The following is a 143,801-nucleotide window of genomic DNA, read 5'->3' as shown; positions in this document are numbered from 1 at the left end:
TCACTGATGATAGAAGACTTGGTGTTATATTGTCAATGCATATTTTATTGATCTCTGTCTTAAATACAACTCAGACCTTTGGACTCCATACAGAGTTGGACTTTAGCCTTTTCCTGCAATTATTTTGTGTCTTGTTAACATTTTATGAGCATGTCTGTTTAAATAAACTTATTTGATGTGCGTTTATTTTGGCTGTAGCCTGCTGTATAGGATGGATGTGCTTTTCTCTTTGTCTTTTAAAAGAAATCAAAATAAAGCTGAACAATAGAACTGCAAGGGGAATAAATTTAAATATAGTGTTTGTTTCATTTAACAACAATACAATACAGTTGAAATCAAATAGACCTGACAACATTATTTATGAGGATTTAATATTTATACGCTAAGTGTAGAACATTTGGATAATTACAACTGTAAAGCATCAGTTTGCTTGCCAGTTGCATCCACTGACTTACATTTGAGCACTACAGGCACAATTTGTTTGCAGTAATGGACTGTAAAAAAGGCTGGAGTTTTAGAGGGCTTTAAAAAACACCCTTCTACTCTTTTTATTCACCTTCTGAACACTTTTAGAGATACAGAAAATCTTCGGAATTTTTTTCCTGTTTGCATGAAAAGATCTGACCTATTCATTCCTGTGTCTGACACGGTCTCAGCGCAGAGAAGAGGCCCCGGGGCAGGGCCAGCCCTTCTCCATCACCTGCATGGCCTCGGCCCTTCCTGGGATGGTGGGGAGCACACGTACATCCTCCTGCTGCCGTGCTCCTCCTCCCCGGAATGCCGGACCGACAGGCCAACGATTCCACCCAAATGCTGCTTTAATAATTCACTATGCTGCGTAGACTGTGCACTCTCTGTACCTCCTTAAAACATCTGATTCATCTCCTTTAGATCTGTTGGCACCGTTGGCCATATACTAAAGGTGTAAAAGTGTGTGGTGTGAGAATTCAGACACGCCAACCGCTGCCCTGGAACTCCCAGCCTGAGGAATGACACTGTCCTTGTCACCCCCAGCGCAGCCCCAGGAGGGGAGGAGGACAGGGAACAGCAGAGGACGCTTGGGAGAACGTTAAGCTATTTTGCTTTTTCTGTTCTTTACATGCAAAGTATTCCTGGTAAGGTTTTAAACGTCAAATGCTGAAAATAGAACAAACGCAGGAACAGAAAGAACTGAATTAAACTACATCTCGCCTTTCTTTGTCACCTTTCACTGCAGGCATTCAAGAGAACTTGCAAACATGCAGAGATGTGTTTGCTGACCACCAGTACGCAGCCACTTCCAAAATGAACAATCTGCATACAGCAACGTTCAACAAGAGCTAAAAATAATTAAAGACATTAAACAAAGAAATATTCTCAGGTTCTTTGAACTGCGGGTAGGGTTCAGTACTATCTCCTTTGTCCTTCGCTACTTCAGCTCCAGTGACAGCACCCTAAACGAGGTTCTGTGGGTTCTGGGAGGCTGATGGTGCCCAGCTCTGCCCTCGCCCCATCCATCCCTGTGCTCCCAGGGCTGGCACCAGTCCCTGGCACCAGGGCAGTGGGGAAACACTGCTGTCGGTGTTACTGAGCTCTCACGGGCTTTCCCCGTCCCCGTCCCCTTCCCCAGGCTGGAGGAGCCGGCAGTGCAGAGCAGCCGGTGTGGGGCAGGGGCCGGGAGCAGCACGGCCGTTGCAGCCAGTGGCACTACCAGTCACCAACCTCCATCGGGTCAAATGTGAGGTCCCCAGAGCAAGCTTGTGCAATCCCACTGCAGAGGAGGGTTTCACCTTCCATGCACCTCTTGCTATGGCTGGCAAGAAGACACCTTCTCCAGGGAAGCTCTGTGGCAGTGAGTGAGGCACTGAGGCTGCACCTACTCTCTGACTCTGCTTCCCGGGCTTGTCACATCAAGAGCGCATCTCCTGAGATGCTGAGGGTAGTTAACGCCCGTCTGAGTAACTTTCCAGGGCTCACTGAAGAGGAGTGAACATTTCAGTGCTCAAAACCCTATTGCCACCCCCACAGATTACTCTCCTCATCTCTCACTTCCCAGAAAAAGAATACAAGTATCCTCTTTCCCTTCCCCTGTATACTTAATCTCTCAGGCTAAACTGCCTCCAAGTCTTTACTTTTCCAAAAGTCACTGTTTTCCACTGGGTATTGTGCTGGCAGAGCTACACATAACTATTCCCTATATTACTTTCAAAGCACGAGGAACTAAATGAGAGATTTTTTTCCTAATCAGGTCAAATCAAGAGCTAAACCTGCACCATGGGAGAAACACTCAAACACTCAAATCTTTCTTTTCTCACTTAGCTCCATCTACTGATATTACAGCAGATTGCACAGAGTTGCAGAGCTGTGCTGCACATACCAGACATGCTCTGTCTTCCATCAATAGTAATTTTAAGGTTAATTCTTCAAGAGATTAGAAAAAAAACCTGCTATCAAGCAAAAGACAAGTGCTTGTGTATGTTTACCCCGCGGGGTTTTTACATCAGAAGTGTGAAGTGAATTACAGAGTACAATAACCCAGAGGAAAGTGAGCTGCTTCTTGGTGAAAAGCATTTTGGAGGCAGTTCAATAACCCACCGTGAGACCACACATCAGAAATGCACTTATTTAGGGAGCTAATTGAAATGGAGCCTGTAAGGAGGAGCCGACATCAGAGGCAAGATGCAGTTAAGATCTGAGAAAAGGCGGTGTTTGCGGGCAGGAATAGCGCAGGGTGTATCTGAGGCCAGAGCTGGTAGCCCTCACCCACTGAAGGGGTGGGCTGGAGTCGGGAGGTACTTTGCCAGGGAAAGGCTTGTTCGCTCAAGCCTCTGGGTAACTCCCGGGCTGTGGTGCTGCTGCTCTCACAGGCGCTGGCACTCAATCCGCCTCTTGGCTCTGCCCAGTCCTGGCTCCATTTTCCCAAGAATCCAACCACTGAGCCAAGCTGCGTCCCCCTCCCAGTGCGAGACCCTCAGAGAGGTGATGGCGTTTCACAAATAGCCCAGTGCTATTGCTTGATTATCATTATTTTGTTGGTCTGTGCTGCAGGACATTCTAAGCTTGTTTTTTTTACCAAAGGAAAAAAAAAAAAGAATGTCAGACTGGAAAAGCCTGTTGTCATTTAAACTTGAACAAGCATTTTGGGCCAAAATGCTAAAATCCTTACTCAGATAAAAGCTTCAAAATCAGGCTCTTAAAATCCACTTAGGTGGCTTTAAACCATTAAGATCAGTAAATAACAACTGAGTTTGTCTCCTGCTCTCAGACTACCACGAGTCACACTGTCAGCTCTTAGCTCTGAGCACAAGGACTAGAAACCCGCATTGTAAAGCAAGCACTAGGAGTCCCGTATGGCCTGAGGGCTCCTGGAGCTTTAAAGGCAATACCGAATCCCAGGACACCTATGATAAACCCCCCCGGTATTGTATAAAGGTGGGTCATAGCCACTCGCTTAAGAAAAGGCTGAACAAAAGTGAGGTGGGATCACAAACAATTGCATTTTGCCTTTTATTTTCACTTTGGAGCATCAATTTGAGGGCTCATATTTACAGAATTTAGTTAGAAACCCCATAGTTGTTACTGGGGCAAACAGCTTCAGGGAGAGGCAGACACTGCCAACCACTGCCCTCCGCTGCGGTCCCCTCCTCCTCCAACTGGGCATATGCTCCGAGGTAAAACTTGTTCTACTTATGTTAAACTGATCGTGTAAGTAGCAAAGTCTTTTCCCTTTTGGTTTAAATGAATCCTTGCCACTTAAGTTCATGTTTATTTTTATAACATGGACTCTCTGTCGTTTATTGCTCCCGAAGGGACTCCAAATACCATGATGGTTATGAGTGAACCTGGGAATATACTTCTGAATTGCTTGTGATTTATCCTGTTTCTGATGCGCATAATAACACAGCTCTTCCAAAGCCTGTTCAAGGCTTTTAATTATTAATTTCTGTACTTTGTGTGGCATCATGTGACAGTTATTGCTGCTGTGGGTGGGAATTACTGTGTGTGCGCTTTCTGGTAACAGCATTGTCACTGGGAATTTCATATTTCAGGCTAACTGCTGAATGGCTTTGGAACAGCTTGAACCTGTCCCCAGCAATGGAACAAATGTCATTTAAAACAGGGTCCTTTGCAGCGGTGGGATGCTGAGGAGTGCAGTGCTCAAGGGGGGAGATGGGACCAAGAGGAACCGTGACAATACATGGTGGGAGCAGAAGGGTGACCTGCTCTGTAAACACACAGCACAACCTTCCCAGTCACCCAGACTTCTCTGTTCCTCTTACTAAAGATAATAGTAGAATAGGATGACTCTACATACATGCACATTTTTATTCCTCAGTGCCAGTTGCCAACAGCTCTAACCCCACGTAACGCTTTGCAAAAGCCAACAGACCCACGCAGGGAACACCTGAGGGTTCAGTGTGCCCAGGACAGCCTGGTCCCCGCTGCCATCCCAGGCACTGGGCAGCACTGGTACCAGTGTCTGCACTTCCCTGTGTGCTACAATGGGCCATGGCTTTGTTCTGCTCCATGCTCCCCTCCCTGCCTCCTGCACCCAGCTTTTCCCAGGAGAGAGGGAGATTTCGGCAGCGCAGGAAAGCACTGAGCCTGGGGTGCGGGGCCTGGACCCTCACGGCGGGTCTGTGCAGAGCAAGGACCTTCAGCAGCAACCAGAGGAGCAGCCCTCCCTCCCCCTGCCTTCCTCCTCCGTTACTAAATCCGTTTAAACTAGGGGAGAGGGGTGAGGAAGTGAGACCTTTTGGAGAAGCCACATAGATGTTTGTTTTCCTTGGGGGTTTATATCAACATCGGTCTTGACATTTTGCCTCTTATTATGTGTGGCTCTTTAAAGGGTGAAATAATATTTTCTTTTGCTTGAGAAAAGGACAAAGTTCAGACAAAGCGCTCAACCCAAAATCATTTTCTTCTTTCCCAACAGTTTACACATTGTCTACACTACGGCTCTGTGTAAAGTACCACTCTGCAAACAAAAGGAGACTGGCAGGGGGATGGGGCTCTCCAGGCCCACCCAGCCCACGTGGACCCGGTGCTCCAGGCAGAGGGCACAGACCCACCCTGGGACACCTCCTAGCCACTGACTTTAATAGGGTTCATAATTGGCAAAACGTGCTTTGAAGTTTGAAAATGCAGTTGTTTTTTTTTCTCGCTGCCAATCTAATCCCCCTTCATCTGGCAAAAGCCCGTTTCCAGCACAGGCTCTTCAGCGCTGAGGTCCCCAGTCAAAGCCCTTAGTAACCAACCAGGGCAGCATCTTTTCTGCGGGCTGCCCAGAAGGAGCTTCCTCTGCCTTTTCCAGCAACGACCTCGAGCTACGTGGGTCTGGAGGGGAATCAGCAGCAGGGACAGGGAAGGGTCAGGCATGAAGTTACTGCCTCTGAGCAGCGGTCAGAGGATCGGGAGGAAGCCTACCTTAGCCCGTATTGATGTTTAATTAGGGTCAATCTAACTCATGTGACTTTTCACCTGTAACCCAAAAGGAGTAAAAGTAAAGCTTAGTTAAAATGCAGGCTTTAAAATTATTTCTATGCTGCCCCTCACAAAGAAAAGAGAGTCATCTGAGCAGGAGACCCTGGCAAAACATGTTAGTAATTGCAGAGGCTCAGATACGATTGAGAAGCAAATCGAGTAACATGGGAAACATATATATATGGAAGACAAAGGTGTGGGAAAACTGCTGGGTTCGTAAAGCTGCCAGAATTTTCAGATAGCTTCTCCCAGTGATTTTAAGTGAACAGTCGATAACGCATCCTGTCACAGCTCCACAACCCGCCCTGACCCCCAGTCTGGGACGCGGGACCTGCCAGAGCAGGCTGGCAGGTCGGGGCTCCCCCTGCACCGAGCAAGTGTGGAGGGAAGGGAATGGGAGATCAAGATTAATTCGGTGGGGGAATTCATAAGACAAAGATGCAAAGGGCCTAAGCCAGAGGAAAGGGAGTTTGGGAAGGAGGACACTGCTGGGCTCAGTGCTGCTGGTTGTGGTAGGGACACAAGGACCAATTTCTCGGCTACCCCATAACGGCCAGTGTCAGGGCCGGGCGCTGCTGGGCCCGTCTCCTCCCTGCTCCGCCGAACCTGCGAAGCAAAGGACTCCTGACACATTGGGAAGGCGGGTGCTGGCGGTGAGAGCTGAGGCCCAGCGGATGCACATCAGCACAAGGACCATCCCACCGCCCCTTCAGCTGGGGATCAGGCGGGCGAAGGACCTCGGGTATCGCCATGGGTCAGGGGACGGGGCAGAGCGGGAGGGGCAGGAGGGGTGTGGGGGGACCCCGGGCCAGGGTGAAAGGGGCCGTGGTTGACGATGCAGATGGGAAATCAAAGACGAAATCCCATCCTTGCCCTAACGTCCTCTGAACAGGGATCACAGCACCTGTATCTGTCGGGGCATGCTGCCTCCGCATGCTCGGAGCCTAAATAATGCCCCTTTGTTATGCACTTTCCTAGGTTTCTAGTGGCTTGTGTCTGCTAACCCTAGAAGTGCTAATGCTTGGGTAAATAAAATATTTTCTACTTTGAAAAGCTGGGGTTGTTTCTTATTAGTGTAAAGCTGCAGTTCATTTTTGAATTAGATAAGGTTAGACACTTCTGTGGCCCTTTGTGAAGAGATTTCATTTTGTGAAAGATGCTGAAATTTGAGGTTGATAACATTCAGTAGAGAACTAAATATAATACTGAAATTGCAACATACTAATTGCTATAGATACAGAGCATCATGTTATAAACACAGCACATCACTCATTTGCAGAATTATTTAATTGTAATCTACTAAATCTACATAGTGTGAAATCAAGTGAAAACAGACCCAAATAATAATCTGCAAACCTCTGGTAGTAAAATGGGATTTTTCTGTAACTCATGCACTTCTATTTCAGACATATTTTTTTTATTCAGTGTTCCCTTTAGGAATGTATTTCACAGACAGACAGTCTTCAAGCAATACAAACCCATAAAATCTGTCTCAGCAGAAAGTTAGCAAGTGTTTCAGAGTCCCGTAACCAGTTGTGATAAGAGCCAAAGGCAGAGGGTACATGCTGCTGGGGGGTGGACGGCTGGGTGGCCCCACGGGGGTCACTCACGGTGGTGTAACCTGCCCAGGCGACTCGCAGTGCGTGACATGTTCCCAGCCCCGTTACCTCAAACCAGCTGTTCAAATGCTGTAGGACATGCAGCGGACCTCTGACCCGCAGGTGAAGAGGGAATGAATGCAAATCATAATTCCCCAATTATTTGGGGGTGAAATGTGACCCTGGAGTTAGTGCTCCCCAATCAGGTTAACAAGTTAGCTGAAACTTTATCTTTCTGTACTTAAATTACTGGGAAATCATCTTGCTGCCCTGATGGAAGAGATACCGACCATCCCTTGTTTTCAGAAGGGCTGCAGGGGTCGGATGCTGTCCCCGCCGGGCGCTCGGTGTCCCCCTCCCCACGGCTCTGTGGGGCACAGCCCCGGTGGCCCATCCCTTCTGTCCCCACTGCCTGCCACAGCCACAACCAGGCACCTCGTGTGGTTTCTGTCCCACACACGTGGGAGCTGGAGCGAACGTGGCAACACATCTCTGCCCTTGCACCTTCTCAGTGGCCATGTTCACTAGGCACGTAGCGACAGGCAACAAGAGTAGCTTCCTGCAAAATGAGGAGCTCAGGAGCTCTCCACGTCCCCAACACCTCCATGCTGTCCCCAGCCTTGCTCGGGAAGGGGCGGGTGAGACCAGGAGTGCCCGGCAGAGTCAGAGGCCGAGACACGGACCCTGCCCGTCCCACCAGGCGCAGGTCTAGGACGGAGCAGCACGGCGCAAACAGGGACCGCAGGAGCACCCAGCACCCGCAGAGCAAACCTCTCCCCCTGATAACGGCACAGTAATTCAAGAGCCCGGTTACAGCACTCATGCTATTCTGGGTGAAGGCTGATGCTCCTTTGAGTTTAACAGCTCATGGTAAGTATGGTGTATGTTGTCAGGGTAAGATTTATCCTTCCCTTTCATTCTACCAGCTGTCAAATGTGTTTGATTTTTCTCAAGCTTTGAGTGTAGCAGGAATTTAGCCAATAAATACAACTGATGATGATTTTCACTTTGGTTTCAAGCATCTGCCATTCATAACGAAGCCTGATTAAAAATGTAAGAAGATTATTTTTAGTTTTAGAATGTGGCAGAGCCTTGTTGCAAAACATGGTGTGAGGCATGAATAATTAACTTTAAAAAAATCAAGGTATATCAAGCTCCATAAAGCACAGGAGTAGATCCTCCCTGGAGCGCTGCTTTTGCCGTGACGTTCCCTGTGTGCAGAGCAGACGTGTCCCCTCTGCAGCAGCCAACTCTCCAGCCCCCCCTGAAATTTCTGTCCTTTTTTTGTGTCTTAGTGGCAGTGAGCTGCAAGTTAGCGACTCCCTGCCCGTGAACAACTTCAGCATGGTTTTAGAGTCTGTGAATCCTTCAGAAAGCGATGGGGGAAACGCAAGAGCAGCTCTCCAGGGGGTGGCAGGAGCAGATGGGACTGTTGAAATTCAGTTTTTCTTCTCCCCCTAGAGCTCGGTGGCTCTGCACGTGGAGAGAGGCTCCTCTCCCTGCTGAACTGGCCCTGCGGAGATCTAGCCCTTGCACTGCCCAAAGCCCTGCCAGCAGCAGCACACACACATATCACGTGTGTCCCCATGGAATCTGCTCCCCGAGCCTGCCCGGGGTCTCCCCGCAACCGTACTGGGGCCCACGGCTGCACCTCCAGCTCGCTGCTGCTCAACCTGCTGCCAGAGCCTCTGCCTTTCTCCACGTTCACAGGGTGGATGTTAAAAAGAGCTTTTCCTAGAAACTGTGCAGCAGGCAGGAAGCTGTGGGGGGCTCTGCTACTCCCCATCTGTGCTGGGACCCAGTGGGTGACCCCGTGGCGGACACAGGAGATGCTGGGGGAAGAGGAAGGAAGGTGATACAGCTGCGGGCACCGATGCTGGCAGTGGTCGCTCTCATGCCTGTCCTACTGTTAACTCCTGAGTGTTTAGTATATGAAGATGTAAACAATGAGGATCGGTTGTTTTAGGGATTCACTTACTTTTACTCACATTACAAAACCACCTCTAGTCTCTTGGAAGGAATTGACATTGACAGGACCGAATTGTCTGATAATAAATTTATCAAGATGTTAATGATCATCAGCTTCTCTGTGTACTACTTGGCAAAATCACTACAGGTCTTCCTATTAGCTGGAACTGCTACCCATTTAGGGCTTGCTTTGAAATTTTATCTTTCCATCTTGTTTTCTGTTTCCTCCTTTTTTTTTTCTTTTTTTTCAGAGACCTCATCTGTTTGCCAGCATTCTCTGATCAACATCTCTCATGTGGTTCCTATTAAGGCTATGATGTGTCTAGCCATTTTACTTCTCCTGCCCTTTTAAGTGGTGTCAGTCTTTTTGCTTTGCTACTAGTTGCCTTTTATCTCTGCAGTCTCCAATTCTCAGCGCACATCATTACCTAACTCTTGAACTATCTTTTTCTTACTCACTATGACAAATCTCAGAAGCCTGTGGCAAGCCCTTGCCAGGATGTAGCTAACGACGCCTGACCGGCCGTCAGGAGAGGTGGCTTTCTGTGAAAAACCAGGAACTCCTGCTTTTGTGATCTTGGCTGTGGATATGGGCATCTGCCAGGCATCTCTGCCATTGTGCATCATCTGGGCACAAGATGCTTTGCCAAACCTGAGCAGATTCCCATTGGGGCACAGCACAGAAACCTGCCTTCCTCCTGCCAAGGTGCTGGTGGAGGCTGTGTCCCTCCGCGGGCACCTCATCCTGTCCTCGGGTCCCTGGAATCTGGGGAATTAGCTGGGGAGTCCGAGACACGCCTGAGGGCTGGTGCTGGACCCGTCAGAGGTTTGAGGACCTTGCTTAAAAAGGGAAAAACCCATCAAAGGTTATCCAGTATTGATCAGGGTGTTCCTCATGGCCCTGTGAGCAATCTTTGAGTGTGAGAATTTGCTTGTGAGAATTTGAGTTGTCTATTTCAGCTGGTCTCTGTGCTTTCATGATTGCTTTTCTTCCAGGCTTTTCTCTTTCTAGTTGTTTTCCCGCGTGGTGCACTATGTATGGTCACCTTAATGTCTGGCTTATTTATTTGTACTTCATGCTGCATTTAATTCAAAAGTGGATGTCACTAATGCTCCACAGACACCACCACAGAGCACCACATAACCTCAATCTGTAGCTAACTATGGATGGTGTTATCCTACACCGTTACTAAGAATAGCTTCTAAACATACAACCAAACCCCAGGCTCCAGGGCTCCCTCATCTCAAGTCACTGGTAATCCTTCCCTCCCAGCTGTCACAGCCCTTCTAGTGGCATCAGGCTCTGACGCTCTGCCAGGGACCAACCCCGAGCTTGCGGAGGGCTGTTCCAGGGGTAACGGATGCTGTCTGGTATCTGCATGGGCAAAATTATTGCAACAGATTACAATTATTATATCAATTAAGACTGTAAAGTCTTAATCTATACTGGGCTGTTTTACAGAAAGAGTCCTGGATAGCACTTAGAATCAGCTACAATTCAGCAAAAGTATTTTTTTTTTTAATTCAAAAATAAGAAAATCTTCATTAGGGTAATTTCAGCATAAACCCATTATAATTTTCACGCTAAATTATGAATTAAGAGGTCATTTTAAATCCAAGTGCATCCGCAAGACACCCACAAGAGGATGAGCTGGCAAGGCCCCGTCACCCATGGCCATGGTGGACACGGCCATCCCACTCAGCAGCGCGTGGGGAACCGAAGGCCTCGCCAGCGTCGGCACGGGCAGCGCTGCGGGGAGCGGGGCTGGAGCCCTCTGCACACCTGCAGGCAGCACGCCGGGACGGGACGGGTCTGTAATTACACCTCCCACACGGTCGGTGCTGGCGTTCCCAGGTTCCCGAGCCCTCCAGAACCCATATCCCAGCTTCCCAGAGCAGCATCATGATGTGCAGTGGCACCCTGTGCCCTGCGCTGCCCGTGCCCTTCCCGTGACCTTGCCAAGCTCGTGCTGTAAGGATCCACAGATCATACAATCATAGCTACTGAATCACAGACACTGAAATGGTAATTGGAGTAAAAGCTCAGAGTTGCTTCTGCTCTTGCTGGAAGAAAATCTACCCACTACTCCTTGAAAAAACCCAAAGCTCTCTATTTTTGTAAGAACAGGAGTAAGTGAAGCAGAAGGCGGCGGACAGTCTCTGCACGGCGCTCTCTTTGGTGGGCAAGTGCTCTTGGTTTTGCCACGCACCTGGGTGTGCAAAGCCTCTGGCATTTCTCACAAAATGCCATGGAAAGGGCTGCACTGTGACACCAACAACGCTGAGAAATCACAAGACAGTCCTCATTTTTCAAGTGCAAAGTGAGTGATAATTGTTTAAGAATTCAGCCCTGTACGCTGAACCAGAAAGGTGTTCCAGCTCAGTTTTCCAGGGGGTATGAAAAGGATTTCCTGCAGTGTGGTTTGTTCAACTCACTTTTCATAAGCTGGTTTTCAACAACATCATCCAAAAGCCATTAGTTTCATTGTATGTATCATGCAGGGTTATTTAGTAGGTCAGAAGGAAAATTTAAATGGACAGGTGCTTTAAATTACAAGATGGTGGAGGTGGTTAATAAAAAAATACTAGAAAACATTGGTAACCTTATTTCGGTCTTGAAGTGGGTTCTGTAACTGATGGGCAAACGGCTTGGAGAAACACCGAGATCTGTCAGAAGTGGTAGGTTCAAAACGCATTCAGGAAATGGAGCTGCTCCCTGGAGATCAGAGTGCAGTGCACGCTTCCCAGACGTTATGCACCTTTAAAACTATTTATTTCCTCTTGGATATTTGCACCGTGGGGACAATTAATTACATGACGCAAATGTCCTATGTGTGTGACACACAGAGAAACCTCAAAACACTTGTTTTTCTTGTCAGGACCTGAAAGGTGTGAGAACCATGATGGGCTGGCTCAGGTACGCTGCGCTGACCTGGGAGAGACCGGAACAGCTCCACGCATCCGTGTCTCGGGCTGCAGAGCGAGGGGACCGTCCCGACCTCGGGGGGCTTCAGCCTCAAGCCACAGCCCACCTCCACCCCGCTGGGAGTGCCCAGCCTTGTACCAAGGCTGTGTGACAGGTCCCACCATCCAACTCAAATCAAGCCAGGAACTTCTTGTGGTGGAGCACCTGCCGTGTGTGCTGGCCACCAGCATTACCCAGAACCGGGCAAACGACCTCAGTCACAGCTTTAGCAGCCTCCTGCCACTGCCACCGCCTCTCGGGCTGACACAGCGCAGGGATGCAGCACGCAGAGCGTGGGTCCAGCACCCAGCTCTGGGGTCCTTCAGCACCCGAGGACCACCGGGGTCACAGCTCCACCTGCCACCTCTCGGCCTCGAGTCTGCCAGAACTACGCAAGGGCAGAGCAGGGCTGTGACACGGAGGAGATGGTCACACGTGTGCAGCCAGTCCTGCCACACACGCATGAGGGACTGCAGTCACTCAGAAGTCCTACAGCGCAGGAAGCTCAGGGGGAGAGGGACCAGCACAAAGGAGAAAGACACAGGAAGGATTTAACAGGGAGATGAAGAGGATTTAATTACTTTATACGTTGGAGGCTACTTATTGAGATGTCTACTGAAAGATCAGTGCGTTTAATGCATTGATGTATCCAGCATGCAAGAAGGGTGAGTCTGGTTTGTATAAGCATTCCCCGACATCACCACGTCTTATCTGATTCCTTTGGCTGAGAGATCAGGCTGGAAATCTAATGGGAGTCAACTGCTTTCCAAGATGTTTGATATTTCCTAATTATTCCAGGTTGGAAACATGTTAACAGCTAGAGCAGAGATGCTTTAGTATCTATTAATTCCTGGCCAAATTCAGACTGTTCCTCTGCTTCTGAAGCTCAGGGCCCAGGAGGCAGGATGAAGGCAATTAAGTACTACTCATATAGCGGGCAGTGAGAGGGAACAGGCAGATCACCGAGGGCTCGACTGGCAGCCAGGACAGCAAAAGCTTTGGGCTGCCCCTCTGCTGCCTCCCCCCATCCCCGGGGCAGCTGGGGACCGCGGGGTCCCTCCGCAGGGGAGGACCCTGCACAGACCCAGCCTCCTGCCACGCTGCCTGCGCGATGTTCCCAGGCTCCAAATGCAGTTCCCTTCTGAGGATTGAAAGAAAGTTTGTCTTTATTCATCTACAGTTTGTCTTGCCAGGCTGCAGAGAGGTGAGCACCTTTAACTGGTTTGGCTGGCGCTGCCCCAGCCTGGCTGAAGCGCACCCTTTCGCCACCGCACACCTGGTTAGGGTCTGACCCAGAGGCTTGGGGGAGAGGAAATGCAGAGAGTCACAGGGAACAACAGGAACAAACCCCTTAATTTTTCCTGCCTCGGATGCCCTGATGCTGTAGTCTCAGATGCTGACATGCAGCCAGCATTTGGGCAGGAGGATGGGGTCACTCTCTGAGCCCCAGAAAGCCAGGCTGCCTGCTCTGCACTTCATTAGCCCTCATCCTGCGAGACGAGCCCTGGGCGGCATGACTCGCACTCACTGGAAATTCCAGCTTTTTCCTTTTCCTCTGTATCGTCTCCCGTGTGCATAGTTTGCATGCCAGGGGATGAGCTCCTCTGCCCACACGCTTTGCTGATCGTTTGGTTTGTGGACGTGAAAAGATTGAACAACTTGTGCCAACGCACCATGAAATGTAATGAACTAATTGCTGCAGGAGCAGGCGAAGTTTTGGACTGTGGTCTGGAAAATATACGTATGTGTATGTTTTGCCATGGCACAGCATCCCCTGTGCCGTCTCCTTTCCAGCAAGAAATGATAGATCTACAGGATGCCTTTGTTTCATGTCGTTATGCAGACAACAAAGTACTCTAGAAATGGATATTTCATGCTGTCAAAATAACACGCATTTTGTATCTAAGAAAGAAACACTTTAGACTGTTATGGTGGGTCAAAGCCCCCTGCTGCCTGGTCATTTGGGTTCTGAGGGCATTGGTGAATCTGTTTGAAATCTGAAATACAGCCTAGTTGTGGGATGCTAAACCCAGATTGTGAGATGCACTACAATGAGATAAGAGGGAAATTACTCCGCCATTGAGGATTGTATGGATTTGTGTAGCAAACATGCTTTAAAACCCAAACTTTGCTTATTTGATCCATACTAGAAATCTATTGAAAAAAAAAGTGATATTAAATAGTTGAGACAGGCGGAATTTGGCCTGGAATCTGGATTTCACATCTGAGGATTTTAAAATCAAAGGAACAGATACAGTAAAATAAAAGCAGTCTTTTTAAACGAAGGAATAACACACAAAAAAATTCTTCCTGGGTTGGGTTCCTTCTAATACTGATTTGGGCTCCCACTTTTATAGACTCCCTTTTCCCCTCAGTTTTACTCAGTCACACCAGATGCCCCTTCTCTGGTCAAGGAGCCGCTCTCGTGACAGCAGCAAATGAGGCATCACAAACATGGCCAATTATCACAGAATTGGCAACGCCATTTGGGCAAACTCCAGCACCTGCAGCTGGGTTGGTCTGGGCCTGTCTCCAGCGCTGACGAAGGAGCAAAAGCGGAGTGAAAATGCAAACCAGGACACCCAAAGGGTCACCCCACACTGTGGGTGCCGTTACAGTCCAGTGTCCCTGCCCGTGGCAGGGGGTTGGAACTACATGGTCTTTAAGGTCCCTTCCAACTATAACCATCCAATGGGATAGACCCATCTCTGGGATTCGCAGCCTGGCCTTGCCCATCGCCCCGGTCACACCATGGCAGGAGCGACCGGGCCCTTCCCATGGACATCCCTCCAGCTAACGAACTCCAACACCCCAACAGTGGCCGAGCGGCGGGTCGGTGAGGGGACGCGGTGACCGCCCTGTGTCCCAGGCTGACACCCGCTGCTCCCGACGGCCGCCAGAAGCCAGGCTGGGAGAGGAGAAACCCGCGGGGTGCGTCCCCCCGGCCTCGGAGCACCGGGCATGGGGACATCAGGAGGTTTTCATTAAACTTAGTGCGCAGGAGTAAAACTGGAGAAGATTACACATAGGGCCAGACTGCCCTGAGCAGCGTCCTGACATGTTTCAAACTGAGCCTAAACTAACACGGGATCATACATGTGTTTTGAATGTTTTTGGCATTTCTTTAGCGTGCTTGCAGTGTTTGTACTACTAAACCACAGCTTCCTTCTTTGGGGAAAATAAGAAAGGTCAGAGGAATATCTAATAAACACAAGCAGAAAAAAAGTGAGAGGCATTTCACATCCTGCTGGAATGTAAGTGAAATGCTTCAGCTACCAGGAAAGTGCAGTTTGAGGATTTGCTCTGGTAGTCACACAGTTGCCCCTGGCCGCCCCCCGCACCCCCAGGCTTGCTGGTTTGCTGGCACGGACACGCAGCCAAAACTCCACCTTTTCTCCATCCCTTCTGCCCCGGCAGCCCCACGGCACCTTCTGCGAGCAGGGGCAGGGACGCTGGAAACCACCCCGTCTTATGAGAAAGAGGATTGTTTGAAACTATTTCAGTTGGGGTTCAAATGTGAACAGTGAAGCCAAGTCTATGAAGTTTCATACGTTAAAATCTGACACGGGAATTTGTAGTGTGCAGAATAGAAAAGAGAAAACCCTCAGCTTCTACATTTTCATATGTCTTATCCTCAGAAAAGACAAGTTGGAGAATCCAGCTTGAGCTTTCACTGTGGCTGATTCCTGTGTCGGTCTGGATAAGGAATGCTGGCACCGGGCAAACCTGGGCCTCACCCGGACCTAAAACCGCCGCAGACGGCAGCGTCTGCCCTGCCTTCAGTTATCTGCACAAAAGCTTAGTTACTCTTACTGCTAAAGATGAGTGTTTTATTCCAGATTTTTCTTATTTCACTGTTTGGTGTATTTGGTCTCCTAGCTCTGCAAGCCAGGTAGAAGTTGTTGAAACTTTGGTTTATTAATTTGGGTGTTTTTTCCTTTGTTGTTAAAACATTGTATCATTATATTATAGTTACTGAAAGAAACACTCAGATTTTAAGCAAACATTCCTGGAAGTGAAATAAACAACCAGCATTGTTTAAATGCTGCAGCCGTCCATGTTTTGCATTTTCATGCGTCCAGTCTCACTTTTACAGCTCTCCCTTTCCACTCTAGTGTAATAGCCTTAAATAAGATAAAATAGATGCAAGTTGCTGCTATTTCTCTAATTTTTAAAAGCAAGCAAACAACAGAAAAATTATTCCCCCTCCCACCCCAGTTTTCCTCATGGAAATGGAAAGAAATGATACAGAGTCCTCTTTCCATTTCCTATTTCCAAGTTTTTCTTCCCCTACTAAGAATTCAAAAAGAAAACAAGCAAAAATACAGTGGAAAGATGAAGTTTTTCTACTTGTTTTAAAATGCAAAACTAATTCTTAATACAAATTTTGCAGTAATAAAGCCCTAAAACAAAATTTATTTTTCTACACCAAATTATTTGAATGTAACATGAAGTTCTTAAAAAAACCCAAACCTTTTTTTTTATTACGGTAAATGGTCAGATGGGAGTTTTTGTCTGAATCTGAAGTGGTTTTACTGCTAGCACAGAGCATCCTCTGCCATAGAGCATCCTCTCCCATCCGGGTGCCTATGAACCGAGTGGTCTCTGAGCCCTGCCTCCCCTCCACGCAGCAGGGTGGTCCCTCCAGTCCCAGGCAGTGGGTGACAATCCCACGCCTGTCGGTGGCATGGGGTGGGAAGAGGGTGAAAAGCCCATTCATAAGTAGGGACCCAGCACACGAAGCCCTCACTGGGTGTTTCCCGCTGGCACATGGGGTCTGCACTCTCCTCCTGTGCCCTGGAGCTGCCATCTGCCCCCCAAAGCCTCCTCCGCTGCCTCCCATCCTGCCCCAGCAGCAGGGCGGTCTCCCCCCATCCTGGACACCCCCAAGCTCTCTGTGGGCACGTCTGGGTGGTGTGTGCGTGGAGTTGGGGGGTGCAGGGAAGGTGTCCCTGCAGAACGGGGAGGGACGGGGCCAGCCCAGCCGAGGGGGCAGGCACCTATCCCGCTGAGACAGCGCTAGGTGGGTACCTTCACAAAAGAAATCGCTTTTGTACAAGATACCTTCTCTCTCTCATTCCAGTAGTATTGCAACTGTAAAAATCACACCTATGAAATTTTATATTAGATGGATTAAGAGGAATTCACTTCGTGAGAGCAAATCTTGCCGTTTTATGGTGTTTAGGTGTGAATTTTCCATTCTCTTGACGACTTTTTTCTTGTTCACAACCAGAGCTCAAGCTTGTGCTGAGCTGGCATGTGACAGTGAGGAAATAACATCACCAGCCTGTTGTGACTTGGGGCAGAAGCCAACCCTGGGGCAGCTCGAGCCAACAGAGAACATCTCAGATCCTCCAGGGAGGAACAGCCCAACCCTCAAATGACCGCTTTTCAATCTGCCTCATTCAAAAAGGTCCCCAAACAGGGAAATCCAGAGCCCTCAGGTTTGGTTTTGTGCATCAAGCTAGAAATAAGCTCCAAAATTGCAAAGAAGGATCAGGTGAAGTCAGTGAATTTTGCCTGGTCTCCATCCAAAACCTCAAAGCCACTCAGGTCGTACCAAAACTCACACAGGTTCACCAGGAGCTCACCTGGTTTCCAGTTTCATTGCCAAAGTTCTGCATAGCTTTACAGGAATCCCAATTAAATCCAGAGCGAATCCCTTGTGAAGCCCTAGGTATAATACTTCTATATTCTGCCTTTTTTTTTTACACCTATACCCAAATCACTGCCAAATCGAGGCATCTATAAGTATTGGAAACACTTCAATTATTTAAGACTACATGCACAGTGGAGAGTCAATTAAAATCACTGATGTGCTTTTTTTTGTGTTGTAAGTGTTTCCATTTGGAAGCAATTCAACTCAAATTCTAGCAAAGCCCTTCAGAGCATATTGAACTGATTTAAGGAGTTTGCATCCAAAAAATTTGAAATTTAAACAATGAAAAAAGAGGTTAAAAGGCGCATTAATGGTTGTTTATAAATCATGCCCTCAAATGTTAAGAAAACACACTGCCTTCCTTGTTTGCAGGAGGGAAAAAGAACTTGCAGTAGACGCGCAGCTGTGGCAGGGGATTAGGTGAGGTTTCCCCAGTGCCAGGGCAGAGGTGCCCAGGCCAAGGGCTGCCGGGCGGGCGAGGGGCCCTGGGCTCTGGCCACTGCACTGGGCCAGTGGGAGCCACACGGCCACTCTCCATCAGTGGTGCCGGGCCCCACCATGACCTGCCGCTCTGTTTCTGCCGGGATGGCTGCAGCCTCGCTGTGCCACCAACCTGCCGGACCCATCTTCAGGGGACACTTTTTTTAAAAACCAAACCCTTCTGCTGTTCTTTTTTAGCATCTCAATTTTAGACTCGTTGAGAGCAAGCTCCCCCAAGACAGAGCCCGAATCCAAGGGGGTCACATTAGCACACCTGAACAGCGCTTTTCTTTTTTTCCTTGCATGCACTTACAAAAAATGAAAGAGATCTGCTTTCATCTGTCTGAAAACAACAATTTCCTATGAAAGATCTTTAGCCCCGAGGGTGCTGTGGGTGTCTCTGCCCCTCCCCATCAATATTCTTTTGCCTGCACAAATGGAAAAAATTGGGGCAGCCCCTAGGCTATTAATACTTCTCCAAAGGTTTCTCTCAAAATAAAACAAAAAACAAGAGCACAAAACCCCCCCTAGTGACTGCTGCAGATTGTGTATGGAAAATCCAGAGACTTCCCGGAATTCCTCCAAACTCAAAGTCCCCTGGGGAAACGGGCCTTGTTTTATAACTAGCACAGGAGCCGTCGGCTGCAAAGGGGTGGGAGCAAAAAGACACAGGAGACGTGGCATTGAGGGAATTCACCCGCAGGCTGTGAAGGGGAGGGAAAGCAGGGACACGGGGAACAATCACAGACCAGCTCTAGAGCACACAGCGAGCGATACTCACACCTTCGCTCACTCCTCTTCCCCGTGCCCTCCAGCCGAGCATCATCCCCACGGCTGTGCCGTGGCCTGAGGGGCTGCTCCGGGATGGGGCCACTGTCTGCTCCGGGAGCCGGAGCCCTGCTGCTGCCGGGGAGGTGGGTCCCAAGAGCTGCCCTTGCTCTTCGGCAACAGCAAATCCCCCCAGCCCAGCAGCCCTCTGGGCGCTCTCGCCCCAGGGCTGTGGCATCACTGGGAATGAGGGCCCAAGAAGATCTTTTGGACTCCCAAAATGCTATATGCCAAAACTAGAGGCAGCTTGGAAAACTGCCTGAGGTTCAATAAGCGACTCCTCTGGCAATCACGGCAAAGCCCCCCTCTCCCGCCTGCGCCCCTCTCGCACCCACCGCTTGCTCACACACGCCTTGGGGGCTGCGAGGTGTTCTGCTGCCACGTTCCTCTGTTCGTGTGTCCTGCAGAGCTGCGTAACTACTGTTCTAATGCAAAGCACCCATGGAAACTCGGGGCTAACTCGATGCTCGTCCCAGCGCCGTTGCTGGTGGCATCGCCGCGCTCTGCCAAGCTGCAGGGGAAAGCAGATTTCAGCCCGGGGGTCTGCCTGGCCGGCCAGGGGGAAGCTGTGTAAAGCTGAGGTGGGTTCCTCGGTGCAGTTTAACGGCGAAGGGAAAGCACACAGGGAAGAAACAGACTAAGAGCAAAGCAGCGTTAGACACTTAATGGCCCTGTGACATTTTTGAGAGCCTGTCCATATGGTCGTCCTGCCGGCAGGAGTGGGTCCGAGTCCAGCCTCTCAGCAGCATAAACGTTGCTGAAGAAAAGTGAATCAAACTGATACAAAACCAGCGAGAGAAGCGTCTGGGCCGTAGCCACATGGGTCTCCCTCGAGGATGCCCCGAAAAGACCCACGCTGCATCCTGAGCGAGTGCAGCTTTCCCACGCTGCCGCTTTGCTCCCATTTTCTCCTTTCCCTTTCCTTTCCTTCTACTTATCAGCAAAAGAGGCAGGGAGATTTCTCCCCAAAATAATAAAACGGCAATTGGCAAACAGCGCAAATGAGGGTGTAGTGGGCTACTGGCACATGTATCCCACCAGCATGTTCTGCCTTGGGGTGTCACAAACTGGGCTGAGCAACCTGGGCTGGGACCAGGATTTAATGCTCAGAAGAGAGTTCCCCGTGGTTTCTGTACTTCAGGTGAGTGTTTACTTTTGCAGGCCAGGCTGAGGGTCCGGGGGCCCGACACCGAGAGCTCTGTTTACAGCACAGTTGTGTCATGGCCAGGATCAGCAAACCACCAAGAACTCTGCAGGGGAGCTGACTTTGTGGTGGGTTTCCAGGGAAAATCCCCCAGTCTCCGAGCATCAGATGCCAGAGCGGAGCCCTGAAGCCCTCTCTGATTTGGCGCGAGCAGGGATGGCTACAGAACCCGCATTGTCCTGCGGCGCCGGGTGATGGCTCTGTGCGTGCGAGACCCTGCAAGACGCCGGGGCCCTGCTGCTGCGGGAGAGCAGCGAGAGCGAGCCGAGAGCGGGGCTGCGCAGATCTCAGCTCTTTAATCTGCTCCCCTCCTCCTCGCAGTTATTTATGGCTGTTTAAAGCACCTATTGAGCCCTGTCTGTAAAAGGCCTGGGTGCTTTTTGATCATGCCGTGAATCTTTTCCTCGCAGACTTCTCCTGGACCTACGCAGTTTTCCTGAAGAGCTGCACGCACTTGTGCTCCTTTCAGAGGAGGAGTCCCAGGCGGGGATTACGGAGCTATAAAAGCGGAAGCGGACTGCTTGGCAGAGCATTCCTTGAGATTTGCCAGCCTAAGTGCACAGATGTTTCTCAGATGGGTGAATTTGGAAATGAAGATCTACGTGGCATCTGTCAAAGGGCTAGTGTTTCTGATCTGTGACAAACACTGCGCAGGATCCTGTCTGTCCTGCCAGGCTAAGGCTGCACACAGCAGATCTACCCATCACTGGAGCTAATCCCCAGTAATTTATTAATCATCTTGTGCGCACTCGTTTGTACCTCATAATTCTCTTGTCCATAATGAAAAATTATCCCTTGTTGCAGTTGTCCTTCCAGAGCCAAGCAGAGCTGCAGCAAAGGCACCCAAATGCTTTTTGGATGATGGACCACCCCTTAGCTACATCTTTGCCACAGTAGTCCTCAAACGTGCCTGCAAACCCCCTTGGAGGGAGGTGTTTCTGAACTGTAACTGCAACTTCTTGCCAATTGTCTTCTTCAAGGAGCTGATCAGAGCAGAAGCGAGTCCCTGCGGCCTCCAGCGCAGGACGGGGTGCTGGCAGCACCCCCCAGTGTGGGTGCTGCAGGAGATGGAGCTCGTTGGTCTCCAAACAGTCCCTAAAGCTGTTCCTTGGTGAGAGCAGGACTTTTACCTCAGACAGCCCAAGCGATGGCCACACTCGAGGCTCGCCTCCACCCCTGCTCGGGGCTGAGCTGGTGTTCAGGGTCCAGCGCAAGGGCAAAATGGGCACAACTGCGGAACCCCCCTGTGCTGGACCCAGGGTAGCGCTTCCCCTCGGTCCCAGCGCTGCCGAGCGGCCCCGCACCCCCACCCTCCCCCCCGCCGGGGTCTGCACAGAGCTCCCATCTGTGGCAGAGCCGGCAGGCCACGGGGACACCACCTCCTGCTGCAGACGGGCCTGCGGCGTTTCACCTCGCAGGAGCCATGGCCAAGCTGCCTCGGCCGCGCTGGCCCCTGCAGATGGCAGGAGTTCCCTGCTCCAAGCGGGGGCAGAGAAGATGAAAAGGATGTACAAACACCAGAACACATTTGCTCATCGTGAATCCTGAATCGTAATTCTTCACTTTGGAGTCTGCAATAAAAATCCAACTGCAAAGTGCTTACAGTTGTTGTAATATTCTGTAAATCACGAAAGAAAGAGAAAAGAATTAGGCTACAGGTTTCTGAGGAGTTATGAATAATGGATTGTCAGCCTCAGTTCAGATCCATGCTAAAAATCTTTTTAACTAATGCATTAACTCTTTCACTGCCACTGCAGATGAAAGCGTTAGGGTCACAAGATGTTACAATTCCAACATCCTGCTCCAATTCACCCAGATATATTGTAGGTGCCTGTTGGACCCAACTCCCCTTTCCGCAGAGTGAGATTTCCCATTCAAAGCTGCTGAGAGCGTTAATTAATCATTAGAGTATTGCAGAAAACACAGGGAACTCATGTGCCTACATAAAAGTCTGCCAAAAGTCATCAAAAGAAGCAGCCATGAAAAAGGGAGAGGGATTAGTGGTAATCCCTCATAATGATACTCATCGCCCACAACATGCAATTCTTGCGCAGAGGCTAAGAAAAATATAATCATCTATAATTGTAATTCATTGGTTTTTCCTCAAACAGTGCTGCTACAAGACTCCTTGGGCTCCTGTGGTTCACTCCAAGGTGTTTTTACACCCGCTGCAGAGATAAATGCCCACAAGCAGAGGATCCCAGTCCTGGCTGTTGTCCCCTGCCCCGTCCCTGCCGGGGTGAGCTCTGGCGCAGCTCCCTGCGATGAGCTGTGCCAGCGGTGGGCACGTCCCTGCGCTCGCCAGGTTAAAGCCAGGGCAGATCCCACACAGAGCACTCAGTTCTGCACTCCTGGCTGCAGAGTGCGCTTTATTTAGTGACTTAATACTGTTCCTCTGCTCTGCTGCTGGGACGCACTTCAAAGGGGCTTCCGCGATTCCACCTCCACCCCTCAGAGCGCGAGTTCCTCGTGGTGGCACACAGAGGGACAGGGCTGGCTGCCCTGACGGCTGCGTGGAGGACGCAGCTGGTTTAGGCACAAGGTCAGTAACACGGAGGCTTTGCAGAGGGGGCAAAGTGACACAAAATGCATCATGCTCATTCCGCCACCTTGCACTTCTCCCTGGGGTTGCTGCTCCCTTGCTGTCACCGACCTCTGCAGTCAGGGCACCCCCAGAGCCCCCTTCTCCGTGACAAGGAGGAAGCAGGACCTGGCTGTACCTGAGCAGGGGCTCAGGAAGCAAGTGTTGGGGCCAACAGGAATTTCCAGTGGCAGGACAGCAGATGAGTGCTTTCTAAGGTGACCTTGCCTGGCTCCTCATTTCTCACTGCTGGAAACCTCATCAGACTCCTCGCGTCACTGCGTGCCGGTGTCCCGCGCTGGAGACCTCGCCTGTTCCCTCCTAGAAGCCAAGAGGCGGCAGAGCAGCCCCGGAGCAGGGGGAGCAGGCGGGACCGCTGCCAGGCCAGCATACCAGACAGCACGTCTGACCTCGGGAATATTGATTAATATGAGGACATGACTGTCTGCAGAATGTCTAGCAAAGTGCAGCACTGAATTTCATTCACAAACATTTAAAAAAAGGCACAGATCCATCTGTGAGCCTACTGAGCCTCACGCAGTGATCGCTCCCGAGCCCCGGCGCAGGCAGGCACCGGGCAACAGAGGTGCCATCTGTGGTGACCCCACCACAGGGTGACCCCCTCCTGCCACCGAGCACTGCAGCGTGGGCGGTGTTCCACAGTGTGCACTGAGCTGGGCCAGTATTACACAAAATATTAAAATAGCATAATGGTAACAGTAAATAACAACGCTTTGACCTCATACACTTTGGTCTGGGGATAACAAACATTTACAAACAGAGTTTAGTGAGGAACAGACCCTCCGGTGCCAACTGCCTCTGCTCTGCTCTAGACCACGCTGACTCACAGCTGAAGAAAGCCAGCAACCCTGCCACAGTATTTATTTTTTATTTCTGCCTCTGGCCTGCTAGAGTTCATTCTGCAAGTGTCACCATGAACTACGCGGCTGGTGAGGAGGGATGCTCACAGCCCAGCGCCGTGGAAGACAGCTCGGAAAGGCCGTCCCAGCTGGAGCGTGACACAGGACATTCACTTGCCCTCTCCAGCTGCAGGGAGAGCTGCAGGGTCAAGCAATGATTCAAGCTGAACATCTGTCCCTGGTGCTAATTATAAAATAATTTCTGATTTCTGAGTCATATTTGCAATGCTGTTGTAAAGGCAGCTTTAGAAGCAACTGCTTGGGCTGTCATTAAGGGCTTGACCACTGGCTGGGTAACTCCATACCTCCCACCTGCACCTTCCATTGACATCGTCATCCCTCCGGGCACAGCTCACAGCGGCTCGAAAGGGAGCAAAGTTCTACAGTCTCTCTCATTGCGAGGAACGGGAATCCCAGCACAGGGATAAACCCATTAACTGGGCAGGGTGACAAAACCCGACTTGTGCTGCAATTGCTTTCAGGTGGTTCCCATCGCAGCAGCGCCAGCGACAGGACTCTGCTCCCACTGCCAGACGAGCTCCGGGGAGCGATAAAGCCGTTCACACCACGCACTGAGCGGGGAAACATCCTCCAGCGCCCGCCCGGCTGGAGTCACCGGGAGCCCGTTACAGAACCCGCGGAGGAGAGACCAGGGGACCCGCTCTGCTCGTGGCCGGGGCGCAGCGCCTTGGCTACCGGCGGCTGTCGTGACAGGGACGGCCCCTGCCCGCTCCCGGCGGGGGAGGCTGGACGCGGGACGCGTCACCCCGGGGCTGGCGGAGCCGGTGCTGCCCGTCCCGTCCCGTCCCGTCCCGTCGGGGCCGCTGCGGGGGTGGGGGGGGCTGTGTGTCCGTCAACCTCCGCCGGGTCCGGCCGCGCTGCAGCGCCCCCTGGCGGAGACCCCCGCACCCGCCCGGCCCCGCCGCGCCCCCTGGCGGCCGCTGCGGGACACGCCGGCCCCGCACTGCGGGGGGCGGGGGGCGCCCGGTCCCGAGTCCCCACGGACACCTCCCCCAGCACACATTCCCGATAAAAGCGCCGCAGGAAAATGCCCCCCCCATCTCCCTCCAGTTCCTGCCCGAAGAAGAAATAGAACTCCGCTTCTTTCCCCAAATCTTTCCCTTCCCACACCCGCCACCCCGTGAGCGTCCCTCCCGGTGGCCCCAGCATGAGACTGGACCGCGAGTGAGGGATGAGAAGCACAAAATAATTCTCCAGAATAAAAAGTAACATTCATGGTAAATCAAAGAGAAAACTAGGACCACCCAAAATGAAGATGCATGGAAAAATGTTCAATTCCTTTGTGTTTAAGGCAAAGTTCCCCTCCCGAGCGGGTGCACGGGTTGTGATATACGAGCAGCATGTGGGGAGATTTATGCACGTTCAACCCTCGCCTCTCTCCTTCTCCCTCCATGGTTTTCGCAGCCCCAGAAGACCACCTCTGGTGGGCTGCGAGGTGCGTGTTATCAGAGAGCACCACCCTCTCCCAGGAACCAGACAAAACTTGTAGGGGGCTTAGGGTCTCACAGGCTCCAGGATGGCCCAGCTCTGGTCCATGCTGGGTAACTGGCTAGTGGCAGCAGGTCCGCGGTGCATCAAGCAGTGCGGGGGTCAGCGGGGGTGGACAACCTGTGCAGGAGCTCGCTCCATCAGCGGCACAGAGCAGAAACGGACCATGAGGCAGCGAGGTCTGTCCTGTCCCACATGGGGACATGGACGTGGGACGTCCCCACATGGGACGGGCCAAAGTGGCCAGCACCCAGGCTGCTGGGCTACAGAGCCTGCACCCGAGCAGCACTTTCTGGGAAGCACCAATGTTGTGTTTCTATCTCTCGGTATAGACGTGTTCCAAGCCATTATTCCCCACAAATACATCTGTTCCTGAGTGTCTACAAGCAGTCATCCCTGCAGTCGTGTGAGCTCGATGGCACCGTGATCCTCCCCGAGCAGGACTGGGGCCAGTCCGGTATCTCATACCGGCCAAGACGGCTCTCGCTGTCTGTCTGTACAGGCAGAGGCGGTGTTTCGGACTGGAAGCCAACAGCTAACACAGAACTCCCAGCAACATCTGACACGCAAACCCCAACGGATGAGATATTCCAAAATAAAGGCTGCATGGGTGCAGAGTCAAACCCAGCCTGGTTGCTAATTGCCCAGTGATGCACTGGTCATTCTTATTCATTGTGATGTTCATTAGTACCTGGGGAATTCCTTACTAAACACATACAGGTTACCTGCATCGTAGCTACTGGAAGAAACAGGCACTTCTGTCCTCAGTTGTATTTTACAACTGTAATGACATCAGTAAAAAGCATTTTTGGATCGGATTTAAAACCGAAAAGTCAAGGCAAAGCTCAGATGCCGCAGTTGCAGGGAACTGCCACAAATACTTTCAGCAGAGCTGGATATTAAAACCCGTGAGCTTGTTTGGTCAGAGCAAAGTAATAAACCACTATGTTCAATCACATTGGAATGCAGGGGCTGCGGAGCGCGGCGATGCCTCTGCGCTGCCGTGCCCTTTCCAGCGGACGCTTCATGCAAACTTTTCAGCAAAAAATCTGAAGGAAAAGTCAATTCTGATGCAGAGAATACACAAAACAATATTGCAAAGAGCAGCAATGACCAAAAACTAATCATCGTGACACTTCAGCATGTAGGACCAAAGAACAAGAGACCTGTTGCTGAGAGGCAAAGGGCAGCTGGGCTAAATTAGCTAAGCAAGTTTGAGTCTGGATAGTGTCATTAGGAGAAAAGCAGAACTATGCCATAAACTCTAATGAATGCATTAATGGATGGCTTGTGCCTCTCAAAAGGGGAAAAAACGGTTTAAATAAAGTTATTAACACAGCCCACCTGTGTTTGGCTCTTGGACTAGGTTGTTTAAATAGCCCATTAACTCTTGGAGTAACTAATCTTGAAAGTGAATATAGCCTTTCTGAAGTAGACATTTAACTGCATTCATATAATTCAATTAGATTGAGCATTCTTAGGCCAAAGCCAGTATTCTGTGCTTTCATCTCTAATAATGGTGCACAGACAAGCTCAGTTAATATGGTGTTAAAAAAAGAATTTGCATTTGTAATGGTAACCAAAAATAAATTGCTGGACTGAACCCTAAAATATAACATGCTATTTAAGTGGTATGAGTTAGCATTATTATAATAATACAGAATTTAAAGGTTATGTTTAATTTTAAAATCAGTATTACAAGAATGAGCTGAGTTTTATGGCTCTGCCTTAAACTTACAAGGGAAAATTAATGATTTCTTTAAGAAACTGACATCAAGATAGAATTTCTTCTCTGGGTACCAGAGCTCACATCAGTTAACAGACAATACCCTGGACTGCTTCTGCTTGGGTTTTTGGGGGGTAGAGGTGAAGGGGAGGGGGTAAGGAAGAAGGAAAAACAAGTCATGGCCTGAACGAGTTCATCCAGTTAATAAATAGTTAAAGCAAATTCATTAGGAAACAGGAATTTTATAGATTTAGTTAAAGGTTTCTTCCTATTTATGTCACTGAGAAATGATAAAATTCCTTTTATCACTCTACAACTTGTTAATGTTTTACCCCAGGACCACTTCATCTGTAATAAACATCTTAACAAAATATGCATCCCTAGGGAGGAACCGTTAATTTCCTTAAGGCCTCACACATGTAATAGGTTTTTATTGCATGCAGGTGCTTTGTGAAATTGCATTGACTTGTAATAAACGTCCAGTAAAGAGCAGGTAGCACCTAGAAGGGGGAAGTGTTTGTGCACCTGTCTGGAGGGAGGCTCCACACACCCTAATCCTCCACGGGCTTCTCCACCGCGCGAGACACGGCCCCGCGCCTCGCTGCCTCTAAGCACAGCAAGGTAAATGCTTGCTTTTTTACAGTTGGGTTCGACCGGCTTCGCAAATAAATGCTAGGTGAATTTAAGAGATATTCAATATATTTATTGCTGCTTTGGCTAAAATTGCAGCATAAACTACAATCAATTCAACACACTAAAGGCCAGGGAGAATAGTGCATGGCAGATTTTCCTTCTCTTCTGTGGAAGTTATCTGTGTAAGACTCTTCATGGGATTAATACATTTTGTTAATCTGTTTAGAATTAAGTAGAAAGAAAGTTCAATGTAATTTTTACCAGTAATAGCATACTTTAGGTATTTCAATACGGATAGCTTTGCATTAAGTGTTTAATGTTGAAAGTTTGTTTTTTAAAAACCATTTGAACAAAGATGTATCTATAGTTTTCTGTGAACGTTCACTGAAGAGAGCTATTTTGCTCGTCACAGTAATTAATGGGAATGAAAACTCTGCATTTCAAGAGACTCCCGTGGAGCAGCAGCGTTGCACAGATATGTCAAAGCTCTTTGTTGCTCAAGGAGCCGATTCCCGTGTTCTGTCGGACACTCGCAAGGAGCGAGCAACGAGCTGCTGCCCCCCCAGGGGAGCGCGGGGGGTACGTCTAAAGGACAACCTTTGCAGAAAACCCGGGAGTTAATGTTCTGTGTTGCCGTTTGAGGCAATACTACAGAGCTTGTAACTGTGGAGACTTTCTAAGTTTAGTTACAAAGTCCAGAACTTACAAAAATTCTTCAGTAAAACCTCTGTGTATTTCCCTCCTCTTGTCCCATTTCTTTTTTTCTTTCTAAACGCTATTTTCCAGTGAAGGGGTACCCAGGCAAAATTGCAGCTGGAAGCCAAATAAATGGTTCTGGAGACCCTGAGTAGCTCAGGGTAGGAATCTGTGGGACGAGGGTGGCTCGGATGCCGCGGTGTGAGGCTGCCCAGGGCAGCAGGAGCAGCTTTGCTCGGGGCAGTCGCCCCACGCGCCCCCGGGGGGAGCACAGGACAAACTCCATCAGACGCTTCTGTGAGGCTTCAAAATCCGAGTCTGCTTAAAATTTTTACCCAAGTGCATGGGAGTCCCTTTAAGAGGACTATCAGTAAAATACCTAAGATGCTTTTTCATTTCACATTTGGGCATTTTTGAAAACTGTAACCATATGTAAGATAAAGAAGTTAAATGTTTTGACTACAGACAGAGGGATATACACTCGATAGTCCAAAGCATCACCTGAAATATTTGTTAAAGGTTTCAGCTCAGCGGAAGTCTGTAAGAATCTGTGAAGTATTTTAGGTGTGTGTTTAATTTAAAAAGTTATTTACTTTTCACTGACACCTTCCTGAACTGGGTACATAATGTAAAAACTCAGCTGTGGTGTTACTGAAGTCAAGAACAACAACAAATGAATAAACTGAAACGAATCCTGACTTTTTGGGGAGGGAAAATGTAAATTTACTCATTACTGAGTTATAAGAAAACTATTCTTATCAAAGTGAGAGAAAGAGACAAATTTAGAGTCCTGTGTGAATAATTATTAAATAGGAAAAAAAGGACTGAATAGAAAGATTTAAGAGCAAAGAATAAGATGGTGAGTTCTGAAGAAAATCTCCCTGAATTTAAAAGGCAGAGGAAAAAGAAACAATAAGTAACCTCACACCTGAGCTAAGATGGCAAAGAAATGAATAGCACCGCAAAAAATCAGGAAAGCATTTAAGGACATAAGTCAGTGGTGCGCGGCCCCGTGACGCCCGAGGGCCTGCGTGCAGCTGGGGGGGTCTGCAGGGCCAGCCCCGGCCCTGACCCCCGTGGGACACACATGTCCCTGGGGGCTGACAGATCACACACGGCAGCTACGAGGGCTCATTAGAACCTAATGCGGGGGGCTGGGGAGGTGGGGGGAGGACCCGGGGCACGGTCGGACACTGAGGGGGTGCCCAGGGGCTTTGGGGTCTCCTGCAGTGGGCGATGTCGGGGATGGGGCCACGGGCAGGAGCAGGAAGGCTGTTCCCTCCACACCCCGACATGTGGGGGGGCACTGCTCCCACCCCGGTGCTGCCCTGTCCCCAGGCTCAGCCAGGCCCAGTGGGGAGAGCCAACAAAAGGCAGCTTTTCCGGGCTTTTAGCCAGGAAAACCCACCAGCCTTGGTGATGGGGCTGGGGAGAGGGCAGCTGAGACACGCATCCCTGTGCTGGGGGTCCCATCCCGGCCTGGGAGTGGATGGGTGATGGGGGCTGTGGTGGGAGCAGGGGGTGCTGGGGGGCCCCTGCTGTCCCCAACCCAGATGGGAGAGAGGAGAAAACTTCCAGGACCACGGTCGTGATCAGTGGGCGCCTGCTCTGGGTACAACAAGAGCCGTTGACACGGACAGGGACCCCTGTGCCCCTCGGGCAGGAGCTGGAGCACAGCGTGGGAGCTGCGGAGCTCACTCACTGCCCTCCTCTTCCTCCCCGACCACGGGCGAGCCCTGCTCCCGTGCCGAGGCCCGGCATGGGGAGTTGAACCACCAACGGGCCGGTGGGACTCAGTGATAAAAGGAAAAAAGCTTACACTTGTCAGGAGGCAGCATTTGAGCAATTTTTCCCCGTAACAGCCATACGAGTATCTCCTACAGCTGCCGGCAGCATCCCCGGGCAGTGCTGGCCACGGGCACAGGGCCAGTGTCCCCAGCGGGCACCGCGCGTGCCGTGGGCCACCGGGGCCCGTCCTGCAGGGAAGCCCTCTCCTGCGTGGAGCCAGGCGAGGGGAGCGGGCAGCCGGCCCCGGGAGCCCCCTGTGACACGGGCGGGGGGTGGCAGCGCCACCAGCCCCTCGGGAAAACCCTGGCCAAGGGCGAGTTTGCGGGTGGGAACAAGGAGCTGCCCCCACCAGCAGCTTCCCGTGATTTCTGGCGAGACAGACCCCCGTTCCTGCCGGATCGCGCCCGCCTCCCTTCCCTCTTTCCCTCCCCGATTTCGGACGGAGCCGGCGGCAGCGGGAGGGGTCGCGGCGGTGGGAGCCCCGCGCGGCTGCAGCGCCCCCCCCCCGGCGGGAGAAGGGCAGGGGGGCGGGCGGTGGGTGCGGGACCGGGGCGAGAGCAGCAACCCGCGTCCCCTGCGGCTCCGACAGAGCCCCTTTTTAAAGGGGTCAAACAGTAGGGACGATCCTCTTGGGAGAGGGAGGGTTTCCAGGCGCTGCCCGGTCCCGGTACGTTCCCTCGGCTCCTCATCCCGATCCGCATCCCTCGGGCTGCCCCCAGAACTACCGGCTCTGGATCCCGGGGGCTGCCCTTTCAGATGTTCCCCCAGAAAGGCTTGACACAGCATCTTACTTTTTCAAAGAAAAAAAAAAAAAAAAAAAAAAACAACCAACAGACAACAAAAACAAACCAAGAAACGCAGTCAGCCCCTCAGTACCAGGAAAAAAATAGAGACAGGAGTCGTAGAGGCAAATGTAATTAGGAAACATATGAGAAGATTCAAAAAAGTTCAAAAGAATATGAGAAAGGAAATGTATAAAAAGTAAATAAAACACATTGTTTAAAAATGTTTCATATTAGACTTCCCCTATAAACGTTTTACTTTTTATTTTATAGATTTCATGCTATTCTAATCAACTTTATTTTTGTAACTTCACAACTGAAACTGCAAACCTTACAGCCTGTTTTCACATTTCTGGTGTGTCCTGTCAGTCTTTTATATCTCTCTAGATGGGGGGAAAATAAAGTCAATGAAGTGAGCCAAAAAATTCTAATTTCAAAACTTTTATAGAAATTTCTCCTGAAGAAACTCAGGCACCACATCATGGAAAGATCATAAAGATTTGGTGAAAACAGTTCCAACTCCCAGACAAATCAAAGACTAAATAGTTTACTATTGCTTATGAAGAGTATGTAAACTTGTAAAGGATATTAATGAAGGTGTAAACTCTTACTGAGGAAAAACAAACCTTTGCTGTAGAGGACTGGGGCATTAAATAAAGCAAACACAACACCTCATCTGCCATCCCTTAAACTGCGCCAGAACATTGGAATTAGAGAAGCCAGGTAATCTAAAAAACAATTTAGAGATGCAAGGCTTTTGCTGGCCTGCAGTCATCTGGATGAAGGTTCCATCTCATCTTTACAATCAAAGAGTTAACTCTGATGTCCCAGCACACAAATAAGTAAATGTGGGATAATTAGGAAACAAATTCTGCAAACATCTTGAAAGGGGCTGGAGACCTTTGATCTTTATAGAAAAGAAAACATTACAATACAGTCTAGCTTTTGGGGTCTGCACACATTTTATACCAAGGCAGAGGATGGTATCTTTCTTAAAAATCAAGTAACACCTAATTCCATCATACCCTAATTATCTTAACTGATTTCATATGTCTAAAGGTATTTCACCAAAAGATTAGAGTAGAAAGAGGGACTGACAAAATAATTAAATATGCAATTTGCCAAGCTTGGGCAATATGGCTTTGAAATCACCTTTTCAGGAAGTTTTACAGCTTGTTCATTGACATATATATTGCAGCCTTCAGATTCTTATTTAAGCTCTTTTGATTACTTTAATGGATTAATACCCGAGTACCATCAATGTAAAGTCCAATACTCAAGCCTGTTTTTAATTTGCCAAAAGTTGCACAAGTTTCCTTTTGGTGTTACGATAAGAAAAAAAAATAATCTGTATTTTGATACATTTCTTTTAAATCATAAAATTCCCTCTTCCAAAATAGTTCAGTGGATACAGAAACAGGCCTGTACCCAGTGTCCTTTCTGGTTACATGGAGTGCTTCAGTGTTTACTGAGGTTTTGGTGACTCAACCAACATACACACAACCGTCAGCAACGGGGGGTGAGGGGCTGTGTTTTACCAGAAGAGTGCAGAATTGCCACTTTAATCTTTTCAGATTTAGTTTGGGTGAAAAAACTTGTAAAGAATTCATGTCTGGAGCCTCGCTGCTGGCCCAGGTCTGTCTTCCAGTGAGACACAGGGAGGACGTTTCTGTGCCCACGGCAATAACAACCTTCCTGCTTCTCCCTCCTGCTCTGCATCTTTCGTGATGCAAAGTTTGCAGGAAAACTTCCCACCTCCAGTCTGTGACCCGCTAATGGAAACCATGAGAGGAACCACCAGAGGCCAAAGCAAGCCTTGTCCGACCAAGACTCTGACACTGGCCAGGAGCAAACACCCGAAGCAGAGCGGCGTGTCCCTTAGAAGCTCCTCCAACACTCCGTGGCCGAGGAGTTTCCTGAGACACGGGTGGTGTCTGTGTCCAGCAGCCCTCCATGAACTTCCCTCCCAGCTCTCATCACGACCCGCAGTAACACGTTTCACCCTACAATGACACGCTGGGTGAAGAACCACCTCCCTTGGCTCATTTTACACAACTCAACACAGAAATGGCAAACTTGAGCTATACAAAAATATGCACACAGAGCTCATCTGCCTTCCTGTTAAAAGTGCCAGGTGTGGCTCTTTCGCTCAAACAAGAGGTATGAGGAACACTGCTAAAGTTGAAAGACATTTTAAAAAATAAAACATATCTGAAGAGTTAAACGATTTGGCCATGTTCACCCAGAAGCATCGCTACTCAAACACAATCAGACGTGAACCAAGCAAGCAATTGTGCACAAGGAAAAGGCTGAAACACACGAAGCCCTAACAATCACTTTTCCTCACCCAATTCACCTACCGAAGTTTCTTGCTCTGCCCTGTGTAGAGACAACCAACCACCCAAAATTCCTTAGGAAACGAGCCTTCTTCTCACACTCATTGGACCAACATTCCTGGGCTACTCACTCACTGGCCGGGCACAGGTACATGTTGGTGCGACCAAAGCCCGAGCAACCAGGGCTAACCCGGCTTCTGCTCCCGCAGCACCACCTCTACAGTTCAGTTTGTTGTGTGAAACCAAATGGAAAGACACGCTTCAAATATTTAAACAGAAAAGAAATGCATGAGACTGGATACCGGAAAGGGGAGACATCTTCTGCCACTTCTCAGGAAGCCAACACACATTCTTTAATGAAGAACAGTTTTTCCTTCAGATTTAACAAAACAATCTAACCCAAACCAGCATGGCCTTTGCCTCTTCCTGAAGAATTCCAGTCTAATTATAAACTTCCTCTGAAAGATGAAAAAATATAGCTGGTACTCACAGTTTGGAAGAAGGTGCAACCGGCAGCAGTTCTGACACAGCCATTCTGCAAATGACCACTAATTGGCTCTCACCTGGCAGAGCTGATGAGAAGGGGCTCCCCAGCTGCCCCCACAGGCAGAGCCCCTCGGGTTCCTCCTTTCAGGGCTTGCACCTGGGGCACTTTCTCTGCCTGTGGTCACACTGGGATTCAGGGGGCTCCTGGGAGCCTGGTGGCCAGTGCCCTTCGTCCTCCTCCACAAACAGACCCAGCTCCGGATTGTTGGGCTTGTTTTCCTACTGAATTTTTTCAGGTTTATTATTTCTCTGTTACACATTATCATGTGAAGCCATCAGAAATGACCCAGGATGGAGAAAGGGCACTTACTGACCACAAACATGTGTGCGATGTTCTCGGTCAGAGGGGCGGCTGTGGGTTACGTGAGGGTCTCAGTGCGGGACGGAGAACCGGTGCTGCCTGCACGATGCCTGGCCGTGGCTGCGGCACGGCGCGGGCAGCATGGGCTCTAAAGAGAGACTCGGCACTGGGGAAGGTGCCGGGGGCTGGGAAAGCAGGAGAAGAACAGCGCTGCTTTGCTGCCGAGACATAGCTCAGGGCCTGTTTGTTTATTTGTGCCCATAAAGTTTCACCAAGTGACATGCGTTAGGATTGAAAATATAGGTAAGGTCAGAAATGTTCCCTGGAAGCCACAGTTCAGCAGATGCCTTTAAAAATAACTAATTGAACCACAACAGAGAGACACCAAACTGACCCAATCATTTCCATCTTTAAAATCATGTACATACACTATATTTCAGGGTCAATTTATCACAACATGCCCCTTCCGCAGTGGTGCATAGCAAAAGGGAGCGCACAGGCATATTTATAGCAGTCGCTGCTTATCAGATGGTATAAATATGTCCGTGCTAAACTAAATCAAGACATGGATGTGAAGCTCAGTGACCCACAGCCATGAGGAAGTGTTGATGAGCACCTGGAGCAGAGCCTCTCCCGCGGCGAGGGCTGGTGGGGACGGCCGAACGCCCTGCGCTTCCGTGCGGGTTCACCTTGTTTTCTTTCCTACTTGCACCAAGGAGCAGACAAAGAGGATTAGAAGGAGCCTTTTCTATATTCTCTTTTTCTGATTGTTCCTCTGTAGCTGTTTACCTAATTGCAGTTTGGGTATAATGAAGCTCCCCAAGATAAGGGTTTGTCTTGGCTTATCAAGCCTGAGCTTGGACCTGCCTCCTGTGGTGTTGGTGGAAAGGCACCGTTAAGGCACGTCGTGCTCCTCTGCTGAGTTACAGAAATAATAGATGGTTTTCCTAAACTTTTAGCTGTTACCATTTTACTCTAATCTCATTAGCACTGTTGCCCAAATTCTAGGCATCCCTGCAGCTGAAAAACCCCAAGGAAACTTCCAGATAGTAGGGGATTAAGAAAAAAATCAAAGCGGGTTCCCCATTAGCCATTGCTTTTAGGAGAAGAGTCAGAGTCTCTAGTGCATCCCCAGACACAGAAAGGGGCTCAGGGGGAGTCAGAGCACAGGAGAGGTGCTGAGGATCTTTGATTCAGGGTCATTTCTTACTCATTTGTGCATCTTTTATCTCCGGCAGCCTTGGGAGACAGCTGAGATTTAAGGTTTGCCAAACTGAGGATACAAACAGATTGACAGGAAAATCAGTTTAACTTTCAAACAGCAAAATGTAATAATTCACAAATCAGCAGAAGTCTTGGGGCAGAGCTGCTGGCAGCGATGCACAAAGTATTCACAAAAGGATTTACAGAACCTGCACAGAAGTGGCTTGTTAAGAAGATTACTTAGCAAGCAAAAATGCCAGCAAACACTACCAAAATAGAGCTGCAATGTTTCCTTCCAGGGACCATTTAGGATAACACCCACTCCTGTGCCTGGATGGTTAGGGCCTTCTAAGAATAAACTGATTAAAGAACATTTTGCAACCTATAAACCTGGTGCAGTTTAAAAGAAGTCTTTTAACCTTGGAGGTCTTATTTTCCTTAATAAGAAGTTGGGAAAGCCCTTGCTTTCCCCAGTTTGATCAGCTCATTAACAGACTGACAATATCTCAGGAGCTGCTGATACTCAATGCTTTAATAATAACATCTGCTGACTTCCTCAGGGCCCTTTTCAGCAGAAATTAGGTACAGGTTTGCGTGCCAAAGCAAGCAGGGATGTCATGAATCTGCACCCAGCTGGGAAAAGCAGACAGGCTGCAGGGTCGCTGCAAACCCCGGCCGGAGGAGGCAGGGTTTGTTCCCTCGCTCGCCCTTCCTCGGAGCACATGCACCTGGAGAGCCCACTCCACTCCCTGCCCCGAGCATCGCCCCGCGCGAGGCCGAGGGGGTGCCACCGACTGGGCTGGCAACTGCTGTGGGATTTTTTTAATCTAGTTTCCTATGAAAACAAGGTTCCTGTGATCCCTGTATGCTTGTCTGTCTGCCTGTCCTGCCCAATAACTTTGAACTCTTTTCTTTACTGATTTAAACCAGATTTCACAGAGAGGTAGAAGTCTCAAGGATAATTAAGTTCCTAAAAGTTTCATATAAGCAGGCATTTGGGCAGAAAAAGGAATTTAGAGTTAGAACAGGCAAAAAGTTTGCATTAAGGGCTTTGAGTCCAATGACTGGCTTCTGCCAACCGCGACAGATCACTGCCAGGAGACTGTGGGAAAAGTTGTAGGTGGGAAGAGCAGAAAATCTTTGTGTAATTCAGATAAACGTCAGTCGCAGGAAACCCCCTCTGTTACCTCCCCTGCTCCTGGAACAAAAGGACTCTCACGTATCCCCAGAGTTTGTACTTGGTGTTTGCCAGCAGCGTGGCCCAGTTCACGGCCACGACGGCTTTGCCCCGCTCAGTGGTGAACTCATGAGTCACTTTAAAATACAAGAAGCTGTTGGGCCCATTCACTGCTTCCCTGGTTCATCGCAACGTCACGCGGCTCAGCCCTGCTGTGGGCAGGGTGCTTTCCTTCGGTGTCCCAGCGCGGGGGATGCCACTAGGCGGCCGTGGCACTGGCTGCTGGCCTGGGGCTGCCCGTGGGTCTGGTCCTGCCTCGTGCCGCTGCTTGGGGAGGTGGTGGTCATGGTGCCGTGGGTTCTGTCCCGTGGGTTCTGTGCCACGTGGCCGAGGGCCAGTCAGGCTGTTTGTGATCTGGGGGTGGAGGGGAATTTTGTACATGGGGCTTCTTATACAGGTAAGAAAACTGTTGTTCCATGAGTGAAATGAGTCCAGCTCAGCAGCACGTGTCGGGGGCTGTCGCTGGGTCCTTGTGCAGAGCATCTTACCATACAGCCAGTGCCCGGAGCACCCCCACATCCCTGCTTCGGGGCTGGGCAGACAGCATGGGAGAGGGGTCACCCCGGCTGCCGTCACTGTCCCCTCTCCTGCCCCTTGCTCACCTGATGCCCTCTGCTTTTTGCCTAACGCATCCCGACTGAGCCCTCAGGTGCTCCTGCAGGACACACCACAGGGAATAGCAATAACAGGCTTCTTGCCTAGTTTTTGAAGCCCGACTGTGCTCAGACACTCCTGCTGGGAGCGTTTCCCTGGCAGGGAAATGACCTGAAATGACCTTGCGGCACAGCGGCTCCTCGGGCTCCCTGTTTTCTTGACACTTCAGTGACTTTGTAGGCGCCCTCCCCCCGCTTCCAGCAAACCCAAACAACCCAAATCCCAACCCTTTGCCATGACCGTGGGAACAGCCCACTGGTGTGCTCCCAGAGGAAGGGCAGCACTGCTCCCCCTCCCCATGGAGACCAGCTCTGCCTCCATCACTCCCAACCAGCGTTGGGCAAGGACCTGGTGATGGACACTACACGGCCCTGCTGGCCTGGCCTGGCCTGTTCCCCTCTTTCTTAATATCCATATGAATTTTCCTTGTTACCATTTAAACCCGGCACTTTCGGTGCTCTCTGCCAAAGGAGAGGAGACTCACAGAGGGTCGTGGGTCCCTCCCCAAGGAATCGGGTCCCTCCTCAGCCCGGATGTCTCTGCTGGCTGCGACGCGTCCAGCACCCACTGGTGGCCAGGGTGCCCCTGGGCCAGCAGTGCCAACCCTGCCGCAAACATGCCCTCATCTAAGGCACAACCTGCTCTTGGAAACTATCTGGTAAAAGTTCATACAAGGTTGAAAATAAGATTTTCTTTCTTTGCCCAGCTGACAGCACAGTTCAATTTGGTGGAAAAACCATTCTGGACAATTAGTACCTTTACTGTTCCATGCCAGATTAGTTTAAATTATAAAACTATAAGCAAACCAGTGGTCAGACTCACCTGTCCGACATAGGTGTGAATCTTTGCTAAGAGGAGGGCACAGCCTGCTCCTCCCGGCTTCTGTCTCTGCCCAGCAAGGGCCCAGCAGCCCCAGGCGATGCCGGGGAGCGGGAACCCTGAGCCAGGCACCACTGCCGCCGGCCGGGGGGCTCTGCCACCTCGGGGAGCACCAGGACCCGGGGCAAAGTCCTCCTGTCTCTCCCCTCCCTCCCCCATTTTCCCTCCTCCATTTCCCAAATGGCTACAGAAACAACCAGTTTGCTAATTTTTTCAGTGACAACAAGCAGTGACCTCCAGCTTATGATTTAACGTATTTTCTTGAATTGATGCTGCACTCGCCAAAACCGATGGCTTCTCCTTCCCGCGGGGCTCACGCTCTTGAAGCCTCGCCGGGCTGCTATGGGGACAAGTGCGTCCCGCTGCCACCACCATGGGGAGCACGGGGCGGTGGTGACAGCAGTGGCAGCAGCAGCGGTGGCAGCAGTGGCGGTGGTGGCAGCGGTGGCAGCAGAGCAGGGGCAGCCCCGGGCAGTGCGGCTGGCGGGTCCCCGCTCCACCCACATGCGAAGGTTCCCGGCATTGGTTCTCCCTCCCTGGGATACCCCCCAGCCCTTTCCGAAGTGACAGGAGTTCTGGACTTTGAGCGAGGACATGCCCCAAGGTTATTTATTTGAGGTTTCTTCACTCCCTCGTGCTCATTTTGGAAGAACTCCCAAGGATCTGCGTCGTTCCTGCTGAACGATGGATGTTAAATTGGGGCCTTAAACTCTGTAACTCACTAACCTCTCTGAGATACACTCAGCTGAGCATATAGCATGTAAAGCCCTGTTCCCGTAAAAGCCCCTCCGAGAGGATTACCCAGAGCTTGGTTTGGAGGGTTTCTATCAGCAGCCCACGCTCGGGAGGGAGCTCAGCACGCCCCGCTCCGTGGGCAGGAACGGGCTGGGAAGCATCGGGCCGGGCTGGTCCCCGGCGCAGGAGTCGGTGGGAAGACCGTAAAATAAAATCTGGCAGAGCAGCTGGATGAATACTCGGTTTAATTTAAGATCCAACACTCACAAGTCAAACTACAAAGTGGTCCCACTTGGGGCATTCTCGCAGTTTTTGGTTTAATCGAGCAAAATTCTAGAGGTCAAATTTCACCCTCAGTAGAAGTATGTCATGAGACTTCCAGCATTTCTGGTGGAAAAACCCCGGCCTAGAACCCGTTTTCTCTGGAGAATTGCACTACGGTTTGATCGGGCTTTTTCTCCTTGACACGTTGCCCATTTTATTAACTTCTGCTTTGCTTTAAAAAGAGGTATCTACCGTTTTGCTTCCCTGAAGAAGCTCATAATGTTATAATTCAAGTGTCAGGACAGATTAGGTTAAATGTACTGTGTGATTCCCAAAGGAAAACAAACTTCCAAACATACTGTATTTGCCTTGTTACATGTCATGGATTGCATTAGAGCCGAACATGTAACTCTGTCGCCTAATGTGTTAAAGTTGGCATGAATTTTATTCTCTGTGCAAGGTGAGAAATTACTTAGCTAACAAAACATTTCGTTTCCCCCTCTTTGCGTTCCTTCTTTATGAGATTCTGAATGTGACATTTTCACAAAAAATCCCTGCACTTATTTGTGAAAAATGTATATTAAAACCAAAACACATCAAATGGAAAGAAATCACAGATGGTTTTATTCACAAGCAGTAGAATTAATGGCCTTCCCTACTCTTTATAAATATTGGAAGCAGATGAGTTCATTACTATTTCACTCTAATAAAGAAAACCTGCTTTATTTTGACAAGACATCTACTTATCTAGTGTTTCTACTGAATAATAAATCTATTTTCATTGGAAAATAAAAGAAAGGTTATTGATAAACAAAAAACCTGCCCAGAAAATTTGTCAATCAAAAAAACCCCAAAGATCTTTGTTTCTGATAGTGCAGAAATGGAATTCAAGGGATTTTGAAAATGTCACTAATTTTCGGAATAGAAAATTTTGAAATGTTTACTTTGTGGTTGTCTTAAATTTTTACATCTTTCAACAAAGCAAGCAGAAAAGTGAAAACATCTGAAAAGGCTTTTGAAAAGAAAAGAGTCAGCACAAGCTGGATAAAGCTGTGGGCTCCTTTATCTTGGAGAGATCCACACACATGGAGCGGAGTTTGGGAGGGTTTTTTAACCACGCATTCAAACACTTCCCAGTTCCCAATCCCGGCCAGGCCGCGTTTGCCAGACCTTCAAAGTGCTGTTGGCAGCTTTTCCTGCGCTGGGATAAAACATCTTACCCTGGGGAGGCAAAAGCTGAGTCATTTTTAACCCCAAACAACATTCACTGATGTGGTCATCTTGTTAGTCATGGAAATCCTGTGTTATTGCTATTTATGCTTCTTTCAACACTTATTAACCAAGAAGTGAGGAGGTTTTATTTTAAACTGCAGAAGATGTTTATCCTCTCCAGGGCCATGACAATCAGTTACATGGCTTATCCATCACTTCAGAGAAAGGAAAAGGGTTTGGGAAACTCCCCAGGCAAGTTAATTTTTAAAGCTGTAGGAGGGAGAGGAGAAAAGAAAACAAACACCACCAAAGGCAGAGGCTCACAAAGCCCAGCGCAACTGTCCCGCTCCGCAGGAACCGTGGCCGGCTCCTTCCAGCCCTCGCCCCTGCTGCTCCCCCATGACGGAAGGAGGATTTCTGTGGAGCAGGAATGGCCAGGAGACGCCTTGCAGAGACAAATGGCCGCTCCTGGTGCCGGGAGCATGGAGCAGAGCAGAAAAAATTAGAAATTTTCCTTAGAAAACAAACTCCGTGGGTGACGGACAATGCAAACCAGCTCCGGTCTCACCCACACCCCCAGGAGGGTTGGTCCCCGCAGCCCCGTGGGAACCTGGGATGGAGGTGCCACACGGAGGGGCCGTATCGAGGGAACACCAAGTGCCTGGAGGAGGCGATGGCCCATCGGCTCGGTGCTGTCAACAGCCCAGACCCTGCGCCGGGGCACGAGAACCGGCTGGGACCCTGCACAGGGCGACGGCGACGGCCCCTTTCGGCACCAGCTGAGCTCTCGCTTGGCATCAAAAACCCCTTTGCGGGCAAATCTAATTCAGTTTGTCCAACAAGGGACAAACGCAGGAGAAGAAACTGAAATATCAGAGAATATTGTTCTAGCTGAGGGGGGAAAGATGCTTCAATGGACAGAGGTTTATGTTTTCATAACAAATGCTGTTCGGGCACAGGCTTGGCCTCTGATGGCACTGAGAGATGTGGCAGGTGAGAGTCTGGGTTTGCTTTTTGTCTGTTTTTACCATCTCCACCAACTTGTGCTTCTGAAACCCATGCCTACACTCCAGCCTTGGCCCATAATCAAACACCTCTGGCCAGTGTCACTTGGTGTCTAGAGGGGCAGAAAGGGAAGGGGCAGGAGGATGCCGTCGCTTCCCTGGGCTCTGAGCGTCGCTGCTGCTCCCAACGGTGATCCCCTCCCAGCGCATCACCACCGGAACAGCTGCTCTTTAGACATTGGCTCTTTCAGAAGAAACGATGCAGAAACGGCTGAGAGATTTGGTGAAGAGTTAATATTTTTTTAAAACATTCAGTAACTACCCCAAATTAGGGTAGGAAATGCATTAGGAATTAGGAAATGCAAAGATCAGAGGCTGGGCAGAAATACTGGGATTTTGGCCAAGTCTGGAGTATTTCATCAGCAGAGTGACCCCAGAGGCCTGGCCGGGGAGTGACCTTACAGCCGTGGGAGGAAGGGCAGCTCCTGCTGCAGGTCCTGGGTCCAACCACAGACAAAACCCAAGGCAGGGGGTGAGGGTCCTGCCTGGAAGCTCAGCCCTATTTCCAAGCAGCGGATTCCCGTGCCATGGACCAGAGCCCACGTCGGTGGCAACAGCTAATTAGGCAGAGGTGGCTTTGGTGTTGGCAGGCACCACCCGCCCAGCGATGGCTCCGAGGCGGCTCCGGTCCCTGCCCATCGCACACCGACACGGGGAGATGCCAGCGGGCGCGGGACGGGCCCGCTCTGGTTTATGTCCCCCCACGCTGCCTCCTCCCTGGCCGGGACATTCAATCAGGTGCCGGTGACGGCTCCCACAGCAGCTCCAAGATGCAGTTTCTCAGTTTTTGGTGGAACAAGTAGTACTCGCTTTCCAAAGGAGGTTATAAAAACAAGTGCCTGAAGAGAATGTCGGGAACTGGGGTATTAATCTCCTTTAATTCACAGACCACTCAAAATAAGTGAGACAGAAATATTGGCTGGGGTGAGAGAAGATGCCAGAGGTCGTACTGCGCACCACCAGCTCAGGTCAAGTTCAGGAGAATAATTTAGCAAAAAAAATAACAATTTTCTGTGTTAGGGTTAGCCTCTCCCCACCTGAGAGGGTCCCTTCTGAGGACACCGCTGGGAACACCACTAGGGGTTGTCAGGCCGACCCCGACCGCTCGCCTTCCTCCACCAGCCCCCCAGCACCACACACACCTGTAACCACACCAGGTGCCACAGCTACAACTGCTGGAGGGGCAGCTCCCTCCAGAATAATCTAATAATCTGCATGGTTTTAACCCCTTCCAAAGCATCCAGGTTTGGGCTCTGAAGGAGCCAACGCAACGATGGCGCAGAGGGAACGAGCGGCTGGTCCCAAGGGCTCCTTTCCACTCCCACAAGTCAGAGCTGCAGCGTTTCAAACTTCTCAAACTCCACATTTAAAACACAAAGCACATAGAATAAACTGATTAAAACAAGCTTTATTTAACAAATTATATTAAGAATACAGACTAAGTTATCACACAATGAAACTTCCCTTTGTAAAATACAGGAGGGTCATCTAAAATAAATATAAAACGTAGTAACATTCATAAGATTAATGCACAGTAAATTCACTTTCAATAACCCAACAAAATGCATAGCATCTTAGAAAAACATTTTGCAACTGCATAAAAGGTTTCTCTCTTCCATTTGCATGACGATATTTAAAACCGTTGCTGTTAGGAAACAATTTCACAATAAACGACCGGAATATCCAAACTGTTTGGTTTCCCTGTATTGAGTGAATTGAGCAGCACCTTAGTGAGCTTTTCGGTGAGCAGGGGAGCCCCCTCCCTGCTGCCAGGCTGTTGGGTGGCTCAGGGTGACACCGCCGCCGCTCGGCTGCCCCGCTGCAGGGAGAGGTTCCGTCTGTTCGTCAAGGCTCCGAGTCTGAGGTAATTATCTGAGGGCAGCGGGAGGCGCGTGCCCTTCGGGAGCAGCTCTCGGTGAGCTGCCCAGAGGGCGTCCCTGCTGCCACCCAGCTGGGCTCTGGAGATGGAGAGCGGCCGGTGGGCAGGTCTGGGGACAGACCCCGTGTCACCCCAGGGCAGTGGGGGTGTGAAGGCCAACGTGGGACCCGTGGGACCGCTCCGAAAGCACCGCACCCTGTTTCCCCCCCACCCAAGGAGGTTGTTAGGGCCCTGCACCGTGCCCAGGGCAGGGCTCTCCCTGGCCCCACAGGTTCAGGTTGGGGAGCTCAGGAAACCAGGGGGGACAGGGGCGGGTGTGAAACCAAACAAGCCCAAAGCTACAGACTATCAACAATCTCTACCACATGGGGGGCTCCGGGGACCATCCCCTACAACACCGCAGCAAACGCAGGGACAGTCAGAGGAGAGGAGTTTGACAAAGGTTATTCCTACGCAACTACAGCTACGAGATGCTCCCACAGGGAAGACACCTGCTACGTCTGTCCACACTTGAATTTTACCACAAAGTTCACACTCTACATTACTTTCTGAACTAATTTCTTGCCTTTCCATTGTTAACACATAGGACAGCACAGCCTGGCCTGGATGGCCCACGGGTCACCTCGGAAGCTACCTGCTCGTGCCGTGAGAAATCCAGGAGGCAGCGTGTCACTACTAATTCACATCAGAAGGTGTATTTTACAGTAAGCAAACCCCTCACTGCTGCTTTTCTGTCTCTGTTGCAGACATATGATAATCTGGCAAACTAATTTCTCCATCAGCCACAAGACTGAGCTACCTAGAGACTAGTTTTGTCCTAGAAATAGAGGCAAGGCAGCCAAGCACATCTGGCAAAGCTCTGCAAATCCGCTTCTGTTGCTTTCCATTGACTCATCCCCTCCCCTCCCACTCCACAAGGCTCCTCTGCAGCCAGACACCAACATCAGGCTCCCGGAGTATTTACTGCCCGGGCCAATGCTGCCACAGTGGCCTTTTGGACAGGGAGGGAGGCAGATGCAGAGATGCTGGTACTGGATGTGGCACAGGCCGGCGGGGAGGACCTGCTGTGCGGATGCAAGGACCAGCCTTGCAACGAGCTGCTGTGAGCACGGAAGTTATGGAAGAGCAAATAAAACCTTCCTGTGGAAATGCTGACCTGATGCCCAAGATCTTGGGGATTCAGAGGTGCAATAAGGAAGCTTCCAATAATTGGTGGACTGAGGACACCCCCAGTCAGCCCCCCTGCACAGGGTCTCGCTGTGCTTCTGAGTGCCGGCTCCGAGCCCTCTCCCCCGTGGGAATGCCCAGTTCTCCAGCCCTCGGACAGCAGGTCCGAGCTCAGCTGGATCCCAGCACCTGCAGCTCCTGCTCAGAACACCTTGATCTCGCCTGTACCATGAGAACTGTGTCTGTGCTGTTTGGTACGGGGTACTCCAGTCGTGCAGAGACACGCTGTGAGCATCCAGCTGATCTCCAGTTTCTCTGGGGTTCAGCCCTGCAGCAGCCTGGTTAGGCCAGCGTCAGAGAGGGAAGAGTAACAACCAACTATACAAATACATCCCGCAGATTTCTTAGATGCTGTCCCAGCTGCAGTGTTTAGAGCCATCCAGTGTTTCTTGTAGGTCACTGAAGAGAAAGCTGAGCTCTCTCTCCAAGAAGGCTGAGCAAACGCGACTGTTTGCTAGAAATATTAAAGCACCAATTTTAGCTACTGATGCCCTCTAAGCTAAACCTCGCAGGAAGGGACTCGAAGCTAGACATGCCCATTTTTCTGAGACATATCCAGGAGTGCCCCACTGGACGAGGGTCAGGTCTCTGCAGCCCCTTCATCCCCAAGCGATGAGGCGGCACTGCTGCAGACAGCAGTGTCCTACCTGCAGTGTCCACTGAGCCGTGGGAGAAGGATGCCACGGGAGAAGGGTGCCACAGGAAACCACACAACAAATGACAAGCAGAAAACCAGAAAGACAAGAGATGGATGAGATGGGCACAGAACTGCAGCGTGGAGTGGATTTGAACTTCAAGTGAACCTGAGCCGAATGACCAGGCTGCCACGGAGTGTTCATTTGTCGATGTCGGCATCATCAATCTCGCCTTTGTGAGCCTTGGCAGCGAGGTCTGGCTTTGCTTTCCTGCAGGATAAGTAACAACTACAAATGGTGCTGCAACCTCCAAGTAAACGAGCACTTCCAGGGGGTCACCCGAACCTCCGGAGCTGGTGCAAACGGCAGAGCTTTAATTCTTTTGCCCAAATATGACACACCTGCAACCAAATCAGCTTCTGCTTTCCCAATGCACAGCCTTACTTTCCAGAGGCAGCTTTAGCAAATGATTTACCCGACTGGAAGAAGTTGAAGCAAAGACTTGGAATTAGTCTGTCCTGAATGTTACGGTGTTTTGTGCTCATTTTCCCAGGAATATGGTATGGTGTTTTAAGACCAGAAATGAATCTTTGGACAAGAAATATTTTACATATGTACAAATAAAAAATACAAACTGACAGTACAAAACCTACTGTTAGTCACCATTCTGTCCAGCTAGAAAACGCAAGATCAATCAAAAGCAGTGCAAAGCAGGTCAGGGCACTCGTATGACCCAGACTGAGAGCGCCAATACTGGTATTTGTTACTATGGCAATTGCATTTCAATAGAGTTAGGTAATCAGTATTTTACAATATAAAAAGTTGTACGTTTTAACACTTACTTTAAATTTGCCATTTTGCTGCCATGATGTAGCTTTGTTCTACAGCAGAGATTGAAAGAGCAGCACGGAGTCAGATGGGCACTTCTAAATAACTTATTACAGCAACAGACTTCTCCAAGACATGCATTTGGCTCAGGAGCGAGCGAAGGTCAGTGATCACGGGGAGGGGAAGGTCAGGGTTTAACACATCCCACTCTCCTCCTGCGCCATGTCAGAGTCCAGCGCTTCCCTGGCAGCGCAGGAGGGAAGGGGCACATCTCCTGTTTTAGCAGCCAGCGGGGCAAACACTGGGACAGTGCCCACAGTGAGGGCAGGGGACAGCATCCCCCTTGTCAGCAGGGCCCCAGCTCCGCTGGCATCCAGCCCGCAGGGAGACAGGGACCGTTTGTCGCTCTGAGTGCTGAGGGGCACAGGGACACCCCGTGCAGGAACTCAGCACAGCCGGTGCTCCCTGCGCCCTTGCCCTGCCAGCGCTCAGGGACAGGGAAGCCCCGGCAGGTCTGAGCGAGCAGCCCTGGCCCTGACAGCAGAAACAAGGGATGGCAGCTGCGTGTGAGCTCGGCCACAGTGGAGCTGCTCTGTGCCCGGACCTTGGCGGCGGCAGACGGGGCATCCACCGCAGCTCGAGAAGAGGCCATCACATCACGAGGCACAGAGACGCATCGGCAGCTCCACACCAGCTCAGGCAGGATGCACGGGGGCTGGTGGATTAACCCGCTCTATCTTTTGCTCTTCCTTACTTTAGGGCTCGCTGCTGGGCACTTCTTGATGGTCCGTGAACTCAGGGCTTGCTTTTGGCAGCAGTTTGTGACAGCTCTGGTTTTTCTGATGATCCTGCAGCAGGGGTTACCAAATGGGGACACCGAGGGGCTGCCATCAGGGTCTTGGTCACGTACTCACTCGGAGAGGCAGCCACAGCAGCGAGGGGGGTGGGGGCAGCTGCCGAGGGGTGCGCAGTCCCAAGGCGTGGAGCAGGGTGTGCAGGAGGAGGCGGTGCAGCGCAGGGCGGGTGGCACGGCCGGCTGAGCGCAGGTCTGTGGGGAGGGCCCCGGTGCCGCATCCCGCTCAGTAGTATCAGGCACACGCCTGCCCCAGCGCCGCGGCCCCTCTCAGGACTGCGGGAGTGGTGGGCAGCGTGTGGGGCTGGGCGGCAGGCGGGCAGCCGCGCTCTGCTCCGTCCGGAAGCTGTAGTCATACTGTGGGGAGAGACAGAGGAAACCGTGGGGCACTGCCCGATGGCAGCCCGGGCCACAGCGTGTGGCCATGCGGCTATGCAGCCCCACAGCCACATAGCCCCACGGCCACACTCCCTGGCCCATGCCCAATGGCTAGCAGAACAATGAGGTAAGAGCTGGGGCTCGCAGCAGCCTGAGCTGTGCTCTCGTCCCCCTGCCCCAGGCAGGGCCATGCTGGGTCACCCTGCTGGCACTGCCCAACCCCACGCTGGTAACTGTCCCGGGAAGGAGCCACCCTCCACCCCTAAACCAGCATTAACACAAGCGCGGCCACACTCATCCTGCGCAGAAAGCAGCCGGTCACAAAGATTCGCCTTTGCAGGCCTCATTTACACAACCTGGTACCATCATAACTAATATTTTTGGTTTGGCAAGGTGGGTGAAAACACCTGTATACCCTGCGCCCCACAGATGTCACTGCAGCTGGCTGGACACTGCTGCAGCACGAGGGACACCATCCCTGCTGCGGCTGGAGGCAGCGCTGCAGGCCTGGCTCTGCAGCATGGAGCGTGCCGTAGCAGTGCCATCTCGTGGCACGCCGTGGGCCACACCCGACAGCCCCAGGCCACCCTGGACGCTGCTGTGGCCACTTGCTGTGCCGTGGACCCCCAGGAGAGGCTGGGGCCGCAGTGGCTCTCCCATGGCGGGTGGCGCAGCCGAAGTGGAGCAATGCGCCGGGGCTGCTCGGGCCCGTTTGTCCCCACCCTCTGCCAGCCAGCCTGGGCACGGGACACGCTCCCAGGGAGGTGGCCCGGGGAGCCGGCGACTTTGCTGGCACCTGACCCCAGCCACGTGCGTGGGGACAGGCCACGGCGCCGGTGGGCCGGCTGTGCCAGGGCTGCCGCCGGCTTGTCCAGGGTAGCACGGCCCCTCGGAGCCGCGCGAGGGCTCTGTGCAGAGAGGAGCTGGCTCCGCTCCTCCAGCCGGTGGCCAGCGGATGTCGCCTCGGCCGCCTCTGCTCCAACACCGAGGCCTCCTCGCCGTTCCGGTTCGGGGTGCCCAGCAGCCGTGCCGGCCAGCGAGGCCGCCGCCGCCGTCCCCACCGAGGCGACGGCTGCCCCCGGCCGCAGGGGCCCGGCACCCGCCCAGCCGACCCCGGGCGGAGCGGGGACACCGGGGCACCGCGGGGTGGCGGGGACACGCGCGCGGGGGCTGCAGGGGGGCGCGGGGCCGGCAGAGGGCGCGCGCGGACCGCGGCGCGTGCCCCCGCGCCCCCCGGCGGGACCGGAGCCCCGCGCGCTGCCACCGACCCGCGCGACGCCGCGAGCTGCCACCGCGCCGCCTCCCGCAGCCGTCCCGCGGCCGCCCTCCTCAGACCCGGCTTCAGCCGGCACACGCCTCTCCATTAATTCTCCCTCAATGTCATGATGTCACAGGCAGCGGTGCCAGCCCCGAGCTAAACAAGCAATAAGCCTCATTTTTCAACACACAAACACATAAAGATGTCAGCTCAAACTGTTTACTAATTAACACTTAAAAAGACACAAATTAGATATGCGTGGCTAAGAGCAATTATAATCAAGACGAATTTCTCTAGTCATTTGGGATCTGAAAAAAATGCCTAATTGCTGGAACCAATGTTTTAAAAACTGAAATCATGCCAGTTAGCAAATATGTTCATTTAAAGAACATTTCATGTGACTACACTCTGGAGAATTGACTACAAACATCAGAACAAGGAAAAATATTTCTGTCTAAAATTAAAATTTTAAGCTCTTTTAGATTTACAACTTCTTCAATAAATATACTTGCAAAGAGCAGCCCATGAAAACTTGTAGCGATTAAGTGGTTAAATGAACTGCCTTCCCTGTCAGTTTAAAAGGAATGATTAATATTAGATGCTCACTTTGCTAATTAGACTCTCTCCAGACTTCACTCAGTGCCCAGCTGGGATGAGGACGGGTGCGCTCGCGGACCACGGGAGCCCACGCCGGCCCGAGGGCTGACCCACCGCGCTGCCGACAGCTCCATGGCACCCACCGCCACCGGGGCCACCACCGGTGCCACCCGCACCAACCGCCCGCTGGTGACGCGCCCCCAGCGGGACAGGCAGGACCAGCCAGGGGAGACGCCGGCAGCCCCGCGGGGGAGCCAGAGCGGCGCTGCCAGGGCTCGGCTCCTCTCCATCCCGCACCCACCCGAAGAGCTGCGTCGAACGGTGCCCGCAGTGTGAACCCGCCCTCACCCACTGGGTTCTCCCTCTCTTCACCCACCCCTTCCCGCGCTCCCCAGGCCCGGCCAGGCCCCCCCGGCGCAGAGATGTGACTCCAGGAGCTGCCCAATGCGCAGTACGGGATCCGTGCCTATTCCCATGGGTTTTACTGAAAGGCCCTTCGTTCCGTGCACCTCGCAGCGTGGAGGATGGGTGCGCACATCTGCAAATGTGGCGACAGAGAACAATAACTCTTGGAATTCTTTGGGAATATTTTTTGCAAGGCATCTAGCTCCAGGGAAAATGTTCTCACTGCTTTGGAAATCCAGAAGATTTGCTGTAATGGTGCTATTGCTTGCAAGGGAAATAAAGCCATGCAGAAATTCACAATATTTATATGCGCAGCTATCTACGTGCAGACAAGATGCTTCATCAAGGAATATGGGCTGCATAATTATACTTTTCATTACTCTGAAAGGCACACAGCCTGTAAGGGAACAGGAGGGTGTGGGGACAGCCAGCAGGTACCCACCTCTCCCCCCAAGGCCACACAAACAACCTGGTGCCAGCGTCCCCATGCTCCGCAGGCCTGCGAGGGACAGGGGGTGGATGCTCAGCCCAGCCCTCTGGGCAGCACCCCGAGCTGCCGAGACTCTCCCTGCGCCAGGAGACATGCCGAGGGCTGCAGAAGAAAATCCAACACAGCTTCCCTTCCCCTCCGGCACAAGGGACCCACTGCCCTGTGGCCAGCCCCTGGCGAGCACTGGGGAGGGAGGCAGGCACCTGCAGGGGCCACCAGCCGCAAGCACCCCCCGCTCCCAGCACTCGATGCCCTCGTGACAGACACAGGCAGTGCCCAACAGAAGCCACACAGCAGGACTGCAGCGCCCGAGTCAGCGCCCGTTCCCATCGGGCAGCATCTTCAGAACCGCCATGGCTGCTGCCCTGGCCTGCTGGGTGCCTGGGAGGCCCTGGCAACCAACCACCTTCTTTTCGCGCTCAGACAAAACTTCCAGGCAGGAGAAGAGGATGGATTTTGGAAACTGGACTCACAACTGGAATCAAAAAGTAGAGAAGCCACGAGGAGTCGGGAAGTTTTCTAACTCTTTGCCTTAACCCAGCTAGCTGGCACAAGAGAAGATGTTTGTGCCCCGTGGTGCCCAGAGACACACACGCTGCTGGGAGAATTTTTGCTTTTCCTGGTAACAAGTCACCAGCACCATCAAACTGGAAAACGAAGCAGTAGTTTACCTGACACTGCTTAATCAAGTTCATTTGCTTCCCTGAGATACAAGAGGCAACCTACCACAAATAGCATGCTGCGTGTAACACGTTTTGTTAATAAATGAGAAAGGGTAAATGATAAAGACATCTGGAACTAAACAGAGGGCAGCAGACTTCGCCATTAGATTCAACACCTAAAGCATCTCCACCCGGCACAGATCACGGAGGACATCCCCAATTCTCAGCTTACTCTTTGACTCTGCATTGACTTTATCCACCAGCAATGACTTGGGAATGACAAGTCTTTTCCACAAGGGAAGGGATCTTACAGCAAAGCAAACACAGCTCTCACGACACTTCTGCTTGGTGCCTGGCTGGGTACCTACCTCCTTCTCGATTTCTGCAAGGGTTTTGATTGTGATGCCCAAGAGATCAACTGGCTGCATCTGGCAAGGAAAAAAAAAAAAAGTGAAATTTAGTGGTTTTTTGTTTTGGTTTTGTTTGTCTGAAGTCAGCAAATACTCTGCACCAGAGGTTTAGAGACACCATCTGTAAACACACACGTAATCCTGTTTCTTGGGCCGCCCCAAGAGTGAAGAAGCAGAAGGCGGGTTAGGGATACCAGCTCTCACGCCTTTCTCCCTGAGCAAGGACAGCTGACACTCATCTCGGTGTCACTTTGCACAGGTAGATCTATTACCACCTCCCTGCCACAGGACGGCTGTTACTGCAACATGCTCTGCAACACCCTGTGGACTTCATGTGGCCACAGCACAAAGGTGTGAGCGGTGCCGGCTGCGGTAAGCCCCAACCAAACTGACCATATGGTGGCAATGGTGTCTAAAGGATCCGAGGGGAGGATTAGCACCACCTAATCCCTCTGCATTTTTCCTGGCAGCAGGGACTCTGGCTTTCTGGGAATAACGGCCCATAAACAACCCTTCCAGAAAGCAATGGTTGTGAAAAACCTCATCTGGCTGCACACGCAGGTTGTGTCAGCAGGAAGAAGAAAGCACAAAGCGGGAGCACAATGTAAAAAATCAGATACAGCCGATGGCTTGGTATTTGCTGTAACAGCTTCTTGTAAACTGATTTTTAAAGAGATACTATTTTAGGATGGGAGGGATTAGGGAACTGGCAATGGGATGCTGAGCCTTTGAGTTGCGGATCACCAATTCAAATTAGCACTGCACCAGTGACACTCAAAAGTCACTCTGAATTGGTACCAGGGTTCCTGCCATGCCTGGGCTGTGGGTGGCACCCTCCGCTGGCCCTGCAGTGCTCGGCACCCAGCAGGATCCTCGCCCCCCTGCCGATGCCCCCTCTGCCCGCACGGGGCTGCAGGAGCCTGGCGGCAGCAGCCAGCACCAGGGAGCACCACGCCATGACCATGGCCTTCAACTTCTGAGGGGTAAAAAGCAAAGTGACAAAGCTGAGCATCCTGCGGCACCTCCACAGCATGTTAAATCCAGGAAAGCTGCACGTTTGCAGCTTTTGTTACGATCTACGCTAAGAAATGAGAAAGGCTTCTAGCATCAGAGTCCCACTGCCCTTCCTATTTCTGACAGTGATGAACCTTCACCTCCCGGAAGAATCCAGTTTTAGGTGAGATCTGGCAAAAGCCAATTCACGCCAGGGGACAGTGCTGTGAAGCGCAACCCTGGGGCACCCCAAGCACTGGGTATACATTAGGCCCCACAAAAGAAAAGCTCCCAGAAGCAGGTCATTTGTGTTGATGCTTTGTGATCGCTCTCCACACAAAGATGGATTTCAGACAGCGGGAGAACAAGGAAGGCAACTCACCCCTTCAGGAGCGCAGGCAAACTTCTCCGAAATCATAAAAGGCACTCCATCCATCGCTGAAAGGGACAGAACGAGCAGACATGTCACATTTCCAGCTGACTGCTGACATGCAACTTCCCACAGTCCCAGCAACAGATCGAGTACTAGTGGCATTGACACACGACTGAGAGTTCAGTTATTGCCAGCCTCTTCCTCCCTCTGCCCTGCCAGGGGTTTCCCTCTGCTCCAGACACAGCTGGGCCAGTCCCTCCCAGATCAGGGGTTGGATGAACCCTCCCTGCTCTACCCATACACAATTCCAGGGTCTCAATGTCGAGTCTCCCAGTTTGGCTCAGCTGCCAGCTGTTTGCCTTCACACTGTCTTGTGTACTCTTCGTGGAGAGCGCGATGATGTTCAATGTTTCTGCCTTGCCATCACCACCTCGCACACTGCACAGAAAGCCTCCCACAAGACGTGTCACTACAAGCCAGACACTTATTTTTAAAACATGTAACTCAGCAATTCCCACACAAGACTGAAAAGGGCACGTTTCCGAGGCAGAGCGCAGCCCCAAACACACCCGCTTCATTTCAGTTGCACCTTTAACATTTTAAGTCTTTAAAATTCAGTTCTGAAAGAAAACAAAACTTCAAACTAGAGCAAATTTAAGCCCTGAAATGCCTTCAAGTAATCCTCAAATAGGGTTTTCTTTCATAAAGCACCTGCCCCCATGAACCCAGCGTTTCTCTGCTCGCTGTTTGTAACTTCCCCCAGCACCAGTGAGGTACCAGGTTAGTGATTTAACAAGGGTTATTTAGCAATACGTAGCATTTTACATTTGCTTTGTATATTTTTGACATAAGTCCCTTCCTCTGGAGTCACTCCATCACCAAAGGTGCTGTGTGGCAGCCACAGTGCTACACGAAAAAAAAGGTAACAGATGAAAAGCAGCATCACCAAATCCAGGAAGTTTTGAACCTGAAAGACCATCTGCGTTTGTTATCCCGACAGAAACCTGCTTTGATCAGTCGCATGCCAGCTTTCGTAAAGTAATTTAAGACTAAGGCATGATGAGCGTGCCCGTTCCCCGCAGCCCCCCCCGGCCGGCCGGCTGCCCCCCAGCCCAGGTCCCGGTCCCCAGCGCTGCCACAGCTCACAACCGCCGAGCGCAGCAGCAGATGAAGGCAGGGTGTGCCAAAGGCTCAGCAGCGCAATTAGCACTCTCCTAAACAAACGAGCTTCAACAGAGCTGTAATTAAGCAGGCCTGTAATTAAGTATATGCCCTTTATCATAATGATCATGCTTAAAATGGCATGATGCATGGAAGTGTGTTATTAATGCTGCACTCCCAACGTGCAGGAGCGTGCAGAGGAGCCGGCGTGTCAGCCCCATCACCGGGCTGGGGTAAAATACATTAAAGGGAGAAATCGGGAAACAACGCACTCATTCACCAGCTCCTTCCACAGCCAGGTACCGGGAGTCACGAGTATTTAAATATCCACTACAATTCAGGAAACTTTACGGAAACACAGCAGCAGGCTGCCCCCGCCACTCCCCCCAAGCCCTGGCAGACCCATGCCCCGTCCCCCCACCGTGGCTGGGCTCTGGCGGCCGCGCCACCAGCCCGGGTGGGAGCTGGATGGGCTCATGAGGGGCTCCAGGCCAGCAGTGGGGACCCCTGGGACATGGGGGGAGTGGCCCCTCATCCCTCGCCTCCTGCTTCCAGGCTGAACCATGGCCCCAGACAAAGCAAACACTGCCCAGGAAGGACACCCCCATGTCCCCACCGTGCCTTTGGAGATGCTGCCACGGGAAGAGAGAGATTCCAAGCTACTGCTGCCTAAGAAGGGCTTTTTCGCGTTCATGAGGACTCCAAGGGTGAGGTACTTGGTGAGGCTGAGCCCTCACAAGCACTGCCCCACTGCAGAGCAGCTCACTGGGACGGGCAGCAGAGGGAAGGCAGGATCTATAGGAAGCCATCTCCAGGGTCAGGCATCTCCAGGGCCCAGCAGGATCAAGCTCCCAGCGCTGCCCACAGTCTGCTGGTGTGTCCTGCACCAGGGCCCGGCTGCGGGTGCCATCGCTCCTGCTGTGCACCATGAGACAGTACACAACTGCCATTTACAGCAGCCAGTTAATTTCATAATAAAATTAAATGAAAACAGAACTGTAGGAGGCTTTTAATTCCATGTCTCTTGTTCTGATGTTGTGTTGTAAATAAACAGCAGCAGCAGTCTCTGATTCCTCTTTTTCCCTTTTTTTTTCCCCTTCTTTTGAAGCATTCCTGGCAGTCTCTGATGAGCAGAGTGCTGTGCTGAGATTCCGCCCGGTGTCACCATTTCCACGGGCAGCAGCAAGACTCACCAGCCAGGCTGTGGCCTGGAGCTGCAGCTCTTGTGTCAGTCTGGCCAAGAACTACTCAAGGCTCTTCCATGTCCATTTGTGCCACGCTGGAGACCAGCAGACAGTAACACAAAGGGATAAAAAGAACTGGTGCCGGGGAATGCTAAAGTACAGCTCTCCTTCCAAAGGCAACGTGCTGATTCAGAACAAGGTGGGCAAGGTCCCGTTTTCACAGCATTGCCCCCAGCAGCACTACTTGTATCCCCCCATGAGTAAGCTCAGGCATTGACCCACCTTGGTTTCAGCATCTTCAAAAGGCTGTAACTTTAAATTATTTTTAAAGACCTATCAAGCGTTTGCACCTCACACACTTCACTGAAAGCCTCTTTGAACAGAGCAGCGAAGCTGCTCTTGCCCTGCATGGCACCAAGTGGGGCCAGTGGCAGGGCCAGCAGGACCACCACCTCTGCCAGCATCTCAGGCGGTCGCAGCTGCCAGCCCTGCCGGTGGAAGGGCCACTCACCCGCAGAGCCTCACCCGCAGCAACCGGTGAGTCCAGGAGGCAGCAGGTCCTCCCTGCACACCTACACCCAGAGCACCTGCAGCAGACAAGGGAGGTGCTTGCACTCTTCTCCCTCAAAACCGAATGAAATAAAATGGGATTTCTAAAAGAAAAATGTTTCCAATGGCTGTTTGCTGCCTCCCAGGAGCAGCTCCTCCCCGAGGGCCACATCCAATTAGCTCAGTTGCTGTGATTAGATAAAAGAGCCAAAAGGAGCCAGAACCGCGCTCCCAAAACCAAACCCCGAAGGACGGTGTCTCCGTGAGTCCCCGATGGCAGGATGAGGGGCACTGGAAAGGGCACCGGAGCCACCTCTCAGTCGGTGCAGGACCACCAAAAACCATGACCAACTTTTAACTGGTGGCTACTTCTTCTTTGTAATTTACCAAGACACTCTCAGCCCTTAAAGAGAAGGCCACAAACCCCTGCTCTATAAATACAACTTGTGAGCTCGCTTAGAAATTCTCCCTTTAATCTGAAAAAGTACTGTCACCCTCCTCTCAGCACACCAGAGAAGCTGCCTTCTGTGCTCTAGACTCCAACTAAATCTCAGTTGTCAAATTAGTAATTCATCTTTCTTGAATAACTATATTTTTAGCAAAGCTACCAGATTTAAATAATCAGACCTGCCAATGCTACCCTAATTTAAACATGCTGACGAACTTTCACAGGCAGCATCAGCTAACATAATGAGTTTCTGGATGACAAAGAACTTCAGCCCGTAGTTCTCTACACTACCCAGGGTAATAAGCACTTGTTCTTTTCTACAATGCGCACATAAAAGAGGAATCTAAATAATAATTGCTGTAATTATCTTGAAAAATATGTGGTGATTAATGGTGATTATGAAAATCTGTATAATTGTTCATTGAAATCTTCAACGATCAGATGCCTCCTTGAAACAGCCATTAATGAAGAACTTTGGAAGACAAAAAGCATCAAGACTCAAGCCAAACTCCCGCCTGTCTGCAGCGGGAGGACAGGGCTGCCCCCTCCCGCCAGCGCTCCCCAGAGGGTCCAGGTGTCCGTGGTGTGACGCCCGTGTCACTGCGGTTCAGAGCACCAAGTTCAACCTGTTATTTATGCAAATAATTAATTACTCTTGTATCCAACTAGCAGTTTGTCATGACACATTAATGACTTGATAGACTTCTATGAACTAGTGAACACAGGACAGCAGAGCGCTTTTATCGTCATTTAATTTAAAAACGATCCTGTGTGAAATTATCTAGTCGTGAGTGATGGAAGCATAAAGAACAGACTCAGCAAAGCTTCTTTTGGATCATTGCTTTATTAATGGTAACGTCAGGGAAATGAAAAATGCTAACATTGTCATATTTAGCTCCTGGGTATAGATGAATGGCTGCCTCGGTGCCTGGCGGGTTCAGTTTGCACACTGCAGTGAGCGCTAATTCTTCACACCACCATTGTGGGGATACACAGCCATGGAGCAGTGTACACACCTCAACTCCCACGGAAATAACAGCTGGTTCTGCATTTAAATTCTCACCATAAGCTTTTATAGCTTTGGATTTCTTTATTGCTATTTTTGCATGGCCTTTTACACTTGAATTTTCAACTGCTGATATTAAAAATATTTAAATAAATCAATCCCTTGCAAAACATTTTCCCGCATGACTTTGAAAACTAAGCATTGCTAATCCAAGCCAACCAAACAACCCCAACATCAAATGTACTATTGCCACCTTTAAAATTTAAATATAATCTTCAATTTTAGAAAGAGCTTTCTGTAATACTGCAAAAGTCTTCAGATTTTCCCCAGACTGAAACGCTGCAGAGTGTTTATGTTTTACCAAGATGAATATCTCATAAACCAGCCTACAGCAATACCGTAAAACCAGCAAAGCTCACCTCTTCAGAGAAAACCTAATTTTCAGCTAAATGACACCAGAGGAACTTGGGAGGGGGTCCGAAGCAGGGGCCTGGCAGGTGGCCAGGTATGGTGGCCTTCCAAGGAACAGGACAGGGACTTCCCAAGCCCTTGCAGGGCACGTGAGCTACTGGATCCAACGCCCGCCCGCCCGCCCACCCAGCAGGGCTGCTCCTGCCTGTGGCACAGCCCTTCCCGGCCACCAGCATGCCAGGACTGGTGCTGGGTCCCCCGACCGGCCACGGGGGGCTGGTGGGACAGCACCACGTTGGCCCAGCAGGGACAGGACACCTGCATCAACCCGGCACCTTGTGTGACCTCGGACAGGGGGAAGTCATTCCAAAGTATGGAAAAAATGTTTTACAACAGTCTGCAAAGCATCAAGAGCAGGATGCAAGCTTTCCAAAACAAACGGCGCTCTCCGTGATGTAGAGCTAAGCCTCCTACTTCTATATTTCTGTACCCGGCCATTTCAACAGTGTCTGAATACTAAACATGTGTGTGCGCTCCCTGCGCTACCGTGCGCTGTCCCAGCTGGAACCCCACCGCTCTGCAGCTCCAAATCACTAATGAGAGCAGAACCTCGGGGGGAAAACAAGAGCAAACCCTCCCATGAGCTCCTGCCAAACCGGCTATGATGGAGAACGCTGCCGCCGCCCCGGGCCACGCTCCCTGCCTGCAGCCACCGCCCCCGCGACGCACACACGCCTCAAAAAGAAAAGTACCCAAATATTAAGACATTGATTCCGTTTCCTCTGGCTCCTCTCCGGTCCCTTTTCAGCCCACCCAGAGCAGCCCCACAGGCAGGGACTCCTGGACTGGGGGTCAGGGGAAGGCAGGGCTGCCCCCAGCCCAGCAGAGCACAGCCACACAGCAAACCCGCGGCAGCCGCCAGCTCCCAGACATATTGCCGTGTGCGCTGCCGCTCAGGCTGCCATCTGTGCTGCTCCCACAGAGCCCGCCGTCGCCGGCTGTGCCGAAGGGATCCGGGGGTTGCCAGCCCTGCGCAGCCCCTCGTTAGTCCAACGCAATGACAAGAGGAGACCAGAGCAGCCGGGATGGTCCCACACTCTGCTCCAGCCATCAGTGGGCTCAGCTGGCAGCGCTCGTGGGCTCTGCCCGCGCTCCCGGCCCTGGAGGTGCCTCCAGCAGCCCCCAGCTGGCCCGTGGCCACCTCGGCCCTTGCTCAGCTCCTCCAGACCTTGGCACATGCCAAGGAAGTGGCCCCGTGGCCCCATGCCCGGGGCTGGGCCAGGCATCAGGACGGCGGCTGCACTGACCCACGGGATGCCCAGTGCCGGGAGCAGGAGAGCAGTGGCCTCCCGCGCTGTGGAAGGAAACCTCTGCAATGGGAAAGGTTTACAGCTTTCCTGTTCGTCTTGAAACGACTTTGATTAAAAAAACAGACCTGGACTAAATTTTCATTTTTGCTAATTTGATTGTCAGCCTTGATTTTCTCTGTTTCCTGCATAGCTCACGACACGGCACAATTAGTTCTTTACTGCTAGATCAAGCCACGAAAACACTTGAGAAATACTCCTGGTTTTGATTATTTTCTTTTTTAAATAAAGTGAAGGTTAAGTACTGCATGGTGACGGCTCAGGAGTACCTCAGCGCCGCGGCCGTATCAGCACCAGAGAACATGGAGAGACTTCAAACAAGCGCTTCAAATTGCAAGTGTTTAGGAGCTCTTGATTTTATTATTTTTTAATAAAATGTCCCCTTTGAAGTCTCCGCACCACACTAAACTTCAAAGATCACACCTAAGCATGTGCTACTTCCAAGCAACAAGCCTTAATTAATTATAGCGGAGCAGATAGGGCGCAGGGCCGGGGTGGGGGCTGCGCAGCGCCGGGGCAGGGCCCGCTCGGGACGGGGGGAAGCGCAGGCCCCGCTCCAGCCCGCGCACGGACAAAGCGCGCTGAGGAGAAACACAGACGCTTTTCAATTACTTTCAGCTCGAGCTGTAATGACAGACAGACTCCTTGGAAGTCATTAAACATGTAATGTCTGTCTGCGCAGGGCAGGGAGGCGCGGGCAGGGCCGGGCTGGAGCAGGCGGCTGGAACTGCGTCTGGGGAAGCACCCACAATGGCCGCAGTGTTCCCGGCTGTAAATCCTCCCTCTTGATGAGAGAAACATCCTGCTGGGGAACGGCTGCTTCCTCCCCGCACTGGTGGGGTTTGCACTCCAGTCATTCCAGTACTGCAGGTTGGGAGCAGGGTATGTTAAAGAAACACACTGCATTTTGTTACCATTTCTGGCCCTGGAAGCTCTGGTTTTCCCTTGCTGAGACACCCCCGGAGGGGTGACTGTGTACAAGGGGCTAGGAGGCTGTCACTGCGAGCGTACCAGGCTCCCCGACTCGGAAACCTCTCGGGACGGGTCCAGGGCAGTGGCTGATGCTCACATTTCCAACGATGGCTGTGGACCGGCACAGCACCAGCATTGGGTGACCTCCAGCCACCACTGGGCCACCAACAGCTGTCCCCACATCTGGGGAGGTAAGGGTGCGCAGCAGCCTCTCTTACCGTGGCTTTGGTTTAAAGGACTTGTTTTAAACACAGAGGCAGCTTCCAGCTTCCAGTAAGAGCAGGGAAGGAAGACGGAGCAGCTGTGCCGAAAGGCTCATGCTCTCCCCACCACAGGCACCCCTAAACACAAAGGGAAAGCAGGAACTCACCATGAGCATGGCCACAAAGGCCCTGGGACCCCCTTGGTGACACATAGAACGTGTGTCCCCACCAGCCAGGGGTGTGATACCCACCCAGCCAGAGCAGCCCTGACACGGCCCAAAAGCCGGGGTCTCCAGCGCAGGAGGAGACGGCGGTGTGGCGAGGACGATGGCCGTCCGTGGGAGACGGCACCCAACACCAGGGCCTGGGGAGCCCACGGGGCTCCTCGGCCTCCCGAAGCCAGACCACGGAGCCACGGCCCCGCAGAGCCACAGGCTCTCCTGCAGGAGGAGATCCACTGTGCCCAGCACAGCAACTCGGGATCCAGATCTCCTAATGTAATTTAATTTTTAAGTGCTCAGAGTCATTAGTGTAGCCACATATTTCTATCAGGTAAATTTCATTTGCATATGCAAATTATATCTAAATACACTGCACCATTAATATGATCACTAATTACATAATAATAGTCACCAATCTCCACACAGATCAAACTTACAGTTTTGTAGCTATTAAGGAAATTGTGCTTTGTAATTAAGATAATCCTCATTTCCAGATGCTAATTAAGTATATAATAATTAGCTTCTTTTGCTAATGCAAATTAAGTATTTTCATCCTTATTGGTAAAAGAGTTGCTTATCACTTAAAAAAGAGGCAACCTAGAAATAATCCCTCCTCCCCCTTAAAGGTGAAAAGGTAACTCCATTTTTATCAGTCTCATTTGTGAATGCAAATTAGCCCTGATTAATCAAGTCACAGATAAATGTGCCCGTCTCACAGCATGGATGGCCGCCTGGAGCTTCTCTCCTGCCCTCAGAGGAGAAGGACCACTGGTGGCCACAGGGCTGCTGGCCCAGGCACAGCTCCTCTCCCGGCGGTGCCACCGAGCCCCCGCCCGGCACGTGGCGGGGAGCGTCCGTGAGCCCTGCCCGGGCCAGCCCACGGCGTGCCCGCTGGCTGCCATGCGGAGCTGCGACGGCGCATGGCTCGTGCCGGGCGTGGGGCAGGCAAGGGGTGACGCAGGAGCCCTCCCTGGCACCCAGCAGCCGCCGAGGGCCAGCCCGGCTGCCTTGGCAGAGCCCAGCCTCGGCGGCAGCGCATTCATCATCCACTAAACCAATCCACCCGCTCCGTACCACCATTTGTCATTAATTATGCTAATCAGCAAACCATTACTCTCTGATGACACCACAGCACTTATTAGCTAGTTATGGCTTTTCAAAAGCACAGCTTATTGTGTATGCGAGTGCCGCGCATACATTAGCCTACAGGGAAGAAATGTCCAATTATGAAAAGAAGAAATTTGCTATTATCTCCTTCTAACAAACCAATTTAGTAATTATAAAAGTCTCTGAACTCAGAAGGATTTTTTAAGAAGAGCTGAGTGATGAAACTGGAGAATTTTGTTTGCAATAACTTTCTGAGTTGGAACTAACGTGACAATAGGGGAACGAACAGTTTTTATTATCATAATTATAATTCTTGCATCTTAACTTCAGATGATCAAAAAGCAGAATCTATCTAAAAGCACAACTGTATTCAGCTCTTTCCTTAAAGTATCTTGTTTATTTTAGTAGACAGACAACCAAATTTGCATAACTTGTTACAGATATTTTCGCAGGTCTAGGCTATTCCCAAGCTGCAGCGTTACCATCTCAGGGGTTACCCGAGCACCAGCAGTCCCTGCTCAGCCCCGCGTGCCCCGGGGACGACGCGCCGGCAGCAGGACTGACCGTCCTGGCTGGGGCACAGGGACCGCGTGTCACAGGGATGCAGCGGGGACACGGCCCAGACCTACGGCACCAAAGCCACAGGAGAGGGTGTCTGAGGGCTGGGCTGAAAACCAGCCTTGTTGGAGCATCCAATTCATTTCCCATCCCCAAGCTGTTTTGCTCACTGTGAGAGCGATACCACTAGTTTTAGGAGCTTAATATGTGTTAAGAGCTCATTAATATCATCAGAGTAAATGGGCCTATTAAAACATCTTTAAGCAATATCTGAACATAAATCTCCCTAAACTATATTTAATGACTGTACTTAAGATACATTATATGCAAGTCTTAATGAGACATTAGATAGCATTTTGAAGATTAAAATTAGAGAATCCATATAAAGTCTGTCCACTTAATGTAGCCTTAAGCTACACTGATGAAAAGCATTACTACCAAATTATTACTTCATTAGAACAAATATTTTCTAATCATTTCTGATTTATGCCATTAGTCGTCTCCATATATATTATTCGTATATGTATAAGAGTATACACAAAACAATTTTCTAGTTCCACAGGAGACGGCAGAAATTTTGAGCTTTCTAATGGCTGAGTTAATTACTTGTCTTTTTTCTATTGAGTTAAAAATAAGCACTCTTTATAAAAGTCCATTTACTGTATCCCCACTTTTCTAATTTAATTGGAGATTTTAATTCCATTAACCACAAGGTCATTTTTTAAGCACTTGCTGGTTTGCTTTGCAAATATCAGTAAGAGGGTTTCGTGGTGGGTTTGGCAGCGTCGGGTTGATGGTTGGACTTGATGATCTGAAAGGTTGCTTCCAACCTCACGGATTCTATGACTCCGTAAGATGTCCTGGACTCCTGACCGGGCTAAGTCACAGAATCATCATTTTGTGATTCTGTGACTCAGCCCCTGACTGACCCTTCAGCCCCTCCATGGGGGTCTAAGCGTGGGGCAGAGACCCTGGGACAAAGCCTGAGGGACAAAGGACCCCCACACCGCGTGGCTGCTCGTTGGCGATGGTGCAGGCTCACACGAGCCTCCGTGGGGAGGAAGGACAAAACACCAGAATTAACCGGGACCCGCAGCAACACAAAACAGTCATCACAGTGTCCCACCTGCACCAGGAACCCCTGTCCACGGCATGGCCACGGACAGGCACCAGTTGCTGGGACACGGCATGGTCAGGACACAGCGTGGCACCACCAGGACATGGCACAGTGCGGCAGCGGGACAAAGTGCGGCACCACCGGAACAGCGCGGCAGCAGGACGCCTCCTCCCACTACTGAGTCACCGCCAAAACAAATGGCAATAACCTTATTAGCAAGAGGGCTTTATGTGTGGTTTATTTTGTATAAACAGCTTTTCATTAGATAAATGAAGCCCAACAACCTTTATAAATGTTTTCAATTATGAAATTATGCCATTGAGATATCCGGATGGGGATAATCAGGGAAAACACCAGTGACACCTCTTGATGGGAGCTGGAGCGTGCCGCCTGGATGACTGCTCCTCCCAATAAAACACAGCCCAGCCACACCACTCATTTAAAAAAATCCTGCCTTATTAGATGAAATCTGTGGCAACAAGACTATTTTCATTTGTTCTGGCCAAGTCTTCTATCCAAAAGAGAGAACATCTCATTGTAACAATTTTGCATTTTTAACTGTGCAAATTAAGCATTCTTCATAAATAACAGCCTGGTTTTCTGCACTAGAACTCCTTTTTATTAGCAGCACAGTAACGAACAATGAGCAATGTGTTCTATTATTCTTTGTCAAATCACAGAATGCTACATTAGAATAACTCTGCTGGTCAATGTAATATAGTAGATTAAATTCAACTTCTGTGCAAAAACCACTGTAAAACAGCATGATAAGAAGGCTATAAAAAATTTAATTTTACTCCAAACTCCATCAGAAAAAAAAAATGGTGTGAAAAGTAATTTTGCATAATCAGTACACGCCATCTGGAACAATTAACCGATTTCTATAGAACTATGAGGATCAGTCATATCTGCTTATTAAAGATCAGAAATTATACAAGTAATAAATCCTTGAAAAAACTAAGCGTACTCCCGCCTGTCAACGCTATTTTAACTTCAAATACTGAAGAACGCCTGATAAGGCTGAAAAGAAGAGATTAATATATGCAAATTACATCCAGCATTTAAAATCCCCAACAACTGTCTCCGGTTTTCTGTCCCTTATTGCTGCCTTTATGTTTTATTCATACACCAACTCACCTGTCACTTCATAAGCTATAATATTATGGGGGTATTATTAAACAGCATAAAGCCGTGCTTTAATTGGAAAGCTTCATTGCATTTTCCAATTATTTGGAGTAAATTAAAAGCAGATGCACATAGTTTAATAAGGAGTCTAATATCAGTTCCGGGAAATCAAAATTCATTGTCATTACTATGCCGTGATAGTTTTGCAAACTGTACTCAATTTCAGAGGTTTTGAAAAGAAAAATCTGTCTGTGCAATCTGTTAATTGTCATTTGGTTAATAACTGTTCAAATAGCCAAACCACAGAGCGCCTTCTTATTTCAAAAAAATTAAACTATGGCACTCTGAAAAGCAAAACAAATGCAGGACGGCCCAAAGGCTGTGCTCCCCGAGCAGCCACTGCCCGTCCCGCGGCAGGCAGGGTCCCGCCAGGAGCATGGGGCTGAGCGGGGCTGCCCCGCATCGGGGTCCCCAGCCGTCACCTCCTGACACCTCCCCGCTGTGCCCCACGGCATCGACGCCTGCGCCACCGCCCACGGGATGGACGGGATGTCCCTGCCCGTACCTCTGCCCATGCACAACTCAGGGCTCGGGGGCAGCGGGCGGATGATCCTCCCGGCAGAGAGCAGCTCCCCGGGAAGGCGACGCGTGAGCTGAGGAACGCGGGTGACGTGCGGGAGGTGCAGCGGGAGAAGGCAGGATGTGCCCTGTCAGCCTTGTGGGACAGGGAGGGAACACAGTGCCACGGCCAGAGCTGTCGCACTCTTGTACACGTAGGCAAGAGTGAGAGGATGAAGATGATGAAGAACGCCACTTTGGACAACAGCAGGTTAATCAGAAAATCGCTTGTCTGAAAAATTCCACAGGCGGGAGGATTCGGGGCTTCATCCCTCACCGTTTGGGCTGAGCCAAACCCAGGCAGTGCACGGCAGAGTACACGAGGATCTGCACACCCTGGATGAGCTAATTTAATAAGAAATATACTTTTTTGAATCTTGTTAAATATAGTATTAAGTAACACTTAGATTTCCCTTTCTGAAATACGCAGCTGCAGCATTTTACACAAGACTTCAGTCTCCCTGAACTGCTGGATATTAATAGAGCCTTTTATATTTTGAAGATTATCCAGGTCTCTCAGTCCAAATTGGAAATTGCAATAGGGCAAAGAAGAGGCTGACTTTAATCTCAGCCTCAGTAAAGAGGTTTCAGTGCAGAATAAAGCTCGTGTCACAACTTGTCTGGTTTTTGGACCATCCTGATTAAAATTCAGTGTCACAAAAAATAAATTTAGTTCCGCTTCTATTCTTAAGAAGCTCAAAGAACACACACGTGGGGTTGGGATCGGCAGTGAAATGCAGCACAGGGCCTCCCCCTTCGGAGAGCGGAGTGTTCCAAACCACTCCAACATAGGAGGGTACCGCAGAACCACCAGAAACTCTGCTGGAAGATGAAGATAAAAGCAATTCTTGTGCAGTGATCCAAAAAATAGCATCTTCCTTTTTTTCAAAATTACCTGTTTTAATAAAGCAGACGCACTGTGCCAAGTGAACCATTTAATTATCTGCAAAAATGATGAAGCAAAACAATAGTTTGCAAAAATAAATGACTAACCTCTGATTAAAATGTCTGTCCTTATTACATACAGATAAAAGATACAGTATCTTTTAAAAGAAAATGTACATTGAAGAGAAGTAAGTGGCAGTTGTGGCACAGATAACCTGACATTTTGCAACAAGAAAGGACTTGACATACGGGCACTGAAATGTAGCGAAATCTTCATTTTTCTTCCATTTCTTAATCAAGAAAGACCTCAGAAAGATTTCTTTTGTAATTTAAAAACCAAAAAAAGAAGGGTAGGTGCAATGAGGCACCGAGTCCCTCGCTGAGCGGTGGCCACACACAGTGGCACCCCCAGCGGGGCCACCCTGCGGCCCCCAGCCCCCGGGCAGCCCCGGCCCCGCTGAGCATGTGGAGGGAGCTCGGGCAGGGAAGGAGGGACCTGGAAGGGAACGGCTGCCGTAGGAGCAGCGTGTGAAAGCAACGCTTCCCCCAAAGCTGCCCAGACACGTTACAGCCGCCCCCTGCCAGGATCCGCATCATCCCATATGGAAAAGCAACTCCCTTTCCTTCTCAGGAGCCCACTGCCTCTGATGTTTTTCCAGATCATTACCAGCAGTTTCCACTCTCTCTGCTGCCTCCAGAGATCGGATTATAAACCAGCGTGGAACGAACACCAAACCCTGCTGCGTTTCCTACAGAGCTAAGGAGCAGCCCCTCTTCCTGCAGCGGCTGTGGGGGGACCGGCCCCAGGACATGGAGCCCCTCTGCCCCCTCCCTGGGAAGCTCCCGCAGTGGCCCAGGGGGTCCCACTGGAACCTCCAATTCCAAATGCTTCCCTCTGCAACTGCAGCCCAAGCTCCCACTTCAGGACGGAACCGCTCCGAGCACTTGCCTCCCTGAGTCACTGCCTACAGAGCACACAAACCCATCCTGCAGCTCATCAGAAGCACAAAGTTCATTCTGACCTTGCTACAAAGTGTCTTAAAAAGGAAAACAAATATTTAAATATAATAAAAATATAAATATTTGAGATAGAATAATAAACAAACATTTAAATAAATATTTACATCTTTAAGGTAAATATTTAAGGTAATAAATGTCGGTGCACAGTTCCAAAACAAACACGGTAGAGATGAGCAGGCGGTGCTACCTCCAAGAGCTGCCACAAAAACAATGTCCTTCCTCGGGGCGAGCTGGCAAAGACGCCACAGCCAATGCCACGCGGCAACTGGCTGTATTGCCCTTCCTTGATACTCAGTCCAGTTTCTCTGCCAAAAACACTTCCCACCAGTGGCTGTGCTGATAATGTGGTTACAGACAATCACAAAGCAGTACTTTTAAGATAAGAAGTATTCACAAAGGCATTCCTGCATCAAATCACTGCTCTGAAAACCCTCCGCTCTGAAGCGAATGGACGGCAGAAATCGCAGCCCTGTTCACAACCGGGAACGTTGCTCCATCAGCGGATAACGCCTGTGACACGTCCCAGGATGTGACACCTTGGGTCCAGCCCAGAGGACACGGCACTTTTCCTCCAAAAGAGAATGAAAACCTTTGCCTTCACCTCAGTATCAGCAGAACCTAAGAATGCTGGCAGCTTCAGAAGACAACAGCCATAATCATGGGTGGTTTGCACTCAAAGGAATGAAAAGCAGTGAGAAGGGGCACTGGAGAGGGGCACAGCCCCACAGTGGTGGGGACAGGTGGTGGCAAGGTGCAGGGTGACCAGCTCTGCTGTCCCTGATCCGGCTGAGAGCCCCCAGGGCTGCCCACCGCTGCAGCCCACAAACACATCTACCTGCAACTGACTCAAAGTTGGGGACAGCAAGATTTCAGGGCAGAAGACAAGAACCCTCCCCAGCAGCAGAGCCAACACTGGCTTTGCCCACCTGCCTTCAGCGGGGAAAGTCCACATTGCGGGGAAGCGCGGAGCTTGGACCACCCCGTGATGTCCTCAGAATCGCAGCTGAGACCATAAAACTCCCACCTGGCAAACTCGGTCACTAGTTTCCAATGCAACATCCTGCCACCTGCCCTGCAAGGTGGGGGAAGGCTTTTTTCCACCCCTAGTCCTCTCCCCGAGCCGAGTGGGTGGAGCAGGTCTCAGACTGGCAGGATGAAGGGGTTCTGGAGGCACAGTCCCAGCCAGAGCCAGTGTGCGCGGTCGGCATGGTCCCCTGTGGCTGGGGGTACATCGTCCCCGGCACAGCCAGCTCACAGCAGCCTGCTATTGGAACTTGGAGGGGGCTTCCAAGGAAAGATGATGTGATTCGGAAGGTTTACGTTTCAGTGGCACTTACACAGCAGAAAACTGATCGGAAGCAGGAACCCCAGGAGGCACCACCATCCTGGGCCGGAACACACTGTTCATTAACTTCAGGGAGCTACAGGAGTATCTGAGCCCATCCAATTAGCGAGGCCTGCAGGAGTATGTGCACTCCTAAATCTCCTGGTTTCTGAAAGGGTTAAAGCTTATTATTAGCATATAATTTACAGGTCCTTTCTCCCAGGAAAGAAATAATGCACAGTAAATGCCACATTCATTTTAATAATACATGTTACAGTCTGTACCCAACATCTGCACAAAGGTAAAGCAGACAGATTTTTTTGACATGTCCCACTCTGCCATCCAAACACAGGCTTTTTGTTTCTTAAGTGACGGAAGGTTTAATCAAGAAAGCAGGCAATTCATCAATCGGAACAAGGCTGCTCACACCGCCCTGACAGCACACACATGGTTTCATACAGAAGAAACCTGGCCACCTGTCAGCAGCACCTTTTACATCAGGATATACAAATACACCGGGTGATCAATCCTCCAGCTCTTCCCATTCATTTCTTCCTTTTCTTATTATATTTTTCTTTATGCTAGATGTTGTACTCATTCTCTGCTGGGATAGATGGGAGACAAGGCAAGCTATGGCTGTTTATACACTATCATAAAAATTTATATACCCTTAGAGTGACTTATTTCCCTTCTATTTGAGTACCATTATTATAAATAATTTTTCACTTCATTCAGGAATTTTCCCTGCACGTTATTATCTGTGGCTGCCTGAGAGGGCTCCCTCTCTCCCTCACTGTCCTTGTGGCTCTGATAAGCCAAAGCAATATGCAGCCAGGAGACGCTGAAGGCTGAAATGAAGGCAGTATGTAGTCACAACAACATCTTAATTAAGCTGAAGGCCATGAAGAGAGACTACGTCATGAAATAGAGAGCAGTGTCTGCCGACAGGTCTCTCTGGAGCACGGCATTCTTCTTCCCGCTGCCGCCCGGTCCAAGGCGCGCACCAAACCCATCAGCTCCTCGGCACCGCGCTCCCAGCGCCCACACACCTTCTGCGCATCCACCGAGGAGGAATCCTGCCTTTTGGTCCTGCACGGGGTGGGACGGGAGCCCCCAGGTGTGGGGCCATGGGGCCCGGGCAATGGCCTCCCACATCCACCCTCCAAAGACCAATTCGTTATTTACTGTGCCGAGAGGAGTCTCCATGACTTTCAGCCTTTCATTGCCAAGACTGGAAATGGCAAAAGGCTGGTTAAAAACTGTAATTACTACTTTCAGGACCAATTTTTCCTCGACTCCAGCTTTGTAATAATAATGACATTACACACCCCAAGGGGACAGTGGGGATCTGGCAATTTCTGCCAAAATGTATTTTGAGACACAGAGTAGGTTCAGCAGCCAAAATCCACTTCACCTTCCATAGACAGGCTGCACCCCAGATGGAAGCATCCTCTTCACTGACTGAGAAAACCTGGGGTGTCTATGACAGAGAACCAAGACCATGCTGCAGCTCTTCATTTCACCCTCCATTACAGCCCACCCTGTGCCCCCCAGAATTTGGACTGGGGCGGTACCAAAACTGGAAGAGGTGAGATGGTTCGTAACGGCTTTTGTTTCCCTGTGCCAGCACCAGGAACCCTCCCGTTTTGCCAAGAGAGGGATGTCGGCCACGTGCGGCAGGGCCGGAGGAGTCCTGTGCCCCCGTGCCCTCACCACCCGCTCGCCACCACGGCCCCACACGTTCCCCAGCACCGCAGCCCCAGCACACCGCAGCCAGGACCTACCGCGCACACCACGTCCCGGCAGAGCAATTAGGGATGGCAGTGGAAGTGCGTTAATAAATTTCCCGTTGCCATGGCACTGCGGCGAGGCGCTCGCACTGCGGCGCAGCTACAACCGACAGGCTGCAAACTGCACCACCACAACGGGAAACTTGGGAATGGTTTCCACAGCACGTCTGGGGGCTAATCCACCTCGGCAAAGAGTAAGCACGCGAAGGGAATTGTCCCAGCACCTCATCAGAGCTGCTGGAGAGGCAGCAGCGGTCGGGAGCCACGCACGAGGATCCCCGCCAAGGCACAGGATGCTTCCCATGAGGAGACCCTTTCCTCAGAAAGGGCTGGCGGCTGCGATAGCCATTACAGCACAGGCACGCACAGCAGCCTGTACGGCAATGTGGTTGGAGGAGAACGTGTGGCGGGGAAGAAAAAAGTTATATACTTTGTCTGAAATGTGCTCGTGCAAACGTGGAGGAGTGACACCATGCCCAGTTTTGAGGCCTGCGTTCTGCTTTGCCCATAATTCTCTGGTAAAGTGATCAGGCTCTTCGCAGAATGGTCACCTCTCCGGGCCACGCTGCCATTCCCAGTCCCATCCATGGAGCTGCTGCCTCCCTGTCTGTGCAGCCGACGCTCTCTCAGGAGGGAAGGCGCAGCTCCCCGTCCCCCCAGCAGGACCGGCTCCTGTGAACACCAGAGCACGCCTTCCCTTACATTTCTGAATCTATTAGGGCAGGAGAGTAACAAGAAAAACGAGTACTGACAAGAATTATGCAATTGTTATATTCCGTCTATTTAGGGACCCGAAGCTGCAGTTTCAGTCAGAGATTACCTTTTAAATAACCCTTTGATTATGGTACATGAATTAATGCCATGTTCCCATGTTAGAAGTGTCACTCACTATTAATAGCAAGAATCTGTGAATGGCACATTTTTGCCATCTTCTCTTCCCTGATTATGCACAAGCACTATCTATTGTACAGCCTACTGCATCCACGGCTGCTTTTTCTGGGTCTCCAACCTGTCCTGAAATTCTCCTTCAGCCAGATGAAGGGACCGCACTTTCATTAGGTTTTGACAGAGTCAGGTTTAAAGCCAATATTTTTCTCCTCTTCAAAAATGACATAACAGAGAGAAAACTGTGGCTAAGTGTGATTCTACCATGCCTATCACAATATTTGTTCAGGTGTAACATTACTCCAAAAAAAATAATTGTAAGGAAAAGCCTCCTGCACCCAGCACTCCTCAGCGGAGCCCAGACCAGGAGCCAGCCCCACCAGAGGCAGGTGAAACGCGCCGTCGGGCCCCAGCTGCACCTAACGTTTTTCTGTAGTTCACGGAACCAAAAGCCCTTTTTCTGTGGTTCATGAACAGCTTCCAGACGACACAGCTCTGGCACACCCAGTGACAGACTCCATGGGGTACAGGGCTGTAAAACCCCCTGTCTCTCCCTGGGCCAGAGCACCAACGTCCCTTTTCAGCTCACTCCTCCTTCCAGGAAGCGAGTTCTGGGAGACAGGACCCGCTGCAGAGGAGCAGACCTGCCAGGGACAGCCCACGGGGACCCCAGCTCCACACCGAACCCACCACCTGCTCCTGGAGCACACCAACAAGTGCCTGTACCTGCACGGGTGAAGGAACGGGCTTGACGCTCACCACGCCAGTTAAACACACACTTTCCTGCTGACTAGTACTAGTTAAAAATATAAAACAGCTACAACATTCACTGGCAGGTTTTTTCCATGTTGACATCTGGAAACCATCACCAGCTCTAGCACTTGTGCACTCGCCTGGAATGGTGAGCAGAGAGAAAGCTGCAGCCAGAGAGACCAAGGGTGCATGTGCAAGTGCATGCTGCTCAAACATAATGCAGAACCCCCCCAAATCCTAACATCCACTTTCAAATTTGCGCTAATGCTGGCAAATCTAATGCCCTGCCAGTATTCAGAACACAGAAATGGGAAAGAGTAAAGATCTCATGTTTTTAACGTGTATGTTGAGCGTAGCAAAGAACAACGTGTACGACACTCATCCTTGCCAAGCAGGACAGAGCTCCCTGTGCAAGGGGCAGAGATCTCGTCTCTTACGACTCACCTGAGAAGACCATGAAAAAGATGAGGAGCAAAGTTTGTGTCAGTGCTGTCTCCCATCAGAGCTCTCACCTAGCACCTCTGTGGGTAGCAGTGTCCCTCCCCGAGGGCTGCCATCGGTGACCAGTACCGTCTGCTGTCAGTAACACGTGTGCCGGGGCACTTGGGGGGCTCTCTGCACCCCTTCTGCTCTCCACGCTCTAACAGGGCTGAGGAAAAGCTGGGGCTGTTCCACGTTCCGCACACGGGGCTGACGTGGGAGCAGGGCTGCTTTGCTTGGTTACACCTCTGGTTACACAGCAGAGCAGAGGAACCTCCACGCGCGCAGCTCACCTGATATGGCGTATAAGTTTGAGTGCTGGTGCTCCAAGTCCAGGCGTGTGCTGTGACTTTTCCCTCGGAAGCTGGCGGGAAGCGTCAGTGAGATATGTCTGAGGAAGAGATGGGGAACGGAGACGACGTTACTACAGAGAGGGAGGTGCTGCTGCCATCAGCTCACTCCTGCCTGACCATTCCGGTGGGGTTAAGCAGCAAACATCAGTTTTACCAAATACTGAGCGCAGACCGAGGTGGTGATCCAGCCATTACAACCAAGGCCAGTTTAACTGCTTTACCAGTTCCTCACTCCAGCTGTGAGCGGGACCATCTACACCTTGGGGCAAGCCCCCTCCGCCCCACCAAACACTGGACTCGGCCAACAACCAAAGGGCCAGAGGCGGCCACCACCCTCCGGGGGGGGCCAGGGCAGCTCCTCATGAGCCCAGGGACAGCCTGGGCAGTGGCTGGCGAGAACGATCCCCCTCTGCAAACACCAGTCTCAGACAGCATCAAGAGTGCGGCCAAACACCCCGTGGGACTCGGCTGCGCTTCCTTCACGGCAGAAAGTGCCAACAGCAAGTGCTCTGGATTTATCTGTGCCAAAAAATTCTGCGTACATTCATAAATATGATCTCCGAAACTCTCTTGATGACGAGGGCCTGCTCCGACCTACCCAGCGCCTGCTGCAGCTCCCCAAGGCGGGGGCGGCGCACACGCCGAGCTCCCGACACCAGCCCCTGAGCAAAGGGAAGCCAAACTTCACTCGTCACCTCCAGCTGCAGCCCAGCGCCCTCCCTCCCAACATCGCCCAGCTCAGCGTTCCTGCAGCAGAGAGTTTTTACATCTTCCATTAAACCTTCCTATAAATAGGAAAACACAGAGCTCAATGGAAGTGAAGTTGAAACTATTTTCAGTGGGTCGGAGCTTATTAAAAGGAAAACCCAGCACACGGCAAGCTCAGACCGGGGCTAGAAGACGAGGTGGGCAACCGACCTTCCCAGGACCAGTTGGTGTGGGAGGGCGGGAGGTGGCACCCAGCAAGTCCCGCTCCCGAAGGGCCCTGAGACAGAGCGGGGACTCCACACGGAGCTGCCGGAGCCGCTCTGTGCCTGCCTGGGCACCAGGGGACCCGCCGGTGGGACACAGCCCAGGAGAGCCCGAGTGGTGGGGCTGCTCACTGCCCATCCATGGTGCCCAGCCAGCCCCAGGGCTCTGCTGAGGTATCTGCCGCTAGAGAAGGCTTTTTGCTAGTAACGGCTACTGATAGCTCACAGATTTCTGTGCTTTGGTCACAGAGTTGGGCTTTTCCCTTTTAATTCAAACCCGTATTTTTCTAACACTGATCCCAGGTCTGTGTGAATTTTTATGAACCGTTGTCATTAATCTTGTGGAGCCCATTGCCACAGGTAATGAAGATGCTCCCTTCTCACGGAAGGCGCAGTGTGTGAGAGCTGAGGCAGCAGCAACCGTTTCCCACCATCAAGAGCTACAGGTCCGGGGCCGGCCATCGCCCTCCTGCCAGGAAAACCCTGTGCCCCCTCCCAAACGCCCCACCTGGGAGAAAGGGGCTGTGTGTTCTCCAGCAGAGCGTCACATCCACAGCCTCAGCCAGCAGGTTTTATCTATCGAACAAATAATCTGGACATTATCTACCTTTAAAAACAGCACATGTTTTGTGAACAGCTACGTATTTTTAGACCATGATGCAGCTGATGGTGAACAGCACGGACAAAATAAGAAAAAGCAAACATCAGTTTGAGTTTGCTTGTGCTTCCCAAAGCCATCTCTAACCAAAAAAAGATGGTGTGAAAATATTTTTGAATTTGGCTTACAGTTTGCTGTTTAAAACACAATCCATATGAGACTCTCTGCGAGCAGAGGCAGGTTTGTCATGAACACACTTTAAACCAGAAGACCACTGCCTGTAGGCATTACATGCTTTTCATTTGTTTTTTAACAGCAGTATCCAAAAATACTTTCTGAGGCACCAAAACAGCTAAACAGAAAGACTTTTGAATTTCTCTTCCTTGTACATGGAACCACTTCCTTCATCCCAAACAAAACAGCAGGAATTGTTTTGGAAATAAACAAAGAAAATCTACATAAAAAGCCGATTTCTGAGCAGAGCATTTTAAAAGTTTCCACCAGCTTCTGCTGCAGGAGAGACTGACCCTCTTCCCCCTGGCAGTCCTTTTCCGCAGCCCACCACCAAGCGGCGCAGGCTTTGAGGGAGGGGACAGTCCCACAGGAGGGCACCGCATCAGGGCCACCAAGTGGCATGGCACAGCAGCCCTTCCAGCAGAGCTCCGAACCCTTCGTTTGCCAAAGACCCCCTGAAGCAGGTCCCCGGTGCCCGGAGCTCACCCAGTCCGGGTTTCAGGGGCACCATATGCCGAGCCGCGCGCATGTTCCACCTGTGTAATTAAAATGAATCGCCCCGTCTCGGGGACTGCGACCACACGCACGAACCAGCAGCAGCAGATGACGTCTCCAGACCGCGCTGCCCAGCTCTGCAGGGTGTCCCTCTCGCTCGCCATTCCAGACGTACCAACGCTGAAGACACACTGAGGCGTCCCCTCGCACCAGGGAACCTCAGTGCCACGCGTGGAGATGCCCCCAGAGACTTGCTCCCAGGGGAGCCACACTCCTGCCACCGCTCCCGGGGCTGCCGAGCCCAATGCGCTGGCTCAGCTGCTGCCGACACCGGCCCCGCAGCCCCAGGGGCTGAAGGTGGGATGTTACGAGGGCGTTTGGAAACAACAGCCCCCGTCCCCCCTCCATGGCCACTTCCATCTCTGAGGCAGGACGAAGGGGCTGCGCCCAGCAGAGCTGGGTCTCTCCAAAGAGGACACTCAGCTGCAGGACCACAGGACAGAGGGCAGTGACCACCGGGAGGAGATCAGCTCTGCCCGTGCCCCTTCCCATTTTTAAAAGCATGACATTGTAGAGAAAAATGGGAAACAAAGTCTAATTTGTTTTAAATTAATGCAAACTTTGGCCAGGATCGATATAACTCATACCTACTAAGTTGATTGCATAATGCATTTTCCTTATGCCTTGTGAAAGCCAAATCATTTTGCATTGTAGAAGACAAAAAAAAGAGAGGCTGCCGTTGAAACACAAGAAAATCCCAATTACAAAGTCCCCAAGTTCCTAAACACATATCGTGAAAGTATGTGCAGCTCTGCGGCATATGGCAAATCAATTACTAGTTTAAATTTTAAAACAAAAACATGGTAAATGTGTTGCAGAAATAATCAAGAACAACGGTTTGGTTTAGATTACAGTGGCCACTAGAGTTTTGAATACAATTAATCATCATTCCAGGCAATGGGAAGCCATATTGACACTTATTCCTAATTTGAATATTTAATTAGGGTGAAGTTCTTCATCAAATTATCACAGAACTGGGAGGAAAGCCTAAAAGATTTAAACAATTACTACTTTAACCCTTCACCAACTGCTCACCTGTGAGCACAAGGATCTTTTCCTCGTTCTGCAAAGCAAGCACATGCACTGGCAATAGGAAGAGACTTATCCAAGAGACACTACGAATTCCCTGGGAAAGGTACAGGGCGGGTGGCTCCTGCAGGGCTCCTGCCGGACCCACACGGGCTGCTGCCCACCCACCTCTTCCACCTGCGGCAGAGCGAAGCTTTCAGGGCAGGTCTCCCTTTCAGCATCGAGTCTGGCTCCTGCCAGGGCTTCTGTCTTTTGGTTTTGTTTGGGTTTTCTTGTTTTTGTTTTGGTGTTTTGTTTTTTGGGGTTTTTTTACCTGAAGAGCCTGTCCAGCACCCTCCGCCAGGTTCATGTGCCGAGGGACAGACCCTCTCCCGGGTGTACCACAGCAGCCGCTGGCCCCGGGGGTCTCCCAGCCCCTGGCCGCAGCGGGAGCCGACGGGACGGGACCCACCGTGGGCACCCTCCCTCCGCACAGCTCTGCCGCAGAGCGCTCACACATCCCTCTACGTGCTGTATTAATCCATATAAGAAAATCTCTTTTAATGAGGAGTGATACAGTTATGAACTCTCTAGAGCCATAATTAGAGCAAACTAATTGAAGTTGTGTTTTGACACACTTTCCAAATTCACGGGTACTGCATGACATATTCACAACACTACTGCTGCACAGCCATGGCGACAGCAAAATCATTAGGCTAATAACGCTTATTTGCATTCTTATCATGCCAGCAGCACGCCGTTAAATACTGCTTCAACCACTGCTCCTTTACTCTGAAAGTTTCCACTGAAAGATATTAACAGTAATTATTAGTACTTTAGTGGAATCTCTGATATTAAGGAATGGCAACTCACATTAACTATCCCCATGCCAATTATTTTCCTTTTGAACTGTCACAAAAAGCAGTTTTCTGCCTCCCCAAGGGATGACAGCAGCGAGGCGGATCCAGCGCTGCCGGGACGGACGGACGCCGGCCCCAGCCCACTCCCTCCGACGCTGAAACCACACTGTTCCAGCACCGCTTAAACACAAAAAAAATAATTTTCCCTAGCAGATGATAATTTCCAGGCAATTTAGGATGAAACAACTGCAACAGCACAGCTCAGGACAGGGTAGATTTAATTACTCTCTTAACTTCAGCTTTTCTTTTAGTCACTAAATCTACGGAACAAGTCTACGTACGACAGCACCAGAAGTAGCACGTGCCGAGGGAGCCCCTGCGCACAACAGCAAAGGTGGTTTGAGGTCTGTGCACATTATGGCCACTTTCTGAAAGTTTCTGGAGAGAAACTTGCATAAAACAGGCCCAGGAATGCCCGACAGTTCCAATGGGTTATTAAGAACTGTCTGCAGGAAGGTGATGAACTGCTTTTGAAGTCAGGGGGCAAGTACTCATAAAAAGTAACAGAGGATCCTGAGGGGAAGCGCCAGATATCAAAGGATGCTTCATAATTCATATAAAAATATCAACAACGCACAGCCAAAAGAGCGGTAAGTTTTCGCTTTCCAACTGGATTGGACGAGCGTGGTGGATAAATCAGGCAAAACTTTTAAGAAGTGCCCCACATGATGACACATCGCAGGAACCACACTGCAAGGTGCAGGACTGGTCTGTTCTTTGACCCACTGTCACGGCTGCCATTTACTGTAACCAAACCTCAGGACAGTGCTGCGAGAACTGCACTCTCAGAGAAACACCTTCAAATAAAATGAATCTTATCTTCCCTAATCATTGGCTTATGCAAAGATCACGCCTCATGGAAACCGAGGACAGAACAATTAAATTCCAAGCTGTAGAAGCTGAACACGCACCTACACCGTGTTAGTATCAGGCTGCAGCTCCGGGGAAACGTAACCCCAGCGAAGGCGTTGCCCGAGGAGGGAGGAACAAGCCCATTCCCCGGGGAGGAGCTGCCCGAGCTTCACCGAGGGACAGAGGGCTCTCGGCAGCCGCTCGCTCTGAAGGCACCTCCCAAACCGCAGCTCACAGCCAGCGCAGACACCCCCGGGTCCCGCGGGGTCCCGGGCCCATCCCGGCCCTGCTGCACAGTCCCCAACTTTGTGCTCAGGCGCTGCCATGCCAGAACACCTACCTCATACTCCAAAGAACTGCAATGAAAAACAAAACTGTGAGGCAAGAATCACCTCGGGTAATGGACTTCATTCCAGACAATCTATTCTAATCGTGTAAACCAAATATTTAAATACTTTCTAAAACCTTCCTGACCCTTTCCCTAAAACAAGCAACATATGGGCTTTGCAAGCATTTCATCTCATTCCAAGCTACTAAAATATCCTGTTTCCCAAAAATCAATGAGAGCTGGTGGTGCCAGATTCAGATTTTATAAAAGCCCAAACACGTGAGAGAATGAAAAAGGGAGTGAGTGATTCTTTCCACTTTTAGATTTACCCGTTTAATTTTCCCAGCTGTAGGGAGGGAAGAAGGCCTGTCCACAGCACGTGTACCCAACGCACCGCATCCCGCATCCCCCCGACCACCCCGCCCCCGGGAGACGGGAAGTGATGCTGCGCTGCTCTGCCAAACCAAAGCCATCCCCGCCTGAAGGGAGCAAGCCCCGATGATGCCAACGAGAGAGCACGGTCTGCTGCAGCCCAGAACATAAGGCCTGGTGCAGGACAAAGCTCCTGCAGCTTCCTCTGTACAGGGATTAATTTAGATCAGAGGACTTCAGTGACCCGGATAGAGCCGCTGCCAAATAACAGCAGACACCAACAAGTTTGATTTGCGCTGCTGCAGGTCTGAGCTGAGCCCAGGAAGCTGTTACGGGCCGGGGGCAGCAGAGAAGAGCTCAGAGCTGGCGGTGTGAGCACCGAGGGCTGGCGAAGTGGCTGTGGGAGCCGAGCAGCGCCGCGCCCCCGGGGGCTGCAGCAGGAGAGCACAGCTCTCCGCATCCCCCCCTCCTGGAGCCGGGAGTTTGCAGATAATGAAGCAGTCGGGAAAAATTGCCAAACAGCAGAAATACTCCAGAAAGATAAATTACACACAGCGTGAGCTTCCTCAGTTAGGATTTTAAATTCTGTCAAATTAATCAGCACCACAAAGCCTGGGCTCCCACATCCGAGGAGACTCATCCCTGCGAGGGGAGCACAGGGGGGCTGCCCGGGACCCCCCTGCGGCACCGGGGGGCTGCAAGCACAGCCCAGCCCGCAGGGAGCAGCAACACCCCCTGCAAAACCTGCTAAACAAATATTCCGCATAAAGACTCATTTGGGAAGAGCACGTTGTCAGCACTTTGCCAGTAATAAATAATGACAGTCCAAACACTTTACTAAAAGCAATAAACTCAAGAAGTGTTTTGGAAAATGGTGAAAGTGATTGATTTAAAGAAGGAAATATCTGAACACAACCACATGCACTTCAGGGTGAAAGCACAGATTACAAATCAACAGTGGCAGAGATCATATTAAATAGCAGACAACACAGAAGTTTTAGGGAAAAAACGCTCAATTTCCCTGCAGGGCTTATTTAACAAGTGAGTACACAGCTCCCTCGAATGAACACCTTCGGTCTGTACTTAATGACCTCACGCTACACCCTGAAGAAAATGTGCCTCCAGGAATATTACTATACCAGGAACAGGGCTCTATAAAGAAAAATGACTCTAAGGATATCGAACCCTCTTCACTCGGAGCACTCCACAAATTTTCCAATGCATCCCCAAAATCAGCTAAATCAATCAAACTTCTTCTAACTACAGCTAATGCCTCTCTCTCTCGGCTGCTGCAGGGGACTCTTGTGCTTGGAAACCACTCATATTGTTTAAACATTTTTTCCTAATCATCATTTTCTACCACTAAAACATACTGGACTGTGACCAATTTTTGCACGTCTTCACGCAGCTGAGCTGGATGAGAGCCACGCGGTCAGTGCAGCCTCATAACACATTCCTGATGGGAAACAGCCTTGGATAAGCGGATGCCAGCACCCCGGGCCCGCTCAAACCATCCTGTTTGGATTTGCACACACAGCACAGACATTTCATCCTCAAACTGTGCTTCGTACCGTACCCACCGGAATGGGTCTGCGGAGACACTTCCCCCAAGCTCTAACTTATTGTTTCAATCTCATTGGTTTTTAACCACAGCTCCTGTGACGTGAGCCCAGCCCTCGTACCATCCTTGGTCTCTTGTAGGGTTTAAAGACTAGGAATATTGTGCTGTATTTCACAATACAAGTGATTTGAGCACTCAAGCCAAGGAATCTGTTTTACGAGTTGTAAATCAGAAAGCAGTTTTACTTTAGAGCTCTTTTGATGAAACAGATTAGAAAACACATCTCCACCAAGAAGGAAGCATTTGGTAGAAAAGATCAGACTGTCAGGAGATCCCACTGCAAACCACAAACATCCAGCCCAAAGTACTCCCGATTTGGCAGCATCTGGTTCCGATGAGGGCCCTGAAGGCAGACCCCCCCCACCCTGCGAAAGCATCCTGGCCATCAGGCTCCCAGTGCCTCCAGTCCCTGGCAGCACTCTCCAGTCCAGGCTTTCAGGCTTTGTTCCCCGCCAGAGCAGAAAAGCATCAAAACCCTGGAACTTTTTCCTCTACAGGCTCTCCATAAAATCTATTTTAAATATCTTAAAGAAAAAAACATAAGATAGTTATTTACAAGTAATATTGCTGCTACTTAAAAACCAGGGCAGGTAAGAGGCTTCCCTTCACTCACCCCACTGCTCAGAGCCAGCCCGGCTGAGGGGCAGCGTGTCCCAGCCCCAGCAGAGCGGGCTGGGGGGGCTGCTCCACCCCCTGCCCCCCACCGCACATCCTCAGCCTCCTGCAGAAACCCACACGCTGATCACCTTCCAAGCTTACACGACAAAGTTGAAACACCGTTAACAAATCAATTTGAAAAATCAGACTTCTCTGCCCAGAAAGGAAATTCTTACATTCCTTAACATGAAGCTCTGCTGGGAGCTGAGAACGGGAGCAAATCACTTCCCGTTTGTAAGGAGGGGCAGCTCAGCTACTTAAAAGGTAATTGGGAGCACGGGAGGAAAATTTACACATCCTGTTCTTATTTCAGGGGTTTAAGTAGGGCAGTTGTTATCTTCTTATCGAAGCCAGAGCAGCTCGTCCCCCATGCAGTGCTCCTGCCAGATCGGTATTTCAAGACCCGAGCGCTTGGTGGCACAGACCATGCCGGTGCTGCCGCAGGGCCAGCACCCCACCTGCGGCCCCCCAGTCCCTGCCTTTCCCAGCACAGCAGCCCAGTCCCTCACGTTGTACTGCCCAGCTGGACACAGACCCCTGCAGCCAGGGGGCTTTGCCTGACTCCCCCCAAGCAACTGCCACGCTCCTGCTCACGTGTCACTGTTTAACCAGAGAAAGCTGTGCCCTCTCCATCCATCCAGCTTGTGCCAGCTCCGGCTGGCCCTGTGGCCTCGCACGGGAGCCGCACTGCACCAGCAGCGTGCCACTCTCAGGAGCAGCCACCCCGCTCCCATCACCTCTCCAGCTGGCTGTGCAAACTGGTGCCTCCTTCTGCCGGTGCCCGTGACGGCTCGTGCCTGGAAACCTGACTGAGCTGCTCCGTGTTCCCGACTGCCACCCACCAGGATGGCAACTCCCTCTGCCCGCGCCGCTGGCCTCCCCTGGGCACCAGGCCGGGTGTCCCGCCAGCCCTGCCACCTCCCCTGGGCACCGGGCGTGCTTGGAGGCGCAGCACTTGGCGCCAACACGGTTTTCTCACCCGTGTGCCTTTCTGGCCAACTCGTGGCTCTGTCTCCCAGACAGCAGTGGGGCACCGCAAGCCCCACCGAGACCTGCAGCTGGGGCTGACCCCCACCCCAGCGCTGCCCGGCCCTCTCCCCTGCCCCACATCTCTGTTGTCCATCAGAACGACCATGGAGACGTGCCACAGGCGTCCCAGGAAGGGAGCCGGAGGGCGTCTCGGTTTAGAAGGGCAGAGCCCAAGTGCCCAGCCAGGCTAACGCGTGATGTGAATACGGGCGGACTGCAGCAGGCTCTTCCTCCTCCCCAGCAAGCCATTAACCTTTCAGATGACAGCCCTGCAAACTAAATGACTGAACGATTCTCAGGGTCAGCACGAATCTACATTTTCAAAACCTGACATCAACAAGTAAAAGTTGTGACTGAATCCCGGTCTCTCCGAGAGGAAGATTAAACGTCTGTGACACATCATCTGCAATCAGAGCGCTCCATTTCCCAAAGTATCCGTCACAGATTGATAACATCCACGCAAAAAGTTAAGTGCAATTATGTCTGTCACTGTAAAACACACTTCAGCAGTGCTGACTGACATCTTGCTCGCAGCTGACAAGCTGTGAGAGGGCTGTGCGGATGATGGCGGCGGAGACTCCTGCAGCACCTCAGGGAGGGATGCGAAACGCGCTCCCCACCCCCAGGGGCTCAGGAAGCTCCGTGGCTTCCGTGGCTGTGACAGGAGCCATCGTGTAGGGCAGCCACAAGGCACAATGGCTCGGGGTTGGCTCTGGGGACATTCATGGAGTCAGGGACTCGCTCCCAAACGGCTGGAGCTGGACTCGCAGAGAGAACGTCACACACCAACCCTGCTCCAGCAACGGGGCCTGAGGCAGGGAGGAGCTGAGCCCCAAGACGCTGCTCAAACGCCCATGATGTCCCCAGCCACGCACTGGCGGTGGCCGGCCCACAGGCCGGGTAAGCACAGGCACACCCAGGGCCAGGTGATCCCCATTCCCAGCACCACTTTTTGGGGAGGATCACCTCCCCACAGCCATGTCCCTGCGCAGCACCCCAGAGCGCAGGCACCGAGGAAAGTCACATCAAACTCCCAGCAGTGACTCAAGTCAACAAAAGCAGTTCTTTTGAAGCAGCCTTCCAGGATGGGAAACGGCAAGTGCATTTCTCCAGGCTGCCATTAGTGCCAAGAAGCTGTCGCAGAATTTGGAGAGAGAAGACAGTAAAGCAGCTTGACGCCCTGCACAACGGCAGGGCTGTGCTCTGCAGCGCAGCACGCCATCCTCCCCGGGATGCGCAAGCGCTGCGCGAGGGACCATTAAGCCAGATGCCTACAGTAGGAAGCACCAAGGAGAAGAAATGGCTGAAAAAATACCATATGCAGTCCAGCAGGACTACCAGGCAGAGCCTCCCCTTGTGCAGCTCTGTAACCCCGCCACGCGAGCAGCGGGAGCAGCACTGCTGACGTGCACACACTGCAGAGGTCAGACCTGACACACACACAGCTCTGGGGTGCCACCATCCACCGCCATCGGCCACGGGCATCACGGGGCAGAGGAGGAAACATGGCTGGTGCAGAAATAAATATCTCCCACACTAAAAAGTCCTTCCATTTAGGAAGGTTTTGCTGTGCAGAAGGTCACTGGTGTGTTTTACTGGTTTAGTTTATTTCCAGTGTTAGCAATTGCTCTGGAGCACCCAAGCATACACTCCTGATCTAAAATTATTTTATAACGCTAGGCAGCAAGTGAAGAGAATAAACTTAAATACCTGGCCAGCCTGAGGGCAGAACCTCCACACTGCTCTGCTCAGCACTGCTCACCCGTTTTCTCTTAGCACTTACAGCAGCATCAGAATAACTCACTGCCCTTCCTGTCAGGATATATCCACACGGAATAAAACTGCAAACTGGCTACCAGTGTAATCTCATCTCTCCATGGTGACGTAAAAATAAGAGGCTACTTGTGACTCCAATCTTCCACAAATGTTAAGTGTTGAGTAACTCACCACGTTGCTGATAAAGTACTAGAAAAGGCTTTCAAGTAGTATGTGTTCCCTGTAATAATGAAATATTTGTAGGATGCACCTTTATATACATTTCTATTTCTTAAAAAATATATTGGATAATAAATAATCGGAGTAAAAAAAACAGACATGAAAGATGCTTTGAATGATCAGGCTGGTGGTGTAAGAGTTACCTGTAAATCACGCCCCGGGCATGAGAGCGGAGCTGGCTACAGACAGGTGGTTTTTACTAGGAGGCATTAATGTAACATTCAATTATTCCACTGCATACTGGCTGGTTTAACTCAGCCAAATTAGAATACATTTTATATTGACTATTTTGACATTTGCTTTATTTGGCAAGTAAAACAAAACTGATCCAATTTCCTTGCAGCCATTGTAAACCATAAACTGTACAACAAGAGGTTATAAAATATATAAGCCTTGTAAACACTTCTTTTCAGACTGTCGCTGATGCTCTCAGCTCTAATTCTGGCCCCGTTCCCAACAGCTCTGACGCTGCTCTGCAGCCTTCCCTGCTCGGCCATAAAGTGACCCTTCCACACTTAATGATTAAGGGCCGCCATTGACATTCTCTTGCTATGATAATTTTTTTCTCTTTATTGTGGAAATCTGCCCAGGCAGGAATTTCTTGAGGACAGAAAATGAAGATCTGTGCTCTAAAATCAAGACCTCTCTTTCTCTGGCATGGCCCATGCCAGTGTGTCGCTTATGTCCAAGCAGAGCTTCAGACCACGGTTCCGGCTCCCGGTGGGCCAGGCTGAGCTCTCCCGCAGGCTGCTGGCTTCTCACCCCTTCTGCCTCCACCTCTGCTCGAGGAGCAGGACGGCATCTCTGCCTGCAGCACACCCGGCAGCACAGCAGTGTGCCGTGCCGTGGCAGGCAAAACTCTCGGTGAAAGGAACACCCAAAAGCTTTGGAGAGTTCAAAGAGCCACCAAAGGCAGTAGGTTTAAGCCTGGGTCACAGGTGAAGGCTCAAACGGACACACCTGCCTCACAAAGATATCCCATAGCTTCTTTGGGAACAGTTCACAGCAGTTTAAAAGTGTCACTCTGAAATTACCTGTAAATCAGGACTCCAAAGGACAACAGTATTTTCCACCCATACAATATAATGACCTTGTATCCAAACCAATCCCGCTGGAATTCCTCTCCGCTGTCTCCTTCGGAATTCTAGCACTCAACAATTACCGAAATACTGCGTATGTATCCGCACTATACCAAATGCCTGGTGTAAAAATATGTTTGCTTACTTAAGAAAAAGCCCAAAGGGACCCGTGGAGAACGTGCTGGCCCTGGCAACAGCCCGGCCCGGAGCTCGGCCCACGAGCCTCAGCAGCGGGAGCCATCTCACACGGGACACCGTGCCCTGGTAGCAAACGCCAGCAGTACAAAGCACCCACTTCAACCTCGCTCTGGGTTGGTTTGTTGCTTAACACCACTCTTTTGTCCAGAGAAACCCAGCAAGTCAGCTTCAATACAGGACTACTGCTATATGCACATATACACACAAACATTTATAAATACATATACACATTTATACACACACAAATATTGTCTATAACACAGGGAAAACACCCTGGACAGGCATTATGGGCGTCTGCCCCCAGGCGCTGCTCCTGTCAGTCCCTGCAGGATGAGGGGCCTGCTCTGCGTCCTCAGTGCCAGCTGCAAGGCTGGAGCACAGCACTTGGGTCCAAGAAAAGGAAAATCAGGGCCAGTACTTCAAACCATGAGTGGACTGACTCTGAAGAATGAGCAAAACGTGCCCCTCTATACATTAAAATCTGCATGAATGCTTCTCTCTCCCCATGGGCAAGGAGAGAAATCGATTTGGCTGCAGTTCTGGCCCACCCTCCAGGGATGACCCACATGTACTGGTTGAAAGCTACATCATCTCACACAGCTTAAAGCAAAGAAAAGACATGGTTTGTTGTTTCCCTTCCTCTGCAGGCATTTTCTCTCTTCTGACTTCTTCACCCCTATGTCTTTACACAATGGCAGCCTTTGTTGTCGTCTTTGTCCTGTTGTCTTTCCACAACAGGAACTCCCAGTTGGCAAACGAGAACGACACATTCCCTGGCTATCAGCTCACAATCAGCTCACACCGGGCAATCACTCCTGGGATGTGGTACCGGCCAGGCTCTGCCAGGTGGGGTTAGGAACCACACGCCAGGCAGCACCCAGCTGAGGGTCTGGAAAGCAGAAGACTCACCTGGGCAGGTTAGGAGCTGGGGTCGAAGCCGGTGCTTGGGAAGGAGGAGTCGCAGGCTGCGGAGATTCATGGTTGCGTGGAACTTTGCCCATGCGGTACCAAATGCCCATGTTGTTCAGCTCCCTGTGTAAGCAACACAGACGACATTAACGCTACAAGCAAACACTGCACCCGGGCACAAGTATCAAGCACTGATGTGTTTCACAAACACCTTGGTTAGCGAGAACCAGTCTAATTGGAGAAAAAAAAAAAAAAAAGGGCTTATTAATTCCTACCTCAAACTCAGTCACAATTGTACTTATGTAAACTTTTCTAATGAGAAGCTTCAGCTCTTACAAACTACTACTTAGTAATTACAGGAAGACAGGGTGCTTCACCTTGGCAGAGCTGAGTGTATGACCAGAGCTCCTGAAGAGAGGCACTTACCCTATGAAGGTGTACTGAGGAGGGGCTTGCTTAGATCTGCCCAGGATTCGGATATCACAGATCGCTGCCTCAGTAGAATCTCGAGGGATGAATTTAATGCACAGCCTCTTCTTTCTGAAAGCTATTTCTTCTGCAAAAAGAACCCAGGACAGAGGGTGGTTTTTATGCAAGATTAGGGTATAAATGTTATTTATTGTCTCTCCAGATATTAGGCAGATAATTATGGCAGGAACTGGAGCCAAAGCACAGATATATGTCAGCAAACCAGGCAGTGCAGTGCCATTCAGTGACTGGAGAAATTTTCTATCAGGAGTTCTCTGTTCGCTGGGTGAGATTTGTTATTAGGCGCTGCGATAAACCAACCCTCCCTGTCCCCTCTGCAGAACAGATAAGACATCACATGCGCCACAGCGCACTGTGCCGCACACGGCAGGGGATTCTCCACAGCCACACGCTCCCCACATCCGCTTTCCCTTTCCAAGGTGAGGTTTGCCTTACCAGCCTGGACAGTCCTCTCGAAATATTCCTCCCACAGGCATCGCCTCCAGGAACATTCCTGGAAGCTGCTGACAGAACCGCTCAGTTTATTCTGCCAAGTGCTTCCCTGCACCAACCAAGCCGAGAGGAGGAGCAGGCAGAGGAGCAGTGCCATGCAGAGGGGGAGCAGTGAGAGCTCTCTGCCCAGAGCACACATATATTCCATGTTAACGACCTCTCCTGACTCAGCAAGCACCAGAATGATACTCCCACCGTGTTTGCCCTCGTACCTTTGTTGGGATAAACCAGATTTACAAAGCAGTAATGGGTAGGACATGCTACGGGGGGACTGCTGCACTGCCCCGGGTTCAGAGGGCGGGTGAACCTGCTACACAGCCCTTCCTGCCCCGCATCGCACAGCAATTCCACTTGGTTCCACGTATCCATCAAAAAAAACTCAAGCCCATCAGAGTCAAGGCTTATCTGTACAATGAATTCATTGTCTGCACGCTGTCTGCACACAGACACAATCCACATCCAGCCACGGCTCAGCCACATGCCAGCGGGTAGGACAGGCACAGACACAGATCTGCGGTGCTCAGAAACCACTGCTCTGCCTCCGCCAAAAGGGTCTGCGAGAGTCCCAGTGGGAGCAAGGTGAGGCTTCTGTTGGGGAGTGCAGGCACTTGAAAGACACGACAGAAGTCTATTGATAAACTGAAAATCTAAAGCGCAAACACTGAATGAAAATCTGGAAACAACCAACGAGTACAAAATAGGTGCCCGAAAATAAAACCCCTTCAGTTTAATATGAATAAATATCCTCCAGTTTAAAAATGTTCCTTCACTTCAACAGATGGCACACAGCCCTGCCTCTGCAGGCTCCTCCTGCTTCCTAACACACACCTCGGAGAACCCAATCCATCCCGGCCTCAAGATCTGCTGTCGCACCAGTGACTGCGTCGGCAGCACGAGGTGTGTCACAGCCCAGTGTCTGTGCATCCAGCTCCGCAGCGACAGCACTGCTGTTCTGAGATGGCAAATACCTGCATACCTCTAGTCTAGTCTTCTCCTGCTTTGGGCTTTTACCTGAAGTGCCTAAAACCGATTTGAGGAGCCCAGGATTTAAGGCTTCCACATCCAAAAGTTTTGTCAAACCCTAGTAAGAAGTACTATAATATACTTACAAGTCAACTGTCACTTCGAGAAGAGCACAGAAACACATATGACCACAAATTTAACTCTGAAGAAAATTGGCGCCTCTTATTTGCCTTTCACAGTAAGTGCAAAGCTGACTATTTGCTTTTGTCTTTTGTCTCTTCCACACTTGGCTAGAGTCTGCAGTCTGTAGCAAACTTGGTTTAGGAGCTGGATTCATTAATTCCACATGCTTAACCAGAGTTAATTTTAAGTAAACACGTTATAAACAGTCAATCGAAATGTGTTCATTCATCCTAACGGAGGCAGGGATATGCACCACTTCATTAATACAGACAGTGCCTCTGCTTCAGAGATTGTGTGGGTCACAACCCAATGCATTTTAAATTGATTACGAAGTCCCACTCCACCTCTCCATCAGGACTTTCACAAAAGTTACAGCAGGACACGGTAAGTGTCCAGCACTCCCAGGGGCGAGCAGGATAAACCAATGACCCTTCCCTGTGTCACATGCGCCCAGGAATTCTGCAGGGAAAGGGGGGGACCCAGGGAAATGGGCTGCAGAGCCTCTCACTTCTAGCTCCCAGCATCAAATCAGAACCAGGTCGGTAGTGACTGAAAAACCATCCTCATCTGCTGCAGACGTGGATGAATTATTCCCTGCAAAGCAGGCTCATATAACTCCTTTCTGCTCATGCCTGGGCTGGATTTCACCACTGATGAGCCCCGCTCCCAGCCCCGCTCCTGAGCAGCAGCTGGGCACTCAGCACCCATGGGGTCTCTACCTACAGCTCCCAGGGCTCGTTGCCAGCTCCTCGGCGCTGGGAGCCTAGAGCCCAGGACTCCTGCTGTGGAGCACAGCGCTGCTCCTGGCCCGGATCCCGCTGTCACCAGTCCCAGGGGATCCAAATATGCTGTTGGGGAACTGCTGGCTTAAATGCTGCAGCAAAGCCATTCCTGCCTTGCAGAAAGGAGGATGGTATTTTCCCTGGACATTCCACTCGTGCCTTCTCTCAGGAAGCACAGACGCACCCTGCTGGTTCATCGCAGCCCAAAGCTGCCCCAGACACACACATGTAACCCCAGAGAGCAGCCGTGCTGAGAGCATCCCTCTGCCGGGACACTGCCCCCACCACCCAACCACACCGGCACCGGCTGCTCCCACGGCATGGGACCGAAGAGCAGACGCCAACTTACGTGTGTCGATGGTCTCCTGGATGGGGATGAAGCCCACGGGTAAAGTGTCCTTGATATCAATGAGCTTCATATCAACCAAGACGTTGCCTAAATGACTCTTTGGAGAGAAAAGAGAAACAGTTGACTACGATGACATCACCAAATTCAAACCCAGCTTTTCTCACCTCCTGAGCCCCAAGACACCTTGCCATTGTATCTGACCACCAACTGAAGAAATGGTAAGGAGGTACCAAGCCAACACTTGCAACTGTCCCCTCTGCAGGAACTGCAAGATGACTGACCAGAAGACACTGGGCAGCTTCAGCATTTACAGCCTCTCACACCTCATCCACTGTTGTATTTCTGGAGCCTCGGAAGCACAAGCAAATCCCTCCCTTTTGGAAACACGGCAGGTCAAACTATTACCTCCACCAACTCTGCACTATGCAGGTCACCTTAGTTCCCACACACTTCACATCTACAATAGCACCATGACATTTCCCTGACAGTAACAGCAGAAAGCATTACAGTAAGATGGTTGATGCAGACACAGCCAAAGTTATTACATGCATTAGCTAATTAGTACTGAATAGACATGGTTCTAGCTCCAAACGCAGGCGCACTCCAGAAGAGCAGGCCATTTGGAACGAAGAACTTCATTTGGAGTCCATATGAATTCTGAACTGATGCCTCATCCTATTAATCAAGGCTTGAAGAGCTCAAAACAGGATTCAGAATGACAGCCTCCACAATTGTTTAGAGACCAGATTTTCTTTGCAGTTCTCGTTACAGCCAGCATTGCTGCCAATAATCTGGATTCACGTATGGAAGAAAAACACACTGTAGTTACTGCACAGCCTTTATAAACAGAAATGCAATTCAGAACAATTAAAATTTCATCCTAAGCCATCAAACCATGTCAGTGTTTTACTGTTACTGGTTGCTAAGTATCTCCTTTAGTTTTTATCTGGCAGAGTATTTCAGGGAAACCTCTACTCTCCGATTATTACACTGAACTATTTTAAAACATATTTAAATTTGCAGCCTCTGAAATAAGGGGAGATCAGGTCTGAGTTTATTTTCTGGAGGTTCTGCATTTCACGGTCAACTCCTCACCAGGAGGGTCTGGAGCCCTGTCCCACGACAGAAAAGTGTGACACACGCCCTTTGTCCACGCAGTGGCCGAGGCCAGGCCACCCCCACATGCCCCCGCTTTGGCCAGGGTATCTCAGAGCGAGCCACGCGGGATGCTGCAGAGCCTGAACATATCAATTAACATGGTCCTGGCCCAGCAAACAGTAGATGAAGTAGTCGCTGCTGATTCATCTTTCGTGTTTTATTTATCCCAACTGTCTGGCTGTGTTACATCAGCGTGCAACCTCCAGCTGAACCAACGATCATCCCTCATGGACAGCAGAGAGATAGTGGAGATGCCCCTGGTTAGTTTGTTGCCTGCTGGAACGCTGGGGGTCAGCGCTGATGCTCTGCCCTACACCCAGGAGAAACGGGCACAAAACCTCCTTGTTTGAGAGCTGCACCATCTGGGGCCTCCTCACCAGGACACTCGAACACCAGCAACATCCTCAGCATCCGTCAAATATTGTAAGCACCAGGGCTGCAGTGTCCGCAGGCTGCTGCCCAGGAGCACCATGGGTCAAACGTGCCACTGACGTGGGGCTGGAGAGAACCCGTGTGTGGACACTGCAACTCGCACCACAGCTCGCACACGGGGTTGCGGGGACCGGCAGGACCCCCCACGCTCCGTTCAGTTCACTCCTCATCAATATGAGGAATGTATTCCCAAACTGCACCGAGCAGAGGATTCCTGCCAAAAGCCCAACAGGCACTGACTGAGGGTGTTTACACTGTCTCTGGGAGCCAGCAGTTGCTACTGTCCTGTAATTATTTCTGACAACCTCACATTTAAGGTAGCCACAGATAAACTCAGTACTCAAACCATCACAATTCTTTCTGTTTAATACCCTTCCTGTCTATTCCAGGGCTATTATTCCTGCTACTGCAGGTACTCCAGGACAAAAAGCACAATTATTGTCCATCCACCCCAGGAAGCAATATTTCCCATAGCTCTGGAGCTTTATTTTAATCTAGAGGCAGGCAGGGAAGCAGATGGAATAAAGGTCAAATGCTGGAAATTGGCAGCCCCTGGCTTTCCTGTCAGGACCTGTGATCAGCCTCTGCAGTCGCAGTCACTTTTCTGTCCCCGTAGTTGGTGAAAGCACGAGTACAAAATGGTATCTCCACATCCTGACAACTAAGTCACTGAATATCCAAAACACGACAAAAAGCAGGATTACCCACTAGATGGAGTGCATTCATTGTAGAATTAAATAGTTCCTCCAGAAAAGAGGAAGTTTTCACACCAGCCTCAACCAGAAACACAGTAGAAGGCATCAGGCTCTCACTGCACACAGTCTCCTCTCCTCCAGAGGATGCAGGCAGACAAATGTCACTAATCAGAAATTAACTTATGCTTAATAGCCGTAATAGCAGATTACAAGAATGTGGTAGCAAATGCACAACGTGGGCAAGTTTTTAAGAATCGGCACCAAAAACAACAAAGAAATTTTCTTGCAGGATTGGCATTTCTATGTGTTACGCCCCTGGATTCAGAGACTAACATTTCCTTGTCAACACCACCTGCAGCATTTGCTTCTCTGGGCAGAGTTAGAAACTCATCAGGATGATGAGCATGAAATGCCTGTTGCTGCAGCAGGAAACATTGCTGAAACGCAAGCATTCCCTTTGCTGCTGCTTTTATTGCAGATTTTGCCAGCAATTTCTTTCCATGAAGAACACAGGCAAAATGCAAATACCTACACATTGCAGTTTGCCTCCTGACTCACCCAAACTCAGCGAAATGCCTGCTTGAATTATAATTGGCTCCATAAAATGAATCATCTTATGGGTAAGAGCATACCAGGCACAGATGCAAATCATGCAGACACTCAGCAAACAGACTTACATTTTCTTTTGAAAATGATCTCGTGAAGCACAGGTATCGTGTGACCTTGGATTTAAATAAGCCGTCTTTCCAGAGGTCAGCATCCAAGCCATCTGCTGTTTGTGCAACCTGCAAAGAAGAGACAGAGGGAGAGAGGAGACATGTGAGCCAAGATAAAGTTAATATATGTGCAGTACTTCTTCCTCAGACCTCTTCTAATTAACGGTAGCCCGAACTCTCACAGCATCTCATTAGTTTCTTCACGAGGTGCAGTGCAAAGAACTTCCAAGAGAAGGTATAAAAAGAAGTTCTAAAAATGCTGCCTCTCGGGAGCCCGTTGATTAAAGATGCTCTGACAAAGGCTATTCTAATGAGGCAACAGCAACTTTGGTTACAGGCTCTAAACAATAGTTTGGAGAAGTCAGCACATTGAGGCACTCATTACCACCCCGCACACGAGGGCACACCGGGGCCAGCTGCGAGGAGGGCTCCGTGTACACAGAGCGCAGAAACTGCCCAATCTCAGGATTTTCTTCACAGAAAAGCCATTGAGGAATTCTGGCTCCCAGGCCCAAAAGCTGCTTCCAGCGGCTGGGGAAAGCCCTGGTCAGGCACAGACTTTAGCAGCAGTGCTGTGTGCGAGGACGTACCCCGCAAACTCCCTCCCCAATGAACCCTGCGTCCGGATCAGCGGCACACATCGCACGGGGGGCAAAGGAAACGGATCCCAGGCCCCCCAAAGAGACCCAGGCACGTGCAGGAAAAGAACAGCAGGAGAAGATCTCACCTTTGAGTTGATTCAAGGGGTGGGCACAAGGCAGCATCGCACCCAGGGAGAGGGCTCTGCTCTACCCTGCACGGTGTGAGCGCTGCAAGCCCCTGCCCCAAAGGGTTGTTGTCGAGAGAGAGGAGACAAGAAGGCAAACACAGGGAGAAGGGCAGCAGAAATAACATCACCCCACCAGACCAGCACCCAACTGACGGCTCCCAACAGGAGACTCCAGCGTGGTCTGAAGCTACACAGAAGCACAGCTGAACTTCTGCTAATGCCTCTGAGATGGGGGCAAACCACTCCACTGCAGCTCTTCCAAGTCTAATCGTACTGAACTGAGCAAGACCTTGGCCCCAGAGCAGCCTGATAACAAAGAGCTGACACTGTCATAACTGTTTGCACCCATGTTTTGTCGAGCAGAGACTGTGCACAGGGAGCAAGAGATGTGTGCTGACAGGACCCTCAAATTATCCTGAGTGCGGGAGAGAAAAGCGTGTTTATCGTCTGAGCAGCGACAGCAGCGCAGTGCATTGGCTGCTCCTTGCATTTCGGCAGCTGCTGCTCACAAGCCCCTGCTCAGCTCAAGCCCTTGCACGACACACACTTTGTGTGGGAGCTTCTGCAAAGAAACATGCAGCATTTCTCAACAGTAAAATTTTAGAACAGGATTTTTGGTGCATTTCTTATATATTCCTAAACTAGCACTTCAGGAAAGTTGAATTGAAGGAATAATAAAAATCCACATGCATCTCCCTCCACTCTGGAGAAGTCAGTCCTGGGGAAAAGACACTCGGAAAACAGACTGCTTTGAAAGAGTGTCGGCATAAAGGGACACTGCTTGAACTCCAGCGCTTGTCAGAAACAGTTTGAGGGACTACAACCAGATTTAATCACTTTGTTAATTAATACGGTTCATATTCCATGTTTCAGTTTTTCTTGTGTTAAGCAGTTCTGTTTTGTTTGTTCTCACATTAAAGATGCTCAAAACCCAACAGGCAGCGCCAGACCCAGCCTGCAACCGTGAAACTGGCACTATATAAGCTGCTGTCAAATGTGCTTTTTATCCAACCTCTGCAAGCTTTAGGAACTTAGTAACACCACCACCAAATGATTTCTGAGGTGGAAGTGCGTCACTTCAGTTAATATCTCCTCTACAGCTCACTGCCCAGGGCACAGCTGAATCACAGCTGGCCGAGACATCGGAAGGGCCCCACACTGGCACTGACACCCCTCCAGAGGAAGGGATGCCTGGCACTCTTTGACTTAAGGATGAAAAAAATCCCAAAGCACCAACCCACACCACACCACCTCTTGGGAATAGCCCTGCCATTCTAACCCATCCAATGTCTAGTAGAAAGACCTGAGCCGGTTCCACAGGGAGCCCTGTGGCAAGGGACCTGACCCATCTCCCGGGAGGCACAGCAGTCCTCTTCCCGCTCCTGTCCGACGACCCCTGCCCTGCACCTCCGCATCATCCTGCTGGAGACTTCTTCCAAGCCTGCAGAACACAGGCGTGCATTAACTTGTCAGAAGAGTCATGGGGAAAGAAAACAGAGCAATATAAACAGGAAACTTCTGACATCATCTGATGGGCTCCTGCAGGCAAGGAGGATCCCCACTGCTCTGGCAGCAGAGCTGTGCCTGAACAGCGCAGGATGGCAGTGAGCCCTCGGTGGGGCAACATGGGAAGGAGCCAACCCGGAGAGGCCGAGGAACACGTGCCCGGCAGGACAGTGCTGTGCAGCCCTGGCTCACCAGTGCCTTCGCTTGGCTAATGGGCAAGGAACGTGCGGGAGGGAGGACACAGCACTGGGCACCCAGTGCCCCAGGCACGAGGAATGGTCCTTCTCCTCATGGAGCTGGGGAAGACACTCCTCAAGCATGTGCCACAAACAGATGGACTTGGTGCGGTGCAGTAAGGAAGGTGTCCCTCAAGCGTGGGGTGACCCACCTGCTGCCCAGCAGTCAGTGTAGGGTTACTGCTACCACAGGACAGGCCTTTGGCAGAGGGGCCCTCTGAACCGCCTGCCCCACGGGGCGGGACTGCCCACCCGGTGGCGTGCAGAGCCGGCCCCGGGTGAGCAGCACCCTCAGATTCTCACCCCAGAGCAAACCCCACAGAACAGAACGCGGCCCCACGGCAGCCACACCTCTCTGCCACCCCAGGCTCCCACCTCCCCTCCCCTTCTCCCCACCCAGTGCTCAGTCTGGCCAGTTTGGGCAGATTTTCAGGAATTAAGTTCAGACACACTCTGTACATTTCGGCAAAATCAAGTCTTTGGTGCTTCAGCTGTTAAAAGACCTGGCTTAAAAGACCAAGCGTCAGTACCTGGTTTCTAAGCAGACAAAGAGGCATTGGAGGTTTCCAAGTAATTAAAACACTACTGAGGGGAAAGAGATCTCTGACCCATTTGCCAGGGTTCCCCATGGCTCTGCCCCACCAGCACCTCCAGCCAGGCAGCACACCAGACCCCAGGAGGACCTGGGGAAGGAAGCAGAACAGCCCCTGGGCATTTAACTTACCTTTGGGCTGAAAGCACCCAGGCCTTTGCTTGTTGATTTTGAAGAGGAGCAAAGGGAAAGGGAAGGAAAAGAATTGTTGTTCACTGGAGAAAGGGCATGAATGAAAGTGAAACTGGGAAAAGCCTATAAATAGCACAGCTGTCTCAAAGAGAGAACTGGGTACTTCATCACAAAACTGAAAACCATCAGTGAAACTACACGATGTCAAACCCACCACTAACAAGAGGAAATATTTTCCCACACAACTCTGAATCCACCTGTAGAACCGAACGCTGCAGGACGCTGTAGCAAAAGGCAAAGTGATTGGATCCCTATGGGGATACAACAACTTCCAAAGATAAACTGGTGTCAACACTGGCCCAGGGCCGGAGGAGAGCTCCTTGCAAACAGAGAGGAAGGCAGAAGGACCAGAGGAAAGGCAGCCTCCTCTCCATGCCCCCTAGGAGAGAGCGACCCACATTCACAAGCATTATTACAACACGACTGTAATTGGATTAAGCCACAGGAAGACTCTTTTATCTTGTTTAGTTTAAACTGCGTTAGTGCTGAAGCTCCCCATTAAACCACAGCCAGGCTATCTGGGGTGAGTGCTCTCTGCCCAGTCATTTAGGCAGAATGCAATTCTGTTATCACAACTCTCACATTGTCCCATGCTCCTTTATCAGGGCAAGCAGCTAATTACACAGCCTGGCTCACACAGGTAATCAGCACTCAGAAAAATGCAGTAAATGCAAAAACCTTCCAAGTCTTTAAGAAGCCTTTTCACAATTCCCTCCCTCGTGTCCTTACTTCAGCCTGATCCATTTTTTTCCTTCTCACACTGAACAGGGCACGCACTGATCCAGAGCTGAAGAGGTGTGAGCAAAGCCTCAGGTCAACCGGTTTCCATTCCCAACCACACAAGCTGTGCCACTGGAAACTCAAGGTGTGATGTAGCACAGTGGGAGCTGGATACAGAAGTGAGCAGATGGACTATGGGCCAAATCTTCCCATACAGAGCTCTGAAAGGTCAGTATTTTATGATATTTCACTGTTTGGGACACTAATCTATGGGGAGAAAAATTCATGCTGTTGGTTACACAGCAACTAATCCAAGGAACAAGCAGCTGTTAAACAGTGACCTCCCTTTATCCACTCACATACTCATCTCTGCTGTATCCAGCTGCCTTTTCCTGCTGCCCAGCCTCCTGCCAAGGCTTAGTTTAGAGGTCTGTATTCTGTCCATCAAAATCATCCTTGCAGCTTCAGCTGGATGTGAAACTCTTTGCTTCCCGCTCTGGAGCTTCTCATCATCATTGTGCAGTGCTGATATGTGGGATTAAACAGCTGATGCGGGATCCATTTATTCAGAGATATAATTTGTGCAATACTTAGGACTCCTCCAGGATGAATGTTACTAGGATTATTAAATTTGCATGCCACAGTGGCCAGCTGTTTCTGAAAACCCCTCCTCCAGGTAATTATGCTCCTCTGGAGTGGCACAGATGAAGCAGCATGATTGTACCCACAAACCTGCACTGAGGGAAAGCACTAAGTGCTGCGGCTGAGAGGTGGGCAGCTGGATATCAAATGATCTCTTAAAGCACACATCTGAACGCAAGGCCTCTCTGGAAGAGATGTTGTTCCCAGCGAAGTAAAACCTCATTAGCGCAGAACCAAAGCATTAGCAACGGCAGCTGAAATGGCTCTACTTACTACATCGTAACCTGTGGGTGCTCGGTTCCGGGACGCAACCACACCAACCCCTGTGATGGGATCCATCGGCACGTCAGGCAAGGCATCTGAGAGGTCTCGCACTTCAGGCATTATGGACTGATCCTGAAAGAAAGGAGCAGAATTAGAGCTGCTCGGCAGCACAGGCAGCAGCAGACAGAGCACCGAGAGCCCACATGCATGCCACAGCGCCTGTCTGACACACCACCGACCGCCAAGGTAAACACAGGATTAGGCCAGACACACCTTCTGCACTTTCATTTGCTTTTGATAAGAGGGTACATTTGTGCAATGCCCAATAGGTTTGGAATTTGGGCCAGCAGCCTCTTCTGAGATTAATTTTGATGTTTCCAGGATACTTAGCATGGGCTGGTTTCCCTCTGGCAATGTTGGGAAAACCCAAGCTCATTCCCTTTCCTCCCAAAGAGAGAGCAAATTTCATCGCTGAGTCAAGCTGGTTGAAGCAGCTCTGCCATTTAAAGCAGCAAGAAATCTGCTCCTAATGCCTTCCTTGGGAGGCTGCCCATCCACTGCGGGTGTTAGACACGCTGGGGGTTCCCCTGCGAGTCGTCAGTCCCACCGCACCCCCCTGAACCAGACCATTTTCGTGTAGCAGCACAGATGTATCTGGCGCTGTTTGCGAAACCGCACTCGCTGCGGGGAGCCTCGGCACCGGGGACACAGAGGAAGCAGCACAGGATGGTCTGATGCAAAGCAGACAGAGGCCGTGAAGAGGCCTGAGCATCTTCCAGGAGAAGGGAGACATCACCGAGTACTTCAGGGGAGGGAGATACGCACAGGGGGGTAGAAGCAGGTAAGACCAATCAATCTTGGAGAGATGCTGTTGCAGGAAGCAGGAGGAGAGAACAAGAGAGCTGCTCAAACAACTCGCTGAGGAGGAGGATGGGGAAAGGTGCCACTGCCTCGGCATGTGGTCTCCTGCAGAGGCAGCCAGTCAGGGCAAGTCCTCCCTGGCTCTCAGGCAGGAATGCCCCAGGAAACCACCCCCCACGCACCCCGAGATAAAAGGGCAGTGCTTTGTGTAAACAAGCGTCACTGCTGTGCAGCCAGACAAGCTGTGAACCAGAGCTACCTAATTCAATTCCCTCCTCGGAGCAATTAAACCCCAGCATTTCTAGGCCATGTAGACAGCTGGTTACTTACTGCTTCTAGAAAAGGCAGAGGTGAGTGCTGGTGCCAGTGGGACCTGGGTTTACACTTCACAATGCCCAGTCAGAACAAACATCGTGCTGCAGGCAATAAAAAAGAGCAAGTCTGGGCCCTATGTAAATAATAACAATGTCAAATGAACAGCCAGACTACCTGGAGTCCAAACCAACAGAAGGTAGTGACCAGTGATGGCAAAAACACTGTTGCTGATGGACCAAACCCCAGGGAGCGCTCTGCTGAAGCAGCCAGAGCAATGCGGACCCGCTCTGCTCCCTACGCAGCCACAGCCTCCGAAGCACGACCAGAAGTGCACGCTGAGTGCAGGGGCTCGTCCCCCCCTCCTGGCAGGCTCCCTGTCCCCAGGGCAGGCGAGGAGCGGGGGACCCTGCTGCAGCCACGCTGGTGGCACCAGCACAGCCCAGACAAACCCCGCACCGCTGCCAGCACTGCTCCACCAGCTCGTTCAGATACCTTGCAAATAATCCAGAACCCATTGCCCAAAATGCTCAGTACCAAGCAAACAGAAAGCGAATTTAAGAAAGAACTCACAATCTGTTCTTCATACGGATGCACGTTTTCTGAAACTTTTCCAAGTCACTCTCAATAATGTGATGACTTGTTATTACACATTGGGAGGAGCTGGGAGATAATGAATGCTGATATGAGCTTCTCTTGGGCCATTTTGAACTGCAATCCAGGTGCGTGAGGATACTCCCCACACACTAAGAGCACTGCGTGCAGGTTCCAGCACGGCCGCACCAAGAGGAAGCAGATCCGCTCCCCTGGCACCTCCAGCCTCTACCAAACCCGCCCCAAGGAAACACCAGGGTGGAAACGGCCAGATGGCACTGACACCTCACCACAGGGGGGGAGCTGAGGGACTGTGCCCCCTCAAAGTCCCTGTGGGCAGGCAGCCCTTGCACTCCTTCCTTTTCCGCAGTGGCGATGGCAGGGACAGGGCTAACACAGGCCAGGGACCTGCTGTCGAATGCTGCCCAGGCTCCGGCTTGCCACGCTGGGGCCTGCTCCGGGGAGGCCTGGCAGGAACCCGAGCAGCAGGTCCCGGCCCTGCCAGAGGGGAGGGGATGCCTCTACCCACAGCACAGTGCCGCTGGGCTGGGACCCCCGCCGGCCGCACCCCAGCCTCAGCAGGAGGAAGAAGGGTGCCTTTGTCGAAGCCCTTTGCGTTCTGCTCAGCACGGCAGGGGGAGGGGACACGCCATCAATCCCCACTTTGTGCCGCCGCACACAAAGCCCCTCTATGGCAGCAGCAGCAGCCAAGCACGGAGCGGGGCTTTCCGCCACGGGAGGCGGAAGCCGCGGGGTGAGACACCGTGCAGCACAGGGCCCGCAGCAGCACCCCACCCTGTGCCCGGCACCCTCCTCTGCCCGCAGCCCGCACCGTGCCCGCAGCCCGCACCGTGCCCGCAGCCCGTGGAGCACCTGCCCAGGAAACGATGCAGTGGGTTCCCCCTGCCCAGCCACCACTGCACCGCACGGCTCGGCCACACCAGGACCCCGCTCAGGGCAGCTTCCCCCCAGGCGGGTGGCACCAAGGAGGCATCTGGAACAGATATGGAGCAGCAGCAATCGGTTTGCACACTCGGATAAATGTTTTTGTGAACTCTGCACAGGTCAGAGGGGAGTCTCTGGCTGGGCAATCACACAGGCGATCAGTTACATGGCCCTTCTCCCCTAGGGCATCTGCAAAGTTTGGTTTCTTTTCTATCGTGCCTTTGAACTTAAAAATAAAAAAAATAAACACTGAAAGAACTGATTAAATTAAGGAGCAGGATTCTATAAATACTCCTATTAGACAGCTTGTTATTTTAATGAAGCTCTCTTTAAACAACGCGAGTTTGACCTATACGCCTGCCCGGCATCATGGTGGCCGAGAACTCAAACCAGCTGACCAGGAGATGGCCTTTCACCGTCCTGCGCTAAGCTGCCTTTGCCGAGCTCTGCCGAAGGGCCTCGGCCGCTCTGCCTGCTGCGGGGTTATTCTGGGAACAGCCCAAAACAACGAGAAGAACATTTTTCCCATTAGTTGGGAGCATGCTCCCTGGAGGTCGTTCTCAAGCAGGGTCACATCCAGCCCCCCACAGGCCCCGGCAGCGACGGGAAGCCGGATGTGAGCCCTGGGGCAGGAAGAAGCTTCACAACACCCCGCGGAGAGGATGTGCCTCCACCAGAACAAGTCACCCCACATCCTGCTGGCACCAGACCCGAGCAGCGTAGGGCAGGAGAGAGGTGTCCTGCAGCCACACACCTCCCCTTCTCCCAGCATCCCACCACTGGCTGTTCATGTCCCTTGCGCTCGCTCTCACCCATTCTCTTGCTGGCTCATCTCCGCTTTGATTAGTTTATCCCAGGCATACTTTTCTGCTGGCTTCACTGTCCGTTTCAAGTATTCCAGTGAGGTGACTGACCACACACACTGCTGGGCTCTGCCTGGGACACATACATAGCAAAGCAATATGTTTTCAGAAATGAATGTATTATCCTGAGTTTGTAAAGAATTTTTCCCCTCTTGGTGGTCCTTTTCAACAAGTTAGGCAAGTTCAAGAGCTGGTGTGTACACGACCAGATCAGGCCTGATGATGTATTTGCTACAGAAGCATCACACTGCCAGGAAAGCGGGTCAAGTTCTGAAGTTAAATAGCAAAGGACTTGGAGAGAGAATGGTCTTGTTTCTTCCTTCAACTTCAAGCCCTGCACTTTGACACTGACTTGCTCTTCCCACAGGCAGAAGAGTATGAGCTAAGGCAAAACTGGAAAAAAATTACCAACTATCTCACTGAGTTCCTGCACCCTGCGGGAAATAATCCCATCAAGCCAAAGCAGACACGCTGCTAAAGCCCTCGCTCGGGTTATTGCTCCATCATTAGAAAAGGCGGTACGTACCGCCGGCACAGCACGGGCTGCTTAGAAGTTACACTGACGTACTCCTCCGCATGCCCGGTCCTCCCACCGTGTCCGGGAACAGGACACGACTCCGGCCAATTTTCTATTTCTGTTCATGGAATAGGACATAGTTTCAATCAGAAAAAACAGGAGACCGTGGCAGGACGCAGGGTCAGGGCCCTGGAGGCCTCCACCACAAGCAGGCAGGATTTCAGTTTCACATTTCACCCCAAATGAAGGTATGTCTGGAACTACCCCTGCACCCAGGGTCCCATCTTCAAGACAGCTGCCCCGTATCAGCTGTAAAGTCTCTACAGTTTGAGACTGAACTGGATGGAAAGAGGAACTTAAGTCATGGAACAAGCAAAATTGAGAACTTGCATTGCTTCACAGCACTTCTAACTATGGACACACATTTGTTAAGAGTGTCCTATTTCAAACTAAAATAGGTTTCCATACACAGATGGCCTTGCACCAGGGCAGCAAAATTTGAATAACATTCAGTTCAGTTATTTCTATCTTGGCATGTGTGTGAACAAGTCCCTGGTGGCCACAGGATCCCTTGAGCCTGGGATTCACTCTGTCAGAGCAGCAGGAGCTACAAGACGGAAATGTTTTACTTCACATCTCCAGAAGCTCAAACTAAGCCTTTGTCCCAGTATAGTGAGGAAATCTAGCGGTAAGTCTATCTCAGCTAAAAATTACAGGGAGAGCACTGCCAGCCTGCCACATGATGCGCAGGCTGCACTAAGGTATACGTGAGCATGTTCTCAATCAGTTAAAATAAAACACAAGATGGAGAAACCTACATTTTAGCCCAACCAGCTGAGCACCTGCTGACGCCCAGCCCATCTTGTGTCAGCTGAAGGGCTCTGCTTGTGTTACCATGACCAAGCTGTCAACGTCCTAGCTCGGAGAAAGCACATAAAATACTGAAGCTTGGTGGATCTTTGAGAACCTCTCCAGAAACCACAGTGAAAGCTCACAAGCCTCGGTAATGCACAAGGTGAGCACCTAAAACACCGTCGGCTCAGTATGGCAGCTCTGGCCAGTGCTGTAAAGAGAGGACCCGCATTATCACCTCCAGATACGCAGAAACCCGAGAGCTGGTGAGGAAAGGGGGCAGTCAACTAAACACACGCTGCAGGCACTTGCAGCAAAAGACCATGAAAAACGCAGGGGTTTTGTTGTTGTCTCTAAGCAGCCCCTATCGCAGCTCGCAGCAGAGCAGTAGCTCCTGAGCAGGTCAAGGTCAGCAGGGCTTTGCCCCGGTGCTGGTCACCGACACGGACCCTGCGGCCTCCCGCCTGCCCCAGGCAACACCCTTCCACCCTCCCCGGGGGCGCCGGGGGCTCCGGCCCAGACCCCGGCCCGGCCACCCCCACGCCCGGCGGGCACCGCGCTCCCCCCGCCACGCGCGGCCCCGGCGAGCCCCGGGCCGGGGGGCTCCCGCCGCCCTCCGCCGCGGGCACCCGGGGGTCTCCACCTCGGCCTGCAGAGCGGGGCCCTGGGCCGCCCGAGCGGGTGGGGGTCCCGGCCCCCCCGCCTCGCCCAGGCCCCGGCCGTGAGAGCCTCGCCGCCGCCGGGTCCCCGCGGGGAGCGGCAGGGCCGGGTCCCTCGGACGCGCCGCCCCGCCGGAGCCGAGGGTGCCCGACCCGCCGCCCGGGAGAGCGGCGGCCGCGCCGGGCCGCGCCGAGGGGCCGCGGCGAGTCCGGGGACACTTAACTGTTGCCCGGGCGGCGGGCGGCGGGTCGCGGCTCCCCCGTCGCAGGCAGAAGCAGCTCCTCATCGCCCGGCGGGGCCGGGGCGGCGCGGCCCGGCGGGAGGAGCGGCGGCGGCGGCGGCGGGGGAGCGGCCTGCGGGCCCGGGCGGAGCGGAGCGGGGCGGGGAGCGGCTGGCAGGCCGCGGCCCGGCCCCGCGCCCAGCCTTCGCCCGGCGGAGCGCGCCGTGCCGGGCCCTGCGGAGCGCCGGGGCCGGGACCGCAGCGGCGTAGCTCGGGCTCTCCCCGCCGCCGCGCAGGCCCCCACCGCTCCGCGCCCAGACCGCGGCGCCCAGGGCCCGCCCCGCGACCCCGGCCCCCCGGCCCCCCTCGGCCCACGGGGACTCACTCAGCCGGCGCTGCCTCCGCCGCCCGGGCACGGCCCGATGCGCAGCCGGCCCCGCAGGCCGCCGCCGCGCCCGGCCCGGCCCCACCCCCGGCTCGGCGGTGCTCCGGACCCCGGCACCCCGGGCAGCCGGCCCGGCCCGCTCCCCGCCGGTGCTGCAGGTTCGGGGCCCAGGGGCCAGCTCCCGCGAGCCCCACGCCACCAAAAATTAAACTTCATAGAGAAAATTATTCATCCGCTGACCTCCGCTCGGGTGGGAGCTCCTCAGCAGCTTCTCCTGGCCAGGGCTCTGCCCCGGTGCAAGCCGTGGTCCTTCAGCCTCTGGGAGATGGGCCCTGCTCGGTGGAAAAAGCTGAATAATTGTAGCTTAGAGGTGATATCTAGGAGATAGGCAGCAGCGGCTCTGGGCTCATGAAGGGCAAACGGTGTCAAACCAAGCTAGTGTTCTTGAGAAAACAGTCCCTGGGGTTAGGGGATAAGCAGCTTTGGGAGCTACCTTGACTTCAATGAGAGAAGTGATGCTCTCTCTCACCGTGGCATGAAAAACTAAGCAAATACGGCCCAGAGAGGTCAGCATTCACCAGGCTGGTTGGGTAACCAGAAACCACGAGCAGCGCAGAAGACATCCTGACCTGCAGGATGTCCCCAGTCTGCCGGGGTCTGGTGCTGCCCGGTATTCTCACATGGCAGTGATGAAATTGAGAACACATTTATTAAATTGGCAGGTGATGCAAATCACAGCATAACGTGGAGCTGTAGCGTGGCCCGTAGCCGTAATCACGTGAGCTGATCCTGCAGTTGTCCTGCATTTGGTTTTGAGCACCTTCCTCGAGAAAGGTCCTCAACAATAATCTGGAGAACAGCAGGGTTGGTGAAAGGGTTGACATCAATGGCCTTTGATGCAAGACTGAAGGAGCTGGTGCTGCTAATCTAAAGAAAAAGAAAAAGAAAAAATCCTGAGGTGAAGAATGAAATAAAGGAGGGAGGAAAACGTGTTAATTTGTAGGTGAATTAAAGAGGAGGGCAGTGACCTGTTCTCTCCTTTGGGGCTAGAAGTGATGGGTGTGAAGTGCAGTGGAGATTCCACACAGGTACAGTGGCACATTTTACAACAGCAAAGACAGAGAAGCATGCTCCAAGAGTTGTTATCACTGGACAAGTTGTAAAGCCCTCCTGAAAGCACTTATCAGACATTACCCAGTCGTTCCCTCGGGGAAGGGACCAGGCAGGATGGTCTCCCCGGTCCTTTCTAGAGCTGCTTTCCTCCATTTTCCATGACGTGCTGCCTGCTTGGAGCCACAGTGTCCTTTGTGCTGGAAACGGGGCCTCTGTGGCTCGAAAGAGGAGAAAGATCTCACTCGGATGATGTCACCCAAATTTCCTCCCACTTTTCCTATTTTGCCCTGACAAAATCGGGTGCCATCTGAAGGGGTGGCACATTTAATGGCCGGTCCATCTCTGTTACAGGGCAATTCTTTGTCTGATACCTGCCTTTAACTACACCACAAATTCCCAAATAGTCCTGATTTTTTTCCTCTCTCCTGTTTTCTTTTTGCTCAGATTTGGTCACCTTTTGAGGAGTTCTGTTCAGCCTGTTCTTTTCCCACCTGATAACCGTTTGCTTCTTCCATGCGGTTTGGACTCTGTCCGTGTACATCCCTTTAGCCAGGCTGAACTGAGCAACAGCAGAATCCTGGCATCCCACTTATCCCTGGAGACAACCCTGGCCTGGGAGCAAACTTTCCTCCTGTCCTGGCTGGTGCTTCTCTCCAGTAGAGCACGTTAGACCGGTGTTCGCTGGACCGTGGTAATAACTGGGTATTCTTAACTACGGCCCTATATCCTCACTGTTGGACCAAGGCTTTCTGGCTTCTACTGCATACAGCCCTGATGGCTGGAGTGGCTTCTGGGTCCAAAGATTAAAAAATATATATATATATAGTGAGTGATAAGGAAAACAATGCATTTTTTTTGATTTGGAGAGTAATTTAGAGAGAAGGAAAGATGATGCCTGGTGGAAATGAGAAATATATGTCCCATACATAATATATGCCCCAAATGCCCTATTACAAATACAACAAGATTTCCTGAACTGGAGAAGTTGTTACACATTACAGTGTGCTAATGCTCCCCCACGGAGATGCTGATACTGAGAGAGTCTTTAGTGTAATAATATTAAAAATCCTAGAGTTTCAATAAGATCCTCCCTGCTACCACGGCGGTAGGAAATGAATTGATTCCAAAGGAAGACTCTAATTGCTGCTTAGTATCCACCAAATATTCTGAGGTACGCTGCAAAGATATATTCCAACATGCCTGTGGCGTGATCGGCAATTACATTTTTCCAAAGGGACAGTCACTTCCCAGCACAGCTGAGCCATGGAGGAGCCACCCGGTGCCAGCATCGCCTGCACGGGGAGCAGGCGCTGCCGCTGTGCCCGGGGGGCTGCGCAGACCAGGGTGGGCTTGGGCGCTTCTCCCTGCACAGACCCTTAAACCCTGGCAGGGTCCAGGGAAAGGCACCATCGTTCTCTCTCCCAGAGTACAAGCACAGGCTCCGGATCAACAAATACTCATGCACTCGGTATTGGGTACATGAATAACTAGACTGGAGTGGGTTAACCTACCAGTGTAAAGTTACTCAAAAGCATAACTGTTTGCAAGTCTAATGTTTTCCTCTGAATATTTTGCATAAATCTTTTTCAAAATGCATTTATGTACTTCTGTTTATTCCAAGCATGTCTCTTCTCATGAGTTCCGCAGTCACGTACACACTGTCCGGTTCATACCAGTGTCCTGTTCTCAGGAGGCTGAACAGGAAGAATTTCAGTCAGTGCTGGCAGTGGCTGAACAGACGGGGCTCCCTCAGCCTTGTGTGGAGCAACGCCAACATTTGCACCCTCCGGAGCGTTGTTCCCAATGACCGTGTGCTGGCTGGGTTGTGAGCGGTGCACAACTCGTTCTGCCTGCGTTACCCCACTCCAGCCGACAGCAGCCACACGGCTTCGTGGGATGGGTGTGCTGGTGCCGGGATGGGGACACACAGCACTGCTGGCTCACGCTGGGGCACTGGCTCAGTGCTGCTTCACCCTCCCTCACTCCCAAGGGCGAGCAGAAACTCCTGGAAACGACTGGTCAGGTTTCACCATGCAAAAAGATCCCAGTTTGCGGGGGAAACACTATGACAAACTGTAAGGGATCCTGCATGTCCCTGGGCGATGCCCAGGGAGGGGTTGCCAGAAACCTGGGGAGCTACTGAACCTCCCTCCTGTCCTCAGCACTGCCCAGAGCCTGGGGCAGAGCCCTGCCTGGGGACATCACCAGCAGTAGAGATAAACCCCACTTTTACAACAGTGAAAGTTCTTAACTAAAGCAAAGAAGCCACTCAGACGGTTTTTAAGGATCTGGATACTCTACAGCAGGCACCAGCTTTCTGCTGGGATGCGTGGGGGTTGCTTTTTAATAAAGAGATCCCAAAGCATTTTGGGAAGCAACGTGATCCTGAGAAGAGATGCAGGGATATTTCGGGAGCTTGCTGTAGCCAGAAACCCCCAGACCACCCACCAGGTTTCACAGCATTTTTGCATTTCATTTCACTTTGAGTTTAATCTTTTGTTCTTGTTCAACAAGGCTGGGAGGTATTTCCTGCAGGGAAAATCGCTCACTATTTTACTAGTGCAGCCCTTGTTTTTGGCTGTCTGCGTGATGCCACTCGGTGCATGTCACTGCTGGCAGGCCAGGCTGCAGCCCACACCGAGCTCCTCACTGCCCAGGCCAGGCACGGCCGCCTCACCTCCCAGCTGGGCTTTTGTCCCCTGCCACCTCTGCACTGACACCATCCTCTGTGCCTTTCGGTTTGGTCTGGCCACGACATTGAGGAAGACAACATTCAGCCACAGTTAGAAGACACCACTTCTGAATGTAAGCTAGAGGGTGAAACGGCACAGAGCATCACCGCATCTTTAGCTTTGGGGCAACGCACAGAAACCTCGAGTGGCAGCCCTGGGGACTGTCCCCAGGGCTGGTGGCACAGCTCCCACCGCGGCTGCCCACTCCACAGCCTCTCCCACCACCGGCCTCATCCCCCTCCAACAACAGCTTCATCAGTGAGCTGCTGCCTGACCCCAGGATGGGCTGGAAAGGGATTTTCAGAAGTGCTGAGTGTCTGTGCGAGTCCATGGCTCACAGACACCTTCCACTGCAGCACGCGGGGCTCCTTACAACACAAAGCAGCAGCAGCGCTGGCCCACTATTTATATATTATGGATCATAATATTTAAGTGGCCTGGCTATAACCCTGTAACTAGTTTTCCTTGACAGAATGAGTATTGCTCAGCACATACCAACAGCTGTCTGTAAAACACATTTATGAATTGTTCATAAATTTCCCGGCAGTGGCAAACCTCACCCCGAGGCCCCCGCTCCGCTCCCGGAGCCCCCGCACAGGCAGGTGCCTCCTGTCCCCGTCCCCCTCCTGCCACCGCAGGCGATGCTGGTGCTGGGACCCACCCTGGGGACAAGGAGCAGTGGGTGGGTGCTGGGGGGAGCCTGGGGCTGGGTCCCTCCCGCCAGGCACGGGGCACACTTGGGCAGACCTGGCCAGGGAAGGATGAGCCAGCCTGCTCCGGAGAGGGTCCATCCAGCCGGGACATCAGCACAGAGAACCAGCCGCCCTGCTCACTGAGTGATGAGTCCTCATCCATGTTTCTGGTCCTAATTCTGTCCTGCCTGGTGGACAAGGTGTCCCAGGGGCAGGAGCACCACCTCGGCCCTCGATGGTGGGTGGACACCAGCAGAACAGCGGGCTCACTCCCTCCTGCTGGTGTTGCAGCTCCCACAGCAGCTATTGCCAAGTCCCAAGGAGCCGCAGCAGCTCCCTGGGAGCCTGCACACAGAAAGAAAGCGCTGTATTTAGTGTTATCAGCTCCTCAGTTAGCCCCAGGTCAGCAAAGCACTAAAACCAGCGTTCAGTTCAGTCTCAAGCACATGCTTAACCAGCCCCTGAATCAGAGGAAGGGCTGTGGGGTCAGTGCCTCAATGGCAGCCCCCAAGGAACGAGCCCACATGTTGCTGGTTGCAGTCAGAGAGCCCCGACAGGAGCCGTGAGGACACCGCCGCGTCCCTGCCCTGCAGGAGGGCAAGTGGGGCACACAGCCGTGGGGCTCAGTGCACTTGGACGATGCCCGCACCCTCACCACGGGGTGGGTTCAGAGCCTTGTGGGCACGGGGCAGAGGCGAGCAGGGTCCTGGGCCACCAGCCCTGACTCCTCTCCCCAAGCAGGGGATCATCAGACACCCCAAAACACATTCTCTGTGGGGCAGGGGAGCCACTTACCCACGTGCACAGGTCAGTGTCCTTTGGTGCCTGTAAGCACATTCCCAGCTCTGGCCGACAGCCAACTTCCTCCATTCCCACCACACACACGCTTCAGAAAAATATTGGGTTTTGGAAAAAAGTGTATTCACTACCTGGAGCATTGTACTCCCGGGACATGAGTGAGCAACACCTGGAAAATTACCTAAATGGCCTTTGCAGAAAACTGCTCTGAACTCCTGGGTGGAGGATTTTCTGCCCTCTCTTTGGGGGAGCAGCGGTTGTGCCCCAGTCTCGGGGTGTCCCTGCAGAACAAACGGGGCTGGTCCTGGCTGCGGGGCCTCAAAGCTGCACTCATGAGTCTGGATTTCAGCCTCGTGCCATTAAATGGTGCCACGCAGCTTAATTACCAAGGAGAGCCACACATCCAGCTCCTCAGATTATGAGTAATAGCCACAGTGAGATGGAAACCTTTGCTTGAATAATTTTGAATGATGAACACATTTGGGGAAATAATGTTTTCTTTGCAGACCTCCTCTGATGAAACGTTACCGTTTGCCTTGCTTTCCCACTCGGGGTGGGCACTGTCCCCCGGCGCTGCCCCAGGCCCGTGCCCTCCAGCGCTGCCGGGGCGGGGGGGGGCAGAGGGAGCCGGACGGGGCAGGCACCGCTCACTGCCTCACCACAGCCTTCCCTGTGGATACGTGCGGGGAAACCCACGGAGGGTGACGACTGGGGCTGCGAGGCTGCTCTCCCAGGAACTCGCTGGCATTCCGGCGTTCTAAAGACCGGGCGCTTGCAGGAAGGATTGCAGACCAGAGAGTTAATAGGTGACTGTTTGACTCGGCGCTGGGAAGCGGTCACAGTCCAGTTGCCTTCACAAGGCTTTTCCTTGGTGCAGCCCCTTCTCCATTCAGCCACGCAGGACCCCAAAACCGCAGCTCTGGTCTTCAAACGCCCCAAAGCAGGGCCACAGCCAGCACCCTTCATTCCTCTTAAACAGAAAGGGATAATTAACATACTGGTTAAACTGCCACAGCCAGAGAATTAATACCCCTGTTCCTGCCCCAAGCTGCCCTCCCTGCCCCACAGGAGTGCAGCAGCTCCGGGTGATGCCGAGGGCCCCGTCCCCTCCTGCAAGAGCACATCGGCTGCCCCCGCCGCAATTCCCAGGCCAGCTGGCAGCATTAGACACTCCTGCTTGGCTTCTTGGCTACTGCAGCTTGTGCATATTAGCACCCCAGCGAGTCTCTCATCCGTCTGACAGGACTCAGTGTGGATAACGATGCCAAAGTCAGTCGTAACTGGACAATTACAGTATCACTGGGAGATCAGAAAAATTGCAATCCAAATATCCTTAATGAAGAGCCAGCAGGAACAGCGAGAGCCTCCCCAGCCTCACCTGGCTGTCCCCAAACACAAGGTCACCCCCCAAGGGCATCACAGCACCCTCAGCTGAGGGCAGGATCCGGCCAGGTGAATTTTGCAGCTGAGTCTCAGGCCCAGAAATGGGGTCTCCATGGGAAAATCTAACCCACCATGGCTAGTGGCTGAAGCAGAAGCCCCAGCTCTGCTGAGCGGTTCCGAGCCCCACACAGGCAGCGATGCCAACGGCAGGGAAGAGGCTTTAATGTCCTCCTGGCTTTACCGATACCTGAAACATCACATCTGTAGGATTCCTTTAGGAAAACACACTTAACAATCCTTACAAGGAGGGAGATAAAACCAAAATGAAGCGCATCAGCCAGTTCCCTCAGAAAGATTTCTGTATTACTGGAAAGTACAAGAGGATGGGTATCGTGTGATGGGAGAAGCTACAGATCACCCAGCATCACTAATGAGAAGCCATTCTTTGAATACATAATTTGACATTCCATTTTATTTTCCTTCCAGCTTCGAGTTTACTCCTACGTAAGTTTTAAGGTTTTTGTTCCACAATTACAGGCCTGCGGTTCCCTCAAAGCGCATCCTGGGAGCGCAGACACTTGTGAGGCGGGACCGCTCCCCTGCTGCCGGAATCATCAGTTCCTTGCCAACCAAAGGGAGGTTCAACAGAGGAGAGCGCTTTCCTTTGGGGGGGTGTAATATGCCTCAACAACGCGATAATGAGCTGACATTAGAAAGAGAAGGGCTCTTCCAGCTCCTTTCTAGCCAGAGGATGCTTGTGCCAAGCACAGCTTTCATATGGAAAGTGGTGCATTTTTTCAACGTAAATATTTTAAGAACAGTGTTTTATAAGAGAATAAAAACCTCACCTGAGTTTAACAGGAAAGCCCATTCACAGAGTTCCTTCTTTCCACATTTTCTTCTTTTTCTATCAAAAATCTTGTTGCAGGACACTCCGCTCCCTCTGTCTCTCGGGCACTTGTTGGATTTATTACAGTAACTTCTCTCCTGTTTCATTTCTTGGCTGTTCCGTTTCTCCTGCTGGTGCCATCCTGCCCTCCAAGGAGGGAGGAAGGGGTGCCCCGGCACTATGCCATCCTGGGTGCCCACAACGGGCACCAACAAGCACCTTCCCAGGGTCCGGCTGGGTGGGGAGCGGGTCCCTCTGCCCCGGGGACAGCGGTGGAGCTCCTGGCTGCAGCAGCACCGCAAGTGCTTGGGCAAGGACGTGCCCACATGGGCAAGCATGTGTGGAGGTGCTGGGGCTCTGCTGAGGACGCCAGACAGGGACCCCATCCACTCGGAGCCCCTTGTGGCACCCGAGCGAGGTGGCCATGGCCAGGGTTACCCCCCTCTACACCACCTGGCAAGTCCATGGGATGGAGCAGGTCTGAGGCCAGGCTGGGGAGTCCAGTCCAGTCCCACAGGTCAGGTCCATGGGGACAAGGCAGGACCAAAGCCAGGCCACTCTGCTGGTCAAGGGCTGGACCCACAGGGTCCATAGGGCTTGAACCCTGCACAGCACAGCTCAGGAGGGGGCTGAGGGCCCAGAGTTGAGTTTAAATGGGCTCCTGGACCCATAGGCACGGGCGTGGGGGGCCCAGGTGGGGCTAGTCAGGGCCATTAGGGCAATTAGTGCCCCATGCGCTGGGCAGAGCTCCCCAGGGAAATGCTGCCATCTCCCACAGGTGTGATGACCTGCGCCTGTTCTCAGCAGGACAGAGGCTGCCAGGTGCGGCTGTGACAGTGACCAAAGGAACCCCAATTATAGCCATGCTCAGGACACCCTGCCCACCCTCTCTGGTGACACGGTGACTGGAGACTCTCACCCTGCGTCTGTACAAACCATCTGAACTGATCAGACACAAAACCTTGTGAGGTCCCTGGGGCAACCAGCAGAGAGGGGAACCTGCTGCGGTCCGGCAGTGCCGGCTCTGGTCCCGGCAGTGCCTGGAGCAGGGAGCTGGGGGTGCTGCACACCTGCACCCCCACACTTATGCCGGGGCAGGGGCTGCTCCAGCATGAGCTCCCCGGAGTTTATCGGGGGACGTGGCCGTGCAGCACATCCCAGTGCCCAACGGGCTCCCTCCGCGGTGGCAGCAGCTCCCGTACCTGGACAGCAGGAAAACGGGCTGAGAAATGCCTCATCCTACCCTGCCCCACGTATCGCCGTTTTCATCTTAAAAGTGACAGTAAAACAGCATCCATATTACGGTGACATTAGCAGAATAGCTGCCACAGGGTTGCCTCCTGCTTTATGCGTTTCAGGCAGAGGCCAGCAGCAAGAGATCAAAAACTGTTTTTATGTTGCTTCCGAGCGGTGTCGGCTCAATGAGCCAACAAACCCTGCAGCGCCGGCGCGCGTCCTGCTAGCGCTGCTTAGCACTCGCAGCGTTAAATTATTGACAGGATGCTGCTTGTGAACCTGCAGCACTCCTGACCCAGATACTCGTCGTCACTAAACCTGGAAGACAGAAGTCTCCAAAATGTCAAATTTGCTGAAATATTCATGTTGTAAATATAGATGGTATAAAATCTCCAGCTAGGTTACAGCCTGCGTATTTACTTATGTCAGCTCTGCCACCGAGAGCGAATGAGTCACAGCCACTTTATTAAATTCACACGCAATACCAAGGAAGGCGACGCATGATGTTGAATGGGCTTTAGGTGACACGAGCTCCTTGCATACATTACCGCTGCCAAGAAAAACCGCTCCTTTCTCCTCCCCGCTCTGACATGATATTAACTCTGCTTTCCCCACCGCCCTGCTGGAAGCAAGTCAGAGCTGCAGCATTATTTCTGCAACAGAAGGTGCAACAAGCAAATGGGCATTAATCCTGAATAATGGATCCCGCAATGTCAGGGACAAGCCTCTCCCGCTCCTGGGGAATGCAAAATTCTGGAGCAGGCAGGGGCAGGGGCTCAGGCCGCGGGAGCTTTTGGAGCAGCACAGCGGAACGGTGCTTTTGCAGATTAAATTCAGCTCTGTGGTGGGAGCAGAGTCTCTGTCCCAGGAGGATGGGCGTGGGGGAAGCCCTCCATGAAAGGCCACCTCTGCCCGCTCTCTGAACCAGCTTCCCCAATGGCACCTGCAGCCACCTCCTGCTCCCGAGCTGGGTCAGCAGTGCATGGGGCGGCAGGGCTTTCCCTGGGGGCTCTTTCTCCCCCACAGAACGTGCAGAGACACACCTCCCTCAGGGACCTGACTCCCACCACGAGCCACAATCCTCCCATTTGGGTGGAAGCACCATTTTCCCTACACCCCATCATCAGCTGACAAAACGGGTGAGCAGATCCCAAACTTTCTCGTTTAGAGCCTGGCCTGAAGCTTCCCTTCGTGCTGCCCGGGCAGGAGAAACAGCAGATCAACCCCGATCTGCTGCAGCCACATGGAGTTGGGCCAGTCCCAGTTAGCGCAGGAGTTAGCACTGGAGTCACGGGACCAAACTCCCTCTTCCTACAGACAGAAGTGCCTGTAGGTGACTTAATGGTGGCTTAATTCTTTTTAAGGGCTCCAGAGCAAGGATGGACCTCCACAGCCTGGTGCATGCTGTGATGGAGGCTCACACCTTCCCACCGCAGGGTCCCACAGAATCACAGAATGCTATGGGGTTGGAAGGGACCTCTGGAGATCATCTAGTCCAACCCGCTGCCAAAGCAGGTCCACCTAGAGCAGGTTGCACAGGAATGTGTCCAGGCAGGTTTTGAAGGTCTCCAGAAACAGAGATCCCACCACCTCTCTGGGCAGCCTGTTCCAGGGCTCTGCCGCCCTCAAAGTAAAGAAGTTCCTCCTCATGTTTAAATGGAACTTGCCTATGTTCCAGTTTGTGCCCGTTCCCTCTTGTTCTGTCACTGGGCATCACTGGAAAAAGACTGGCCCCATCCTCCTGACACCCACCCTTTAAGTATTTATAGGCATTGATCAGATCCTCCCTCAGTCTTCTCTTCTCCAGACTAAAAAGACCCAAGTCCCTCAGCCTTTCCTCCTAAGAGAGATGCTCCAGGCCCCTCATCATCTTTGTAGCCCTAATGGCCAGCGGGAGCATCACGGTGCCATCCGCGCTCGCTCCTGGAAAAAGGTCAGGTTCTTTCCCCCACCAACACCACGGGGGGAGCTGAAAGAGTCTCCATCTCCCAGGAGACGTCTTCGATGGGGATGATGGCGAGCAGAAAAGTGGAGGCTGCTCCTACCAAATGGTTTCCCAGGGGGCAGGTGTCCACAGAAGACGGATGTGCCCACCAAGAAGGTCCTCCTTGAACAGGGGCTGCCCCGTTCACCCCGGCAAACACCCCCCCTTGCGGGGGTGAACAGTGCAGCCCATGTGCAGAAATGTCACGCAAGGGTCCAGGAGTGAAAACTTCCCTCTCCTGCAAGCGGAGGGTGCAGAGCGAAGCGCTCCAGCTGCCTGTGCCTCGCTGCCCTTGTGCAGTTGTCTGCCAGTTGTGTGTGCCGATTGCTATGAATGCCACCATCTGGTGTGCCACGTGGACATCATAATCTTTTCTTAATTACATTAGCAGTGCAATCAGTTACTGCATTACAAGGCCGGCGATGAGCTTTTAAATCTTGGTGGAAATCATAAATAATTGCACTAAGTACCAGGCGCCAGATGTGAGTGCCAACTTCAGTTGCTCTAGATAAATAGTAACCTTACAACAGTGTTAGATAACGGTCCAGTCACTGCTTTTCATGGCTTAACAGTGGCTGCACTCCCATTTTTTTCCGGGCAGGCTCTATCCCCAGTGGTAGATTAAAAAAAAAAAACAAAACAAAAAAAACACAAACCACAAACGGGATTTTTCAAAATGTTAAAAATAACAGCAACATGGAAGAAAAATATGTTCTGGTTTAACACGGCAGAGTGGGTGGGTTCCAGGCGACCCCTCGTGCCACTGCTGGGGCGGGATGGGGGTCAGCGGAAACCCAGCAGGACAGGGGGACACCTGGACGTACAGACACGGCGATGGGGCTGCAGTGGGAATGGACCTTCCTGGGGGGGACGGGCAGGCCACGGGGTAGGGCTGGTGGGGCTCGCCGCTGGGCCGGCTGAGCCGGGGCTGTGCACTGAAAAGCCTTCTCATCTCAAGACAATTTGGGATTTTTTTTTTGTAAAAAGAGGACACTTGAACCACTGACAAACTTTTTTGCCAATTTCCTTGGCATGAAGAAATCCACTGAAACGATCCTACCCATAACTAACATATGACCTGAAGGAAGAGCCTTCATCACCCCAGCGAAAGAGCCTGACACGATCCCCTGTGTCCCCAACGCGCTGCCATCCTCGCGGCCATCCCACTCCCTGGGAAGCACACAGATATCTGCCGGGTGCGGGCGCCAAGGTCAACTTTGCCGTGGCCGTCCCTGTCCCCGTTGCCGCCAGGTCACCGGCAGTTGGGAGGAACCGGTGCCTCATCAGTGGCCGCGGAATTCCCAGGCTGCCAGTGCAGCCGTATTTCTTGATGCCACACCAGAACCACCCGGTGCCTGGAGCATCACCAGGGACCTGCCGTCTCCCCGCATGTGCCGGGCTCTCCGCCGGTCCCGCTCGCACCCAGCGCAGCCCCGGCTGGTCCGAGAGGCGGTTGGGTTGCTCGGAGGTGGCAGAAAGTGGCAGAAAGCGAGGCTGTGACTGTGCTGTGGGTGTGACATGGGCACAGCCCCGAGGGCTCCCGTCCCCCCGGGAGCTGGCGCGTGGTGGGGTGGTCACCCTTGCGCTGCGTCCCCAGGGCTGCGGGCGAGCACCGTCCCACCGGCCCTGCCGGGAGAGCACACGGTGGCACATCAGGATGCATCCTGAAAGAGAACGGGAGCTGATACCCTTGTGGTGTTTAAATAAGCAAAGTTTTTGTGCAAAGCAGAGGTTAATGTACTTTATTGTTCAATGTCATGTTTATAGTGGATTGTTGGAGGAAAAAATGTGATTAATTGCCCAGAAACCCACGGATCTACAATTATTTGGTTGTTGTGAACAAATAAAGGGCTACAGTATTCATCATATTCAAATGAGGCAGTAAAATAAATGATGGCATGCCGTTTATGAACAAAACCTAGCCGTGTTCCCTCACAATCTGAAAATGTACTCGAAAAATTGTAAATGAGATACAGCCATTGTTGAGGGCTCACTGGTGATTTGTCTTTGTGTAATGTTTTGCAGTGCTGACCCATCACTTGCCTGTTTTAATTTATGTCACAATATGCACCTTCATTATGCACTTTATGAAAACGAAGTGCCAATTTGTAATAAAGACTTGTTTTCAATGAAATCTCCTCTTTTTGGTAGGTGTTCTGCTTTTCATTAGCACCCATTTCACCAGGCCTAGTTAAAGAGCACAGGTACAGACTAAATATGTCCGATCATTCATCATAATTTTGCTTTCCACTTTGTCACAGCTTGGGTATTTAAGGAAGATAGATGATACAAGATGTTGTCTCCTTTTCAGACTCTTTATGCTCTGGTAAGTGTGTCCGATACAGAATTATTTTGCCACTTTATTATTTTCTAGTGAGTGTTTGTCACAGCCCGCGCTGCCTCTCAGCGCGGTGCCGGTGTTTGCTGTCACTCACGCCGGCCGCTGCGGCGGGGCCCGGGGCCGCGCTGCCTCCGGGAGAGCTCGTCCCGCACCGTGTTGCTGCCGGCACTGCCCAGCCACGGCTGAGCCTGAAACATCTGCACCCGCTCCTCGGGGACCTGCTGCTTCTCACCTCGGGCACCACGTGCGGGTGGCACTAGTGGCCTCAGGGAGCTCTGCCGGAAAGGGGGGGTTCCACAGTGCAGGAGCTGCCCACACCGACGCGCGTCCGTCCCATGGACATCCCATCCTTTCTCTGCCCAACATCACAGAATCATAGAATCGCCTGCGTTGGATGGGACCTTTCAGATCATTGAGTCCAACCATCAACCCAACCCTGACAAACACCGTCACTAAACCATATCTCTAAGCACTAGGTCTACCAGTCTTTTAAATGCCGCCAGGGATTTAAACACCCATCCCACGCCCTGCCCAGACGCCCTTTGCTGTCCAACGAGCCTTCATCCCTTCGTCCTTCTCTGGGTGACCCTGAGCCACCCCTGCGGTGGCAGGCAATGGGATCACTGGTGGTCTCCTCTCCCCAAGGGTGGGCAGGGGTGCCAGGTGCTGGGGTGTGTGGCTGGTGCTCCTCAGGGACTGGGGGGCGGCAGGGCTGAGAGGTCGGGGGGTACCAGCACTGAGGGGGGCTGCTGTGCCGGTGCTCGGGCCGGCTGCCCGCGCTGGGCACTGCCCGCTGGCCACAGGCACGGTGCGGCTGTCATCCAGCCAGGGGTGCTGCCATGAACGGCCGAGGCCAGGCCATCCCTGGCACGGCGGGCGGCTCCTGGCACTCACTGGGAGGGTTTCCCCATGAAGTTGCTCTGTGACAGCTGAGCAGCAATGAGGAATTTAAGGGCATTCCATGACCCTCCAACCACTTGTGCCTTTATCCCAAAGAGCTGCGCCGTGCCTCAAATTTGGCTTCTGCATCCCTCTGCATCGCTGGCAGCTCGGTTCACACCGCGAGGGCAGCACATCTCATGGCTGCACCATAAAAAGGAGTAGAGAAAACTGGTGAGCACAAGGTCCTTTGGGCAAGGGCTCTCCTCAGGGTCTGCTCTTGGTGAGCACCCTCAAGGCATGGACCCAAATTCCGCACCTCCTTTAGATGTCTCCAGCACTTCAGAAGGGAGCAGCTGGCTCTGCTTCTGCTCCTTGCAGGACGAGGACCACAACGTTGGGAGAACAAGCCCCTCTCTGGCTGCTGTGCCCAGAGCACCAGGAGCGGATGGTGCCCCCAGCTCAGGTGCCCGTCACCGCTGCAGTGGGAGCAGCCCACGCCGTGGAGTGCCAGCCCCGGCACAGCCGTCCAGAGCAGGAGTGCTAACGAGCTAACAAATGTCTCACAGGTTTTGATAATGAGCAGCGTGCTGGAGCCAAAGCCCGGCTCCCCCTACCCACTCCTCCCTCTGACCCCGGCCCAGCCAGGCACCGCAGCACAGCGTCCCCCTGCGCGTGGGGATGAGGCGCACCCGGGCACGGTGCACCCCAAAAGCTCTCCCGTCCTCTCAGCCTGGGAAAAGCTCTTGGCCTCAGCTGCTGAGCAGCGTGTTGTGCATGGCAGGCACCAGGAGGACGGCAGCAGTGGATGCTGCTCAGCGGCAGGGCTGGGTCTCCCCCTGGCTGGCATGCAGCAGCGGCGGCACAGATGTGCCAGTGCAGATAGAGCTGGAGAGTAGAGGTGCCAGGAGGCTGGTGGCCGTGCCAGGGCTCGTTGTGTTGCCGCAGAGGCAGCCCGGGACGTGTGGCCGGTCTCAGCTGCAGCCTGCTCGGGGCAGCAGCGCTGGCTCTTGGCAGCGCCGTCCCAGCGGCTGCCAGCGGCTCAGGCGGCTTTGTGTCTGTAATCTGCTCGTCACCACGTCCCTCTCTCCGGTCCTTCCCAGCTTCTGCTTCCCTGGCATGTATGCACAGGCTCATCAGGGCTCATGATGTAGCACCAGGTATTTTCATCCATTCCTGCTATCACTGGAGCCTTTGTGTTCCCGGCACCCTGACTTCGCATGTACGGTGGCTCTCCCCAATCCGCAGAAGCAGAAGGAGAGAGAGCTGGGGCTCCCTGAAGTATTCTTCTCATGTCTGGAGCCCTCCTTGATATTTAGATGCTCACCAGCAGATGCACAGGCAGTGCCCCAGAAGTCCTGGGCAGGGAACAGATTTTGCTGCACAGCAGAAAGGAGGCTGAACATGCTTTGCCATTGCCCATGCTCACTTGGTCTGCAAAAATCCAGTGATCCGTATTTAAACTCCTGAGCCCGTCGGGGATGAACAAATCCAGCCCCACCAGCCTGGCAAGGGCCCCAAGCCAAGAGGAGCTTCGGGATCATGGGGCTGGGCATTTCTCTGCGGCCCCCGCTGGGGTTCTCCCACACAACCCCAAGCCACAGCCTGGGGGGGCTCTGCCCCAGCTGCACCCAGAGCCGTGGACCCCCACAACCGGGGCTGTGCAGCCAAATGTGGCTTTTTCTAGGTGATGCTTTGACCTAGGATGGGGTCCCACGGGAAAGGGGCTGGTACCAGCCTCCAGGACAGGCTGGTCCTGTACCTCCTGTAGCTCCTTGTAGCTCCTATAGATCCTATAGATCCTATAGCTCCTGTAGCTCCTCACCGAGTGGAGCAGACTGTATGAACATGTTAATTCCATTTCTAAAAGTGTGAGAAAAAAAATTACCATCAGCACAGCTTCCAGCTCTGCTCTTTAAGTATCATATAATTTAGATTAACAGATATTTTGCAGATGCCACCATACTTGACAAGATATAATTATTTTTAACAAGAAAAAGTTGTTTTTTTCGACTGCTCTCTGAATGCAGGGCTGTTCCCAAACAGTGATCGTGCCACGCATTGTGCCAGAGAGAACAACTCCTGCAGCAGAGCTGTACAGTCTCCTTTTCTATTTGCATGTAGCATTTATGCTAATATTTGTGACTCCTGAAGATGTCCTTGAAAAGACTGTGCAATTCGTTTCAGGGGCAAAATCTCAGAGTGTTTCAAACCGGTGCTTTTCCCTTCTTTCTCAGGCTGCCACAGATGGGATTTGCAGAGCGGCCACAATGAAACCCTGGCAGCAGCCCAAGTGATGGCTGGGCAGAGCCTTCAGCTCCCTGGAAGAAATGACCCACTAATTAATCTCGACTGAAGAAAGAAAAGAAAGCGAGGGAAGAGAAGAACAGAGAGGGAAGGGAGAGGAGGAGGAGAGGGAAGGCAGAAGACGGGAAAAAAAGGAGGAAAATAAGGCATCGCTGTCGCGCAGCACGTCTGTGTGTGCAGTGTCGCACGCGCGGCCTGTCCCGGGTGCCCCACGTGCTGCCCTGCCAGCGATGCGCACCCCGTGCCCCGCGTCCGCCCGACTCCCCTTGTGCCCCGTGTCCCCTGTGTCCCCTCGGGCCCCATCTCCCGGTGTCCTCTCGTGCCCCGCATCCCCCTGTGCCCCCTCGTGCCCCGCATCCCCCGTGTCCCCGCGCGGCGCGTGCCGGGCAGTGCCCACCAGGCGGAGCTGTCGGCGGCCGCGGAGGGTCCGGTGCTTCGGGGCCGCGGCCCCCGGCCCCCCTCCCCCGGCCCGGGCTCGGCCCCCCCCGCCCCCGGTTTGCGGGGCCGAGAGGTTAAGCCGGGGCTGCTGCCGAGCTGCGGCGCTCCGGGAGAGCCCGTCGGTACCGTGCTGCCAGCCGCCGCCTCCGACACGGACCCCCCAGATCCCCCCAACACCTCCAGACCCCCCCCCGGACCCCGCGGTCCCATCCCCATCCCGGCGCCGCTCGGGGGAGCCCGGGGAGGGCCCGCCGCCCCCCGCTCCCTGCTGAAATCTCAGCCCAAAGGTCGTCGACAATAAATGGGAAATGAAAATGTCCCAGCTGAAAAGAACAGGATCTCCATTAAAACATAGATGAATAAAACCCACATCCAGAGAAATTTGACTAAAACGGTATCTTGTTGGACAAGATAAATTTCTTTTTAAAATTGTGGCTACTCCTAATGAAAATCCATCTCGTGCCCCATGTTCATAATTTTACACAGATACCGGGGGAAGCCGTAAAGCAGCCCGCTCCGGGCCAGCGTAACTTCCAGGTGGGGGGGGCTTTTCGGAGCAAATGGGGTGTTTCTTCATGAGAACCACCAGAAAAGCAGGAACCGTGACACATCCTACAGCACGGCAGATCTTTAATCTGACAATACAGAAACAGCCAACTTTGAGGATTTTTCATTTTCTAGAGCTCATCTGCATGATCGCTTAAAATATTTTGCATGTAGATCTTTCTCTGTAAGAAGCCAGATGAGCAGATGAGAGGCAAAGGCAAAACCAGCCCTTGGAGGGGAGAGCCAAAGCCAGGGATGATTCACAGCGGGAGGGAGGGAACGCCGTTCCCGCACCCAGGGAAGTCACAACCAGCGGCAAATAGAAACGGTGAGACACAAGTGTGCACTTATGGCTAATAGCTGTCCCCTAAAACCTCCTTATCCCCGGTGCTGCAGCCACATCCCGCTCGGGAATGACACCGAAATGATATTTTTTACCGTGTGAACGATTATGTACAAAAGCAGCAAAGGAGGAAGAAGCAGGAGCACACACAGGTCCCTGCTGCCAGCGTCAGCCTGGGGACACCCAGCCCTGGGTCCCCCCAGCTCCGCACTGGCTGTCCTGCCCCCCTGAGTTCTGCCTGCTCGTGTTCACTGTCCTTGCAGACCCCTGCAGGTAAAAATTACAAATTCTGTGCAAAAAACAGCCTGGAAGTTGTGATTAAATGACACTGTGCCAGCCAGATCCTGGGGCACCAGGCCCTCCCTGGAAGGAGCAGTCCCCCTCCCCGGTGTCCCCCAGCCGAAGGTCAGGCAGTGACCAGGGGGCACCAACACTTGGCTTTTTCCTTTTCTTTTTTTTTTTTTTTTCAAGAAGAGCAGTTTTCCATCAAGGAAGGCATTTTCATTGAAATGGAAATACTCGTGGGGATGTCAGTTTTGATGACATCTTTGATGGAAGAAAGATTAAACATTTTTTTTTTCCTTTTTATATTTGGTTGAAATTTTTTATTTGATAAGGTAAAATATTAAAAATAAATACATTTACTGTTCTTACTAAAATTATCTTTGCTTAAAAGTGCATATAATATTAAATATTTAGCACTATAATATATTGCATGTTGTATTTGATAATATATTTTTATACATAACGAAACAATTTGCTATTATCAAGAAGGCAGCTCACGTGCTTCTAAATTAAGGTTTGGGGTATTTTTTTTCCTATTCTATAGTGGATATTTAAGTTTTGTTCCAATTCAAGAGGAAAATGCATTTCAAAGTGCCAGTATGTTCCATAGACCAGAAATGCTCTTTTCTGGCCATTTCAAATACCAGGTTTTACTCTGGTTTTAGGGCGGATGCAGCTCCTGGGGCCACAGCAGACCCTGCCCGAGGGCAGTGGCACGTCCCCCCTGTCCCCCCACGCTGGGGCTCGCTCTGCCTCCTCCCACCCCCCCTGCTCCCCCCTGTTTTAGCACACGCCAGACTGAGGAGTAATGTTATGCAGAATGATCTCAAACCATTGCTTATTAATAATTGTGTATTATGTGAGATGTGCGGTATTGATTTAAACCCATGGGGCAGCTTTGGGAAGAGAAGGTTTAATTTATAGAAACACTGATGTCTGATAGCAATAAATAATTAGGGCGATTGCAAAAAAAGGGTTCATAGGGCACTGCCCTCCAACTCCAGCTGGCTGCTCTTGTCCTGCTAATAAATTGGTTAATAAAAGGAGAGAGAGAAAGCCTGGATTCTGGGGTTATAAAAACAAATGACATTTTTATGTTTAGTGGACAGGAAAGAAACGGGAAGGCAGAGGAGTCAGGCGGGTGCACCAGGAATCACTCTGTGGTTCGCAGTCTGAATTCCTTAATGACATTCTCATTAAAAGTTCTTGCTGCCAAATGCTGTTTGCTTTTGCCTTCAGAACTGTCTGCATTAATAATGAGTAACTCCGCTTGGAAGTTATTTACATAAAGTATTGTTCTCATGTCACTGCGCCGACAGCCGCGCCAGGCTCGGGGAGGGGGACAACACGGGGAGCCTGGCACTTGCAGCCAGCGTGGCGGCGGCCGCCGATGTGCAAAAAGCAGCACTAAATGCTTCAAACGTGTGGTTCCCCTCCTGCTTGAGCCAGCGGCAGGCGACGTGGGGCCGCGGGCTGTGCTGGAGAGGGATGGGCACCAGGGGTCCGAGCAGTGCAGTGGCCGGAGCCCCCCGGAGGCCCCAGCTCCCTGTATGCCTCTGCTGAGATTTATGGGGTGAAACCTCACAGAGGACTCGGAGAGGAGACTCCTGCACCCTTGGGGATCCCAGCCAGGGAAGCAACTCTTTATTACCTCGGACAAAATTCTGAGACCCTTTTCACATGCAAACTGCTGATGTTCCAGCAGCCTCTGCACTGAGCCCACAGGCTGAGCCCTGGGGGTCCTGGCACTGCCCAGGGCTCACCCCAGCTCTGTCCCACCCTCCTGCCTTGCACCCCGAGGTGCCACCCACCTCCAGCCTCCAGCCATCCCTGCCCACAGTGCCCACCACACACCCATCCCCATCGGTCCAGCAGCAGCACAGCAGCACTGACGGGGTTAATGGTTTTCATCCTGGGAACACCAGAATCAGCTCTGTCTGCTAAGTATAGAAACTTTTTAGATGTAATGGAGAGTTTTGAAGGTTCTGTAATGGATAGAGATTTTTAATTGGAAGGGTGGTGAGCAGCGCAGGGAGCCTGCAGTAGCGAGGAGTGCGGGTTCGCCGCACGCTCTGCCTCAGGAGGCTGCGGTGGGTGCAGTAATTACCCGCAGTAACGCCCGGCCTCTGGCGTCCCAGCGCTGCGATAAGTCCCCAGAGTTAGCACATAGCACCTAACTGCGTGATTTCAGGAATTACCAGGAAACAGCACAGCCTAGCGCTGAAGAAACAGCCCCTTTGACCTGCCCGAACCCCACATCCACAGGATGGGATGTGGCACCAAACGTGTGTCCCCCTCACAGCTCCTTGCATCCGGCATCACTCATGGTCTTGGGTCCCCTGTCCTGCTCCCGCGCTGAGCTGCTGAGCCGGGAAGCAGAGAGCAGTTACTGTGTCTGTTCCGAGGGAAAGCATCCCATACCCTGAGATCATAGCAGGGGGATGGCAGTAAACAAACCTCGCTTTACAAGGTTATGCAAATGCTGGTCGCGCTGCGGTGTCACCAGCCTGAGGAGCTGCAGGCGGCGGAGCCCGAAGCACGGCCCAGGATTGCATCCGGCTCCTCTGGAAGCTCCTACCTGTCTCACTGCCACGAGTGCAACACTCACCGGGGCTCATTCGTCCCTTGGTAATATTATCATGTATTATTATAAACCTTGTTACTTACATTGCAGTAAATATAGCAGGCTCCATGGGAATTAGGAGACCCTTTCAGCAGGCAATAAACCAGGGCAAAAGGGAGAGCCAGACCTCGCCGTCCCAGAGAGCAGTTAAAGCTGGGCTGGAAGAGGAGCCGCTTCCTGGACAGGAGGTGAGACCATTCCAGAATGTTCCATGAACCAAAACTGTGTAAAAAGCCTAATTTCAGGTTGACAGAATGACTTGCTTCAGGAAAACTTAAACACTTAATTCCAACTTTTTATTTTATTCACATTTTTAGTACAAAATTGAAATGAAACATCAGTCTGAAGTGGAAAATTGAAATGTTCTCCTCTGAAAAGGTTGAGGCTGAATGTTTGACCTTATCAGAGAAACCTCCCCACACATCCCCCATTTTCTTTCAAAACAAATTTTTGTCAAAGGCGACATGTTCCTAGAAAACATCTTGCTCCTGCCCGGCTGGCATTTCCCGGCAGAGGGGCCCAGCCGGGAGCCCCCGCAGCCAGTGGGGCCGTGGGTCCCAGCCCCCCGTGCCGGTGCCAGTCGCCCCCGGGGGCAGAGCAGGGGACACCCCGAGGTGTCACCAGCGCCTGTCACCCCCATCAGCGGCAACTCCGCGAGGTGGGATGTGCCAGAGCATCACCGGGAGCTGCAGAGGGAGAACCAAGGTGTCCCCCCTGCTGGGAAGCAGGCCCCCCCGGTCACCGTCACCGCCAAACCAGCCCCTGCTCCAGCAGATGTTTGGGAAGTTAATTCCTGGTAAATTTTGATGCATTGTGTTTACTCCCGGTTTGACTGGCGGCGCCGTGGCCCTCCCTGTGGGCGCCCTCCTGCATCCCCTCCCGAGCACGCACCGTGGCTGCCGCCGGCGCCATCAGCCGCAGGTGAGCGCCATGGGCTGCCCCCCCAGCTGCCTCCCCGCGCCAAGAAATCTCTGCTGAGTCCTGCAGGTGTTTCCACTCCTGCTCCTGGCACGCAGTGCCCGACGGCCCGAGTCACCGCGCGCTTCCCAGCGACTCCCCCGGCACGGCAGCAGCCCCGCGGTGCCGCCGCACGCACGGGCCCTGGGGGGTCTTTGAAAGCCGTGGCCTGGAGATTTGCCATTTCAGCTTCCTCGGTGACGCCGTCAGCTCATCCGCGGCGTTGCAGGCACTGCCATGCTGACGCTGCAGCGGTGAAGCAGGCACGAAGGCCTGCACCCGCGGGGAGCAGCCGGCCCCAGGGGGCACCGGGGGGGCACCGGCAGCGATCAGGGGGTCCCTGAGCCGGGGGAGCCGCAGCCGCGGGTGGCAGCAGGTCCAGGCACAGACAGGCAGCAGGAGCGAGGGCACGCGCCGGTGTGTGTGCAGGGACCCGTGCGTGCAGGCGGGCAGCCCGGGCACACGCTGCGATGCACACGCGTGCACATGTGTGCACAGGGAGGCACAGACGTGCACAGACCGTCCCGGTGGCTGTGCGGGCAGCCTGGCTTTCCCGGAGGCATTCGCACATCGCTCCCCTGCCGATTTCTCATCCTGGCTGTGCCCACATCCCCGAGCCTCGGCCGTGGCGCTGCTTCCCTCTCCGGAAGGGAAGCTCTGCACAAAGGGCCATAAGACGTCGCCCAGACGCAGTGAAAGATTTTCATGGCAAGAAATCAAATAAAATGTTCATCGTGATGAAGTGAAAAATAAAACATGCTTTCAGAAAATGGTCCTTTTCTTTTCCGTGCCTGGAGGGGGGACCTGAGGGGGAACACAGACAAAGGTGCCGAAGGTCTCAATCATCTTACCGCTTAATTATTCCATCTCTCAGAAGGCATCTCCAGGCAATTAGAATAATCATTCATGCCTGTGCTTTACCAGGGACTCTTGCATTCTTCCTGTGAAGCATCAGAGCTGGATTGTAATTTTTTTTTTTAACTTTAAGCGGTGACCTGCAACTAAAGGAAAAATAAAAGTTTTTTTGAAATATTAGTTTAATAAGACATGAGAATAATATTAAGGATATGAGCCTCCCTTATTTATTATTTATATGTATAGTGTGATTTAGAGATGCACTTGAACCAAACAAGTCACTACCAAAGAGTGGATCTATCTCTCTATATATATATTAAAAAAACCTACAATATTCGCCTGGAGATTCTGTCCACATATTTGGAGATTGTGATTTAACATACACAGTTTATCAAGGCTGGTGTGCTGCACAGAGAGACTGGGGTTTTATGTAAGGGTATAAATAATCAATGCACATAGCAACTTTAAATTACTGCTAATGTGTTTTACTTATGTTCCCACTAGAACGGTATGTGAAATAACAGGGAGTTGCTAGGCACACACTTGACAAATAATATCCATGCGTTTCCATTTTTATTATTTTTATACATTTCTTATTAAACCGAGTGGTACAGTTCCAGCCCGCCCTCGCCGGCGGGTTTCCGTGAGCGTGTCCGATGGGGGGTAACGCTGCAGGGCCCGGTGGCAGTGGGTGCCCTGCAGCAGGGCCTGGCTGTGACGCCGATGGATGCACGTCCCCCTGGTCCCTCGCGGGACATGCTACTGGCACGTGGGGCTCAGCCCCTTGGCACAGCCGTCCCCCCGCTCCGGCCAAGGCTGGGGAGCCGCTCTGCAGCCCGGGGCTCCCGCTCCCCTTTGCTCCTGGGGGCGTTTGCTGTTTGCTGCATCCCCGTGTCTGCGCTGCAGCATCTGCCGGGGTCCGGCACAAGGGCATGCCAGGCTGGACGGTGCTTTGAGCAGCCTGGGCTAAGGGAGGTGTCCCTGCCCGGGGCAGGGAGTGGGACTGGATGGGCTTTAGATGATCCCTTCCAGCCCAAACGATTCTATGATTCTATGATGATTCTATGACTCGGTGCTGCTGCCGGTTGCAAGCAGCCTTGATGATGTTTATGTTGGGCCCAAGGCTGAAATGATTTCTTTCTTCTAATTTCACTTCCAAAACCTATTCCTTTCCCACCTTTCCCCCCAGGCTGTGGGGAAGGGGAAGTCGGGGCTCAGCTGCCTGCCTGGGGCGAGCCCCTGGTTTGGAGGGGTTCTGCAGAGAAGTCACTGCAGCGTGTGATCCGCAGTGTCAGGGAGGAGGGTGTTTGGATGCTTTGAGGCAAAACATCCCCTGATGTCTCTGGACTAAACCCACGGATGCTCTGGCCCTGGGCTGGAGCGTGCAGAGCAGGCACCCTCTGCAGTCATAGTGACGGTGTTCAGGGGAGAGTGGAGGACGGTCCTGCAGGCTGGACCCAAAGGGCTGGATTCTGTAATGGTCCAAACCCCCAGCAATTATCTGGGGGTAACATGCCGTGACACCGTGCAGGCAGGTGGGGTGACACTGGAGTAGGCAGCCCAGCACCAGGCAGACCTGTGCCAGCAGCCCTGCAGAGATGGGGGGCAGAAGCAACCTCCCCTCCTCCCCCCACTGGGAACCAGGAGCACGTCCCCCGCTTTATTTTGCCCCCAAATTGGGCACCAGTCACCAGCCAGCGCGTGGCTCTGCTGGGAACCGGCAGTGGCCAAAGCCAAGGGGCTGCCGGTGCCCATGGTGGGAGCTGGGCCAGGCACAGCTCGCAGGGGCTGGGGCTCAGGGCTCCTCCTGGAGAGGATCTGGTCCTCACCCTGCGGGGAAGGGGCCTTGAAGCGGCGCCTGCTGCGGGAGCCGACAGGCATACGTCCCCCTTGGAGGAGCAGAGCCTCGCACAGCCTGAGAGACGCCTTCCACAGAAACTCAGCCGTGAAACATGGCACTGACAGGAAAGACACTTGAATAGATGGGAGGAGAGATTTGCTTCAAAGCACGCAATCACCTGATATTTGGGCACTGGAGCTGTTACTAACACCTTTTCTGCACCCAAGTGACTGGTAGGTGAGAAGTGAAGAGCGTGGTGCTGTGGGACTGCCCCCCCCGCATCGCTGCGGTCCTGCACCGGACCCCGGCAGGGACCTCCGCTGCTTGCCATTGGAACTATTCAGCAAACAATAACTATTTCTTTGTAAACAAGTCTTTAAGTGTTTATTACTATGTCACTATCAAAAATGTATAGCTTTGTACTGTGTTTAAGGGAAGAAAATTAACAGTGTGTTTTAAAAACCACTCCACTAAGAAATGCTAAAATGGCAAATGGGTTTCCCGAGGGCTGGGGGTCGGGGCTGTCCCCGGAGCGGACGGTGCCTCCACTGACACTGCCACGACCTGTTCAGCGATACGACCCCCCCCTTGCCGTGCAGATAAGCAATAAAGAGCCAGCAGCCTTTGCACAACATGCTTACTCACAACCCAAATGTCATTCTTTCCAAGGAGAACAGAGCCCAGTCCCACACTATTAATGGTAATTGAAAAACTTGCATTAACCTCGGTGAGAGCACACGCAGACTCATAAATACGAGACCTAAATTAAATGATTGTCATACAGGACAGTAGCTTACAGGTCCTTTTTGTCATGGGTGGACAACAGCGGGCAATAAGGGGTGCAGCTGGGTTAGGAGCTGGGAGCAAGGGTATTAATTTGACTAATATGACTGTCAAAATTGTCCTTAAAATGCATTTCTGAACAGTGAACAACTGTGGCTGTCCACAAGGGCACAGCGTGTCCCTGCCCAGCGAGCGGCGGGGCACAGGGCTGAGCCACCCGGGCCACCAGCGCCTGTCCCTGCCAGGCCACAGAGGCAGGGCCGCCCGTGACACGGTGCACACGTGCTCGTGCACACGCCGAGTGCAGGGAAGTTATCCTTCAGCACCAAATTCGGTACAGGGAGGGGGGAAAACCCCCTATTCGAGTGAAAAGCAGCTTTGGATCTTTAATTAAAAAACAGGGTTCACAGCACCAGGGCATTGACTTCCACTAGTTAATCTCCATCACTTCATTTCACCACCAACTTCCATACTCTACAAAACTGCTGGAGACAATTTTTATTGATTGCTCTTCAAGCCGTCAAAAGCGTCCCTGGCTGATCATATGTTACCCCCAGACACCTTGTGCATTTCAGATAATAACTTGGTGCTCTAGAGAAGAAATGAATTGGATGTGCAGTCAGTAACTGTCCAAGTGAATCATGTTACTATATGTCAGCGGCCCAGGCTCTGACTATCATTTTAACAGAGAGAAATCCGCTATTTTCATGGCTGTTTGAAATTATTTTCTAGATGAATAAGATATAACAACAACTACTTACAGTAAAGAATAATATGGGGAATCTATTTGCTACCTGGAAACAAATCTTTCAAGTGTAATACTGTTTAATATTATTTAATCTGTAACTGCAAAGATGAAATTGTGAAACTGGCTTTCATGTAGTACAAAAATCTTGTGATGTGAGACAGTGGGAAGCTGAAGTTGGTGTAGGCGCCGGGTGGTATTTTGTATCTCATAATTGCAAATATAGTAATTCATACAGAAAATGGAACATTACTAAAATACTGTCAACAAAGATGTATACTAATGCCAAACATCGGCAGTGACAGTTTATTTTGCACAAACAATTACCACGTATCCAGATTATTCCCTTTTTTCAGGTGAGTTTGTCAGTGTATGTTTCATTTGGAATTGCTATAAATAACTGCAAATGGATTTTGTGACGTTAAAAAGAAGCAAATAATTTAGCAGCTCTTACGGAGCTGGTGACTCTTTAAGTATACAATCCTTACCTTTTTTCTAGGGCTGTATTAACACTGTTTGCTTGGGTTTCATGCTGCACTCATGACTTCCCTTTGTGCTCTGCTGGCAGACACTGCTCTGTGCAACTTCTATCAGATGTTGAAAACGAGCCGTGAACATTTTCCAGGATGCCATTTTGCCAGGGGCCAGTGGTCCTGCAGGGCCGTGCCCGCACGCAGTGCCATCGGGCAGCCACGTGTCCCTGCCATAAGCCCCAAGCTTTGCTTGATGGCATCTCTTTAAAAGCACTTTTACGAAAGATGTTCATGTATCCCAGAATGGAAACAACACATAAAACACCTCCATTAAAAAGATGCAACCTGTGACCTCTGTTCCCTCTTGCCAGCGTGGCAGGGGTGGCTCGTGGGCTCTGGGGGTCACCAGACTGTGCTGGGCACTGGCACGGGGCTGCGGTGAGGGACCGACCCTGGGGCCTGTGGGCAGCCGAGCTGCTAGAGCTCGCGTGGAGCTGGAGCACTGCGCACCCACCATGAACCCACCGCCCGGGCAGGGTCCCGTCCCTGGGTTCTCTGGGTGCCCCGTGTCCCAGGCACAGGGGGTGAATGGCAGGATGCCGGCGCAGCCCTGGGCTCTGGCTACTTGTGGAGCTCCCGGGGCATCCCCGCTGTACGGGCAGGGTGATGGGGCGCTGCTGGTGACAGAGCCAAACCTGCGCCGGCTGCGGGGACCCTCCTGTGGGAAAGTCCCTCTGGCACTGACAAATCTGCTGCAGGGAACCCCCACCCACCGCACGCCAAGGAGCAGCTGTCCCTTTCACTGCCTTATCTCCTGCTTTGCAGAAGACTAATGAGAGGGATTATTTGAGTGATACCAGCCTGGTTTCCCTGTCCATCACACATGGGTTCCCCCCCAAGAGCTGCAGACTCCGTGAATGGCTTCACAGACCCCTTTCGAGCAGCTGCTGCAGGCTCCTGACAGCCCCATCCCATCCTGGCTTTTCACCAGGAAAGGGCCCGAAAAGGATGTTCCCCTGGGACACAATTCTCCCGCCACTTCTGCAGAGCCCCCCGAGGGCAGAGCCCATGGGCAGGGCTGGGACCCTCCAGTGCCCGGCCCCATGGTGCCCCGTAACCCCACTCATCCCCAGGCAAAGCCCTCAGATTGTCCTGAACCGGGGTGTCCCGGGACATGGTGTCTGGCTGGGGCTGAGCAACTCTTCACACACAGCTGTTTTCTGAGATGTGTCATATCTGTGTATTAAAACAGCAAAAGTGACAGAGAAAAAGGAGAAGGTTGTTTGGTGACTTGGAGGAGGTGTGGTGATGACTGCAGCTCTGGTATCAGCAGGGACAGAGGCCACGGCCACTTTTAATTACTGTTCTCTATTAGCTCATCATCTCTATTACTGTTGAGTTATTATACTGAAATGGTTAAATACATCATGAGACATAACTGTTGAAAAAGAGCAATTTACTCCTTTGGTGGATGAAAAAAAGTTGAGGCAAATGAAATTTATTCTGATGAATTCTGGAGTTTTTATGAGTCCAGAGACAAAGATTTCTTACATACAGATTTGCAGCCCTTACACAAAAGCAGCCACCCCAGCTGGGTACCGGGGGCCGTTTGCCATCCTTCACTGTGGTGGTCCAAGATCAGTTGAAGAGCCCGTACCTGGTCGGTGATGCCCATCCTGAGCACGGCCGTGTGGCTGCAGGGCACTGCCCGGCAGACGGGCCTTTCTCAAGAAGTCTTCCTCTCCCTGCAGTGCCCGTCCTCGCAGAGCTCCCGGGGGAGAGGGGGTGGGACGGGCCAGGCTTGTGCCAGGAGTGGTTCGGATTTGGCACAATGGAGCATCACCACCTTCCCTCCCTCCCTCAATCTGTTCCCAGCTTCTTGCCTTCCTGCGCTGGTCCCTGATGTTCTGTCACAGGCTCCCCGTGGGAGCTGGAAGCAGAAAATGCTCCTGCCACTTGCGACGGCTAAGCCTGCTTGTGTTCCAGCTGGTAAGTCATAAAGAAATGGTAAAACACAACCCCCTCAGGGCTGCTGGGAGCCGGATCGAGTTTTTCCATTTCTCCCCAGAGACGGCTCTTTATTCTCACACTGACAAAACTAATGGCCTCGCCAGGTCCGACAGTGACAAAGCAGCTGATGGCGTTGGCCCCACCAGCGCGGTGTCACGCGTGACAGGGCCAGACCCCTGTCCCGGTCTGGGGACGGCTCTCTGCCCGAGTCCCCCTTGTGCTGACACGCGCCCAGGCTTCTCGCAGCCACAGATCATGTTTCCAGATAAATATTTAATTCTTAAGAATGCAATCTTAATTACTACACGGGGTTTCACACTGAGACTGTGATGCAGGTGCCCTCCCCTGTGCGGGCAGGCGCAGGCGGTCGGGGTCCCTGCATCCCCCTGGACCTGCCGTGGCATCCCCCCGCCAGCAGCCCCCCACCAATCGCCGAGGCGTTTGGGGTCTGCACTGGGGAGGTCCCAGAAGAGCCGAGCGGGCACTTGCCCCTTCCAGGGGAGGCACCGCCACCGTCTGCGTGTCACCTCTCGAGGTTTCCTGCGCCCGCTTTGTGCTGGTGCCACCTGTCCAGGCCGGGCAGGTGGATGCCTGCGCAGGGCGTGCTCCTCCATCATCTAATCTGGAGTGATGCATATAGAAATTTAGATCAGGCAGCTTGACATTCCTGACTGCTGAGGCTGTGAATCGATGGCCTCTCTACTCCCTGCTGGGGAGATCGATTCCCCAAGCACAATGGATTGGTTTCATCACTTTGGTTTCACCTTGTCAAAGTCATGTCTGATTTACTTTAGTCTGGAGGGCAGATTTTAAGTATTTCATTGCATTTTGTGATCTCGCTGTGTGTCTTGCTAATCGCCCTGCCCTCCGTGGGGCAGGGGTGTGCCTGGGACCCGATGTGGACCGCAAACACCCCGCAAATGGTGCTCGCCTGTTCCCAGGGGGTGAGAACTCAGCGGGTTTGCCAGCCCAGGCTTTCCCTGTGCCGCTGCCACCTCGGGTGCTCAGGCAGGCCAGCGCTGTGGCCATGGGACACGACTCACCCCGTGGGCCTTGGACCAGTGTGGGAAGCCCCCAGCTCACCCAGGGCAGAGCCCCTCCGTGCAGGGGGTGGTCCGTGCATGGGCTCTGTCTGTGGGGGGCTCCTGCTCTGCTGCAGATGGGTGGGCTTGGCCCCAGCGTGCGCGCCCCACCCGGATGAGGAGAGAGGAGCAAAGTGCTCGGTCTGGGCAGGGCTGGGTTGGAGCATCCCTGGGAGTCAGAAGTAGCTGGGAAACGTCCCCAGGATCGATGTGTCCCTGTGGGGAGTCCTGGGGCTGTCCCGAGCGGGAGGAGGCTCAGTCCAGCCGGACCGTTCTGTCTGGTCAGAAAAATAGTTTTGCATCCTTCCCCAAAAGGAATGAAAATAAAAAATGTTACTGCAGGTAGCGTGGCTGGAAACTCACCCTGGGATAGATGGGTCCAGTCCTGTGAGCTTCCTAATGGCTTGTTGTTAGCAAAATTATTTTCCCGGTGCTCACTTTGGCCCAAATTCTGCTTTGTCCAATTATACTCCTGGGTGAGTTTCCTGAATGTAAGTATTGATCACTCTTCAGACAGGTTTTCTGTCTGTTCTGTACATTACCTCTGCTCTTCTTCAGGTAATCAATTATATTTTTATAGCTATGGGTATTAATCAATATACAGTAGCTATCTTAATTGATTTGTCTAAGGCCTTCCATCTGCAGCCCATCAGTTTTCCGGGCAGCCAGGGCCGTGTGTGGCACGGGGGTGGGTGTGAGGTGACACGGGTGCCGGGGGAGTGACGGCTCCGGGCTCTTTCCAAACGCCTCTGTCGAGTTCCTCCCGTGGTCCCCGCCGGCCATCACCGCTCTGACTCCCCCCTCACTGCTCATTATCATTATTTATCTGTTACGGCTGCATCGGGAGGCCACAGGAAGGGTCGGGGAACATTCGTACGGAGAATTAGCAGTAATATTTCAGGGGGGAAATATATATCTCCTGTTTTAAACGGAGCTGGGAGGGGTAAGTGGGCTGGGAGCCAAGTGCTCCTCCCTCCACCTGGTCCATCTGTCACCCCGACGGCTCCCCCAGCACTGCGCTGCGCTGGGGACACACATTTCACACCGCCGGCGCTTTTATTGACGCTAGTTAAATGGATGACTTAAAGTTTTGATACTTGTGTGGACAACAATAAACATTTATGATTGGAAAGGACCCTCGGGATGCTCCCGCTCTCCGGGGGCGGTGGGAGGACACGTGTTTCGGCAGTGCAGGGTCCCATCGTTCTGCCCACCCCCAGGGCACGGGCTGGCTGGTGGCACTGGGCTGGGTGAGCCCCGGGCTGGAGCTGAGCAGGCGCGTGAGGGTTAATTTGGGAAGATCTGTGTTGATAATAAAGCTGCTTTTTTCCTGGCGATGATATGATCGGAGCGGGGTTGCTATGGCAACGGTGGCTCTAGAAACCCCCGACCGCTGGCAGCGGCTGCCGGGTGCTCCCAGGCCGGGATGTGCCCACCAACCCATCCCCTGCCCACCCCTCCATCCCCTGCCCATCAACACATCCCTGCCCACCCTCCAGCCCCACTCACCCCCCAGGGATGCCAGGGATACCCGGCAGCCACTGTGGGATGGGCCATGGTCCAGAGCCCCCCACTGTGTCCCCCGGTTGCTGCCAGCCTGCTCTGGGACCAGCAGCCCTTTCCCACCTGCTCTGCCCCTCCGCAGCTCTCCCCAGGGCATGGCTGTGCCCAGGTCTCCCTTCCCCATCTCCAGAGGGTCCAGGCTTTGCTGTTATCACCCACAGACCCCACCATCAGAGTGACCACCAGGGCCTGTGGTGCCCATGGCAGCCCTGGTGGCCCTTGGCCTTGGCAGGTGGGAGCTGGCCAGGACCCCCAGTCCCACTGTGGCACAGTGCTCCCACATGTGGCTGGCAGCGGTGCTGAGCCCATGGGCCAGGCTGTCCCAGTGGGGTCCGTGCCACACTCCTGCGGGGGTCCAGCATCACCCCACAGCCTTTGGGGATGCCTTGGGGACACCTCGAGGACATGTTCGCCCCTGGGTCTGGCCGTGGCTGGTGCTGACACGGCACGTGACACGCTGCTCACTAAATCACGCACCCTCCTCCCGCCTCTCCCTCCCTCCCTTGCCCATTAATGAAATGAAATAAATTTTCCGTTTTTAAACATGAAGTTTTAAAAAAAAGCTGCAGTTCTGCGCACAAGCAATTCCCACCGGGAGGGGAGAGCGAGGAGCGCGGGGCCCGTGTGCTAAATACAGAACAAAGCCTTCTGTCTGAAAATACCTACGAGGAGCTAACAAATGCTAATGACAAAATAATGTATGGGGGGTTTAACGCTGGTTGCCTTTTATCAGCAAATTAGCACAGTTATTATGCTGTAAATGCATTTAACAATAATTTGTTTCAATAACTGTAGAACTGGTATTTTAAAAAATATACACCATATTTAGAGCACTTCATCCATGAAGGACCATTATTGTTTTTTTCCTCCCAAGAGAGTTATAAAGGTCTCTCTTACAAGTGAAAGAAATACAATCATCACCCTTCACAGTTCAGTTATTCTCTTTTATTTTATTCAGAGCCATTTAAAGTTTGTGTTTTTAAAGGAAAAAGAGAGAGTGTCTTTAAAGGGTCAGGGCTGGAGAGGGCTTGGGGACCCACAGGCTGTGCTGGGTTTAAAGGGGATCCCGGGGGCTGGTGGTCAGGGTGAGCTGCCGGTGCCACACGGGTGGGATGCTGACACAGAGCCTGGGGCAGCCGATGCTCGCCAGCACCTCAGTGTGCTTGAGGTCACCTCCTGCGGCCCCCAAAAGCAAGCAGGAGGTACCTCCCCTGGAAGGAGAGCCCAAAGGAGCAGAGCAGGTCGCCCACAGACACGAAATTTCTATGAACTAGAAATCTATAGTTCTTAGTTCTATAGTTCTATAGAAATCTACTCTATTTGCTATAAAGAGTATTAAGTGGCAACGTCAGGCCATGGATCCCTGATTCCAGGTGCTCTGCAAGTGGGCGAGTCACCAGGATGATGCAGGCGGGGTACCAGGATGTCCCCTCCGCCAGCGGGAGAGAGGGATGCCCCAGCTCCTGCAGCCCCTTACAGGCCGCCGAGGATGACAAAGAACCGCTCTTCACTGTTGAGAGGGTGCCAGTGGTCCAGCAGCTCCCACCTCCGATGGCCCCAGCCCCGATGCCCGCTCTGCCTGCGGGCTCTGCCTGCCCTGCCTGCTCTGCCCACTCTGCCCGCGGGTGACCCAGCCACTGCGCAGGCAGCGCTGCTCTGTGCGGGAGCCGCTTGTTTACAGCCCGACTCTTCAGTCACAAACCATTAAGGAAGAGAAACAGCTACATAGACACTCACCGAGAAATGGATTCATGTGTAAATCAGCTGCTTTTAAAATTTCACTGAGCATGAAAGTTCACCTTTAAAATCTACATAAACCACAGCTGTTCCCAGGGCATCCGAGGCGTAATTCCGTGCAGGAGAGGAAACATTTACATGTTTAACACAAGTGCAGGATTGTCAGGAAGCCTTTAAACCCCTTCTCCACCAGGGGGTCAGGAGCCAGTGCCGGCCGTGGCACCCAGCTCCCGGCAGCCATGTGCCGTGGCCTCTGGAGCCTCCGCTCCGCTGTGCCGGTGCTGGTGCCGGTGGGGAGAGCAGCCTGGCGACACGTGCCACACCGACACTTGGTGAGACCGCACCATGATCTGGAAGCTGGTCAGAAAAGGGTGCACAGTCTGGCTTTCGAACAGGACCCTGGTCCCCGCCGGGCTGTGGGCACTGTGGGCAGACACAGCCCAGCCCCGGGCGAGAGCTCCTCCGTTCAGCCGGGCCGAGCCGGGAATTCCCAAGAAACGTGGCCCGAGAAACACACGGTGCTTTCTCGGGGCTGGGGATGAGTCCTGGCCGTGTCTGGGCTGCAGAGCCAGCTCTGCTCTTAGCCTGCCCAAGCAAACACTACCGAGTTATCAAATCAAACACTAACTTTCAGGACAGTCTACTCACACCATAAGCATCTGAAAGAAAATCCATCTCTTCTCCATGCAAAACCACTGATGAGTTCATGAACTGTACTCTGCAATAAATCAGTTTTGCTTGTGCAGGAGAGCTGAGGTTTTTTAGGTTCCTAATAGGCACTCTGACAATGTGATTGCTCCATATTTCTTTGTAGCTGTCACCTTTGCAGGCCTGTCAATGCTCCTAATCTTTTTTCATTGGGATGTCAAGTTTTGGTAAGTGAAGGGGTGGGAAGTGGGATGGGATGTGAGCGATACTGGGACCAGTTCCCTGAGTCACTGCTGAAGCCCTGTCCCTCCTGGCGGTAGCACCGGGGCAAAGCGTGTCCGGCACCGGGGTGTCGGGACAGGTACCCCCCCCGTGCCCCCTCCTGCTCCCCCTCGTCCTTCCCCGCTCCCTGCCCTCACCAAAACCATCCTCCACCTTCTCCCCCTCCCGCCAAACCTGCAGGCGCAGAAGTGCCGTTTCCGTGTGCCGCCCCCGTGACAAGACAGTTCTGAACTGCTAATGCATACACGAAAACATACTTTTAATATTCAGCATCTGGATAGACAATAAAAACTGGGACAAATAATCTAGTCGAGGCAATTACCTTAGCATAAATGTATATATTATTTATAAATGGCTTTGAATATATAAATAATATTGATAAAATTTGCATGAGTAAAAAGAGACATAATTACCAAACAACGCCTCAGAGCAGTGGATCCTGCTGGCTGCTTGCTGCCCTCATTCTCGTCCTGGGAGACCCTGCCCAGCCCTCTTTTGGTGCTAAAAATACAACATACACATTAAATGGCGCTAAAAAATAGAGCCTAAACCAAGTAGGCCAGTTTAGAGAAGTCAGCGCTGCCCACGTGGCGTTGCCTCCCTGCTGCCTCCGTGGCAATTTGCTGCCCGGGCACTGCGGGGACACGACGCTGCGCTCACCCGTCTCGGTCACTGCTTCTGCCATCGCACGACGACCCCCGGTGTCCCCAGCCTGCCCCTGCCCTTCACGAAAGGGCCAGGAACCACTGCGGGCTGTCACCGTTCTCCAGCCTTCACTCACCCCCAGGAGGAGATGCTGTAAAGTTAAATTCGCAAAGTGAAGACGTGAACGAGAAGCGAAGGAGCCAAGCCCTCGCCTGGTTTCCGAGCCGCGCGAGATGAAGTTGTCTGAGCCTGGCGCGTCCCACACACCACACGCCGCTCTTTAATAAAATTGGCTGAGATTTGTTGATAAGCCTGAAGCAAAGTCAATGTGAAGTGTCAATCCTGCCGTTCGCAGGAGCCTTCGGGGGTCAAGCTGCTTCCTCGGTATGATCGTCGTATCAAAGATATGTCAGCCGCGTGTTAACTGTGTTCTTATGAATCGCGCTCCAGATCAGACACGAGACGCAGATAAACCAAAGCGAAGCTGAGTTGTGCTTTGCCAGCCCAGGCTCGTGGTGGCCCGTGGGGCCTCTGTAGCCTCTGACCTGTGGCCACACCGGCCAGCTGGTGGCACGGGGGCATCCGGGGGTGATGAGACGGGGCGGGCACAGATGGTAAATCCCATTTAGCCCCATAGGTGCCACCGCGTGTGCCAGGCTGCTCTTTGTGGGATGAGCATCTAATGGTCGTACAGTCCCCACTAAGTGAAGCTGAAAGAGAAGAAATCAAAAGAAGTGGGGTTTAATTAAGTATCAACCAAGATTTATGCAACTTTCTCTCCTCATCATAAATATTAATAAGGAGCAAGCAGTGGCTCCATGCGGCAGGCACTGTCAAGCCATGAAGGGATGTTAATTCCAGGCTCTTTGAGATGGACTAAGCGTGACACAGAGCCTCTTTGATTTGGAATATTCCTTGGGTTTAAAAGTTAAATAACATGAAGGGGGATTTAGTGGGTAGTAAACCATTAGTGAGTCCGGGATTTAAACTCCAGGACGCATGTAGTGTATTTCACGATTGCCAAACTGATTAATGGCAGTGTTGCCAGAGGAGATCCCTCGCCCACACCGGGCACACACCGCCAGCAGGGTCTGTGTGGCCAGGCTGGCAGCAGCAGGACATGGGGCCATGGGGGTGCAGGGACCATGGGGGCAGCGGAGAGGACACCCCAGGGTGGGGAGCAGAACCCGGGGCACCCAGGGCCACCCCCCATCCTGCACAGCCCGCAGGCAGTTATTAAAGGTGACACAGCCAGCCTGAGGAAGGACTGGCAGAGCCCACTAAATCTCTAGCCATCCCTTAAATAAAACTTTATGCTGGCTAATAAATTTTAATGCCACTTGTCAGTGCTTGATAACTGCAATCATTTAACAGAGGAACAGAAACCCCAGTGCTGGAGCGTGGCGGCTGTGCTGTGCACGGTGCCCACGATGCTGCCCCTCCACGTCGCTGCTCACCGCGTCCACCCAGGGACAAGAAATCCCAGCAGTTCCCTCCCTCCAGCAGCAAATCCGCCCCTCCTGGTGAGCTCTGAGGAGCAGACATCTTCTAGGGCTGGAAACAACTGCAGCCTGAGGAGAGGAGCAAAGGGCTCTGCAGGTGACGTTCACACTGGAGCGTAATGACAGCAGCAGCAGTGTGACACAGCTCAGTGTTTCACATGCACCACGTCTGCTCAGCTGATGTCTTGATTTTCTCATCCTGAGGCCGCACTGCCTGCTGCCGTATGAAGTCTGCCGGCAGCCCTGCCCATTGCACAGCACAAACGCGCAACTCCCGTGCTGCGTTTGTGTCCAGTTGAGGGTGAGAAGTGAAAGGAGGTGTCTGAGAAGGTGAGGGCTGTCCCCCGGCATAACGTGCACAGAGGGGCTCTGTCCCTTGGCTGCAGCTGCTCAGCCACTGCAATAATCAATAATGATAATAATTATTACAGGAGCAGCATGAATTTCCTATCAAATTAAATCACACAATGAATAATTTTCATGTTTTATTAAACAAAAGCCTCTCTCTGAAGAGGTTTGATGGTGCCACAGTGTCTTTGGTTTGCTGCAGCAGGGCACCGTGACAGACCGGCCACAAGCCTGCTCTGAGGGACAGGGACACGGGTGGGCTCTGCTCCCCCCCCGGCTCTCACATGCCCGCGCTGCACCCAGGGAGTGCGCAGACCCGCAGGCATTGGAGCTGCGGGACCCTCGGGGCAGAGGACACAGACCCTCCCCTCCCGCGCTCCTGTGGGCTCCTGCGGGGCAGTGCAGGGCTCCCAGTCGGACGAGGGGCTGGTCCCCGCTCCGGTGGCTGGGGACATCACCTCCAGTCCAGCCCGGACAAGGCTCCGTCCAGCCGGGGCAGGAGACCCGCTCAGCCGTGCCTGTGAAATCCAGGCCTCATTAGCACGGCTTTAATCCGCTCTGAATTAGCATGGCTTTAACCTACCCATCCTCTGGCCATCTATTTTTAGTAAACATATAAAGCTGGGAAAAAAATGTCCCTAAATGGCCCCCAAGCTGAGCCACCACCATGTGAGCACTGTCCCCCCTCTGTGAAGGTCTTGCAGCACTTCATGAGCCCTGCGGCTGTAGGGGCAGGGGCCAAACCTCACCGCCGGGCGGAACGGTCGTACCGGGGCTCTGTCCTGCGCCGCGCCAGCCCCACGCTCGAACCCCACCACCGACTCAGGCAAATAACTGGGGTTTTTTTAATTTGCTGGTCGAACAGGGAGCGAGGAGTGAGAAAAGCAAATTATGCCATCTCAAACCAGTCATTTTCATTGTGTTTGGGGATAGAAAATAAAAGGATTTGCTTTTGGAAAAATGAAATGTTGTGTTTGGGATTTCGGAGGGGATTGTAAAGAATAATCAAAAAAGTTTTCAATTTTCAGAAAACTGCTTTTGAGGCCAAGAAATTCATTGGATTTCACACAAAATTTCAATAGTCCAGGAACTGTTTTTCATGACTAATTCAGAACGCTTTCCCAGCTTTACTCGGGACCCAGGTTTATCCAACTGCAGCATCTCTCAGCCTCCTCCCACGGGGACCTGGCTGCTGGCCCAAGGCAGTGCCCGCTGCTGGGAATGGCAAACGTCACCACAGCCCCGTTGGTGACACTGCTGATGGATGGGTGTGCTCACGCGGTGTTTCACTGCTGTGTCTGCGTTGCACAGTGCAGTGATGGCTACGGCCGAGCGGCTGCAGGGCCGGCCCGGAGGAACTGAGCGAGAGGAGCCTCCTCGGGAGGCGGCGTGTGGGGACAGAGGAGCTGTGACTCGTGGGACAGGGGAGCGCGGTGCGGGCAGGAGACACGTGTGGCAGGATCAACTCGCTTTGCATAATAGCATTTCCTTCCTCCGCTCGTCTCACACGCCGCCTTGCAGCACGGCTGCACACTGAGATTTCATGTAATTTTGTTTTAGTGCAGAATTTAATGTTAAGTTTAAATATGTAATTATCTTTAATTGAAATTACATCCATGCTTTTCATTAACAAGATGCAAAGAGTGAGCAGTAGAACGCAGCGATGTGAGCTCTGCAGGGTGCACCAGGCCAGGTTGGGGGTTTGCTGGGGCTCTGTGCTGGGCCCAGTCCCGGACACTGGTGAGAAGTTTCCCTGTGGGTTCACCCGGGTGCCCAAGGCTGGGGGGTCAGTGGAGCCCCCCTGGGCAGACCCCCCCCCCCAGCCTTGGCTGTGCCCAGCACCGACTCCCCGCGTTTGCACCCCCCGCACCCCGAGGCGCCCCGGCCGGTCCCCGCGGGTGCTGCCGCCCCTGTGCCTCCACGCCAGCCCGGGGGGCCATGGGTGTCCCCCCGCCCGCCCTGGCAGCTCCTCGGGGGAAGCGCCGGGGGGACCCAGCGCCGAGCCCAGCGGGAGGGCGATCCCAAATGCACCCTTTGGCCGCTCCAAGGAAGCGCCCGGGGAAAGGCGGGATTCCCCGGCGCCCCCGGGCGCGGAGCAGCGCGGAGCAGCGCGGTTCTGGTCACCAGGGGGTAGCATCGGCTCGGGCTGCGCGCGGCGGCGTCATCGTAATTGAGGTCTAACCCCTTCCCAGAGAACATATATTGCTTTCTTTTTTAAAGTAGCCCAGGAACAATGCATTTCCATAAGTGAACGTAAAATTGCATTTGGAAGCGACCACAGCCCCTCTGTCATGTCGCATGGAAAAAATCATCCGTTTCGAGATTTAGTCCTTTTCAGACCTTAAGGTCAGTGATTCAAGTGGACATTAAACTAATACAGCACGACAACGTTGTTACAATTGTCTGGTGGCTCTTCTGAAAACCTATTGGTCCTTTCAAATTCTCCAACTTCATTGAGAGCTGCCCTTCAGCCAGCTTTGTTCCGTGGGTGAACTCCGGGGGATCACCAGCACACCTAAATACCCGGCTTTTAAAAACCAGACCGGTCCACGATAAACTCTGCACCTTTACAGTTCCATGGGATAATCCTGTCCCTCCCCTGTCGCTGGCTGAAGGGGCACACAGGTGGACCCCCATCCCGGCAGAGGGGGTCCTGGTGCTGGTGGCTATTGCTGAGGAGCCCTGGTCACCATGAGGAAAAGGCTTGTCAGAACCATATCCCAGCAGCCGGCACTCACCACAGACCCTGGTTCAGGCTGGGAAAAGCATTCTACATTTTTGATGTAATGTTTCCTAATGTTTCACCCAACAACCCATAAATTTCACAAGAACAAGCTCATAAAGGGTTTGTTTGAGGAGAAAAGGACAGATTGCTACAGGCTGTAACTCTGCAGAGTGAGAGGCCTGTAAAGAAGCTCTTGAGACACAGCAGAAGCAGCGCTGTGTGTGCTTGGGCCCATCACTCAGGGGCCGGGGCTCGCTCGCCGCGGGCTGGTCCTGCCTGGCACGGACCCTCTGTCTGACCTGTGCCCCACGGGGGTGGCAGCACCTCCTGGAGACAAACAGGACAGAAACCCTTCACAGGAGCTTTCCGAGTAGAGAGCAGAGCACAGCACGCTGCTGGGGCAACAGAACTGAGGACACTTCACACCCCACCCGATCAGCCACATCTCAATTTCTCTAAACAATTATTTTAGAAGCAAGGAGAAGGACCTCTCCGTGTGTGAATGATCACATTGCTCACTGACCATGCGCCACCAACCCAGGTCTTTGCTGCCACCAAAGCAGCTTCTGCACCTTTTGCATGCACAGATCCTGCGGATTTATAGGAAACGCTCTCCAGACTTGTTAGCAACAGTCAGCGAGACAATCAGCATGTGCTAAAGTCCTGCTCTGACAGTGCAATCAATTAAATATCAATTAATCAGTTAATCAGTATAGAGGATACACAGAACAATGCCAGCGACGGCTAGTTTCTAACCACGGCTGTTTCATGCCAGTTCCACGTATGTACCTTGATGGGTACGCTAGTTTTTGGGAGAGAGTTCCAGGCAGTGGGGTTTCTGATCTGCGGGGCAGGGCTGGACCAGCGCTGCAAATGCTTTCCCTCATGTACTCATTAGAACAGCTAAACAACTCCTTCCCTCCCACCACCTGGGTTCTCATCTTCTGCCGTGGTCATTCTCAGCCAATAGCCCTGCAGGTGAAATTCAGTAATGCTCCTGAAAAGAGCTTTTTAACATCAAATGCTCAAATACCTCATAACCGCATAACAGATCATTAGTGCGGAGCTGACACTCAGATGCATAATTACAACGCTGTGTCCTCATTGTTACGTGTCTGAGGCAGGAGGGACGAGAAACAAACCTTGTGTCCTGCATAACTCAGCACCCGTCAGAAATTGCCACTGCTGACCTCAAGCTCTCCTGTCCTGTAGAGCCAAGGCTTTATCAGTGCAGGAGAGCACAGAGAACTTGGAGAAACGAGATGTTAGAGAATTTAGGAATTTGCTTCTAAATAGGAATAAACTAAATTTGACATGGAGGCTGTCACAAATTCCTCCCCCAGCTGTGGAGACAGGAAAGATGCCAACATCCTGGTGTCCCAGATCTTGGCACTCTCCAGGCCTCTGGCCCATACATGTTTCTTGCATGCTCTGTGCAGCTGGAAGGACCCGACAAGCTCCGCCACAGCCACCCCAGCTCCCTGCTGCCCCTTCCCTCTCGGGGATGTGCTCTGGCCCCAGGAGAAGCCCCCCCACGGGTTGGCGCTGGCTCTCCTTTCCAGAGCCAGAGCTGTCTCCTCTGGCCCCAGGGACCCCGGTGTCGGCCGTTGTGTGAAACGGCTCCTTGGCACTTTTTGGGGCACTGGAGCTTCGGTCCTGGGGAGGTTGCTCGAATGGTTTTATTTTTAGAGCACTCTTTCTTGCTCTTCCTTCCTTTCTCCTCCAGTCCCTGACTGTTCACACTAGAAAGTCTCCCCATCTGCATCCTTTCGCCCCGTGGACCCCGGAGCACTTCTCACAGCAAAGCTGGGACAGGTGGCCCTGAGACCTTTTCACCTCGGGCACCTCCTGCCTGTGCCTTAACCTGATTTGGACGTGTCTGTGATGTGAGTGATACACCTACCGAGAGCCTGAGACCTCCAGAAGCCACTGCTCGTTTCCATAGACCCCCATAAATGGATAACTGGCTCTTTTAATCTTGTTACTAAATTGTAATGGAATTATCCCTCTAATCCTTTGGAGCAAGAGCAGAACTCAGCCACCAATATAAAATTAAAAAAAAACCCCTACAGTAATCATAGATTTTAAAAGTATTTATTTTGTGCTGCTCTCAGATAGGCTGTATATAAAATTTTATTTCAGAGGAATAATGCCATGTAGTGCACTTTGTGGCTGCTCTGTGATTAAGTCCTTTTTAATCTGCCTGTATGTTGAGGTGCACAGCGCTTTCCCAGCACAGCTCCCTCCATGCCAGACTCTCTATTAATGGGGTTACCGGCTTATCGGAAAGAGGCAGAATTACCCAGCTCCGGGAGGTTTTTGCTCTGATCTGCTTAGGAACCCGGGCCATTTCAGGGCAGGGAGGGCTCAGGGACCGTAAGCCTGTTTCCTCCTCAGGACCATGTGCCCCTTGCTGCTCTATTTTCTTACAAGGAACTTTCTAGCTGGTAAATCTCTTTGGAGTGACTGGTTCCTGCTGCTGCTCTGTCTGTCTGTCTGTCTGCCTCGCTGCGGGCAGCGACGGGCTGTGCCAGGCTGGGCAGCAG

The 143,801-nt window shown here is 52.1% G+C and overlaps 1 protein-coding gene across 1 annotated transcript; it reads right to left on the bottom strand.

The window, feature by feature from the left end:
- Positions 1–42,625: 42,625 nt before the first annotated feature.
- Positions 42,626–102,152, bottom strand: MVB12B (multivesicular body subunit 12B). Its single transcript, XM_074161162.1, is given in 12 exon segments — positions 42,626–47,010; positions 50,812–50,871; positions 52,229–52,284; positions 71,697–71,794; positions 85,083–85,205; positions 85,509–85,638; positions 88,341–88,437; positions 91,303–91,410; positions 96,272–96,394; positions 98,342–98,349; positions 99,085–99,112; positions 102,105–102,152. Coding segments are annotated over 12 exon segments (966 nt in total). The 3' UTR covers positions 42,626–46,923.
- Positions 102,153–143,801: the final 41,649 nt, after the last annotated feature.

This window comes from Numenius arquata, chromosome 19 (genome assembly GCF_964106895.1).
Source record: "Numenius arquata chromosome 19, bNumArq3.hap1.1, whole genome shotgun sequence".
Classification (NCBI taxonomy): domain Eukaryota; kingdom Metazoa; phylum Chordata; class Aves; order Charadriiformes; family Scolopacidae; genus Numenius; species Numenius arquata.
The sequence above is the reverse complement of the archived record's forward strand: the minus strand, read 5'-3'. Positions and strand labels throughout refer to the sequence as shown.